General features: G+C 46.4%; 3 protein-coding genes, 2 non-coding genes and 5 pseudogenes across 5 annotated transcripts; 9 read left to right on the top strand and 1 right to left on the bottom strand.

Moving 5' to 3' along the window:
* Nucleotides 1-3,134: 3,134 nt before the first annotated feature.
* Nucleotides 3,135-3,229, top strand: trnai-uau. Its single transcript has 2 exons — nt 3,135-3,172; nt 3,194-3,229. It is a non-coding gene; the product is annotated as a tRNA-Ile (tRNA).
* Nucleotides 3,230-13,081: 9,852 nt separating this feature from the next.
* Nucleotides 13,082-13,176, top strand: trnai-uau. Its single transcript has 2 exons — nt 13,082-13,119; nt 13,141-13,176. It is a non-coding gene; the product is annotated as a tRNA-Ile (tRNA).
* A 34,025-nt stretch (nt 13,177-47,201) lies between these two features.
* On the top strand, nt 47,202-80,914 carry LOC119951503 (zinc finger protein 850-like). The gene is made up of 4 exons (XM_038774709.1): nt 47,202-47,781; nt 53,400-54,633; nt 55,864-55,930; nt 78,837-80,914. The coding sequence occupies exons 2-4, from the start codon at nt 53,510-53,512 to the stop codon at nt 79,914-79,916; spliced, it is 2,271 nt and encodes a 756-aa protein (XP_038630637.1). The 5' UTR covers nt 47,202-47,781; nt 53,400-53,509; the 3' UTR covers nt 79,917-80,914.
* Nucleotides 80,915-85,860: 4,946 nt separating this feature from the next.
* LOC119952004 (zinc finger protein 235-like) lies at nt 85,861-89,143 on the top strand. Its single transcript, XM_038775462.1, has 2 exons — nt 85,861-86,296; nt 86,838-89,143. The coding sequence occupies exon 2, from the start codon at nt 87,208-87,210 to the stop codon at nt 87,985-87,987; it is 780 nt and encodes a 259-aa protein (XP_038631390.1). The 5' UTR covers nt 85,861-86,296; nt 86,838-87,207; the 3' UTR covers nt 87,988-89,143.
* LOC119951502 lies at nt 88,067-89,154 on the top strand (annotated as a pseudogene).
* Nucleotides 89,155-89,315: 161 nt separating this feature from the next.
* On the top strand, nt 89,316-91,630 carry LOC119951501 (annotated as a pseudogene).
* A 10-nt stretch (nt 91,631-91,640) lies between these two features.
* On the top strand, nt 91,641-92,714 carry LOC119952006 (annotated as a pseudogene).
* Nucleotides 92,436-93,246, top strand: LOC119951500 (annotated as a pseudogene).
* Nucleotides 93,247-95,199: 1,953 nt separating this feature from the next.
* Nucleotides 95,200-96,269, top strand: LOC119951499 (annotated as a pseudogene).
* Nucleotides 96,270-110,024: 13,755 nt separating this feature from the next.
* LOC119952000 (zinc finger protein 239-like) lies at nt 110,025-112,653 on the bottom strand. The gene is made up of 2 exons (XM_038775456.1): nt 112,568-112,653; nt 110,025-112,178 (listed from the first exon to the last, which is right to left on the bottom strand). Exon 2 carries the CDS (start codon nt 112,069-112,071, stop codon nt 111,262-111,264), a length of 810 nt encoding a protein of 269 aa, XP_038631384.1. The 5' UTR covers nt 112,072-112,178; nt 112,568-112,653; the 3' UTR covers nt 110,025-111,261.
* Nucleotides 112,654-116,585: the final 3,932 nt, after the last annotated feature.

The following is a 116,585-nucleotide window of genomic DNA, read 5'->3' as shown; positions in this document are numbered from 1 at the left end:
GTACTTATACAACAGTGCTAACAGCGAGCAATGCTGAGGTTGTGAGTACGACCGTCACCTGGAGCAGATGTTTTCATATAGAAAGTTGGTTTTCTCAGTTAGCTGGATGGGTGCCTTGTGATGTAGAGCAATGCCACCAGCACCAGTTCAATGTCTGTACTGGTTGAGATTATTATGGGCGGCATGGCAGCACAGTGGTTAGCACTATTTCTTCACAGTGTCCAGATCACAGGTTCTATACTCAGCTTGTTCACTGTCTGTGTGGCCTCCGCATGTTGTCTCGTGTCTGCGTTTGTTTACTTCAGGCCCCCCGGTTCCTCTCACAAGACCCGAAAGACGTACTGTTAGTCGAATGGGACATTCTGTATTATCCCGCTGTGTACCCAAACTGATACCGGAATGTGGCAACTCGGGGCTTTCCACAGTAACTTTATAACAGTGTTAATGTAAGCCTATCTGTGACAAAAAGGATTAAAATTATTGACTGCCCAATAACCGTATGCACCAGGTTTATAAGTTTAAAAAGAATAGCAACAACAACTATAATTTAAAATGCAGCAAATGCAACACGTTCACTATGATCAAATTCCAACCCCGCCCCCATGCCCCTCAACTCGCCTGCACCAGCTGCACACACGGCACAAACAAACAAACACAGGGTGTCGTGGAATTCAAAATAATGACAAATTCCTCAAGGTTCACTTGAAGGAAACTTACTTACACAAATATATTTGCGGAGAGAGAGTGTTCTAGCTGCAAAGCCAGGGCAGCGCACTCTGGGATTCACTTGAACAAAGCATATTTTACCGTCTAAAAGAAAGCAGCTTGAAGTAAACAGGCATGTTTACATTAAATAGACCTTGGAAAGTACGTACGATGAAATACGTAGTACGCATGTTCTTGCCCTTGGATAAACAATTCGAGTACACATTTTGTTATGTTTCAGAGGACAATTGTTTTCATAATAAGGCTGGGAGCACAATATTAAGAAGTATTTTGTTTATGTTACCTGACCTACTTATTTTAGTCCAAGAGCATGCTAGATTTATTGTCAAACCTTTCCCAGCATGCCTCTCAATTGGCAACTCATTAATTTCCCTTCCAGAGGGGAAAAGAGGTGTGTCATAAAAATTGACGAAAGTAAAACTGATTCGGTTTTGGCTATTATGTGCTGCAGTGGTGCAATTAGTCAGTGCGTGATACTTATACAGCAGTGCAAACAGCGAGCCATGCCAAGGTTGTGAGTTCGACCCTCACCTGGAGCATGTATTTTTATATAGGAAGTTGGTTCGCTCAGTTGGCTGGACGGGTGACTTGTGATTTGGAGCAACGCAAGCAGCACAGTTCAATTACTGTACTGGTTGAGATAATTATGGGGGGCACGGTAGCATAGTAGAGAGAATTGTTTCTTCACAGCGCCAATATCACTGGTCATATACTCAACTTGGATCACTGTCTGGTTGGCCTCTGCACATTCTCCCGTGTCTGCGTTCAGTTTCTCCGGGTGCTCCAATTCCTCTCAAGAGACCAGAAAGATGTCTCATTCGGAGAAGTGGACAATCTGTATTATCCAGCCGTGTACACGAACCAGATACTGGAATGTGGCAACTCGCGGCTTTCCACAATAACTTTATTACAGTGTTAATGTAAGCCTACTTGTGAAAATAAAGATTAATATTATTGACTGCTCAATAACTGCTTGTCAACAGGTTCCAAAATTTCAACACAATTATCATTAGTAATATGAAATACTATCATTAAATATGCATCAAATGCAACTCGTTATCTGTGATCACATTCCTACCCCTGCCCCCATGCCCCTCAACTCGCCCGCACCATTGACACATACGGCACAAACAAACAAACAACGAGGGGACAAGAGGGCTGTCAAAAATCGATTAAATTAAAAATGATAGGACTTTCGGTGTAATGTGCTCCTGTGGTGCAATTGGTGAGGGCATGGTACTCATACAACAGTTCTAACAGCGAGCAATGCTGAGGTTGTGAGTATGACCATCACATGGAGCAGACGTTTTCATTCAGAAAGTTGGTTTCCTCACTTAGCTGGACGGGTGCCTTGTGATGTGGAGCAATGCCAGCAGCACCAGTTCAATGTCTGTACTGGTTAAGATTATTATGGGCCCAACGGTAGCACAGTGGTTAGCACTGTTTCTTCACAGTTTCAAGGTCACAGGTTCTATACTCAGCTTGTTCACTGTCTGCGTGGCCTCCGCGTGTTGTCTCGTGTCTGCGTTTGTTTACTTCAGGCCCCCCGGTTCCTCTCACAAGACCCAAAAGACGTACTGTTAGTCGAAGGGGACATTCTGTATTATCCCGCCGTGTACCCAAACTGATACCGGAATGTGGCAACTCGGGGCTTTCCACAGTAACTTTAAAACAGTGTTAATGTAAGCCGATCTGTGACAAAAAGGATTGAAATTATTGACTGCCCAATAACCGTATGCACCAGGTTTATAAGTTTAAAAAGAATAGCAACAACAACTATAATTTAAAATGCAGCAAATGCAACACATTCACTATGATCAAATTCCCACCCCGCCCCCATGCCCCTCAACTCGCCTGCACCAGCTGCACACACGGCACAAACAAACAAACACAGGGTGTCGTGGAAATCATAATAAAGACAAATTCCTCAAGGTTCACTTGCAAGAAATCTACTTACACAAATCTATTTGCGGAGAGAGAGTGTTCCAGCTGCAAAGCCAGGGCAGCGCACTCTGAGATACGCTTGAAGAAAGCATATTTTATCGTCTGAAAAAATAACAGCTTGAAGTAAACAGGCATGTTTACATTAAATAGACCTTGGAAAGTACGTACGATGAAAGACGTAGTACGTGTGTTCTTGCCCTTGGATAAACAATTCGAGCACACATTTTGTTATCTTTCAGAGGACAATTGTTTTCATAATAAGGCTGAGAGCAGAATATTAAGCAGTATTTTCTTTATGTTACCTGACCTACGTATTTTAGTCCAAAAGCATGCTTGAATTATTGTCAAGCATTCCCCTGCGTGCTTCTAAATTGGCAACTCATTAATTTCCCTTCCACAGAGGGGAAAAGAGGGGTGTCAAAAAAATGACAAAAGTAAAACTGATTCAGGTTTAGCTACAATGTGCTCCAGTGGCGCAATTGGTTAGCGCATGGTACTTATACAGCAGTGCAAACAGCGAGCCATGCCAAGGTTGTGAGTTCGACCCTCACCTGGAGCATGTACTTTTATATAGGAAATTGATTCGCTCAGTTGGGTGGATAGGTGCCTTGTGATTTGGAGCAACGCCAGCAGCACAGTTCAATTACTGTACTGGTTGAGATAATTATGGGCGGCACGGTAGCATAGTATAGAGAATTGCTTGTTCACGTTGCCAATGTCACTGGTCATATACTCAACTTGGATCACTGTCTGGTTGGCCTCTGCACATTCTCCCATTTCTGCGTTCAGGTTCTCCGGTTCCTCTCGAGACCAGAAAGATGTCTCATTCGTTGAAGTGGACATTCTGTATTATCCAGCCGTGTACCCGAACCAGGTACTGGAATGCGGCAACTCGGGGTTTTCCACAATAACTTTATTACAGTGTTAATGTAAGCCTACTTGTGAAAATAAAGATTAATATTATTGACTGCCCAATAACTGCATGTCAACAGGTTTCAAAGTTTAAACACACTTATCATTATTAATATCAAATACTATCATTAAATATGCATCAAATGCAACTCGTTAACTATGATCATAATCCTACCACCGCCCCAATGCCCCTCAACTCACCCGCACCATTGACACACACGGCACAAACAAACAAACACCGAGGGGAAAAGAGGGCTGTCAAAAATCGATGAAAGTAAAAATGAGAGGACTTTCAGTGTAATGTGAGGGCACGGTACTCATACAACAGTGCTAACAGCGAGCAATGCTGAGGTTGTGAGTACGACCGTGAACTGGAGCAGATGTTTTCATATAGAAAGTTGGTTTGCTCAGTTATCTGGATGGGTGCCTTGTGATGTGGAGCAATGCCAGCAGCACCCGTTCAATGTCTGTACTGATTGAGATTATTATGGGTGGCACGGTAGCACAGTGGTTGGCACTGTTTCTTCACAGTGTCAAGGTCACAGGTTCAATACTCAGCTTGGTCACTGTCTGTGTGGCCTCCGCATGTTCTCTCATGTCTGGGTTTGTTTACTTCAGGTCCCCCGGTTCCTCTCGGAAGACCCGAAAGACATCCTGTTAGTCGAAGGGGACATTCTGTATTATCCCGCCGTGTACCCAAACTGATTCCGGAATGAGGGAACTCAGGCCTTTCCACAATAACAGCGTTAATGTAAGCCTACTTGTGACAATAAGGATTAAAATTATTGACTGCCCAATAACTGTATGCAGCAGGTTTCTAAGTTTAAACAGAATAATCTTAATACAGTAGCAACAACAACTATAATTAAATATGCAGCAAATGCAACTCGTTCACTATGATCAAATTCCCACCTCACCCCCATGCCCCTCAACTCGCTCGCACCAGCTCCACACACGGCACAAACAAACAAACACAGAGGGTGTCGTGGAATTCAAAATAATGACAAATTCCTCAAGGTTCACTTGAAGGAAACTTACTTACACAAATATATTTGCGGAGAGAGAGTGTTCTAGCTGCAAAGCCAGGGCAGCGCACTCTGGGATACGCTTGAACAAAGCATATTTTATCGTCTGAAAAAATAACAGCTTGAAGTAAACAGGCATGTTTACATTAAATAGACCTTGGAAAGTACGTACGATGAAATACGTAGTACGCATGTTCTTGCCCTTGGATAAACAATTCGAGTACACATTTTGTTATGTTTCAGAGGACAATTGTTTTCATAATAAGGCTGGGAGCAGAATATTAAGCAGTATTTTGTTTATGTTACCTGACCTACTTATTTTAGTCCAAGAGCATGCTAGATTTATTGTCAAATCTTTCCCAGCATGCCTCTCAATTGGCAACTCATTAATTTCCCTTCCAGAGGGGAAAAGAGGTGTGTCATAAAAATTGACGAAAGTAAAACTGATTCGGTTTTGGCTATTATGTGCTGCAGTGGTGCAATTAGTCAGTGCGTGATACTTATACAGCAGTGCAAACAGCGAGCCATGCCAAGGTTGTGAGTTCGACCCTCACCTGGAGCATGTATTTTTATATAGGAAGTTGGTTCGCTCAGTTGGCTGGACGGGTGACTTGTGATTTGGAGCAACGCAAGCAGCACAGTTCAATTACTGTACTGGTTGAGATAATTATGGGGGGCACGGTAGCATAGTAGAGAGAATTGTTTCTTCACAGCGCCAATATCACTGGTCATATACTCAACTTGGATCACTGTCTGGTTGGCCTCTGCACATTCTCCCGTGTCTGCGTTCAGTTTCTCCGGGTGCTCCAATTCCTCTCAAGAGACCAGAAAGATGTCTCATTCGGAGAAGTGGACAATCTGTATTATCCAGCCGTGTACACGAACCAGATACTGGAATATGGCAACTCGGGGCTTTCCACAATAACTTTATTACAGTGTTAATGTAAGCCTACTTGTGAAAATAAAGATTAATATTATTGACTGCTCAATAACTGCTTGTCAACAGGTTTCAAAATTTCAACACAATTATCATTAGTAATATGAAATACTATCATTAAATATGCATCAAATGCAACTCGTTAGTTGTGATCACATTCCTACCCCTGCCCCCATGCCCCTCAACTCGCCCGCACCATTGACACATACGGCACAAACAAACAACGAGGGGACAAGAGGGCTGTCAAAAATCGATTAAAGTAAAAATGATAGGACTTTCGCTGTAATGTGCTCCTGTGGTGCAATTGGTGAGGGCACGGTACTCATACAACAGTTCTAACAGCGAGCAATGCTGAGGTTGTGAGTATGACCGTCACATGGAGCAGACGTTTTCATATAGAAAGTTGGTTAGCTCAGTTAGCTGGACGGGTGCCTTGTGATGTGGGGCAATGCCAGCAGCACCAGTTCAATGTCTGTACTGGTTAAGACTATTATGGGCCCAACGGTAGCACAGTGGTTAGCACTGTTTCTTCACAGTTTCAAGGTCACAGGTTCAATACTCAGCTTGGTCACTGTCTGCGTGGCCTCCGCATGTTGTCTCGTGTCTGCGTTTGTTTACTTCAAGTTCCTCGGTTCCACCCGAAAGACGTCCTGTTCGTCGAAGGGGACGTTCTGTATTATCCCACCGTGTACCCAAACTGATACCGGAATGTGGCAACTCGGGGTTTCCACAGTAACTTTATAACAGTGTTAATGTAAGCCTATTTGTGACAAAAAGGATTAAAATTATTGACTGCCCAATAACTGTATGCACCAGGTTTATAAGTTTAAAAAGAATAATCTTTTTTTTTTTTAAATAATTTTTATTGAAAGAGTTTTTCCATACAGACATTTACCCCTACTAATTTTTAAATTATTTACAACACAATCCCTCTAGGCAAATATCCCTCCCTCGCCCGCCCTCTCGCGCGCACCATTCCTCCCCCCCACCCCCCCCCCCAAGCAACAACTTAACAAACAAGGCAGCCTACAGTTTCAGACATGAGCAGCGAGCAGACTTGCCCGCGTTACAGTCGTGCATGTCCCCCCACGACCATTGCTGCCCCCCCCCTCCCCCCCCCTCCCCCCCTCCCCTCCCCCCCTCCCCCCCTCCCCTCCCGCCCCCCCTCCCCCCTCCCCTCCCCCCCCCCTCCCCCCCTCCCCTCCCCCCCCCCCCCCCGGGTTGCTGCTGCCACGACCCCGAACGCCTATCTCTGATCTAAAAAGTCAAGGAAAGGTTGCCACCGCCTGGAGAATCCCTGTACCGACCCTCTCAGGGCAAATTTGATCCTTTCTAGCTGAATATAGCTAGCCATATCGTTAATCCAAGTTTCAACGCTTGGAGGCCTCGCGTCCTTCCATTGAATTAATATCCTTCGTCGAGCCACTAGGGACGCAAAGGCCAGTATTCCGGCCTCCCTAGCCTCCTGTACCCCCGGTTCTACCCCGACCCCAAAGATCGCAAGCCCCCATCCTGGTTTGACCCTGGACCCCACCACCTTCGACACCGTCTTTGCCACCCCCTTCCAGAACCCTTCCAGCACCGGACATGCCCAGAACATATGTACATGGTTCGCTGGGCTTCCCCGACATCTGACACACCTGTCCTCACCCCCAAAGAACCGGCTCATCCTTGTCCCCGTCATGTGAGCTCTATGCAGCACCTTAAATTGAATGAGGCTCAGCCTCGCACACGAGGAGGAAGAATTGACCTTCTCCAGTGCATCCGCCCACGTCCCGTCTTCTATCTGCTCTCCCAGCTCCCCTTCCCACTTGGCTTTCAGCTCCTCCCCGATGCTTCCTCCGCCTCCTGCATTATCTTGTAGATGTCCGATATCCTCCCCCCTCCGACCCAGACCCCCGAGAGCACCCTATCACTCGCCCCCTTACTGGGGAGCAGGGGGAACCCCTCCACCTGCCGCCTAGCAAATGCCTTCACTTGCAAATATCTGAACATGTTTCCCGGGGGTAGCTCAAACTTCTCCTCCAGCCCTCCCAGGCTCGCAAACCTCCCCTCTATAAACAGGTCCTTCAGCTGCCGTATGCCCACCCTGTACCAGCTCTGAAATCCCCCGTCGATGTTCCCCGGGATGAATCTATGGTTCCCTCTTATTGGCGCCGCCAACAGACCTCCCATTTCCCCCCTGTGTCGCCTCCACTGCCCCCATATCTTGAGGGTGGCCGCCACCACCGGGCTCGTGGTGTACCTCGTGGGGGGGAGCGGCCATGGTGCCGTTACTAGGGCCCCCAGGCTTGTGTTGCCACAGGACGCCCTCACCATTCGTTTCCAAGCTGCCCCCTCCCCTTCCAACATCCACTTGCGCACCATTGACACATTTGCCGCCCAGTAATACCCCGAGAGATTGGGTAGTGCCAGCCCTCCACTCCACTCCGCTCCAAAAAGACCCTCCTCACCCTTGGGGTGCCGTGCGCCCACACGTAGCTCATGATGCTACTCGTCACCTTTTTGAAGAAGGCCCTAGGGAGGAAGATGGGCAAGCACTGAAATAAAAACAAGAACCTTGGGAGGACCGTCATTTTGATTGACTGCACCCTCCCCGCCAGCGACAGCGGTACCATGTCCCACCTCTTAAATTCCTCCTCCATCTGTTCCACCAGCCTGGAAAAGTTCAACTTGTGGAGGGTCCCCCAGTTCCTTGCCACCTGCACCCCTAAGTACCTAAAGCTCTTTCCTGCTCGCTTGAAGGGGAGTCTCCCAATACCCTCTCCCTGGTCCCCCGGGTGTATCACAAAAACCTCGCTTTTGCCCAAATTTAGTTTGTACCCCGAAAAGTCCCCAAACTCTGCTAATAGTTCCATTATCTCCGGTATTCCCCCTTCTGGGTCTGCCACGTACAGCAGTAGATCATCCGCATACAGCGATACCCGATGTTCCTCCCCTCCCCTAGTCAGTCCTCTCCACCCCCCTGAACCCCTCAGTGCCATCGCCAACGGTTCAATCGCCAGTGCGAAAAGTAAGGGGGATAGGGGACATCCCTACCTGGTCCCTCGGTGGAGCCCGAAATACTCCGACCTCCTCCCGTTTGTCACTACACTCGCCGTCGGGGCCGAGTAGAGCAACTTCACCCACTTAATAAACCCTTCCCCAAACCCAAACCGTTCCAACGTCTCCCACAGGTACTCCCACTCCACCCTATCGAATGCCTTCTCCGCGTCCAGCGCTACCACTATCTCAGCCTCCCCCTCCACTGCCGGCATCATAATTACATTCAGCAATCTCCGCACGTTCGTGTTGAGCTGCCGCCCCTTCACGAACCCCGTCTGGTCCTCATGGATTACCCCTGGCACACAATCCTCCATTCTAGCCGCCAGGATCTTTGCCAGCAACTTGGCATCCACGTTCAGAAGCGAGATAGGCCTGTAGGACCCGCACTGCACGGGGTCTTTATCCCGCTTCAATATCAGGGAGATCAGAGCCTGCGACATTGTCGGGGGCAGAACCCCCCCCTCTCGCGCCTCATTAAAGGCTCGTACCAGTACCGGTCCCACCAAGTCCACATTTTTCTTATAGAATTCCACCGGGAACCCATCTGGCCCCGGCGCCTTCCCCGCCTGCATCTGACCTATTCCCTTGACTAGCTCCTCTAGCCCTATTGGCGCCCCCAGCCCTTCTACCAGCCCCTCCTGGACCCTTGGGAACCTCAATTTGTTTAGGAAGTCCTCCATTCCCCCTCTCCTCGTCGGCGGCTCAGACCGATACAACTCCTTGTAAAAATCCCTGAAGACCCCGTTCACTTCTTGCCCCTTCTGCACTACCTTCCCGCCCCTCTCCTTCACTCCCCCAATCTCCCTAGCCGCATCTCGTTTGCGAAGCTGGTGTGCCAGCATCCTGCTCGCCTTTTCCCCATACTCATAGACCGCGCCCTGCGCCCTTCTCCACTGCGTCTCTGCCTTCCTGGTGGTCAGCAGGTCGAACTTGGCCTGCAGGCTGCACCGTTCTCCCAGCAGCCACTCCTCTAGTGCCTCCGCATATCTCCTATCCACTTCCAATAGCTCCCCCACCAGCCTCTCCCTCTCCTGCCTCTCCTTTCTTTCTCTGTGTGCCCTTATGGAGATCAGCTCTCCCCTGATCACTGCCTTCAGGGCCTCCCAGACCATCCCCACCTGCACCTCACCCGTGTCATTCAAGTCCAGATAGCTCTCAATGCTCTTCCGGACCCTTTTACACACCTCGTCGTCCGCTAACAGCCCCACATCCAGCCGCCACAGCGGGCGCTGGTCCCGCGCCTCCCCCATTTCCACATCCACCCAATGTGGTGCATGATCAGAGATCGCAATGGCCGAGTACTCAGCTTCCCGTACCCTCGGGATCAGCCCCCTGCTCAACACGAAGAAATCGATTCTGGAGTACACTCTATGGACGTGGGAGAAAAAGGAATACTCCCTCGCCCTCGGCCTACCAAACCTCCATGGGTCCACTCCTCCCATCTGCTCCATGTACCCCCTCAGCACTTCTGCCGCTGCCGGCCTCCTATTGGTCCTTGAGCTCGATCTGTCTAGCCCGGGGTCCAGCACTGTGTTAAAGTCCCCCCCCATGATCAAGCCCCCTGCCTCCAGTCCCGGAATGAGGCCCAATAGGCGCCTCATAAAACCCGCGTCATCCCAGTTCGGGGCATATACGTTGACCATCACCACTTTCTCCCCCTGCAGCTTACCCTTCACCATCACATACCTACCCTCCTTATCCGCCACCACCTCCTCCGCCACGAACGACACCCTCTTTCCCACCAGAATCGCCACCCCCCGGTTCTTTGCGTCCAATCCAGAGTGGAACACCTGTCCCACCCACCCCCTTCTCAGGCGAACCTGGTCCACTACCTTCAAATGGGTCTCCTGTAACATTGCTACATCAGCCTTCAGTCCCTTCAGGTGTGAGAATACCCTTGATCTCTTGACCGGCCCATTCAGCCCCCTCACGTTCCAAGTGATCAGCCGGGTCGCGGGACGACCCGCCCCCTTCCCCTGCCGATTAGCCATGTCCTGTTCCCTGCTCGCCCCGGGTCGACCCTCCCCTTCTGACCCGCTCCCCATGGTGATGGCCCCCTCCCCCCACCCCTCCAGTCCTCCACTTCCCGTTCCTGGTCTTTCCAGCAGCAACCTGGTGTCCCTCCCTAACCCCCCCCCCCCCCCCCCCCCAGGCTAGGACCCCTCCTAGCCGCGATGTACCCTCCATCGTACTCCCGTAAGTCAGCTGGTTTACGCTGACCCGGCTGCTCCTGCCACACTCCGACTCCTCCCGGCTCGGGGGGGGGGGGGGGGGCCTCCCCCCCTTGCCACTCCTCCCTGGCCCCGCTCCAACGCGGGAAAGGTCGCCATTGCTAGCCACGCCCCGCGCTCCTCCCCTCCCCCCTCCTCTGCCCCGCGCGCGGGAAAACAGAGGAAAGCCCGCGCTTTCGCCCTGCCACACCCCACCCCGCCATCTTCAGTTCCACCCCCATCCCCATCCATGCCTGTAAAGAACCCCCCCTAGGAGCCCATATCCCCGATCTGCTCTCCCCCCCGTCCCACCTCCCCAACTTAACATTATAAATAACAGATAGATAACAAATAACAATGTACTTAACAGTCGCCCTCTACCAAACAATATAAATAACCATAAATAACCATGAATAACCACAATAACAATAACTAAGGGAAGTTGGCAAAGGGGGGAAAAACATCAGAAGAAAAACCAAAGCAAGAGTTCAAGATCCAAACAAAGAAAGAAAAAAAAAAGGGAAACCGTTCCAATAAGGGTTGCCCAGTTCCGACCCAGCCGAAAAAGAACCGCTTGTTCAGCTGAAAGTACCCGAGCGGCTACGGCCGCCAAGTATCCCCTGGGTCTAATTTGAGTCCAGTTTCTCTTCCTGTACAAAGGCCCACGCCTCCTCTGGGGACTCAAAATAGTGGTGTTGGTTCTTGTAGGTGACCCACAAGCGCGCTGGCTGCAGCATTCCGAACCTGATCCGTTTTGCATGTAGCACCGCCTTCGTCCGGTTGTACCGGGCCCGCCGCTTTGCCACCTCCGCACTCCAGTCCTGGTACACCCTCACCGTCGAGTTCTCCCACTTGCTGCTCCTTTCCCTCTTGGCCTACTCCAGCACTCTCTCACGATCGCTGAGTCGCTGGAACCGCACCAGCACCGCCCTCGGGGGCTCATTTGCTCTTGGCTTCCTAGCCATGACCCTGTAGGCCTCTTCCAGCTCCAGGGGCGAAGGGACGGACCCTGCCCCCATCAGGGAGCTCAGCATTTCTGCTACGTATCCCGGGAGGTCTGACCCCTCCAGGCCTTCTGCCAGGCCCAAGATCCTCAGGTTCTTCCGCCTCATTCGGGTATCCAGCTCCTCAAAACGGCTCTGCCATTTCAGGTGGAGTGCCTCGTGCACCTCTACCTTTCCCACGAGGACCGTGGCCTCCTCCTCCCTCGCAGTCATCTCCTGCTGCAGCTCCCGAATCGACGCCTCTTGGGTCGCCTGGGCTCCCATCAGCCTGGTGGTCATCGCATTCATTGACTCCAGGAGCTCCACTTTCAGCTCCGTAAAGAAGCGCAGGAGAGCGGCCTGCTGCTCCTCCGCCCATTTCCTCCATTCCTCGGGTGCGCCACCGGCCGCCATTTTGGTCTTCTTCCCCCGCTTTTTTTGGGGAGCTGCTGTTGCTTTCTTTGCCACCCCACTCCGGGTACCGACCATAAAGTTGGTCTGGTTCTCCTCAGGGAGCCTTCCCCCACCGGGATTTGTCCTTCCAGCGCCGTTGGGGCCCTCCAGTCGGCCCGAAAACACCTTTGTAGCAGGAGCCGCCAAACGTGCGACTTAGCTAGTCATAGCCGCAACCGGAAGTCAAAAGAATAATCTTTAATAGCAACAACAACTATAATTAAAAATGCAGCAAATGCAACACGTTCACTATGATCAAATTCCCACCCCGCCCCCATGCCCCTCAACTCGCCTGCACCAGCTGCACACACCGCACAAACAAACAAACACAGGGTGTCGTGGAAATCATAATAAAGACAAATTCCTCAAGGTTCACTTGCAAGAAATCTACTTACACAAATCTATTTGCGGAGAGAGAGTGTTCCAGCTGCAAAGCCAGGGCAGCACACTCTGAGATACGCTTGAAGAAAGCATATTTTATCGCCTGAAAAAATAACAGCTTGAAGTAAACAGGCATGTTTACATTAAATAGACCTTGGAAAGTACGTATGATGAAAGACGTAGTACATATGTTCTTGCCCTTGGATAAACAATTCGAGAACACATTTTGTTATCTTTCAGAGGACAATTGTTTTCATAATAAGGCTGAGAGCAGAATATTAAGCAGTATTTTCTTTATGTTACCTGACCTATGTATTTTAGTCCAAAAGCATGCTTGAATTATTGTCAAGCATTTCCCTGCGTGCTTCTAAATTGGCAACTCATTAATTTCCCTTCCACAGAGGGGAAAAGAGGGGTGTCAAAAAAATGACAAAAGTAAAACTGATTCAGGTTTGGCTACAATGTGCTCCAGTGGCGCAATTGGTTAGCGCATGGTACTTATACAGCAGTGCAAACAGCAAGCCATGCGAAGGTTGTGAGTTCGACCCTCACCTGGAGCATGTATTTTTATATAGGAAGTTGATTCGCTCAGTTGGGTGGATGGGTGCCTTGTGATTTGGAGCAATGCCAGCAGCACAGTTCAATTACTGTACTGGTTGAGATAATTATGGGCGGCATGGTAGCATAGTATAGAGAATTGCTTGTTCACGTTGCCAATGTCACTGGTCATATACTGAACTTGGATCACTGTCTGGTTGGCCTCTGCACATTCTCCCGTTTCTGCGTTCAGGTTCTCCGGGTGCTTCTCGAGACCAGAAAGATGTCTCATTCGTTGAAGTGGACATTCTGTATTATCCAGCCGTGTACCCGAACCAGGTACTGGAATGCGGCAACTCGGGGTTTTCCACAATAACTTTATTACAGTGTTAATGTAAGCCTACTTGTGAAAATACAGATTAATATTATTGACTGCCCGATAACTGCATGTCAACAGGTTTCAAAGTTTAAACACAATTATCATTAGCAATATGAAATACTATCACTAAATATACATCAAATACATCTCGTTAACTGTGAACACATTCCTACCCCCGCCCCCTTGTCCCTCAACTTGCCCGCACCATTGGCACACACGGCACAAACAAACACCGAGGGGAAAAGAGGGCTGTGAAAAATCGATGAAAGTAAAAATGATAGGACGTTCAATGTATTGTGCTCCTGTGGTGGAATTGGTGAGGACACGGTATTTATACAACAGTGCTAACAGCGAGCAATGCTCTGGTTGTGAGTATGGCCGTCACCTGGAGCAGATGCTTTCATATAGAAAGTTGGTTTTCTCAGTTAACTGGATGGATGCCTTGTGATGTGGAGCAATGCCAGCAGCACCAGTTCAATGCCTATAATGGTTGAGATTATTATGGGCGGCACGGTAGCACAATGGTTAGTACTGTTTCTTCACAGTGTCAAGGTCACAGGTTCTATACTCAGCTTGGTCACTGTCTGCGTGGCCTCCGCATGTTCTGTCGTGGCCTCCATTCGTTTACTTCAGGTCCCCCGGTTCCTCTCTCAAGGCCTGAAAGATGTCCCGTTAGACGAAGGGGACATTCTGTATTATACAGCCGTGTACCCCAACTGATTCTGGATTGTGGCAACTGGGGGCTTGCCACAATAATTTTATTACAGCGTTAATGTAAGCCTACTTGTGACAATAACGATTAAAATTATTGACTGCTCAATAACTGTATGCACCAGGTTTCAAAGTTTAAACAGAATAATCTTTAATAGCAGCAACAAGTATAATTAAATATGCAGCATATGCAACTCGTTCACTAAGATCAAATTCCCATCCCGCCCCCATGCCCCTCAACTCGCTTGCACCAGCTGCACACACGTCACAAACAAACAAACACAGAGGGTGTCGTGGAAATCATAATAAAGACAAATTCCTCAAGGTTCGCTTTAAAGAAATTTACTTACACAAATATTTTTGCGGCGAGAGAGTGTCCTTTTTTTTTTTTTTTTTTCTTTATAAATTTAGATTAGCCAATTATTTTTTCCAATTAAGGGGGCAATTTAGCGTGGCCAATCCACCTACTCTGCACATTTTTGGGTTGTGGGGGCGAAACCCACGCAGACACGGGGAGAATGTGCAAACTCCACACGGACAGTGACCCAGAACCAGGATCGAACCTGGGACCTCAGCGCTGTGAGGCTGTTGTGCTAACCACTAGGCCACCGTGCTGCCCATCGAGAGAGTGTTCTAGCTGCAAAGCCAGGGTAGTGCACTCTGAGATTCGCTTGAAAAAAGCATATTTTATCGTCTAAAAAAAATAACAGCTTGAAGTAACCAGGCATGTTTACATTAAATAGACCTTGGAAAGTACGTACGATGAAATACATAGTACGTATACTCTTACCTTTGGATAAACAATTCGAGTACACATTTTGTTATGTTTCAGAGGACAATTGTTTTCATAATAAGGCCGCTGAGAGTAGAATATTAAGCAGTATTTTGTTCATGTTACCTGACCTACTTATTTTATTCCAAAAGCATGCTAGAATTATTGTCAAACATTTCCCAGCGTGCTTTTAAATTGGCAACTCATTAATTTCCTTTTCACGGAGGGGAAAAGAGGGGTGTGAAAAAAAATGACGAAAGTAAAAATGATTCAGCTTGGGCTATAATGTGCTCCAGTGGCACAATTGGTTAGTGCATGGTCCTTAGACAGCAGTGCAAACAGCGAGCCATGCCAAGGTTGTGAGTTCAACCCTCCCATGGTGCATATATTTTTATATAGGAAGTTGGTTCGCTCAGATGGCTGGACGGGTGCCTTGCGATTTGGAGCAACGCCCGCAGCACAGTTCAATTACTGTACTGGTTGAGATAATTATGGGCAGCACAGTAGCACAGTGCAGAGCATTGCTTCTTCACAGCGCCAATGTCATTGGTTATAGACTCAACTTGGATCACTGTCAGGTTGGCCTCTGCACATTCTCCCGTGTCTGCGTTCACTTTCTCCGGTTGCTGCGGTTCCTCTCAAGAGACCATAAAGATGTCTCATTCGTCGAAGTGGACATTCTTTATTATCCAGCCGTGTACCCGAACCAGGTACTGGAATGTGGCAACTAGAATTTCATAGAATTTGTTTACTTCATTCGTTTACTTCAGGTCCCCCGGTTCCTCTCACAGGACCCGAAAGATGTCCCGTTAGTCGAAGGGGACATTCTGTATTATCCAGCCGTGCACCCGAACTGATACTGGAATGTAGCAACTTGGGGCTTTCCAAAATAACTTTATTGCAGTGTTAATGTTAGCCTACTTGTGACAATAAGGATTAATATTATTGCCTGCCCAATGACTGTATGATCCAGGTTTCTACGCTTAAACACAATAATCTTTATTAACAACAATAACTATAATTAAATATGGAGCAAATGCAACTCGTTAATTATGGTCAATTTCCCACCCCCGCCCCCATCCCCCTCAACTCACCCGCACCAGTTCCACACATGGCATAAACAAACAAACGCAGAGGCGAAAAGAGGGGTGTCAAAAAAAATGACGAAAGTAAAAATGTTTCGGCATTTGATATAATGTGCTCCAGTGGTGTAATTGGTTCAAACGTGGTACGTATACAGCGAGGAATGGCGAGATTGTGAGTTCGACGCTCTCCCGGAGTGGATGTTTTCACATATGAAGTTGCATCACTCAGTTGGCTGGACGGGTGCCTTGTGATGTGGAGCAATGCCAGCAGCACCAGTTCAATGTCTGTACTGGTTGAGGTTATTATGTGCGGCACGGTAGCACAGTGGAGAGCATTGCTTCTTCACAGTGCCAAGGTCACTGGTTATATACTCAGCTTGGATCACTGTCTGGTTGGCGTCTGCACGTTCTGCTGTGTCTGCATTCATTTTCTCCCGATGCCCCGGTTCCTCTCACGAGACCCGAAAAGTCCCGTTCGTCGAAGTGGACATTCTGTATTATCCAGCCGTGTACCCAAACTGATACCGGAACGTGGCAACTCAGGGCTTTCCACAATAACTTTATGACGTGTTCATGTAAGCCTACTTGTGACAATAAGGATTAACACTATTGACTGCCCAATAACTGTATGCACCAGGTTTCTAAGTTTAAACACAATAATCTTTATTAGCAACAATAACTATAATTAAATATGCATCAAATGCAACTCGTTAACTATGATCAAATTCCCACCCCGCCCCCATGCCCCTCAACTCGCCCGAACCAGTTCCACACACGACACAAACAAACAAACACAGAGGGGATAAGAGGGGTGTCAAAAGAAATGACGATAGTGAAAATGATAGAACATTTGCAATGAGGTGCGCCAGTGGGGCAATTGGTTAGCGTGTGGTATTTTTACGGCAGTGCAGACAGCGAGTCTCACCTGGAGCAGATATTTTTATATAGGAAGTTGGTTTGCTCAGTTGGCTGGACAGGTGACTTTTGATTTGGAGCGATGCCAGCAGCACAGTTCAATTACTGTGCCGGGTGAGATAATTATGGGCGGCACGGTAGCACAGTGAAGAACATTGCTTCTTCACAGCGCCAGTGTCGCTTGTTCTATACTCAGCTTGGATAACTGTCTGTATGGCCTCTGCACTTTCTCTCGTGTCTGTGTCCGTTTTCTCAAGGTGCTCCTGTTCCTCTCACGAAACCCGAAAGACGTCCCGTTAGTCGAAGGGGACATTCTGTATTGCCCAGCCGTGTTCCGGAACTGATACCGGAATGTGGCAACTCAGGGCTTTCCACAATATCTTTATTACAGTGCTAATGTAAGCCTACTTCTGAAAATAAAGATTAATATTAATGACTGCCCAATAACTGTTTGTGCCAGGTTTCTAAGTTTAAGAAGAATAATCTTTATTAACAACAATAACTATAATTAAATATGCAGCGAATGCAACTCGTTAAATATGATCAAATTCCCACCACTGCCCCCATGCCCCTCGACTTGCCTGCACCAGCTCCACACATGGCACAAATAAACAAACACAGAGGGGAAACTGAGGGGTGACAAAAACAATGACGACATTAAAAATGATATCACATTTCCAATATGTGCTCCAGTGGCGCAATTGGTTAGCGTGTGGTATTTATATGGCAGTGCAAACAGCGAGCAATGCCGAGGTTGTGAATTCAAAATTCACCTGGAGCAGATACCTTTATATAGGAAGTTGGTTCATTCAGTTGCCTGGACGGGTGCCTTGTGATGTGGAGCGATGCCAGCAGCACCAGTTCAATGTCTGTACCGGGTGAAATAATTATGGGCGGCACGGTAGCACAGTGGTGAGCATTGTTTCTTCACAGCGCCAATGTCACTGGTTATATACTCAACTTTGATCACTGTCTGGTTGGCCGCTGCACATTCTCCCGTGTCTGCGTTTGTTTTCTCCGGGTGCTCCGGTTCCTCTCGAAACCAGAAAGATGTCTCATTCGTCAAAGTGGACATTCTGTATTATCCAGCCATGTACCCGAACGAACGATTGGAATGTGGCAACTTGGGGCTTTCCACAATAACTTTATTACAGTGTTAATGTAAGCCTGCTTGCGACAAAAAAGATTAATATTATTGACTGTCCAATAACTGCATGTCAGCAGACCTGGACGTTTGAACACAATAAACTTAATTAGTAACAGTAATTATAATTAAATATGCAGCAAATGCAACTCGCTAACTCTGATCAAATTCCCAAACCCGACCCCATGCCCCTCAACTTGCCCGCACCAGTTCCACACACGGCACAAACAAACAAACACAGAGGGGAAAAGAGGGGTGTCAAAAAAAATGACGAAAGTAAAAATGTTTCGGCATTTGATATAATGTGCTCCAGTGGTGTAATTGGTTCAAACGTGGTACGTATACAGCGAGGAATGGCGAGATTGTGAGTTCGACGCTCTCCCGGAGTGGATGTTTTCACATATGAAGTTGGTTCGCTCAGTTGGCTGGATGCGTGCCTTGTGATGTGGAGCAATGCCAGCAGCACCAGTTCAATGTCTGTACTGGTTGAGGTTATTATGTGCGGCACGGTAGCACAGTGGAGAGCATTGCTTCTTCACAGTGCCAAGGTCACTGGTTATATACTCAGCTTGGATCACTGTCTGGTTGGCGTCTGCACGTTCTGCTGTGTCTGCATTCATTTTCTCCCGATGCCCCGGTTCCTCTCACGAGACCCGAAAAGTCCCGTTCGTCGAAGTGGACATTCTGTATTATCCAGCCGTGTACCCAAACTGATACCGGAACATGGCAACTCAGGGCTTTCCACAATAACTTTATGACAGTGTTCGTGTAAGCCTACTTGTGACAATAAGGATTAACACTATTGACTGCCCAATAACTGTATGCAGCAGGTTTCTAAGTTTAAACACAATAATCTTTATTAGCAACAATAACTATAATTAAATATGCATCAAATGCAACTCGTTAACTATGATCAAATTCCCACTCCGCCCCCATGCCCCTCAACTCGCCCGAACCAGTTCCACACACGACACAAACAAACAAACACAGAGGGGATAAGAGGGGTGTCAAAAGAAATGACGATAGTGAAAATGATAGAACATTTGCAATGAGGTGCGCCAGTGGGGCAATTGGTTAGCGTGTGGTATTTTTACGGCAGTGCAGACAGCGAGTCTCACCTGGAGCAGATATTTTTATATAGGAAGTTGGTTTGCTCAGTTGGCTGGACAGGTGACTTTTGATTTGGAGCGATGCCAGCAGCACAGTTCAATTACTGTGCCGGGTGAGATAATTATGGGCGGCACGGTAGCACAGTGAAGAACATTGCTTCTTCACAGCGCCAGTGTCACTTGTTCTATACTCAGCTTGGATAACTGTCTGTATGGCCTCTGCACTTTCTCTCGTGTCTGTGTCCGTTTTCTCAAGGTGCTCCTGTTCCTCTCACGAAACCCGAAAGACGTCCCGTTAGTCGAAGGGGACATTCTGTATTGCCCAGCCGTGTTCCGGAACTGATACCGGAATGTGGCAACTCAGGGCTTTCCACAATATCTTTATTACAGTGCTAATGTAAGCCTACTTCTGAAAATAAAGATTAATATTAATGACTGCCCAATAACTGTTTGTGCCAGGTTTCTAAGTTTAAGAAGAATAATCTTTATTAACAACAATAACTATAATTAAATACAGTAAGAAGTCTTACAACACCAGGTTAAAGTCCAACAGGTTTGTTTCAAACACGAGCTTTCGGAGCACGGCTCCTTCTTCAGGTGAATGGAAAGGCTTGTTCCAGAAATGTTTATATAGACACAGTCAGAGATGCCCCGGAATGCGAGCACCTGCAGGCAATCAAATCATCAAAGATGCAGAAAGAGAGGTAACTCCAGGTTAAAGAGGTGTGAATTGTCCCAAGCCAGTTCAGTCGGTAGGCCTCTGCAAGTCCAGGCTTGTTGGTGGGGGCCGAATGTAATGCGACATGAATCCCAGATCCCGGTTGAGTCCGCATTCATGCGTGCGGAACTTAGCTATAAGTTTTTGCTCAGCAATTTTGCGTTGTCGCGTCTCCTGAAGGCCTCCTTGTAGAATGCTGACCCGGAGATCAGAGGCTGAATGTCCTTGACTGCTGAAGTGTTCCCCAACTGGAAGGGAACAGTCCTGCCTGTTGATAGTCGCACGATGCCCGTTTATTCGTTGTCGCAGTGTCTGCATGGTCTCGCCAATGTACCACGCTCGCGTGGTACATTGGCGAGACCATGCAGACACTGCGACAACGAATAAACGGGCATCGTGCGACTATCAACAGGCAGGACTGTTCCCTTCCAGTTGGGGAACACTTCAGCAGTCAAGGACATTCAGCCTCTGATCTCCGGGTCAGCATTCTACAAGGAGGCCTTCAGGAGACGCGACAACGCAAAATTGCTGAGCAAAAACTTATAGCTAAGTTCCGCACGCATGAATGCGGACTCAACCGGGATCTGGGATTCATGTCGCATTACATTCGGCCCCCACCAACAAGCCTGGACTTGCAGAGGCCTACCGACTGAACTGGCTTGGGACATTTCACACCTCTTTAACCTGGAGTTACCTCTCTCTCTGCATCTTTGATGATTTGATTGCCTGCAGGTGCTCGCATTCCGGGGCATCTCTGACTGTGTCTATATAAACATTTCTGGAACAAGCCTTTCCATTCACCTGAAGAAGGAGCCGTGCTCCGAAAGCTCGTGTTTGAAACAAACCTGTTGGACTTTAACCTGGTGTTGTAAGACTTCTTACTGTGCTCACCCCAGTCCAACGCCGGCATCTCCACATTATAATTAAATATGCAGCGAATGCAACTCGTTAAATATGATCAAACTCCCACCACTGCCCCCATGCCCCTCGACTCGCCTGCACCAGCTCCACACATGGCACAAATAAACAAACACAGAGGGGAAAAGAGGGGTGACAAAAAAAATGACGACATTAAAAATGATATCACATTTCCAATATGTGCCCCAGTGGCGCAATTGGTTAGCGTGTGGTATTTATATGGCAGTGCAAACAGCGAGCAATGCCGAGGTTGTGAATTCAAAATTCACCTGGAGCAGATACCTTTATATAGGAAGTTGGTTCGTTCAGTTGCCTGGACGGGTGCCTTGTGATGTGGAGCGATGCCAGCAGCACCAGTTCAATGTCTGTACCGGGTGAAATAATTATGGGCGGCACGGTAGCACAGTGGTGAGCATTGTTTCTTCACGTCGCCAATGTCACTGGTTATATACTCAACTTGGATCACTGTCTGGTTGGCCGCTGCACATTCTTCCGTGTCTGCGTTTGTTTTCTCAGGGTGCTCCGGTTCCTCTCGAGACCAGAAAGATGTCTCATTCGTCGAAGTGGACATTCTGTATTATCCAGCCATGTACCCGAACGAACGATTGGAATGTGGCAACTCGGGGCTTTCCACAATAACTTTATTACAGTGTTAATGTAAGGCTACTTGCGACAAAAAAGATTAATATTATTGACTGCCCAATAACTGCATGTCAGCAGACCTGTACGTTTGAACACAATAAACTTAATTAGTAACAGTAATTATAATTAAATATGCAGCAAATGCAACTCCCTAACTCTGATCAAATTCCCAAACCCGCCCCCATGCCCCTCAACTCGCCCGCACCAGTTCCACACAATGCACAAACAAACAAACACAGAGGGGGAAAAAGGGGTGTCAAAAAAATGGGAAAGTAAAAAAATTTGGTATTTGATATAATGCGCTCCAGTGGCGAAATGGGCTACCGCGTGGTACTTATACAGCAAGCAATGGCGAGATTGTGAGTTCGACCCTTTCCTAGAGCAGAGCTTTTCATATGTGAAGTTGGTTCGCTCAGTTGGCTGGATGCGTGCCTTGTGATGTGGAGCAATCCCAGCAGCACCAGTTCAATGTCTGTACTGGTTGAGATTATTATGGGTGGCACGGTAGCACAGTGGTTATCACTGTTTCTTCACAGTGCCAAGGTCACCGGTTACATATTCAGCTTGGTAACTGTCTGGTTGGCCTCTGCACATTCTCCTGTGTCTGCGTTTGTTTTCTCTGGATGCTCCGGTTCCTCTCAAGAGACCAGAGCGATGTCCCACTTTTCATAGTGGACATTCTGTATTATCCAGCCATGTACCCGAACCAGGTACCAGAATGTGGAAAACCAGGGCTTTCCACAATAACTTTATTACAGTGTTGAGATAAGCCTACTTGTGACAATAAAGGTCAATATTATTGACTGCCCAAGAACTGCATGTCACCAAGCTTTAAAGTTTAAACAAAGTTATCATTATTTATATCAAATACTATAATTAACTATGCATCAAATGCAACTCATTAACTATGATGACCGTCCTACCCCCGCCTCCATGCCCCTCAACTTGCCCGCACCATTGACACACACGACACAAACAAACAAACACTGAGGGGTAAAGAGGGCTGTCAAAAATCAATGAAAGTAAAAATGAGAGGACTTTCGGTGTTATGTGCTCCTTTGGCGCAACTGTTGAGCGCATGCTATTTATACAACATAGATTATCATAGAATTTACAGTGCAGAAGGAGGCCATTCTACCTTTAGCCCCATTAGCTTCCTATCACTACCTCCTGAGTGATAGCAATCATCTCAAGGTCCTCACCTGTCATGGCCTCATTTCTATCAGTCACTGGCACGTTATTTGTGTCTTCCACTGTGAAGACCGACCCAAAAAACCTGTTCAGTTCCTCAGCCATTTCCTCATCTCCCATTATTAAATCTCTCTTCTCATCCTCTAAAGGACCAATGTTTACCGTAGCCACTCTTTTTTGTGTTATACATTTGTAGAGACTTTTACTATCTGTTTTTATATTCTGAGCAAGGTTACTCTCATAATCTATCTTACTCTTCTTTATAGCTTTTTTAGTAGCTTTCTGTTGCCCCCTAAGGATTTCCCAGTCCTTTAGTCTCCCACTAATCTTTGTTTGTATGCTTTTTCCTTGAATTTGATACTCTCCCTCATTTCCTTAGATATCCACGGTCAATTTTACCACGTTCTACCATCCTTCCTTTTTGTTGAACCTTTGCTGAGCACTGTGAAAAATCGTTCTAAAAATCTCCACTGTTCCTCAACTGTTTCACCATAAAGTCTTTGCTCCTAGTCTACCTTAGCTCGCTCTACTCTCATCCCATTGTAATCTCCTTTGTTTAAGCACAAAACACTAGTGTTTGATTTTACCTTCTCACCCTCCATCTGTATTTTAAATTCCACCATATTATGATCGCTCCTCCCGAGAGGATCCCTAACTATGAGATCATCAATCAATCCTGTCTCATTACACAAGACCAGATCTAGGACCACTTGTTCCCTCATAGGTTCCATTACGTACTGTTCTAGGAAACTATCGCGGATACATTCTATAAACTCCTCCTCAAGGCTGCCTTGACCGACCTGGTTAAATCAATCGACATGTAGGTTAAAATCCCCCATGATAACCACTGTACCATTTCTACATGCATCCATTATTTCTTTGTTTATTGCCTGCCCCACCATAATGTTACTATTTGGTGGCCTATAGACTAGGCCTATCAGTAACTTTTCCGCCTTACTATTCCTGATTTCCACCCAAATTGATTCAACCTTATCCTCCATGGCACCAATGTCTTCCCTTACTATTGCCCGGATGTCATCCTTAAATAACAGAGCTACACCACCTCCCTTACCATCCACTCTGTCATTCTGAATAGTTTGATACCCTCGGATATTTAACTCCCAGACTTGACCATCCTTTAACCATGTTTCAGTAATGGCCACTAAATCATAGTCATTCACAATCATTTGCGTCATCAACTCATTTACCTTATTCTGAATACTACGAGCATTCAGGTAAAGTACACTTATGTTGCCTTTTATACCTCTCTTTTGAATCTTAACACTCGTTCAGTAACCTCTCCTAAGTTATATTTCCTCTTAACTTTTCTCCTAATTTTCCTTGACTTTGAACTCATATCTTCATGTAACAACCTGCCACATTGCTTACCATTTACCTTTTTACTTCCCGTTTTATTCCTTTTAGTATTACTGGGCCTATTCACTGAGCTCCCATCAGTCACTGTACCTTGTACTATCGCCCTTTTTGATTTTTGACTGTGGCTTCTCTGCCTTACACTTTTCTCCTTACTGCCTTTTGTTTCTGTTCTTGATTTACTATCTTCCGACTTCCTGCATTGGTTCCCATCCCCCTGCCACATTAGTTTAAACCCTCCCCAACAGTTCTTGCAAACACCCACACCCCCCCCCCTACAGGACATCGGTTCCAGTCCTGCCCTGGTGCAGCCCGTCTGGTTTGTACTGGTCCCACCACCTCCAGAACCGGTTCCAATGCCCCAGGAATTTGAATTCCTCCCTCTTGCACCATCTCTCGAGCCACGCAGTCATCCTATCTATCCCTGACATTCCTACTCTGACTAGCTCGTGGCACAGGTAGCAATCCTGAGATTACTACCTTCGAGGTCCTACTTTTTAGTTTAACTTCTAACTCCCTGAATTCAGCTTGGAGGAACTCGTACCGTTCTGTACCTATATCGTTGGTGCCTATGTGCACCACGACAGCTGGCTGTTCACCCTCTCCCCCATAGAATGCCCTGCAGCCGCTCTGAAACATCCTTGACCCTTGCACCAGGGAGGCAACATACCATCCTGGAGTTTCGATTGCGTCTTCAGAACCGCCTGTCTATTCCCCTTACGATTGAGTCCCCTATCACTATAGCTCTGCCATTCTTATTCCTGCCCTGCTACGCAGCAGAGCTAGCCTTGGTGCCATGAACCTGGCTGCTGCTGCCTACCCCTGGTGAGCCATCGCCCTCAACAGTATCCAAAGCGGCATATCTGTTTTGCAGGGAGATGACAGCAGGCAACACCTGCACTGCCTTCCTACTCTTGCTCTGTCCTTTGGTCACGCATTTTCTATCTCCCTCAGTAACTTTCACCTGCGCTGTGACTTACTCGCTAAACGTGCTATCCACGACCTCCTCAGCATCGCAGATGCTCCAAAGTGAGTCCATCCACAGCTCCAGAACCGTCAAGCAGTCGAACAGGAGGTGTAACTGGACACACTTCTTGCACCTAAAGGAGCCACGGACAATGGCCGTGTCCCTGAGCTCCCACATTGCACACGAGGAGCATGACATGGGTGTGGGTTCTCCTGCCATGTCTTGAACCTTCGGTTAACTTATACAACTACAATTCCAAAAAAAAAGAAAACAAAGAAAAAAAGAAATATACCAATGAAAAGAAAAAGAACAAAGAAAAACTACTTACCAGTCACTGACCAGAGTTAAAAAGCACCTCCTCCCCACCCAGATTCGAATTCCCACCTGGCTTCGAATTCCCAAACTCATTCTTAGCTGTGTCTTACTCTGGCTGTGTCTTCTCTGCTTAACTGGTAGAACTCAGTGGGAGTGAGTTGCAAGTAATGTAACGTGGTTAGTGCGTGGTATTTAAATGGTGCACCATGCTGAGGTTGTGAGTTCGATGCTCACATGGAGCAGATATTTCTATATAGGAAGTTGGTTTGGTCAGTTGGCTGGACAGGTGCCTTGTGATTTGGAGCAATGCCAGCAGCACAGTTCAATTACTGTACTGGTTGAGATAATTATGGGTGGCACGGTAGCACAGTGGATAGCACTGTTCTTCACAGTGCCAAGGTCACTGGTTATATACTCAGCTGGGATCACTATTTGGTTGGCCTCTGCACGTTCTCCCGTGTCTACGTTTGTTTTCTCCGGGTGCTCCGGTTCCTCTCAAGAGACCAGAAAGATGTCCCATTCGTCGAAGTTGACATTCTGTATTGTCCAGCCGTGTACCCGAACAAGGTACTGGAATGTGGCAGCTCGGGGCTTTCCACAATAACATTTTTACAGTGTCAATGTAAGCCTACTTGTGACAATAAAGATTAATATTATTGACTGCCCAATAACTGCATGTCAACAGGTTTCAAAATTTTAACACAATTATCATTATTAATATCAAATACTACAATTAAATATGCATCAAATGCAACTCGTTAACTCTGATCACATTTCCACCCCATCCCCCATGCCCCTCAACTCACCCGCACCATTGACATGCACGGCACAAACAAACAAACACCGAGGGGAAAAGAGACCTGCCAAAAATCGATGAATGTAAAAATGATAGAACATACGGTGGAATGTGCTCCTGTAGTGCAATTGGTGAGCGTGCGGTATTTATACAACAGTGCAAATAGCGAGCAATGACGAGATTGTGAGTTCGGACCTCACCTGGTGCAGATGTTTTCATATAGGAAGTTGGTTTCCTCAGTTGGCTGGACGGGTGACTTGTGATGTGGAGCAATGCCAGCAGCACCAGTTCAATGTCTGTACCGGTTGAGATTATTATGGGTGGCACAGTAGCACAGCGGCTAGCACTGTTTCTTCACAGTGTCAAGATCACAGGTTCTATACTCAGCTTGGCCACTGCCAGTGTGGCCTCTGTACATTCTCCCGTGACTGCGTTCATTTTCTCCAGGTGCTCCGGTTCCACTCACGAGACCTGATAGATGTCCCTTTAGTCGAAGGGGACATTCAGTATTATCCAGCCGAACTGATACCGAATGTGATAACTTGGGACTTTCCACAGTAACTTTATTACAGTGTTAATATCAGCCTACTGGTGATAATAAGGATTAATATTATTGACTCCCCAATAATTGTATGCACCAGATTTCTAAGTTTAAATGCAATAATCTTTATTAGCAACAATATCTATAATTAAATATGCAGCAAATGCAACTCGTTAACTATGATGAAATTCCCACCCCGCCCCCATGGCCCTCACCTCGCCTGCACCAGCTCCACACACGACACAAACAAACAAACACAGAGGGGAATAGAGGGGTGTCAAAAAACGACGAACATAAAAATGATTCGACATTTGGTATAATGTGCTCCAGTGGTGCAATCAGTTAGTGTGCAGGACTTTTGCAGCAGTGCAACCAGAGAGCTATGCTGAGGTTGTGAGTTTGATCCTCACCTGGAGCAGTCACTTTCATGTAGGCTGTTGGTTTCTTCCGTTTGCTGGTCGGCTCCCATGTGATCTGGAGCAATGCCACAGGTACCAGTTCAATTCCTGTACCCGTTAAGATTATTATTGTTGACATGGTAGCACAGTGGTTAGCACTGTTGCTTGCCAAGGCACATGTTCCATTCCCGGCTTGGGTCACTGTCTGCGCAGAGTCTACACGTTCTCCACATTATTACGTGGGATTTCTCCGGGTGTTTTGGTTCCTCCCACAAGTCCTGAAAGATATGCTGTTAGGTAACTTGGACATTCTGAAATCTGTAGCCAGGTACTGAACAGGCGCCAGAATGTGGCAACGAGGGTCTCATCACAGTATCTTAATTTCTGTGTTAAAGTAAGCCTCCCTGTCACAATAAAGGCTGCCCAATAACTGCATGTCACTAGATTTAGAAGTTCAAACACAATTATCTTTATTAATAACAATAACTATAATTAAATATGCAGCAAATGCAACTCGTTAATTGTTATCAAATCCCCCCCCCCCCCCCCCGCTCCCTGCCCCTTAACTCACCCACATATTTTACACACATAACAAACAAACACAGAGAGGAAAAGACGGGTGTCAAAACAATTAGCAAAAATGGTAGGCGCTTTGGCTTAATGTGCTCCAGTGGTGCAATCAGTTATCGTGCGGTACTCATACAGCAGTGCAAACAGCGAGTTATGCTGAGGTTCTGAGTTAGACCCTCAGCTGGTGCAGATGTTTTTATATAGGAAGTTGGTTTGCTCAGTTGGCTGGACGGATGCTTTGTGATCTGGAGCGACGCCAGCAGCACCAGTTCAATTTCCATACTGGGAGAGATTATTATGGGCGCGACTATAGCACAGTGGTTAGTGCTGCTGCTTCACAGTGCCAACTATAATCAAATTCCGTCCCCCCCCCCGCCCCCCTTCTCGTCAATGCACCCGCACATTTTACACACACGGCACAAACACAGAGGGGAAAAGAGAAGTGTTAAAACAACAATGAAAGAAAAATGATAGACTTCTTTGCTTCATGTGCTCCAGTGCTGCCATCGGTTACTGCATGGTACTTACGCAGCAGTGCAAACAGTGAGCCATGCCAAGGTTGTGAGTTCCATCCTCACCTGGAGCAGTCATTATTATCTAGGAAGTTGGGTCCCTCAGTTGGCTGGACGGCTGCCTTGTGATTTGGAGCAACATGAGCGGCACTGATTGAGATTATTATGGGCGGCACGGTAGCACGGTGGTTAGCACTGTTGCTTCACAGTGCCAGGGTCACACATTCTATTGCCGTCTTGGTCACTGTCTGTACGGAGTCTGTACATTCCCCCGTGCCTGCATGGGTTTCCTCCGGATGCTCCGATTCTTCCCACAAGACCCGAAAGACGTGCTGTTCAGGAACTTGGACATTCAGAATTCTCCCTCCATGTATCCGAACGGGCGGAGGAAAATTAAATGAAAATCGCTTATTGTCACAAGTCGGCTTCAACTGAAGTTACTGTGAAAAGCCCCAAGTCACCACATTCCAGCACCTGTTCGGGGAGGCTGGTATGGGAATTGAACTGTGCTGCTGGCCTGCGTCGGACTGCTTTAATAGCTAGCTTTTTAGCCCTGTGCTAAACCAGCTGAATGCAGCAATCAGGGGATTTTCACAGTAACTGCATTGCACTGTTAATTTAACGCTACTTGTGACAATAAAGATTTTAATTATTATTGAATGCCTATTAACTGCAGCCACCAGGTTTATAAGTTCAAACGCTATTATCTTTATTAATAACAATAACTATAATTAAATATGCAGCAAATGCAACTCGTTAATGAATATCAGATTCTTTTCCCCTGCCGCCCGTCCCTCAACTCACCCACACATTTTACACACGCAACACAACAAACAAACAGAGGGGAAAAGAGGGGTGTCAAAGCAACGAAGGAAGTAAAAATATAGGAGTTCTGGTTTCATGTGCTCCAGTGGCACAATCGGTTAGCGCATGGTACTTATACAGCAGTGGTAACAGCGAGGTTGTGAGTTCCACTCTTACCTGCCGCAGGCATTTTTATAAAGGAAGTTGATTCGCTCAGTAGGCTGGAAGGCTGTTTTGTGATCTGGAACGATACCAGCAGCACCAGTTCAATTTCTGTACTGGTTGAGATTATTATGGACGACATGGTAGCACAGTTGTCAGCACTGTTGCTTCACGGTGCCAGGGTTACAGGTTCTATTCTCAGCTTAAGTCACTGTCTGTGCAGATTCTGCATGGTCTCCCTGTGTCTGCATGGGCTTTCTCTGGGTGCTTCGGTTCCTCCCACAAGTCCCGAAAGGCATGCTGTTAGGTAATTTGGACATTCTGAATTCTCCCTCCGTGTACCCGAGCAGGCGCCGGTCTGTGGCAACTCAGGGCTTTTCACAGTAACTTCATTGCAGTGTTAATGTCAGCCTACTTGTGACAATAAAGATTTTACACACACACGGCACAAACACACAAACACAGACGGGAAAAGAGGGGTGTCAGAAAAATGACGAAAGTAAAATGCTAGACTTTGTTGTCTAATGTTCTCGAGTGGTGCAATTGGTTGGCGCATGGTACCTATACACCAGTACAAACCAGTGGGCAGCACGGTAGCATTGTGGATAGCACAAATGCTTCCCAGCTCCAGGGTCCCAGGTTTGATTCCTGCTTGGGTCACTGTCTGTACGGAGTCTGCACATCCTCCCCGTGTGTGCGTGGGTTTCCTCCGGGTGCTCCGGTTTCCTCTCACAGTCCAAAGATGTGCAGGTTAGGTGGATTGGCCATGATAAATTGCCCTTAGTGTCCAAAATTGCCCATAGTGTTGGGTGGGGTTACTTGGTTATGGGGATAGGGTGGAGGTGTTGATCTTGGGTAGGGTGCTCTTTCCAAGAGCCAGTGCAGACTCGATGGGCCGAATGGCCTCCTTCTGCACTGTAAATTCTATGACTATGACAAACAGTGAGTTACATCAAGAGTGTGAGTTCGATCCTTAGCTGGAGCAGATGTTTTTATATCGGACGTTGGGTTGCTCAGTTGGCTGGACGGCTGCCTTGTGATCAGGAGGGACGCCAGCAGTACCAGTTCAATTCCTCTAAGGGATGAGATTGTTATGGGCTGCATGGTAGCATGGTGGTTAGCCCTGTTGCTTCACAGTGTCAGGGTCACACATTCTATTCCCAACTTGGTCAATTTCTGTGCGGCATCTGCACATTCTCCCGTACCCGTGTGCCTCTTCTCCGAGTGCTCCGGTTCCTCCCACAAGACCCGAAAGACTTCCCGTTCGTCAACATGGACATTCAGATTTCTCCAGCTGTGTACCCAAACAGGTACCGGAATTTTGCGATTCAGGCTTTTTTACAGTAACTTCATTACAGCATTAATAGTACGCCTACGTGTGACAATAAAGATTATTATTATTATTGCCTGCCCAATAACTGCATGTCACCAAGTTTATAAGTTTAAACTCACTTATCTTTATTAATTCCTTACCCCTGCCCCTCACCCCGCCAGTGCCATTTACACACATGGCGCAAACAAACAAACACAGAGGGGAAAAAAGGGGTGTCAAAATGAAGATGAAAGTCAAATAATAGGAGCTGTGATTGTATGTGCTCTAGTGGCGGAATTGGTTACCGCATGGTACTTATCCAGCAATGCAAACAGGAAGCTACGATGAGGTTGTGAGTTCGATCCTCACCTCGAGCAGATATTTTTACATAGGAAGTTGGTTAGCTGGACGGCTGCCGTGTGATCTGGAGCAACGCCAGCAGCACCAGTTCAATTTCTGTACCGGTTGAGATTATTATGAATGGCACGGTAGCACAGTGTTTAGCACTTGTGCATCTCAGTGCCAAGGTCACAGGTTCTATTCCCAGCTTGGGTCACTGTTTGTGCGGAGTCTGTACATTCTCCCTGTGTCTGAGTGTTTTTTCTCCTGGTGCACCGGTTCCTCCCACAAGTCCCAAAAGACATCATGCGGGTCGAATTGGTCATTCTGAATTCTCCAGCCGTGTACCTGAACAGGTGCCAGAATCTGGCGCCTAGGGGCTTTTCACAGTAACTGCATTACAGTGTTAATGTGAGCCTACTTGTGACAATAAAGATTATTGTTATTATTAACAGACCATTAACTGCATGTCACCAGGTTTATAAGTTAAATGACAATTATCCTTCTTAATAACCATAACTATAGTTAAATATACAGCAAATGCAACTCATTAACTATTATCAAATTGCCCCCCCCCCCCCCCCCCCCCCCCCCCCCTCAACACGCCCGCACATTTTACACATGCAACACAAACTCACAAACAGAGTGGAAAAGAGGGGTGTCAAAATAAGGATGAAAGTAAACGAATAGGAAACATGGTTTCATGTGTTCCAGTAGCTCAATCAGTCAGTGCGTGGTACTTGTATAGCAGGAACGACAGTGAGCTATGCTGAGGTTGTGAGTTCGATCCTCCCGGCAAGCCGATGCTTTTATTTCGGAAGTTGGTTTCTTCACTTAGCCAGATGGCTGTCGTGTGATCTGAAGCAACGCCAGCAGCAGCGTTTCAATTTCAGTACTGGTTGAGATTATTATGGGCAACATGGCAGCACAGTGGTTAGTACTGTTTCTTCACAGTGGTTAGCACTGTTGCTTCATAGTGCCAAGGTCAGAGGCTCTATTCTCAGCTTCGGTTACTGTCTGTGCGGAGTCTGCACGTTCTCCTCGTGGCTGCTATGATTTTCTCCAGGTAGTCCGGTTCCTCCCACAAGACCCGAAAGACATCCCATTAGTCGAACTGGACATTCTGAATTCTCCAGCCGTGTACCCGAACAGATGCCGGAATGTGGCGACACTGGGCTTTTCACAGTAACTTCATCGCAGTGTTAATGCAAGCCGTCTTGTGACAATAAAGATTATTATTATTGAGTGCCCAATGACTGCATAGGACCATAAGACACAGGAGCAGAATTAGGCCACTTGGCCCATTGAGTCTGCTCCGCCATTCAATCATGGCTGATATTTTTCTCATCCCCATTCTCCTGCCTTCTCCCCATAACCCCTGATCCGCTTATTAATCAAGAACCTATCTATCTCTGTCTTAATGACACTCAGTGAATTGGCCTCCACAGCCTTCTGCGGCAAAGAGTTCACCAGGTTTATAAGTTGAAACAAATGATCTTTGTTAATAAAAATAGCGATAATTAAACATGCAGCAAATGCAACTCATTAACTTTTATCCAATTCCTTTGCCCTGCCCCCGTGCCCCTCCACTCGCCTGCACCCTTTACACGCACAGTACAAACAAACAAATGAAAAGAGTGGTGCCAAAAAAATGACAAAAGTAAAAATGAAAGGAATTTTGACTGCATGTGCTCCAGTGGCGCAATCGCTTAGTGTGTGGTAATTACACAGCAGTGCAAACAGTGAGCTGTGCTAAGGTTGTGAGTTTGATCCTCATTTGGAGCACAAATATTTTTATATCGGAAGTTGGTTCGCTCAGTTGACTGCACGGCTACCTTGTAATCTGGAGCGACGCCAGCAGCACCAATTCAATTACTGTACCGGTTGAGATTATTATGGACAACAGGGTAGCACAGTGGTTAGCACTGTTGCTTCCCAGTGCCAAGGTCACAGGTTCTATTCTCAGTTTGGGTCACTGTCTGTGCAGAGTCTGCATGTTCTCCATGTATCTGCACGGGCTTTCTCCAGGTAATCTGGTTTCTCCCTCAAGTTCCACAAGACATTCCGTTAATTGAATTGAACATTCTGAGTTCTCCAGCCATGTACCCGAGCAGGTGCTGGAATGTGGCACCGAGGGGCTTTTCACAGTAACTTCATTCCAGTGTCAATGTAAGCCTACTTTTGATAATAAAGATTATTATTATTATTGACTGCCCAATAACTGCATGTCACCAGGTTTTAAAGTTTAAACACAATTATCTTAATTAATAACAATAACTATAATTAAATGCGCAGCAAATGCAACTCATTAACTATTATCAAATTCCTTCCCCTGCCCCCTGTAGCCACCTGGGGTGGCCACGTCCCAATTCCAAAATGGACATTCGCAAAGAGTACAGGGAAAAATGGACAGCACGAGAAAAACAAGCAGGTACAAGGTTTCCTGTGGATTGGAACTTGCAGAGCCCAGACAGAACTGAAACTACAAGCCATTAGCATAGTAATGAGCTATCTCCGGGGACAAAAGAGAAACATTTAAACAATCGGTACCAGGGCAGGCCCCCCGGTGCCAGTGGAGACTAAAACAAAGGCAGGCCAATGGTTACCTAGGGCCCGCCCAGCGATCGGGCAACGACCCCGTTATTGGAGAGAATCAATACAAACGATTGGGACATGGTCCAATTAATTCGGACCCAGTCCAGGGTCCGCCCAGAAGGGCGCAAAACCCTTTGGGCTATAAAACAGAGTCCCCAAGGTCAGAACGGCCTCTCGGAAGAACTCTTAAGAACTCTTGAACTTCACCTTGGCATTTGGCTCTCAACGACGAGAGGCCCGCCAAGTAAGTCTAAGGTCAATGCACGCTATGAGATAGGCGCTCCTAGCTACTATTCTATACCAGTTCGAAGTCACCAGTATCTGTAGTAATCCACGGGAGGCAGGAGTTCCGTCACCACACCAATATTTATTTACAATAACGATATTACAGGAGCAGCTACAAACAGTGCTGCTAGCAGTCCAGTCAACTTAAGACTGCTCACAAAGCCTACACAGGTGATTATATGGGCCCCCTCAATGAGCTATCATTGAGGGAGCTCATACTCCAATTGGCCAACCAATAAAGCCAATTGGAGTTCATTACACCCTCCCCCCCTAGGTCCGAGGAATTCCTGCCAGCTGGCATTCCTCTGAGCTTCTTCCTGCTCCTCATATCTGGGTCTGTCACCTCTGTGTCGTCCGCTGGGTCGTTCTCCGAAGTGGGTGGGGTGTACCTTATAGGTGCCCGTCTTTTCCTTGACGACCTCCTTGGAAGTTGTTCTTCCTCCTCCTCGGGGAGAGGTGTCGCGGCGGCCTCGTCGAGTGTGTCCATCTCCGACTCTGATGACTGGATGACGTGGTTCCGCTGCCCTTATTTGGTCTAGGTATTTCTTCAGCACCTTACCTTCTATTGAAACCTCATAGGATATTGTAGCCACCTAAAATGGACGCTGAGCTACAAAATAAGCCAAGCGCTAAGTCTGCAGGGAAACAGGCAGTTTAGCCAGACCAGCAGTCTGCAAAGAGAGCATTTTGCATTCTGCCAGTAACAGAAACCAGTTTGGGCTCAGGTGAGAAGACCTTAGCTAGGTGCAAATGGCAAAACGCTTTGCATGCTAATGAGGCAATCAGACCTGAACACCCACACAATAGATACATTTGATTCTGAATGGACACATTTGAATCAAGGCCCAGACATCGAGGCACCAGAAACCTCCAAACAAAAGGGCATAAGAAACGCCCCCCCCATCACGGAGACCCCCTCGCATTGGGGAATTAAAACAGTATCGATGAGGAATTGACCCAATAGATATCCAAAGGTTAAAGCCCGCCCAAGAAGAGGGAAGGACAATGGGATCCCTATAAAAGACAGGGACCTCGTGTTGTCAGGTCTGTTTTTCGTGCTCCGGCTCAACTTCGGTCAAGGTCTGTTATTCCGTGCTCCGGCCCTGACCAAGAACTTGAAGATCCACTCTGACTCCAGCCGTTGAGCACCAGCCGCCGAACCGTAAGTGCCAGTACGACGCTCGCTACGCGAACTAAGCCCGCTAGAACCCCCAGTGACCAGAACGCTTGCTGAAGGTTGCAGCCCAAGACCAGGACGAAGGCCTCGCTCCCTGACCTTGCCTGTTCCTGTTAGATAAGTATTCTGATTACTTTAGTTTAGTCATAGCTTAGTCTCTTAGTGTGTGCATGAATATTTATTATTACTGTATAATAAATATTATCGTTTGGACCTTACTAATCGGTGTATCGTCTTTATTACATAGAACATAGAACATAGAACGATACAGCGCAGTACAGGCCCTTCGGCCCTCGATGTTGCACCGACATGGAAAAAATCTAAAGGCCATCTAACCTACACTATGCCCTTATCATCCATATGCTTATCCAATAAATTTTTAAATGCCCTCAATGTTGGCATGTTCACTACTGTTGCAGGTAGGGCATTCCACGGCCTCACCACTCTTTGCGTAAAAAACCCACCTCTGACCTCTGTCCTATATCTATTACCCCTCAATTTAAGGCTATGTCCCCTCGTGCTAGCCACCTCCATCCGCGGGAGAAGGCTCTCGCTGTCCACCCTATCTAACCCTCTGATTACTTTGAACTTGACCTTGGAATACTCGTGACGTTGTCTATACGGCAACTGGCGACTCCTAAGCTGAATAAATATATAAGACAGAGCCTAGTGGTGTTAAACTCTTGGAAGTTAATACACCCCAATAAACGCGTTTTACACTCATAGTAAAACGTGCAACAATATGGGCCCTGTTTGGGACTCTCCCGTGCCTTTGACCCACGTTGGTCCATTCCCATAATTCTTGACCCAAACCAGTGTCCCCACCTGGAAATGTCTCTGCTGCCGACTATTATCATGCCCCCTGCGTTGGGCCTCCTGATGTTTCTCCACTTTCCCCGTTAAATTTGGGAAAAGGAGACTCAGCCTCGTTCGCAGCCGCCTTCCCATTAAGAGTTCAGCTGGCAGTTTGCCCGTTGTGGAATGCGGTGTGGTCCTGTAATCAAACAGCCAGCGGGAGAGCTTTGTGTCTATTGACGCTGCCGGCTGCTTCTTGAGTCCCGCTTTAAGTGTCTGGACCGCTCTCTCTGCCAGGCCATTGGTCGCTGGATGGTAAGGGGCTGTTTTGATGTGACGGACTCCGTTTTCCTTCAGGAATTTTCCAAATTCCCCACTTGTGAATGCCGTTCCGTTGTCCGACACCAATACCTCCGGAAGTCCATGTGTTGCAAACGAGGCCCTGAGCTTTTCAATTGTCGATGCTGTGCTTGCCGTGTTTACCCGGTGGACGTCCAACCATTTGGAGTGGGCGTCCACTATCACCAAAAACATTGAGCCCATGAAAGGGCCGGCATGGTCAATATGCAGGCGGGTCCACAGTCTGCCTGGCCATTCCCACGGGTGCAATGGCGCCGCTGGTGGCACTCTTTGCCCCTGTTGGCACTCCTGACACCTACGTACCAAGGCTGCTATGTCTGTGTCCAAACCTGGCCACCAAATGTAGCTTCGAGCTAGCATCTTCATTTTAGACAGCCCTGGGTGTCCGTGATGTAACTCAGTTAAGATTGCCTGACGGCCCTGAGTTGGGACGATTACCCGGGCTCCCCGTAATAGGATACCGTCTTCTATGGTTATTTGGTCCCTTCTGCTCCAGTATGGGTGCATCTGGGGCTCCACTGGTCTTTCCAGTTCCCCTGTTAGCAGTAAATGCTTCATCTTGGCTAAAACTGGGTCTTTTTGCGTCCACAACCGAATATGTTGTGTGTCTACTGGTAGGGTGCCCAAAAAATTTAGAGTCATTACTGTCTCCTCTACTTTTGGTATTTGCGGCGGAGTGTCCGGGAGGGGAAGTCTGCTCAAAGCATCTGCATGTGCTACTCGCGTTCCCGGTCTGTGCTCCAGAATGTATCTATATGCCGCCAGTAGCAACGCCCAGCGTTGGATTCTAGCTGATGCAATCGGGGGTATTGACTTGTCTTCTTTTAATAACCCTAATAACGGCTTATGGTCCGTCACTATGGTGAATTTCCGCCCGTACAGATACTGGTGAAATTTCTTTACTGCGAATATCACCGCCAGTCCTTCCTTCTCGATTTGGGCGTACTTTCTCTCAGCCATCGCCAAGGTCCTCGAAGCATAAGCTATTCGCCGTCCTTCCCCATTCCTTCCTCTATGGGCTAAGACGGCTCCTACCCCGTATGGGGATGCATCACAAGTGACCACCAACTCCTTCCTTGGGTCATAATGCTCTAGGACATTTGCGGATGACAGCTGTTCCTTAATGTCCCTAAATGCTCAGTTTTGGCGGGTGGACCATTTCCATTCTGGCCCCTTTTTTAGTAGCTGGTGGAGGGGTTCCAGGATTGACGCCCTATTTTCAATAAATTTTCCATAATAGGTTACCAACCCTAGAAATGATCGTAACTCCTGGACTGTGGTGGGAGCTGGGACTTCTTTTATTGCCCTTACTCTGTCTTCTAATGGATGTAAGCCTGACTCGTCTACTTTATATCCCAGGTACGTCACTTGTGGGGCCAGAAAAACACATTTTTCCCTTTTTAGACGTACGCCTGCCTTTGCGAAATGCCTGAGCACTTCCTCCAGGTTCCTTAAGTGTTCCCTGTTTGTCCTACCCGTGATTAAGACATCGTCCAAATAAATCGCCACCTGCGGTAGTCCCTGCAGAATATTTTCCATCGTACGCTGGAATATAGCGCAGGCTGATGACACTCCAAAAGGTAGCCTAGTATAATGAAAAAGGCCCTTCAGGGTGTTGATCGAAGCGAACTTCTGGGAGCCCTTGTCCAGTTTTAACCGCAGGTAGGCGTGGCTCATGTCTAGTTTCGTGAACAAAAGCCCACCTGCCAATTTGGCATATAGGTCGTCTATTTTCGGGATTGGGTATTTGTCCAGCAGTGCGTATTTGTTTACTGTCTGTTTGAAATCTCCACAGAGGCGTATCGAGCCGTCTGGCTTGAAAATTGGTACCACCGGCGCTGCCCATCCTGAGAATTGTACTGGTCTGATAATGCCGTCGTGCCGTAACCTTTCTATTTCGTCATCTACTTTCTTTCTTAATGCAAAAGGTACCGGCCTGGCCTTACAAAATTTCGGAAGGGCTTCTAGGTCTACGTGCAAAGTTGCTTTGGCGCCTATGATTTCCCCCAAACCTTCCTGGAAGACCTCCGGGTATTTTTGGAGTACTCCACTCAACTGCCCGCTTCCACTCTGGAAAATTTTCATCCAATCTAATTTTAGGTCTTTCAGCCAGATCCGTCCAATTAAGCTCGGTCCAGAGCCCTCTACTATCGTCAACGGTAATCTGAGCAATTGTTTCTCATATTCCACAGGTACATGAGTCGTGCCTGGAACTTCCAGGGGTTCCCCCGTGTAGGTTTTAAGTTTCGTCGATGTTTTTGTTAGTGTTAGTGGCTGGAGTCCATCTTTGATTTTTCTAAATGCTCCCACTCCCATTACTGATACGGCCGCACCCGTGTCTATTTCCATTATTGTCGGCCGCCCGTTCACCCGTGGGGTAATCCTAATGGGTTCTGCTTTCTTCGTTGTAATATTATATAATTGTTCCCCTTCGGAGGAGGATGGGGCATCTAGGTTGTGTACTTCCCTGCGTCCCCACCTGCTATTCCTCTTTTGCCACCTCCTTCTAGGGTTTCTGTCGTTGTTACCCCACTCTGTCTGGTGCCAGAAACGCTCCTTCTCTGTTGGGGGAGCCTCAGCCGGTACTTCCCTCTGTCTCCAGTTAGTCCTGGCAGACTTGGGGGCAGTTCTGTGGTTTTCCTTTTTCCCTCTATTCCGCAGGTTTTTCCTGAGAGTGGCTATCTGGTAGCAGGACCCATTGTGGTAGTCCCTCTCACAGGTATCTACCTCCATTGGCGTGCCCTGTAGTTCCTGCGCCCCACTTGCTGCCTTTTCTAGGGACAGTGCGAGATGTAACGCCTGCCTGCAGTCTAGCGCCGTTTCCGCCAACAGGCGTTTCTGTATTGTGAGGTCGTTTATACCACACACTAACCGGTCCCGAAGCATTTCATTTAGCGTCGGGCCGAACTCACATTTTTCCGCCAGCCTTCTCAGGTGGGTCAATAAATTTGTGACTGACTCCCTGTCTTCCCGATTCGCTGTGTAGAATCTGTACCTACGCAAAATGAGGGGTGGTTTTGGGTCGTAGTGCTCTTTCACCAATTCCGTTACTTCTTGGAAAGTTTTCATGTCCGGCGCATCGGGATAAGTCAGAATACGTATAATGGTGAAAGCGGAGGGTCCGCACGCCGACAGCAGGATAAGCCGTCTCCTTTTGTCCGTCACTATATCATTTGCCCGGAAGAAGTAACACATTCTCTCCACGTACTGGGACCAGTCCTCAATAGCCGGGTCGAATGCCTCTAACCTCCCAAAAAACGGCATTTAAAAAATGGCAAGGCTTACCCTCCGAGTGTGGCAGCTGGTCTCCGCAAAGTTCGTAGTTTACCTCGTCGCCACTGTAGTAATCCACGGGAGGCAGGAGTTCCGTCACCACACCAATATTTATTTACAATAACGATATTACAGGAGCAGCTACAAACAGTGCTGCTAGCAGTCCAGTCAACTTAAGACTGCTCACAAAGCCTACACAGGTGATTATATGGGCCCCTTCAATGAGCTATCATTGAGGGAGCTCATACTCCAATTGGCCAACCAATAAAGCCAATTGGAGTTCATTACAGTATCAGAACCGGACAACGGCCATTGTTCCTCTGACTGAGTAGGCGCCCGAAGCTAAGTATAGGCTTTTAGTAGTAGTTGTAGTTTAGTGAGTAGAGTTTATGCATGAGTAATAATTCACTGTGTGTGTAAATAAATGTGCATTGATTTCAAACTTACTAACTGGTGTATCGAGTTATTGATCAGTATTCGGTTTTGAACCTTGTGGTGGTTTCAAAAAGATACCTGGCGACTCTTGAGCAAAGGTAATTAAAACAGAGCAAATTATGGAAAGCATAACGAGCAACACCCCAACTAGCCTGCACCGGTTACATGCACGGCACAAACAAACACAGAGGGGAAAAGAGGGGTGGCAAAAAACGACAAATGTAAAATGATAGGATCTTTGGCTTCATGAGCTCCAGTGCTGCAATCAGTTAGCATGCGGTACATATACAGCCATGCGAACAGGAAGCTACAATGAGGTTCTGAGCTCGATTCTCATCTGGAGCAGACATTTTTATATCTCGGAAGTTGGCTTGCTCAGTTGGCTGCCCGGGTGCCTTGTGATCTGGAGTGATGCCAGCAGCACCAGTTCAATTTCTGTACCGGTTGAGATCATTATGGATGACATGATAGCACAGTGGTTAGCACTGTTTCTGCACAGTGCCAAGGTCACAAGTTCTATTCCCAGCTTGGTCGCTGTCTGCACATTCTCCTCGTGTCTGCATGGGCTTTCTCCGGGTTCCCCAGGTCCTCAAACAAGTTCCGAAAGAGGTGGAGTGAGGTCCCACACTCCTCCTCCAACACCTCCAGGCTCGGGAAACCCTCATCAATAAATATATGCCCAAATCTCTCGATCCCTGCCCATACCCACTCCCGAAATCCCCCGTCCAGCCCCCCCAGAGCAAACTGGTTATTGACACATATCGCCGTCCACACCGATGGCCCCTCCAATCCCATATTCTGCCACTGTCCCCATACGGCGAGGGCTGCCACTTCTACCAGGCTTGTGGCGTACCGAGCCAGCAAGAATGGCAGAGGTGCCTTGAATGATGCCCCCAAACTCATATCCTTACATGAGGCCACCTCCACCTGTTCCCATACCGACCCGTTCCCCCACTACCCACTTCCTGACCATCGCAACATTTGCCACCCGGTAATAGCTGATGAAATTCGGGAGGGCAAACGCCCCCTCCCCGAACTCGAACGGTCCAGCCTCCATCCAGGAACGTATTGAAGTCCTCCCCCCATAATCAGCCGATGAGAGTCTAGATCTGGAATGTTCCCCAACACCCACCTCATAAATTCCACGTCATCCCATTCCGGGGCATAGATGTTGACCAACACCACCGGCATTCCCTCCAGTTTCCCACTTGGCATAACGTACCTCCCCTAAAATCTGCCACAATACTTCCCACCTTGAACGCTACCTGCCTATTGGCCAAAATTGCCACCCTCCTCGTTTTAGAATCCAGCCCTGAACGAAACACTTGACCAAACCATGCCTTGCTCAGCCTAATCTGGTACCCCACCTTCAGGTTTGTCTCTTGTAGCATAGCCACATCCGCCTTTAATCACTTTAAGTGTGCAAACACACGGGCCCTCTTGACCGGCCCATTCAATCCTTGCACATTCTAAATGACCAGCATGGTCGGGGGGCATGCTGCATCCCCCCCCACCTCCGATCAACCATAGCCCCTCGTGGGCATCTCCAGCTCATTGGCCACATCTCCCCAGGCCGCCCACCTTCATCGATCCTCCTCCCCTTACATTTTATAAGCCCTACCCCTGTCAGCAGTACCTTTTCCCATCCTCCCCCAGAGCCTCCAGCAACAACCCCTGCCCACATCCTCCCACTGACCTTCCTCTTATCCAACCATTGTGCTTCCATTAATTAGCCCGCCCAGCTAGCCTGGGATCCTACCTCCCGCTGATTCCTCTCCCTCCTGCTGGAACATTAAAACAAACCAAAAACAACCCCTCCCCAAACCCAAACAAAGAGACCAACTCCCCGTCCCCTAACAAAGAACAAAAAACAAACCTGAAGCCGAAAAAGAACAAAAAGGCACGAACATAAGTTAACAGCAGCAGCATAATAACATCTCCACAAAAAGTTCAAAGTCCACCTTCTCCAGCCAGTCCATTGTCTCTGACAAATTCTACCGCCTCCTCTGGCGATCCAAAGTACAATTCCCGGCCTTTGTAGGTCACCCACAGACCTGCCGGGTACAACAGTCCAAACTTCACCCCTTTCTTGTTGAAGGCTGCCTTGAACTTGTTGAAACTCGCGCTGTCTTGGCCAACTCTGCATCCAGATCCTGGTATATTCGAATTTCACTGCCCTCCCAGGTGCAGCTCGTCTGCATGGCCCACCTCATAATCTGTTCCTTGCCCAGGAACCGGTGTAGCTGCACCACCATCGCATTCAGCGGCTCTCTCCCCTGGAGCATCCTCATTAGCGCCCTGTGCACTCGGTCCACCTCCAAAGGCCGTACAAACACGCCTTCTCTGAGCAACGTCTCCAGCATCCTCCCAATGTACGCACCAACACAGCTCCTTCACTCCCCTCCGGCAGGCTCACGATCCTTATCTTCTGCCTGCGTGACCTGTTCTCAACGTCCTTGACCCTCCCCTGGAGCCACTTCTGCTGTTCGTGCATTAGCCCGATCTCCACTGCCATCGAGACAAACTGCTCCTCGTTTTCCCAAACCACCTCCCCCTTCGGCCCTCCAAGCCTGCGCCGACCATGCTGCCCGTCTAAACTAAAACATTCTACACTTCCGGGGTCCATATCTCACTATTCCCATCCTATTCATGTATGTGTCAAGATGCCTCGTAAATGTCACTATCGTCAATGCTTCCACCACCTCCTCCAGCAGCGAGTTCCAGGCACCCACTACCCTCTGTGTAAAAAACTTGCCTCGTACCTCTCCTCTAAACCTTGCCCCTCGCAACTTAAACCTATGCCCCTAGCAATTGACCCCTCTGCCCTGGGAAAAATTCTCTGACTATCCACTCTGTCTATGCCCCTCATAATTTTGTAGATCTCTATCAGGTCGTCCCTCAACCTCCGTCGTTCCAGTGAGAACAAACCGAGTTTATTCAACCGCTCCTCACAGCTAATGCCCTCCATACCAGGCAACACCCCGGTAAATCTTTTCTGCACCCTCTCTAAAGCCTCCACATCCTTCTGGTAGTGTGGCGACCAGAATTGAACACTACATTCCAAGTGTGGCCTAACTAAGGTTCTATACAGTTGCAACATGACTTGCCAATTTTTATACTCAATGCCCCGGCCAATGAAGACAAGCATGCCTTTTGCCTTCTTGACTATCTTCTCCATTTGTGTTGCTCCTTTCAGTGACCTGTGGACCTTTACACCTAGATCTCTCCGACTGTCAATACTCTTGAGGGTTCTACCATTCACTGTATATTCCCTACCTGTATTAGGCCTTCCAAAATGCATTACCTCACATTTGTCCGGATTAAACTCCATCTGCCATCCTCCGCCCAAGTCTCCAAGTGATCTAAATCCTGCGGTATCCTCTGACAGTTCTCACGCTGTCTGCAGTTCCACCAACCTTTGTGTCGTCCGCAGTTACTAATCAGACCAGTTACATTTTCCTCCAAATCCTTTATATATACTACGAATAGCAAAGATCCCAGCACTGATACCTGCGAAACATCGCTAGTCACAGCCCTCCAATAAGAAAAGCACACTTCCATTGCTACTCTCTGCCTTCTATCCATCTTGCCAGCTCACCTCTGATCCCATGTGACTTCACCTTTTGTACCAGTCTGCCATGAGGGACCTTGTCAAAGGCCTTACTGAAGTCCATATAGACAACATCCACTGCCTTACCTGCATCAATCATCTTTGTGAACTCATTGCAAAATTCTTATCAAGTTAGTGAGACATGACCTCCCCTTCACAAAACTGTGCTGCCTCTCGCTAATACGACCACTTGCTTCCAAATGGGAGAAGATCCTGTCTCGAAGAATTCTCTCCAGTAATTTCCCTACCACTGACGTAAGGCTCACCGGCCTGTAGTTCCCTGGATTATCCTTGCTACCCTTCTTAAACAAAGGAACAACATTGGCTATTCTCCAGTCCTCCGGGACATAGAAACATGGGGCAGCACCGTAGCATTGTGGATAGCACAATTGCTTCACAGCTCCAGGGTCCCAGGTTCGATTCCGGCTTGGGTCACTGTCTGTGCGGAGTCTACGCATCCTCCCCGTGTGTGTGTGGGTTTCCTCCGGGTGCTCCGGTTTCCTCCCACAGTCCAAAGATGTGCAGGTTAGGTGGATTGGCCATGATAAATTGCCCTTAGTGTCCAAAATTGCCCTTAGTGTTGGGTGGGGTTACTTGGTTATGGGGATAGGGTGGAGGTGTTAACATAAGAACATAAGAACATAAGAACTAGGAGCAGGAGTAGGCCATCTGGCCCCTCGAGCCTGCTCCGCCATTCAATGAGATCATGGCTGATCTTTTGTGGACTCAGCTCCACTTTCCGGCCCGAACACCATAACCCTTAATCCCTTTATTCTTCAAAAAACTACCCTTGGGTAGGGTGCTCTTTCCAAGAGCCGGTGCAGACTCGATGGGCCGAATGGCCGCCTTCTGCACTGTAAATTCTATACTACTTAGAATATACAAGGAGGAGGTCAATCGGCCCTTCGTGCCTGCTCCGCCATTTATTAGGATCATGGCTGCTCATCAAGTTCAATACTTTGATTCAGTATTCTCCCCATATCCCTTGATCCCTTTATCCCCAAGAGCTATATCTAATTCCTTCTGGAAATTGCACAATCTTTTAGCCTCGACCTTTCGTGGTAGTGAATTCCACAGATTCACCATTCTCTGGGTGAAGAAATTTCTTCTCACCTCAGACCAAAACCCTTATGCTCAAACTATGACCCCGGTTCTGGACTCCCCCACCACCGGGAACATTCTTTCTGAATCTACCCTGTCTAATCCAGTTAGAATAATATAATAATAATCTTTATTGTCACAAGTGGGCTTACATTAACACTGCAATGAAGTGACTGTGAAAAGCCCACCACATTTTGGCGCCTGTTCGGGTACACAGAGGAAGAATTCAGAATGTCTAAATTACCTAACAGCACGTCTTTCGGGACTTGTGGGAGGAAACCAGAGCACCGAGAGGATACCCACGCAGACACAGGGAAAACGTGCTGACTCCACACAGACAGTGACCCAACCCGGGAATCAAACCTGGGACCCTGAAGCTGTGAAGCAACAATGCTACCGACTGTGCGACCACGCCTCCCATAACTGTATAGGTTTCTATGACATCCCCTCTCTATCTTTGTCTCTCCTCATATGACAGTCCCGCCACCTCAGGAATCAGTCTGGTAAAACTACAGCCCTTCGCTGCACTTTCTCCATACCAAGAACAGATAAGGACACCACATTTGCATACCAACGCCCTGTACAATTTCAGGAAAATTCCGGTTTGCCATTCATATATTCTAATCTCTTTATGTGCCACTATCAGCACTTTTCTGAGCCTTAATGACCCCTATTATATTCCTGATGCACAATCAATGGACACGAAACGTAGAAGAAGTCCGAACGATAGGCTTTAATGCACAAGAAGTGTGCCCGGCAGCAGACGTACAGAAGAAAGGCCGACTGCCGGGAAGCATAGGGTTCTTATATCCCGCCTCGTAGGCGGAGCTACCTACCTCTCAGCCGATTGGCTGAGAGGCACATGACTTACCCGGGTCAATGGGCAGCGAGTCCTCTGCACCAATAGCAGCTCACTTCCAGGTACCGTAATACCCCTAGTCATACTATCACAATTCCTTTTGTCTTTCTGTCCACAACATCAATCTCCACCTATCGCTGGCCCCAATGCAGCCCCCCCTCCACTCAACCCCCTCTTGCCCACCACAAAAGTATAAATCTGGTCCTATTCCAGTTCTCTCCAGCTTTGACAAAGTCATCCAGACTCGAAACGTTAACTAACTTCTCTCTCCACAGATGCTGTCAGACCAGCAGAGATGATCTTGTATTTCTGTTTTTGTTTCAGATTCCAGCATCCACAGTAATTTGCGACCATCCCGATCCCTGTACTCAAATCCCCTTGTAATGAAGGGCAATATACCATTTGCTTTCTTTAATGCCTGCCATACCTGTGTGCCTACTTTCAGCGACTGATGTCAAAGACACCAAAGTTTCACTGAATATCCACCTCTCTCAATTTACACCAATTCAAATAGTACTTATGTTCTTATGTTTTCTACTAAAGCGGACAACACATTTATCTACATTATACTGCATCTGCCATACTTATCCCCACTCATTCAGCCTTCACAATGTTTAAAAATTGTTATTATTCATTTACGGGCTGCGGGTGTCGCTGTTCAGGCTGTGGACCAGAAAATAAGATAGATCTCATAGACCTAGAAACCACCCCCCAAAAAAACCTCCTTCTGAGCCAAGCGGATAAAAACCTGGAGCCAGAAGGGGGCATCCTTTCAGCCGAGTGTACGCAGCACCATCCCGAACTTAACCTCCCCCAATAGATGGAGGTGGGGGCATAAGAGCTCCATGGGGAGGTAGGGCGGGATCTTTGATAGAATGAGCCTAAGAGCGGTGGCCTCCAGCCACATGGGCCCCACCCACCTTGAGCCCCTTTTCAAGGACAAGGTGGACTGCGCGCTCGGCATAAAAAATGTATATGTCCTTCCCATACATTCTGGAGGCGGGCACGATGGTCAAAGGGCTAACGACCCCAGCCATTACACGTAAGCAACACTTGAACAGATATTGTAGGATGGGCGGAGCATTTGATGCCCTCGCTGCCCCATGAACAGACAGAAGGCTGACAGGGCAGCAGGAACGGTGGAGGTCTCAGAGGCTATCACCCTCGCATAGGTGGCCTTTGAGCGTCCTGCCACCAGCTAGATGGTGACACCATTTGGCGATCGTCGAGCCCACTCCGATATGGCGACAAATGGGGGGGGGGGGGGGGGGCAAACATATTCCTCCCCCACCCTTGGATAGGTAACCGTACAACACCAGGTTAAAGTCCAGCACGTTTGTTTCAAACACGAGCTTTTGGAGCACTGCTCCTTCCTCACCTAGGAGCAGTGCTCCGAAAGCTCGTGTTTGAAACAAACCTGTTGGACTTTAACCTGGTGTTGTAAGACTTCTTACTGTGTTCACCCCAGTCCAACGCCGGCATGTCCACATCCCGGATAGGTAAGTGGAGGGGCGAGGAAGGGCAAGAAAAGAGAACCAGGAATGTAGAGGGAGGGGTGGCCACAGGAGGATGGGTCACCGTGGCTATCTGGTGCCCCTAAGGAGAGTGTTGGCTGGAGAGAAAAAAAACTCCCGTCCAGCGGTTGGGTGGGAGGGGGAGAGGAAATGATCTTTAGCCCAGGAAAGGTCGGACAAGGGCGCAGTCCGTCCTCTCCCATCAGGCAGGCAGTCGGGCAGCCAGGTCGGGGTAGCTGAAAACCTCACTTCCACGTCCTTCACTCCTGCTGTCCCCCTTATTGGAGGAGCGAGCGGAAGCGGCTGGTCCTCCAACCAATCAGAGTGAATGAGGGGGTGAGGCCGGGCTGGGGTCTGGAGCATGCGCAGTGGGAGTAATGGCGACGGGGCGATGTTGATGTGGTGCGGAATCAGTAAGTGAGTGCAATGACGGGACGTAGGGAGCAATGGATGTGGCCGGTGGGCGGAAAGTCTTCGTAAACATGTTCTGTTTGCAAACTTCGAAAAAGAACTTCGCAGCCCTTCGTTCACACATAGCAGGGGCCACAGTTTTTTTTCCCGGAGATACAGACCCGAGTTCACGGCCGATATGGCAATGGTGGATAATGAGCAGCGTGGCGCATGCGTGGTGGCCATCTCTGTGCGGGGTGATGTGCAGTAGCGAACAGCTATGTTTATTTGGGCCAATGTTCTTCAATCTTTTAGATTCACAGAATAATACAGCACACCCTTCGGCCGATCGAGTCTGCACTGACGCATGAAAAACACCTGACCTGCCTACTTAATCCAATTTGCCAGCTCTTGCCCCTTGACATGCCAAGTGCTCATCCAGATACTTTTTAAAAGATGCGAGGCAACTTGCCTACCACCTTCCCTGATGTGGAGATGCCGGCGTTGGACTGGGGTGAGCACAGTAAGAAGTCTTATAACACCAGGTTAAAGTACAACAGGTTTGTTTCAAACACGAGCTTTCGGAGCGCAGCTCCTTCCTCAGGTGAAGGAGCTGCTCTCCGAAAGCTCGTGTTCGAAACAAACCTGTTGGACTTTAACCTGGTGTTGTAAGACTTCTTACTGTGACCACCTTCCCAGGCAATGCATTCCAGACTATCACCACCCTCTGGTGGATTTCCTCAAATCCCCCTAAACCCCCTGCCCCTCACTTTGAACATGTGTCCCCTTGTAACTGATCATTCAGCTAAGGGGAACAGCTGCTCCCCGTCTACCCTGACAATGTCCCTCATAATCTTGTACATCTTGATCAGGTCATCCCTCAATCCTTTCTTCGCCAGCAAAAACTAATCAAGCATATCAAACCTGGTGAATCGCCTCTGTACCCCCTCCAGTGCAATCACATCCTTTCTCTAATGTGGCAACCAGAATTGCACGCAATACTCCAGCTATGGCCTCACCAAAGTTCTACACAACTCCAACATGACCTCCCTGCTTTTGTAATCTATGTCTCGAATGATAAAGGTAAAGGCAAGTGTCCCACATGCCTTTTTCACCACCATATTAACCCACCCTTCTGCCTTCAGAGACCTGTCGCAAACAATCTAAGGTCCCTTTGTTCCTCGGAACTTCCCAGTGTCATGCCATTCATTGAATACTTCCTTGTCACATTACTCCTTCCAAAGTGTTTTACCTCACACTTTTCAGGGTTAAATTTCATCAGCCACTTTTCTGCCCATTTGACCATCCTGTCTATATCTTCCTGTCACCTACGACTCTCAACTTCACTGTTGACCCGGCAAATTCTTTGTGTCATCCGCAAACTTACTGATCCTACCTCCCACGTAGTCATTTATATAAATGAAAATAATAGGGGGCCCAGCACAGATCCCTGTGGTGCACCACTGGATACTGGCTTCCAGTCACTAAAGCATCCGTCTGTCATCACCCCCTGTCCCCTACAGCTAAGCCAATTTTGAAACCACCTTATCAAATCACCCTGTATTCCATGTGCATTTGCCTTCTTGATAAGTCTCCCATGTGGGACCTTGTCAAAGGTTTGCTGAAATCCATGTAAACTGAGTCAATTGCACTACCCTCATCTGCACACCTGGTCACATGCTCAAAAAATTAAATCAAATTTATTAGGCAATACCTCCCTCTGACAAAGCCTGATCAAACCTTGCCTCTCCAACTGGAGGTAGATTCTCTCCTTCAGAAGTTTCGCCACCACTGACATGAGACATACTGGTCTGTAGTTCCCTGGCTTATCTCTACAACTTTTCTTAATAGTGAGACCACATTAGCTGTTCTAATCATAGAAAGATTACGGTTGAGAGAGAGACCATTCTGCCTGCCCTGACCATTATTTATTGTTATAAAACCATAAATACCTCAATAAAATGTTTTTCTTTAAAATAGTCTGCCCTAACCAAAGAATGGAAATAAATTGGCCGCTCTTTAATGCCATTTTCCAACACCTGGCCTGCAGTCCTTGCAGGTTAAATGTGTAGGTTAGGTGGTTTGGCCATGCTAAATTGCCTCTTAAGTCCAGAGTGGGACTACTGAGATTGGGTGCGGAATTGGACTTATTTGGGTGCTCTTCCGGAGAGTCAATGCAAACACGATTGGGCAAATCTGCACTGTCGGGATTCTATGGTTACAGCACTTCAGATGCTGATCCAGGGACATCTTAAATGGATTGAGAGTTTCAGCCTTAACCAGCTTCTTGGGCACTGAATTCCAGACCGCTCGTACCCTCTGGGAACTTTTCCCTCAAATCGCTCTACTGGGGAAAGCAATTCTTTGCTGACCATGGCCATCATAATTTTGTACACTGCAGTTCGGTCACTCCTTTTCTTTCTTTGTTCTCAGTAAACCAACCCTGGCCTGTACAATCTCCCCTTATAGCTGCAATTTCCACACCCTGCAACAATCTTGTAAACATCCTCTGCACTCTCTCAAGAATAATTATATTCTGTCTGTAATGTGGTGACCAGAACTGTATGCAAAACTCAGCTGTGGCCTAAACCGTGTTTTATACAGTTGCACATTGCAATCCTGCTTTTGTATTCAATACATTGGCCAGTAGTATAAAGCATTCCATATGCTTTCTTGACCACCTTGTCTGCCTGTCCTATCATGTTCAAGGACCTGTAGACCTGCACATCAAGATCTTGCATTTCCTCAACCCCTCTCAATCTCTTCCCACTTATTGAGTAGTCCCTTGCTTTGTTTGCCCTCCCCAAATCCATTAGCTCACACATTTCCAGATTGAAGTGCTTATGGCAGTTGTGAGGTAGAAAATGCAGTTGGTAACCAAGAGGAACACAAAAATCACATTAGAAAAGAAAATCTGGATTATGAGAAGAGATTGGCAGCCAAAATAAAATGTAATCCCAAAGTCATATCCCATAGGCATATGAATAGTAAAGGGTGGTAAAAGGAGAAATGGGGCTGATTAGGGACCTAAAATGGAGGCAAGGGGCTAGGCTAAGTTATTGAAACAACACTTTCCATCTGTCTTTACCAAGGAAGTAGATGCCACCAAGGACATGGTGCCAGACAAGGAAACTCTATTCTTGAAGGGTTCAAAATTAATCAGGAGGAAGTGTTGAATAGACTGTTGGTACTGAACGTTGACAAGACATTGAGACCAGATGAGATGCATCCAATGATATTGAAAGAAGGAAGTGAGAATGTAAATTGCAAGGGCACTGGAATTGATTTTCCAGGTATCACAAGACTCGGGGGACAGTAAAATTCATACAGTGCAGAAGGAGGCCATTTAGCCCATTGATTCTGCACCGACCCTCTGAAAGAGCACCGTACATAGACCCGCTCCCCCGTCCAATCCCAACCTACCCTGTACATTTTTGGACACTCGGGCAATGTTTAGCATGGCCAATCTGCATAATCTGCACATCTTTGGACTGTGGGAAAAAACTGGAGCACACAGACATGGGGAGAAAGTGCAAACTCCATGCAGACATGGGGAGAAAGTGCAACCTCCACACAGCCAGTCACCCAAGGTCGAAAGTGAACCCTGATCTCTGGCGCTGTGAGGTGACAGTGCTAACTACTGTGTCACCGTGCCACTGGAGTATGGTAAATATGCGCTTGTTTTTACAGTACCCAATTAATTTTTTCCAATTAAGGAGCAATTTAGCATGGCCAATCCACCTACCCTGCACATCTTTGGGTTATAGGGGCGAAACCCATGCGAACACGGGGAGAATGTCCAAACTCCACATTGACAGTGACCCAGAACCGGAATCGAACCTGGGACCTCGCCACCGTGAAATGTTAAGCACTTGTTGAAAAAAGGTTGCAAAGATAGCTCCAGTAATTACAGCCCAATCACTTTATAATCAGTGGTGGACAAATGTCTAGAAACAATTATTCAGGATGGGGTTAGTAATCATATGGGAAAATGTGGGTTGATTTAGAAAAGCCAGTATGAATCTCGAAAGGAGAAATTGTACTTAACTAACTTGCTGGGGTTTTTTGAGGTGATTATAAAAGGGGTCAACAAGGTAATGATATTGATGTGATGCACATAGACTTTCAGAAGGCATTCGATACAGTGCCACACAATAGACCTCTGAAAAAAGTTATAGCTTGTGGAATAAAAGGGCCAGTAGTAATATCAATAAAAAATGGACTGAATAATAGGAAGCAGAGAGTAATGGTCAATGTATATTTTTTGCGCTGGAGGAATGTTTGTAGTGGTGTACCCCAGCGGTTGATATTGGGACCCTTGCTTTTCCGGATACATGTTAATGGTCTAGATCTTGCTGTGCAAGGGACAGTTTCAAAATTTATGGAAACACAAAATTTGGAATTATTGTAAACTGTGAAGAGGACAGTGCAGAACTTCAAAAATACATAGATAAGTTGGTGGAGTGGGCAGATAGGTAGCAGATGAAGTTCAATGTGGATAACTGAGGTAATGCATTTTGGTCAGATGAACATGGAGAGACAGTAAAAAATCCCTAAATGTGTCAAGGAGCAGAGGGACGTGGGTGTTTGGATCATTGAAGGTGTTAATTTGGACCTTGTCAGATGCTTTACTGAAATCGATGAAGACAATATCCACTGCACTCCCCTCATTAATCCTCCGAGTTACTTCTTCCTACATTTGTATTAAGTTAATTAGACACAATCCACTCTAAACAAATCCATGCTGACTATGCCTGATCAATCCATGCCTTTCTACAAACTTTATTGGGGGCAAGTGCAGTAAAGCACGTGCGCGGTCGCCATGTTTATTGGGGGACTATTCTTCAATCTTTTCAGTGACAAAATGGGAACAACTTGTCCACCAAACTGCATCACACTTTAAATTACAATGTCTTATTAATGAGGCAGAACAATGATATATGGCCAAGTCAGTGACAATAATTTGTATTTGTGCCTTTATCAGAATAAAACTTTCCATGTCATTTCACAGAAATGTTACAAAGTAATGGTTGTCACATAAGGAGCAATTAGGGCAGGTGATCGAAAGCTTTGTTAAAAAGGGAGGTTTTAAAGAGAATCTTAAATGAAGAAAGTGAGGTGGAGAGGGTTAAGGAGGAAATTCCAGAGCTTGTGGCCCAGCTAAAAGAACAGCCATCAATGGTGGAGCGCTTAGTATCATTAATGTTCAAGAGGCTGGAATTAGATGCTAGAGATCGAGGAGAATGCAGAGATAGGGATGGTCAGTGATGTGGAGGAAAATAAGGATGAGAATTTTAGTATTCCTCTGGCGGCATGGTAGAACAGTGGTTAGCATTGCTGCCTGACAGCGCCAAAGACCTGGGTTCAGTTCCGGCCTTGGGTAAACGTCTTATGTAGAGTTTAAACTTTCTCCCCATGGTTCTGCAAGGGATGCCTTTCCAGGTCAGTGAGCTTAGGGGTGATGGGTGATCAAGACTTGGTGTGAGTAAACACACGGGTAGAGTTTTGGATGACCTCAAAATTACAAGAATGTTGAATGTGGGAGGCTGGTCTGTGGGTGAGTGTGTGTTATGATAGTTAAGTCTAGAAGTAGTTGGTGGCTAAACAGTTTTAAGCGGGAACAGAAGACAATGGGCTGGATTCTCCTTCAGCGGATCCCCCATTTCGCCGGCAGCGCACTCACATCCACGGATTTCCCGACAACGTGGGGATGCCCACAATGGGAATCCCCATTGGCTGGCTGCTGGGATGGAGTATCTTCAGTCTTCCAAGTGTTTAAATGCAGGAAATTTCTGTTCATCCAGTACTGGGCATCAGAAAAGTCAGGACAGTGTGTGACCGGAGGTGATGGTGCTCATATACACCCGCTATCCTGGTCCTTACGGGTGTGGAGATTTGGGAGATTCTGTCAGAGTTCTGGCCAAACTGAAGTTATATAAAATTATTATTCTTCACCTCTCTATCCTGTCACAGAGGACAGAGTCTTGTGTAGGCCCAGACCGGGTGGCAGGTTCCCGACCCCAAAGGACATTAGTGAACCGTTTAGGTTTTTACAAGAATCCAGCAGCTTTCATGGACCCAAACATTACCAGGTTCATTCAGCTCAATCTCACAATCTGCTTTGTGTTTTTGTGGGGGTCTCTCACTCCCTTTTTTCTTTTTTAAATCAATTTCACAGGGTATTAGAAGGCGACGATTTCCAGTCGGGAAACTGAAACCAAACATCACATCAGTATCTGACAGAGATTCTCAATTGCATCAGGACCTGAGGATCATCAGCCTTCGAAAATGGCAAGAAAAAGCATTGATGATACTGGGGTGAGTCTGTGGAAATGTGAGGACTGTGGAAAGGGATTCAATTACCCATCAGAGCTGGAAACCCATCGGCGTATTCACACTGGGGAGAGACCGTTCACCTGCCCCGAGTGTGGGAAAGGATTCACTCAGTCATCTAACTTACTGAAACACCAGCGAGGTCACAATGATAAGAAACATTTTAAATGTTCGGACTGCGGGAAGAGCTTTAAAACTTCCTGGGAACTGAAATCCCATCAACGTGTTCACACCGACGAGAGGCCGTTCAGGTGCTCTCAGTGTGGGACTGGATTCAAGCGATCATCTCACCTCACTGTACACCAGCGAATTCACACTGGGGAGAGACTGTTCACCTGCGCCCAGTGTGGGAAGGGATTCATTTGTTCATCTAACCTGCTGACACACCAGCGGGTTCATACTGATGAGAGACCTTTTCAATGCCCAGACTGCGGGAAGTGCTTTAAAAGTTCAGAGGAACTGATGTCCCATCAACGTGTTCACACTGATGAGAGACCGTTCAGGTGCTCTCACTGTGGGACCGGGTTCAGGTGGTCTTCGCAACTCACCACACACCAGGAAATTCACACTGGGGCGAGACCGTTCACCTGCTCCCAGTGTGGGAAGGGATTCACTCGTTCATCCCACCTACTGACACACCAGCGAGTTCACACAGATGAGAGACCTTTTAAATGCCTAGACTGTGGGAAGTGCTTTAAAAGTTCCGGGAACTTGCTGACGCATCAACGTGTTCACACTGACGAGAAACCATTCAGGTGCTCTCGCTGCGGGTCAGGGTTCAAGACATTATCTCAACTCAGTGTGCACCAGCAGGTTCACACTGGGGAGAGACCATTCACCTGCTCCGAGTGTGGGAAGGGATTCACTCAGTCAGCCAACCTGCTGAATCACCAGCGAGTTCACACTAACGAGAGACCTTTCAAATGCCCAGATTGTGGTAAGTGTTTCAAAAGTTCCAAGGAACTGATGTCCCATCAACGTGTTCACACTGACGAGAAACCATTCACGTGCTCTCACTGTGGGACTGGATTCAGGTGGTCATCCCAACTCACTACACATCTGGAAATCCATACTGGGTAGCGACCATTCACCTGCTCCCAGTGTGGGAAAGAGTTCACTCAGTCATCCAACCTGCTGGCACACTAGCCAGTTCACAAGTAACCACAATGAATTTTGCTCTTATTCACATCCAGGACTGAATCATGTTCATTGTGGTCTGTTTCTGCTGACAATAATGTCCAGTCCAGTTTCAGTGGCTAATATTCTGCATAAATATAAAATAAATCAGCTTTGTGTTAAATATGAAATGTCTGGTGTCTTTTAATATCTCTGATGGAAGTTAGCTCCTTTTGAAGTTCTTTCCCTCTTCCCTGTCTCCTCCATCCTCACCAACAAGTGTGAGGAGCTCATGCAGCCTCTTTGTCACTCAGAATGAGACAATCTGATCAGCTGTCTCTGCTGCTTCTCTTCCTTCCACTACACCACTGGGACAAACTTTCTCTAAAGTTTCGTCTTGTCCAAACGCTGATCTCACATCTTTCTCTAATTTCTCTCCGATCTCCCCTCAGCACACATCTTATCCTTGAGACCCATATTCTGCTCTCTTGACCCTCTTCCCGCTAAATTGCTGATCATCCAACTTGCCCATGTTGGCTGTTATTAATTGTTCTCTCTCTCTTCTGGCACTCTCCTGAGAGAGACCCATTGGAAAAAAAACAACACTTGGTCCTATCGTCTTTCTAAACTACCACCCCTATCTCCACTCTCCCTTTTCTCTCCAAAGTCCCCGTACTTGGTGTCCCCCAAGGATCCATTTCAGATTCAATTTCAGGAAGCAATTCAGGTTCATTTAACAGTTTGGTCTGCAGCAATAAATCTTCATTCCCTGACTGACAAATGAACCCAGGCCATGGTGGTGAGAGCTTGAATCCTAACCACTAGACAACCTCAGAAGTTGGTTAACGAGATATTAACCTGCTGTATCCTGAGACTTTTAATTTTTGATCTCTTTCATCTGAAACTTGTTTCTCCTCCAAAATGACATGTTTAGATGGAACGCAAGTGACTTCTTCAGTCAATGACAACACTGATTGCTGTTCCCTGGAACATGAAATCGACAGTGAGATGGAATAGTCCCACATGCTCATTTGTAACATCAATTTCAAAAAAACAACCATGTCACAGCCATGTGACATTAACACTTCCCCAGGTTTTTAATGAGATTCTGCAAAATACCGTTCTGGAGAAATAGGCAAAAATTGGGATGCATATCATTTTATGATTATAATGATAGATTAATTTCTCGGCAGCATAGCTAAGGTTTTCAATAAATTGTACTTCCACGAAACAAGATTCTGTAGTGAAGGGGTTATACCTGTACAGCTCCCCGAACCAAAACCATTATCAAAACTCTGATCTGAATGTTCCCCAATTCAGGTTTATTACTGAATGTGAACTGACTATGGTATCGATCAAAATATTGAACATTTACTCTTCACAATTTCTTGGAAAACGTGCTCAGGGCTTTCTGCTGGCAGCGGGTATTTGGAGTGTGTAGGACTGGAATATTGCTGCTTTTCCCTGTCTCTCACACTGTGGAGCTGAGAAAGAGAGTAATTGATGGATTTGTTTGAATGGAATAATTTTATTGGTAAATGTTCAGTCTAACATTATAAGGCCTTTAACAAGGTATCATTCTGGAGGCTGCTAATTACGATAAGAGCCCATAGTGTTGGGGGCAAAATACTGGCATAGGTGGAGGATTGGCTGACAGACAGAAGGCAGAGAGTGGGGATTAGTGGGTATTTTTCAGGATGGCAGCCGGTGACTAGTGGTGTTCCGTAGGGGTCAATGTTAGGCCCACAACTATTCACGATGTACATTAATGATCTGGGGAAAGGAACTGACGGCATTGTTGCTAAATTTGCAGATTATACAAAGACATGCAGAGGGACAGATAGAGTTGAAGTGGGGAGGCTGCAGAAGGACATGGACAGGCTAGGAGAATGGGTAAATAAATGGAAGGTAAATTACAGTGTGGAAAAATTTGAGGTTATGAACTTTGGTAGGAAGAATAGAGACATAGACTATTTTCTAAAAGGGGAAAGGCTTCAGAAACCTGAAGCACAAAGGGACTGAGGAGTCCTAGATCAGGATTCTCTTCAGGTAAACATGCAGGTTCAGTTGGCAGTTAGGAAGGAAAATGGAATGTTAGCATTCATTTCGGGAGGGCTAGAATACAAGACCAGGGATGTACTGCTGAGGCTGTAAAAGGCACTGGGGAGACTCCATTTGGAATATTGTAAGCAGTTTTGGGCCTTGTATCGAAGGAGGGATGTGCTGGCTTTGGAGGGGGTCTAGAAGAAGTTCACAAGAATGATTACAAGAATGAAGGGCTTATCATATGAGAAATGGTTGAGGACTCTGGGTCTGTTCTGGGTGGAGTTTAAATGGGTGAGGGCGATCTCCTTAAAAAATACAGAATACTGAGAGGCCTAGATAGAGTGGACGTGAAGAAGATGTTTCCATTAATAGGAGAGACTAGAACCGGAGAGCACAGCTCAGATTAAAGGCATGATCCTTTAAAATGGAGATGAGGAAGAATTTATTCAGCCAGATGGTGATGAACATAGAACATACAGTGCAGAAGGAGGCCATTCGGCCCATCGTGTCTGCACAGACCCACTTAAACTCTCACTTTCACCCTATCACGTAACCCAATAACCCCTCTTAACCATTTTTGGTCACTAAGGGCAATTTATCATGGCCAATCCACCTAACTTGCACGTCTTTGGACTATGGGAGGAAACCGGAGCACCCGGAGGAAACCCACGCTGACACGGGGAGAACGTGCAGACTCTGCACAAACAGTGACCCAGCGGGGAATCTAGAACTCCTTGCCGCAGAAGGCTGAGGAGGCCAAGTCATTGAATATTTTTAAGTCAGAGATAGATAGGTTCTTGATTAATAAGGCGATCAGGGGTTATGGGGGGGAGGCAGGCGGATGGGGTTGAGAAACATCAGCCATGATCGAATGGCAGAGCAGACTAGATGGGCCAAATGACTGAATCCTGCTCCTATATCCTATGGTCTCATGAACATTATGTCCAACGTCTACAAGAGTGATTAATCTCCAGATACTATCTCATCCGTGTGAAGTTAACTCCACCAAATTATATAGCAACAATTTTGAGTCATCTACAAATTTAGCTGCCAGGTATGTGCTGCTCTCATCTCAGTCATTGATTCCATATATCCTGCCAATCTAATTTTTCTTTTCAAATCCCTCTATGACATTGCTCTCCCCTATTTCCAGCCTCACAGATGTTTGCATCTTTTTCCACAGACACACTTACATTTGGGTACTGATGAATCGAGTGACTGTCAGAGTTTGATCTGATCTTTTTTAACTTACTGGAGACTCAGCAGGTGAGAGGAACAAATGATCACACATACACGCGCGCACGCACACACTATCCATTCAGTAGCAATGCACAATCCATTTTGGTGACAAGTTTCAATTTCCTACAAACCTTCAGTTGATGAAATCATGACATACTGAAAACCCGCAGTAGATCTGGCAGACATTGTTTACATTTCAGATCTGTCACCTTTCATGGAAACTGCACTGTATCAGTTCACACTTCATGTTAACTCTGTTCTTGATCCACAGATATTTTGTGGTTTTATCTCATTAGATATTGGTGACTAACTTATTGTTATTTCCATCTCATCACAAATGGAAACATTGTCCACTTGTCTCCCCATCAAAATCGTTCATGTTCTGAAAGGCCTCACTCGAGTCGTTGCTAGCTCATTTCCAGACCAGAATGTTCAGCCAGTTCAATTTTTACATGAATTAACCATCCAGTTCTGGTATCACAGTACATTTTGATACAGTCACAACAGATGCAGCATTTGCTCTTTCACCTCTTTTCCCACATTCCAGGGACCCAAATACAATTTCCAGGTGACACAATTCGATTTACTTGTCCTTCTTGCAGCTTTCACTGTTCTACACTCAGGAGACTAAATCCAGATCAAGTGACTCCTTCGAGGAACATCACTATTCAATCTGGAAACGTGATTTTGAGCATTCATTTGATTTGATTTAATTTATTGTCACATTTACCGAAGTACAGTGAAAAGTACTTTTCTACAGCTGAGGGAATGTACACAGTACATACAGAGTAAACAAAAGAATAATCAACAGAGAACATTGACAAATGGTACATCGACAAACAGTGATTGGTTACAGTGCGGAACAAGGGGCCAAACAAAGCAAATACGTGAGCAAGAGCAGCATAGGGAGTCGTCAATAGTGTTCTTACAGGGAACAGATCAGTCTGAGGGGAGTCGTCGAGGAGTCTTGTAGCTGTGGGGAAGAAGCTGTTCCTATGTTTGGATGTGCGAGTCTTCAGACTTCTCTACCTTATGCCTGATGGAAGGATCTAGAAGAAGGCAATGCCTTGGTGGGAGAGGTCTCTGATAATGCTGTCTGCTTTCCTGAGGCAGCGAGAGGTGTAGACAGAATCAATGTGGGTGTGGCAAGCTTGTGTGATGCGTTGGGTTGAGTTCACCACACTGCAGTTTCTTACGATCTTGGACCGAGCAGTTGCCATACTAGGCTGTGATGCAGCTGGATAGGATGCTCTCTATTGCACATCTGTAGAAGTTTGTGAGAGTCAATGCAGACATGCCAAATTTCTTTAGCTTCCGCAGGAAGTAGAGACGTTGTTGGGCTTTGTTGACTGTTGCATCAACGTGAGTGGACCAGGACAGACTGTCTCAGCTGACCTTTCTGTCCTCTCAAACTATTCCTTTTCAGCGCAGTGGACCCTCACCTTTTGATCAGGTACTTTAAATCTTTTAGACACAATAATTATAATTCAGAAGGCGGCACGATGCACAGTGGTTAGCACTGCTTCCTCACGGCACTGAGGACCCAGGTTTGGCCCCGGGTCACTTTCAGTGTGGAGTTTGCATATTCTCCCCGTGTCTGCGTGGGTCTCACTCCCACAACCCAAAAGGTTATGCAAGATAGGTGGATTGGCCACACTAAATTGCCCCTTAATTGGAAAAAAAGAATTCATAACCAGTACTCCCTTTTTCAAATAGGATTTTTCCTCTAGATCAATGTCATGTTCTCTCTCCCGTCCCCTTAGTTTATTTATAAATGAAAATATTGAAATGTTTTACTATATTAGCTTGTGATGCTATTTCCCCTCACTGTTCAGTCCATATTCATGTGACCATGAAAACTTGATTGTTGTAAAAACCCAACTGGTTCCCTAATGTCTTTCAGAGAAGTGAAACTGGTCAGAGCTTCTACAAAACTCCAGCATCTATTGGGGAGCGGGGGTGGTGTTGAAGAGGTAAGGGAGAAGGGATGAAAGAGAGGGATTTTATACATCTGCAAGTCTACCAGAACTTTCTCAACATCTCCCAAAGCATCAAACCCGACCCCCTAGGTCCCCCCTAGGGAACAGGTATATGTGAACACCATCATCGCCACTGGCTGGAGTCATAGAATCACAGATTCCCTACAGTGCAGGAGGACGCCATTCAGCCCATCGACTCTGAACTGACCCTCTGAAAGAGCACCCTACCAAGGTCCACGCCACTGTCCTATCCCCGCAATCCCACCTCGTGGCAATTTTCCATGGCCACTCCATATGACCTGCACATCTTTTGACTGTGGGAGGAAACTGGAGCATCTGGAGGAAACCCATGCAGACACGGAGAGAAAATGAAAACTCCACAAATAGTTGCCTACGGTCGAAATCGAACCCAGGTCTCTGGCGTTACGAGGCAGCAGCGCTAGCCACTGTGCCGCCATACCTAGCAGAAAGGAGGATGATTACATAAAAGCATACATTGAAAATCGAAACAGGAGGCCATTCAGCCCTTCGAGCCTGCTCCACCAGTCTATGATCAGAAAATTGAATCACTGGTCCCATCTTGTCCCATTTGGTTTAGCTCAATAGGTTAGACAGCTGGTAGGTGATGCAGAACAAGGCCAGCAACGCGAGTTCAATTCCTGTACCAGCTGAGAATTCTGAATCCTCCCTCTGTGTACCTGAACAGGTGCCGGAATATGGCAACACGGGGCTTTTCACAGTAACCTCATTGCAGTGTTAATGTAAGTCTACTTGTGACAATAAAAATATTATTATTATTTCTCTTAATCCCTAAAGCCCCAAGAGCTAGATCTAATTCCTTCTTGAAATCGCACAACCTTTCTGGCTTCAACTACCTCCTGTGGTAGTGAATTCCAGATTCACCACTCTCTGGTGAAGAAATTTCTCCTCTCCTCAGTCCTAAAATATTTACCCATTATCCCCAAACTATGACCCCTAGTTCTGGACTCCACCCCCCCACCATCGGAAGATTCTTTTTGAATCTACCGCGTCTAATCCTGTTAGAATTTATGAGATTCTATGAGATCCCCTCTCACTCTTCTAAACTCCAACGAATATGATCCTAACCAGTTTAGTCTCATCATATGACAGTCCTGCCATCCCAGGTATCAGTCTGGTAAACCATCACTGCACTTCCTCCATGGCAAGAACATCCTTCCTCATATACGGACACCAAAACTGCACACAATACTCCCGGTGTGGCCTACCCAACGTCCTATACAATTTCAGTAAAAAATTCATATCCCTATACTCAAATCCTTTCACTATGAAGGCCAATATGTCATTTGGCTTCTTTACTGCCTGCTATACCTGCATGCTCATTTTCAGTGACTGATGCACAAGGACACCAAGATCTCACGGAGTATCCACCCCTCTAAATCCACCCCATTCAACTATTTTCACAGTAACTTCATTGCAGTGTTAATGTAAGTGTACTTGTGACAATAATAGATTATTATATTATAATAATCTGCTTTTCTATTTTTGCGACTGAAGTGGATAACTTCACAATTCTGCACATTACACTGCATCTTCCATGTGTCTGCCCACTCACTTAGCCTGTCCAAATCACACTGAAGAATCTCAGCATCCTCCTCACAACTCACCCTCCCACCTAATTTTATATCATCTGCAAATTTGGAGATAATACATTTAATTCCCTCATCCAAATCATTAATGTATCATGTGAATTAGCACAGAACTCTGCAGAACCCCACTAGTAACTGTCTGCTAATCAGAAAAAGACCCATTTATTCCAACCTTTTGCCTCCTGTCTGCTAACAGCTTTCTATCCATCTTAAGACACTACCCAATCCCATGAGCTTTAACTTTACATAGTAATCTGCTATGTGAGACTTGTCGAAAGCCTTCTAAACGTCTAAATAACCCATGTCCAGCGGTTCTCCCTGCTCAACTCTACTAGTTACATTTTCAAAGAATGCCAGTAGATTTGTCAAGCATGATTTCCCTTTCATAAATCCATGCTGGCTGTGTCTGGTTATACCACTGCTTTCAAAATGCTGTGCTATGAAATCCTTGATAATGGTCATGAGCAACTTTCCTAATACCAATGTTAGGCACACTGGTCAATAGTTCCCTGCTTTCGAGCAGCACGGTGGCGCAGTGGGTTAGCCTTGCTGCCTCACGGCACCAAGGTCCTAGGTTCGATCCCGGCTCTGGTTCACTGTCCGTGTGGAGTTTGCACATTCTCCCCGTGTTTGCGTGGGTTTTGCCCCCACCACCAAAGATGTGCAGCGTAGGTGGATTGGCCACTCTAAATTGCCCCTCAATTGGAAAAAATGAATTGGGTACTCTAAATTTAACGTTTTTTAAAAAAGAGTTCCGTTTTAGCTCTCCTCCCTTTTTGAATAGCGGACTTAGGTTAGCTATCCTCTAACCTGGAGGAACCATTCCAGAGTCGAAAGAATTTTGGAAAATAGCCATCAATGGATCTACTATTGGGAGAGCCACTTCTTTAAATACTCCGGGATGAAGATTACCAGGCCCTGGAGATTTATCTGCCTTCAATTCCATTAATTTCCCCAAAACCATTCCTCTACTAATAATAATCTTTAGTAGTGTCACAAGTACATTAACACTGCAATGAAGTGACTTTGAAAATCCCTTGTCTGTTTGGGTACACTGAGGGAGAATTCAGAATGTTCAGTTAACCTAACAAGCACGTCTTGTGGGAGGAAACCGGAGCACCCGGAGGAAACCCACGCAGACACGGGGGGAACATGCAGACTCCGCAGACAGTGACACAAGCTGGGAATCAAACCGGGGTCCCTGGCGCAATGATGCAACAGTGCTAACCACTGTGCTGCCAGATGCTGATTTCCTTTAGCTCCTCACGAAAACTTGTGTTTCCCAGAACGTCTGGTACATTATTCATGTCTTACTTTGTGAAGACAGAAGCAAAGTCCAAATTTAGTTCCTCAGCCATTTCTTTGATCACCATTATGAATTTCTCCATTTCTGACTGTAAGGGGTCTTTACATACCTGTATAAACTTTTACAGTCAGTTTTTATGTTCTCCACTGGCTTACTTTCACATTGAATTTTTCCCGTCTTAATCAATCCATTGGTCCACCTTTACTGAATTTTAAACTGTTCCCAATCCTCAGGTCTATTACTTTTCCTTACTAGTCTGTATGCTTTTTCTTTGAATCTAACACAATCTCTAATTTCCCTTGTAAGCCCTGGTTTGGCCACAGATCCCTTTCGACTCTTGCGCCAAATAGAAATAAACAACTTTGGGGTGGCGCAGTCATTAGCACTGCTGCCTACGATGCTGAGGGCCCAGGTTTGATCTTGGTCCTGGATCACTGTCCGTGTGGAGTTTGCAAATTCTCCCTGTGTCTGCGTGGGTTTCACCCCCACAAACCAAAGATGTGCAGAGTAGGTGGATTGGCCACACTAAATTGCCCCTTAATTGGAAAAAAATAATTGGCCACTCTAAATTTATTATAGAAAAACAGAATAAACAACTTTTGGAGTTCATCTATTCATTCCTTGAATGACTGCCATTGTCTGTCCACTGTCCTTCCTTTCAGTCATGTTTCCCAGTGCATCATAGAAAACTTATGCTTAATATCGTAATAGTATGCAGATGACCTGCTCCTCTACATTTCGGACCCACAGAGCAGCTTGGACGGGATCATTGCGCTCCTGAAAGAGTTTGGAACCTTCTCGGGCTACAAACTCAACCAGAGCAAAAGCGAGACCTTCCCAGTACACCCGCAGGTGGGGGGCAGCACTAACGGGACTGCCGTTTAAACAAGCCCGACACAAATTCCGCTACCTGGGGATCCAAATAGCCCATGACTGGAAAGGGATCCACAAATGGAACCTCACCAGTCTGACGGAGGAAGTAAAAATGGACCTGCAAAGATGGAACACACTCCCACTCTCCCTCGCGGGGAGAGTCCAGACGATCAAAAGGAACGTACTGCCCAGGTTCCTCTTCCTGTTTAGATCCATCCCGATCTACATCCCCAAGGTCTTTTTCAAAGCGCTGGACAAACTAATCATGGCGTTCGTATTGGGGGGTAAAAATGCTAGGATCCCAAAGAAGGTCCTACAAAAACCAAAATCCGGGGGGGGCTAGCCCTCCCAAACCTACAATTCTACCACTGGGCGGCAACAGCCGAGTGAGTAAGGGGATGGATACAGGAGCCAGAGGCCGAGTGGGTGCGCGCGGAGGAGGCCTCCTGCATGGGGACCTCCCTCCGGGCCCTCGCCACGGCAGCACTCCCATCCCCACCCAAAAAACACTCCAGCAGCCCGGTGGTGATAGCCACCCTCCAATCCTGGAACCAACTGCGGCAGCAATTTGGCCTGACCACAATGTCTGACAAAGCTCCCATCTGCAACAACCATAGGTTCACACCAGCACTGACTGACGCCACCTTCAAAAGGTGGAGGCAGGACGGAGGGACACTGACAGTCAGGGACCTATACACGGACGGCAGGATTGCAACACTGGACGAACTGACAGAGAAATTTCGGCTAGCCAGGGGGAACGAGCTACGGTATCTACAGCTCAAAAACGTCTTATGAAAGGAGACAAGGACGTACCCACAACCGCCACGACAGACACGACTGGAAGACCTACTGGACGCAAGTATCCTAGATAAAGGGAACTGTAGTGACATATACGACCGACTGACAGAAAGGGCCGACACCGTACTGGACGCAACAAGAAAGAAATGGGAGGAGGACCTGGGGATTGAGATAGGATGGGGACTCTGGAGCGAAGCACTGCATAGGGTCAACTCCACCTCTACGTGCGCAAGGCTCAGCCTGACACAGCTAAAAGTGGTACATAGAGCCCACCGAACAAGAACCCCTATGAGTAGGTTCTTCCCGGAGGTGGAGGATAGATGTGAACGGTGCCAAGTAGGCCCGGCCAACCACGCCCACATGTTCTGGTCTTACCCCAGACTGGTGGAGTACTGGACAGCCTTCTTCGAGGCCATGTCCAAAGTGGTGGGGGTGAGGATGGAGACATGCCCGATAGTGGCGGTCTTCGGGGTTTCAGACCAGCCAGATCTATTCCTGGGGAGGAGGGCGGACGCCCTTGCCTTTGCCTCCCTGATCGCCCGCCGTAGAATCCTGTTTGGCTGGCGGTCAGCAGCACCACCCAGAGCTGCAGACTGGCTGTCCGACCTCTCGGAATCTCTCCAAATGGAGAAAATCAAATTCTCCATCCGAGGGTCGGATGACGGCTTCCACAGAACGTGGGAGCCATTCACGCGACTGTTCCGGGACCTGTTTGAGGCCAACGAACAAGAGGAAGAATAGTCAGGTAGCCAAGAATCAGGGGAACTTAGTCAAGAATCAGGGGAAGGTAGCCAAGGCATGAAAGGGAGAGAGGGACTGGGAGGGAGGGAGGGATGGGGGGGCGGCTAAACCTGAAGAAAGAAAGGCGAACCACAGGGGGGGGGGGGGGGGGGATACAGCTGAACTTGAGGAGGGAGGGGGGACAGGAGAGGAGAACCAGTGGGATGGGGCGGGGGGCAGGGAAATGGGAGCCAGAAGGAAGGCACGGGGTGCCAAAACGTGCATGACATCTCCAGGAGCGGTGAACGAGGAGGTTGGGGATGGAGGGCGGGAGGAGCAGCGGAGGCGAGCGGGGGACGGTGGCGAGAGCCGTCCGGGAGAGGCGGGCGACAGCGGCACGCGACCCGGCCAGGTGTTGCACACTGTGGTTATCTCCCTGGCACCCAAATGTATATTTGCCCCCCCCAGTCCCTGCCACCCCTGCCCCCCCCCCCCTTCCCCCTACCCCACCCCCCCCGCAAACAGTCGCGTACGTACGTGGTGTAAATAATTCGGCCAGATGCACAGAGCTACCGCTGTCGAGCTGGTGCACAGTACCCCACCAGTTAGTCTATTTCATATTTTATCGTATTCTATGTTGGGGTGTGCCCTTCTCTTCTAAATATGTGTATATATATATATATATATAGATATATGTTTCTTATTCTGTGTTCATAACGGTAATTATACCTTGTTCAAAAAGCCAATAAAAACATTTATTTTTTAAAAATATCGTAATAGTTACGTTTACTGAGATTCAGGACCCTGGTCTCAGAATCAAATACCTCACTGTCCATCTTGATAAAGAATTATTTCATATTATGGTCACTCATTGGCAAGGGTTCTCTCACAACTAGATTGCCAAACTATCATTTCTCAATGCACAACACCCAGTCCAAGATGGCCTTGTTGGTTCTTCAATACATTGGTCCAGAAAACCATACACTCCAGAAATTCCTCCTCTATTGTGGAGGGAATAGAAGGATGCTCACTGATGAAGCAGCTGATGATGGTTGGGCCTAGGACACTACCCTGTGGAATTCCTTCAGTAATGTCCTGAGATTGAGACAACTGACATTGAATAACCACAACTAGGTTATTCAATGTCAGTTGTCTCAATCTCAGGACATTACTGCAGGAATTCCACAGGGTAGTGTCCTAGGCCCAACCATCCTAGGGGGGCCTCACGGTAGCATGGTGGTTAGCATCAATGCTTCACAGCTCCAGGGTCCCAGGTTCGATTCCCGGCTGGGTCACTGTCTGTGTGGAGTCTGCACGTCCTCCCCGTGTGTGCGTGGGTTTCCTCCGGGTGCTCCGGTTTCCTCCCACAGTCCAAAGATGTGCGGGTTAGGTGGATTGGCCATGCTAAATTGCCCGTAGTGTAAGGTTAATGGGGGGATTGTTGGGTTACGGGGATACGGGTTACGTGGGTTTGAGTAGGGTGATCATTGCTCGGCACAACATCGAGGGCCGAAGGGCCTGTTCTGTGCTGTACTGTTCTATCTATCTTCAGCTGCTTCATCAGTGAGCTTCCTTCTGAAATAAGGTCAGATGTGGTGATGTTCATTGGCGATTACACAATGTTCAGCATAAGTTCACGACTTCTTACACACTGAATCAATCCTCATGCAAATGCAGCAAGACCTGGACAATATCCAGGCTAGGGCTGAAAAGTGGCAAGTAACATTCACGTCACACAAGTGCCAAGCAATGCCTTCTTCAATAAGAGAGAATCAAACCATTATGCCTTGACATTCAATGGTTTTACCCTTATTGAATCCCTCACTATCAACATGCTGCGGGTTACCATTGACCAGAAACTGAACTGAAAGAACCATATAAATGCTGTGGCTACAAGAGTAGGTGAGAGGCTAGGAGTCCTGCGCTGAGTAACTTATATCTGACTCCCAAAGGCATGTCCACTATCTCCAAGACACAAGTCAGGAGTACAATAGAATACTTACGACTTGCCTTGATGAATGCAGCTCCTCAAGAAGCTCAACATCATCCAGAACAAAGCAGCCTGCTTGATTGGCACCCCTTCCACAAGCATCCACTCCCTCACCACCAGCGCACAGTGGCAGCATTGTGTATCATCTACAAGGTGCACTGCAGGAACTCACCATCCTTAGCCGCACCTTCCAAACTCACGACCACTATCGTCCAGACATCAAGGGCAGCAGATACATCAAAGCACCGCCACTTGAAAGTTCCTCTCCAAGTACTCACCATCCTGACTTGGAAATATATCACCGTTCCTTCATTGACACTGGGTCAAAATCCAGAAACTCCCTCCCTAATAGCACAGTGGGTGTATCTACACCTCAAAGACTCCAGTGGTTCAAGAAGGCTTCCCCCCACCAAATTAGAGATTGGCTACAAATGCTGGCCCAGCCAGCAGTACCCATATCCCATAAAAATGAAGAAAATCTAAATCAAAATTCTGCTTCCCGTATCCTTACTCGCATTAAGTCTCATTTATCCTTGTGTTCACTGAGCTACATGTGTTCCTGGTTAAACAACACCTCAATGTTATTATTGCTAGAATTGTTTTCAAATCCTTCAGTGATCTGTCCCCTCACTATCTCTATAATATCCGCCAACCTACACCGCTCCCAGATGTCTCATCCAATTCTGGCCTATTGAGAATCCCTGATTCAGTAAAGGTGGACCAATAAATTGATTAAAAAGGGAAAAATACAATGTGAAAGTAAGCCAGTGTAGAACATAAAAACTGGCTGTAGAAGTTTCTACAGGTATATATAGGCTCAGTAAGGGGTACAGTATGTATACAGTATGTAGAGGTATGTGTAGGTACAGTAAGAAACAGGGAAATTTATAATGGTGATCAAAGAAATGGCTGAGCAACTACCTTTGTACTTTGCTTCTGCCTTCACAAAGGAAGACATGAATAATGTACCAGACGTTCTGAGAAACACAAGTTTTTGTGAGGAGCTGAAGGAAATCAGCATCTGGTAGCACAGTGGTTAGCACTGTTGCTTCACAGCTCCGGGGACCTCGGTTTGATTCCCAGCTTGGGTCATTATCTGTGCAGAGTCTGCAAGTTCTCCCTGTGTCTGCGTGGGTTTCCTCCAGTGCTCCGGTTTCCTTCCACAAGTCCCAAAAGACATGCTTGTTAGGTGAATTGGACATTCTGAATTCACCTTACATGTACCCGAACAGGTGCCGGAATGTGGCTACTCAGGGCTTTTCACAGTAACATCATTGCAGTGTTAATGAAAGCCTATTTGTGACAATAAAGATTATTATTATTAAATTTAAGTGCAATGAGGGCATGTTCGGTCTTTGCTGATGGCGATGGACTGTTTTCTACCTCGCGGGGCAGACTGGGTTTGATCCCCCACCATTATTTAAGATCAATAATCCGTACTTCTGTGCTTGGGGATGAGATTAACAGCCATCCCGCATCCAGAGCCCCCGGAACCCGCAGTCTGGAACTGGGAGAAGCAGAAAGAATGAAGAGAAACAATATACTGTAATCTAACACTCATGGCAACCTCCAATCCACCTCTATTGCTGAGATAGTAAGATAGAGTACCCGTCCCCCGTTCCCCCCATGTGCTTGCAGGTTCCTGCACCTTGATCCAGCTTTGCCGAGGTGTGGGACAGTCCAAGGTGAGTGATTTGTGTATTCAGGGGAATGGGGAGGGGTCACCTCCTGCCTCGGGCTATGTTGTAAATGCTTCCTCCCTCGTCTTCCCCAAGGCCCTCTGAACACTGTGTTCAGATGTCTGTTGGGTGGGCCTCACTGACCTGTACAGGTGCATTTTCCTGTACCTCGATTCACTGTGAGAACCAATTGATTTATCAGCTACCCTTCGCTTAATCAAGTCTTATTAATGCCAGGAATAAATTGCAGGCCAACAGGGCAAAGGCAGAGAGGTGTAAATTCAGGAACATAAGATGAATGAACCCTTAGGGGACAGTGACCACAATATGATAGAATTTACCCCGCAGTTGGAGAGAAAACCTAGGATCAGATGTAACTGTATTACAATTGAATAAAGGTAACTGCAAATACACGAGGGAGGAGCTGGCCAAAGTTTATTGGAAGAGGAGTCTAGCATAGAAGACAGTGGAACAGCAATGGATTGTGTTTTTGGAGAAATTCATCCCAAGGAGGAGGAAATGTGCTAAGAGGAGGATGAGGCTTTCATGGCTGACAAGGGAAGTCATGGACAGCTTAAAAGCAAAAGAGAAAGGAAACAAAGTGGCAAGGACCAATGAGAAGCCAGAGGGTTGGGAAACCTCTAAAACCAAGCAGAGAACAACTAAAAAACAATAAAGGGGGAGAGGATGAAATATGCGTGTAAGCTAGCTAGTAATATAAAAGAAGATAGGAAGAGTTTTTTTCAATATATCAAAGGTAAGAGAGAGGCAAGAACAGACATAGGACCACTGGAAAATGAGGCTGGAGAACAAAGAAAAGTACAGCACAGGAACAGGCCCTTCGGCCCTCCAAGCCTCTGCCGATCATGATGCCCTAACTTTAAAAAAAACTTCTGCCCTTACTCGATCCATATCCCTCTATTTCCTCCCTATTCATATATCCATCCAGGTGCCTCTTAAATGTTGCTAATGTGCCTGCTTCCACCACATACTCTGGGAGCGTGTTCCAGGCACCCACCACTCTTTGCGTGAAAAACTTACCACACACATTTCCTTAAACAACCTCTTCAAAAAAGTCACCCCTCAGCCTTCTTTGTTCCAAAGAAAATAACCCCAATTTATCTAATCTCTCCTCGTAGCTACACTTTTCTAGCCCTGGCAACGTTCTTATTTTTTTAATACACTTTTTATCGAGTATTTTTTTGGCGTTGTAACAGCAGCAATATAAACAATGTACATGAAAATATAAACATAGTGCAAACACCACCTCCCTCCACAACAGGTCCCGCCATTAATTAACCCCTAATCTACACTAACCTAAACCCCCCCCCGGTGACGATTAATTCTCCGCGAAGAAGTCGATGAATGGTTGCAACCTCCGGGCGAACCCTAACAGTGACCCTCTCAAGGCGAACTTAATTTACTCCAGACAGAAAGCTAGCCAAGTCCGATAGCCAGGTCTCCGACTTCAGGGGCTTTGGGTCTCTCCAAGCTAATAGTATCGGTCTCCGGGCTTCCAGGGAAGCAAAGGCTAGAACGTCTGCCTCTTTCTCCTCCTGGATTCCCGGATCCTGCTACACCCCGAAAATCGCCACCTCTGGACTCAATGCCACCCTTGTTAATACCGTGGACATGACGTCAGCAAACCCCTGCCAAAATCCCCTCAGCTTCGGACATGCCCAGAACATGTGGACATGGTTTGCTGGTCCTCTCGCACATTTTGCACACCCATCTTCCACCCCAAAGAATCTGCTCATCCGGGCCACTGTCATGTGAGCCTGGTGAACGACCTTGAATTGAATCTCGCTCTTCCCCATATTAAGCTTATACCCCGAAAACCGGCCGAATTCCACCAAAATTCCCATGATTTCTTCCATCCCCTCAATTGGATCTGAAACATACAGAAGCAGGTCATCCGCATGAGGCCCCCCCCCCCCCCCCCTTCCACCCGGACCAGCCCCTTGAGGCCCTCAGAGCAATTGCCAGCGGCTCTATAGCCAGCGCAAACAGCAGTGGGGAGAGGGGGCATCCGTGTCTCGTCCTCCGATGCAGTCTAAAATAGTCTGAAGTCGTCCTGTTCGTCCGTACACTTGCCACAGGAGCCTGGTACAGCAACCTGACCCAGTCAATAAAGCCCCTCCCAAATCCAAACCGCCCCAGAACCTCCCATAAATAATCCCCCTCAACCCGGTCAAAAGCTTTTTCCGCATCCATTGTGACCACTATCTCCACCTCCCTACTTTCCGGGGGCATCATGACCACGTTTAACAGCCTTCTTACATTGGCCACCAACTGCCTACCCTTAACGAACCCCGTCTGATCCTCCACAATGACATTCGGTACACAATCCTCAATCCTGGAGGACAAAATTTTGGCCAACAGTTTGGTGTCTACGTTCAACAGGGAAATCGGCCTATAAGACCAAAGCTCCGGGTTCTTGGCCCATTTCAGGATAAGCAAAATGGTGGCCTGTGACATTGTCTGGGGCAGAACCCCTCTTTCCCTTGCCCCGTTAAACACTTTCATCAGCACCGGTCCAAATATCCTGGAGAACTTTTAGTAGAACTCCACTGGGTACCTGTCCGGTCCCGGGGCCTTAACTGACTGCATGGCCTTCAGACCCTCCACTATCTCTTCCAACCCTATCGGGGCCCGCAGTCCTTCTACCAGCTCCCCGTCCACCTTCGGGAAAGTCAGCCCCTCCAGGAAGTGCCTCATCCCAGGGGCTGGTGTAGCTCACTGGGAAATTGCTGGCTTTTAAAGCAGACCAATCAGGCCAGCAGCACGGTTCGTTTCCCGTACCAGCCTCCCCGGACAAGCGCCGGAATGTGGCGACTAGGGGCTTTTCACAGTAACTTCATTGAAGCCTACTCGTGACAATAAGCGATTTTCATTTTCATTTCATTTTCATCCCCTCCTGCCCCACAGGAAGTTCCGACCTGGACAACCTGCTGTAGAAATCCCTAAATGCCTTGCTCATCCCTGACGAGTCTCCAACTAAGTTCTCATCCCCGTCAAGTTTCTCTATTTCTCTAGCTGCCTCCCTCTTTCTGAGCTGCTGTGCAAGCATCCTGCTGGCCTTCTCACCATGCTCGTAGATCGCCTCCTCGCCTTTCTGAACTGTTCCACTGCCCTCCCAGTGGTTACAAGCCAAACTCCGCCAGTAGCCTTCGCCGTTCACTTAAAAGCCCTATCTCTGGAGTCTCTGCGTACCTCCTGTCGAGTTGTAGAATCTCTTTCACCAGTCGGTCCATCTCTACCCTGTCCGTCCTGTCCCTGTGAGCCCGGATCTAGATCAGCTCTCCTCTCACCACTGCCTTCAGCGCTTCTCAGACCACCACTGCTGAGACCTCCTCCATATCACTTACCTGCAGGTAATTTTGTATGCATTTCCTAAGCCTCTCGCACACCCTACATCTAACCTCCATTGCGGGCGCTGATTGCTATCTTTACTAACCTGCAAGTCAACTCAGTGTGGAGCATGGTCCGAGACTGTGATCGCAGAATACCCGTGTCCACCACCCCTGCCAGCAAGGCCCTACCTAAAACAAAGAAATCGATCCATGAGTATACCTTATGCATGTGGGAGTAGAATGAGAACTCCTTCACACTCGGCTGTCTAAATCTCCATGGATCCAAACCCCCCCTACCCCCGCATCTGCTCCATGAACCATTTCAGTTCATTTGCCATTGTTGGCAACCTGCCCGTTTTCAAGTATGACGGATCCAGGCTGGAATCAATAACTGTATTAAAGTCCCCGCCCATGATCAGCTTGTGCGAGTCCAGGTGCGGTATCTTCCCCAACATCCTCTTTATAAATTCCACGTCATCCCAATTCGCCGCATATACATTAACCAGCACTACATTCATACCCTCCAGCTGACCACTAACCATAATATATCGACCCCCCCCCCCCCCACGCATCCGAAACTATTCTACCCACCTCAAACATCACCCGCTTATTAATGAAGGTCGCAACCCCTCTAGTCTTTGTATCCAGCCCCGAGTGGAAGACCTGACTGACCCAGCCTTTCCTCAATCTAACCTGGTCCACTACTCTAAGGTGCATCTCCTGCAGCATTACCACATCTGCCTTCAGTCCAGTCAGGTGCGCGAGCACAGGTGCCCTCTTAACCGGCCCATTCAACCCTCGAACATTCCAGGTGATCAGCCTAGTTGGGGTGCAAAGTGTTCCCCCCTCCTCCAATCAGCCATCCCCTTGCTTGGGCCCGTCTCCAGCCCATTGCCGTGCCTCCTCTGGCCAGCCCCCCGGCCGTCCCCGCCACCGACCTCCTCTCTGTCCCTCAACCGAAGTCCCTCCCTCGTCAGCAGAACAACCCCCCCCCCCTCAACAACACCACTCTGAAACCTAAACCATACAATAAACTAAACATATGCATACCCCCCACTTCGCTTCCGTGAGCTAGCTCACCCAGCTAGCTTGGTGGCCCCCTCCCCGGCGCTAAAAGTGACCCACCTATTGTTCACTCACTCCCCTCCCACCCTGCTCATACAAACAAATTCACTCATCTAACAATCCCCACACAATCACTCAGCAAACACCAAAACCCAAACAAGCACGTCTCCATCCCACAAAAGTGCACATCAAAGAAAAAGACATTGCCAACATCCACCAAAAGAAAACACGAAAACGAAAAAACTTTCCCCCCCCCCCCTTCTTAAACAGAACTCAAAAACAGAAGAGAAAAAATAAAAAAAAGAGACCCATTATAAGCCAACAAGTTGCATCAAAGTTCGAGAGTTCTCAGCCCCTCACCAGTCCTTTTCTTTTTGCGAAGTCCAGCGCGTCTTCGGGCGACTCAAAGTAATGATCAAAACCAGCCATGGGGCTGGTTTAGCTCACTGGGCTGAATCGCTGGCTTTTAAAGCAGACCAAGCAGGCCAGCAGCAGGGTTCGATTCCCGTACCAGCCTCCCCGGACAGGCGCCGGAATGTGGCGACTCGGGGCTTTTCACAGTAACTTCATTGAATCCTACTCGTGACAATAAGCAATTTTCATTTCATGATGCTGGGCCTCATATGTGACCCAGAGACGAGCCGGATACAGTAGTCCAAACTTCACCTGTTTCTTGAAGAAGATTGACTTAACTTGGTTGAAGCCTGCCCTTTTCCTAGCCACCTCCACACTCAGGTCCTGATAAACCCGCAGGATACTGTTGTCCCATTTACAGCTCCGCGTTCGCTTGGCCCACTGAAGAATACCTTCCTTGTCCAGGAACCTGTGGAATCTCACCACTATTGCCCTCGGAGTGTCCCCCGTTTACGGCTTCCTCGCAAGCGCTCTGTACGCTCTGTCCACCTCCAAGGGTCCGGAGAATGTCCCCTCCCCCAGCAGCTTTTCAAACATACCGTCTAAGTATGCCCCAGCATCAGCTCCCTCAGACCCCTCCGGGAGCCCGACAATTCTTAAGTTCTGCTGACGGGACCTATTCACTAGGTCCTCCACCTTCTCCAGAAGCCTTTTCTGCTGGTCCCGCAACATCTCTACCTCCAGCTCCACCGCTGTTTGATGCTTCTCCTGCTCAGCCAGCGCCTTCTCAACCTTCTGGATTGCCCGATCCTGGGCGTCCAATCTGTGCTCCAGCCAATCAATCGACTATTTAATCGGGTACAAGCAGTCCCGTTTCTGCTTGGCAAAGTCGTCCTGGATGACCTGCTTCAACTGCTCCGTTGATCGCTGGGCCGACACATCAGGGGTCCGGTCCTCGGCCATGCTGTCTCCTGCTCAGCACAGCGCTGGGCTATCTTTCTATTTCTGCCTTTTCGTGCACTTCTGGTTCTTTTCTCCATACACAGATACGTGGAAACGGTGCCCAATTGCCTCAGCCTTCGAATTTCCATTTAAAACCGGAAAAAAAGTCCGGGGGAAAGGTCCAAAAGTCCAACCAGAGCTGGAGCCATCAAATGTGCGACTTACTCCGTCATAGCCGCCACCGGAAGTCCCCCTGGCAACATTCTTGGAAACTTTCTCTGCACTCTCTCCAGAGCAATTACGTCCTTCCTGTAATGTGACCAGAACTGTCTCCGGTTGTGGCCTCACCAATGTCTTAGACAATTCCATTTTGCCTCTGCCAATGAAGGAGAGAATTTCATAGTCTTTCTTAACAACCTTGTCAACTGAACTGCTGTTCTTAGGACTTGTACGCCAAGATCTCTCACTTCATCTACCCCTTGTCATATGTTCCCATTTATAATGTACTCCCTTTATGACCTCCGTAAATGCATGACTTCACACTTCTGGTTTTTTTTCTTTTTTTTAAATATAAATTTAGTGTACCAATTCTTTTTTTCCAATCAAGGGCAATTTAATGTGGCCAATCCATCTAACCAGCACATCTTTGGGTTGAGGGGGTGAAACCCACGCAAACACTATCCATATGGATAGTGACCCAGAGCCAGGATTCAAACCCGGGTCCTCAGCACTGCAGTCCCAGTGCTAACCACTGTGCCGCGTGCCACCTTGACCTCACACTTTTGTGTTAAATACCATCTGCCACTTTATCACCCATTCCACCAATCCATCGATATAATTTTGGAGATTATAGCTATCCTCTACACCAGCGGTGGGCAAACTTTTCCGTGCAAGGGCCACATTCAGAAATTCACAATTTCAAAGGGCCGCATAGTGTATTAAGTAAAATAATTAATATTTAAAATAGCCAAAATAAAAGGTCTTTAAAGAAAAAAAAACATTTATTTGAAAAACAAAGTACCTCAATAAGTAACAGAACAATGTCAATGAGAATGATGCATCTGACTGCAGTCATTTACCAGTTTGTTGAAATCAGGTGCCAAATTGCTTGTGCTGATCCTTAACACTGACAGAAGCACAGCCTGGCCGAGTCAACGATAAAAACGCACGTCGTGGGGTGGATGAGTGGGGCTGCCTTATTGGTCGGTTTAGTTGGGTGTGCGACCAATAGGAGTCCAGGTTACAAACAATAATAAGGCTTATTGTTTGTAACCTGGACTCCTATTGGTCGCACACCCAACTAAACCGACCAATGAGACAGCCCCACTCATCCACCCCACTACGCGCGTTTTTATGCGGCCCGCCAATGAGGTGCCCGGAATCATAACCGGCATTTTTGAAAAGCCGCAGGGGAAAAGCGGCTTTTCCCCAGCGGCTTTTCAAAAATGCCGGTTATGATTCCGGGCACCTCATTGGCGGGCCGCATAAAAACCTTTGTCGGGCCGCATGCGGCCCACGGGCCGTAGTTTGCCCACCCCTGCTCTACACTGTCCACCACTCGGCCAATCTTTGTAGCGTCTGCAAATTTCCCAATCGTGCTCCCCACGTTCACATCCAAATCGTTAATATATAACATAAACAGTAAAGGTCCCAACACACAGCCCTGTGGAACACCGCTTGAAACAACTTTCCAATTGCAAGGACAGCCATCGATCATTACCCTTTGCTTCCTGTCATAAGCCAACTTTTTATCCAGTTTGCCACATTACCCCATGGGCTTTCACTTTCTTGATTATTCTGTCATGTGGGACTTTGTCAAATGCCTTGCTAATATCCAGGTACATCACATCCACTGCACTACCTTCAACAACCTTTCTTGTTACTTCCCCAAAGAATTCAATCAAATTTGTGAAGCAAGACCTTCCTTCAACAAATCTATGCTGACTGTCTCTGAGTAGTCCATGTGATAGATTATCCTATTTCTCAGGATTGATTCTACTAATTTGCCCACTACTGACGTAAGACAAACTGGCACTAATTGTTTGGCATTTCGTTAATCCCTTTTTAAACAATGGGACCACATATGTATTTGTTCAGTCCGACGATGCCTCCAATGTATCTAGGGAGGATTGAAAATCAGTCTCAGGGCATCTGCTATCTCCTCCCTGACCTCCTTTTGTTTTAATCTTTATTGTCACAAGTAGGCTTACATTGATATTGCAATGAAGTTACTGTGAAAAGCCCCTAGTCGCCGCATTCCGGCACCTGTTTGGGTACATGGAGGGAGAATTTAGAATGTCCAATTCACCGAACATCACATCTTTCGGGACTTGTGGGAGGAAACCAGATCACCCAGGGGAAACCCACGCAGACAAATGGAGAACATGCAGACTCCACACAGTGACCGAAACCGGGAATCGAACCAGGGACCCCGGAGCTGTGAAGCAACAGTGCTTCCGTGCTAGTCCTTAAGTAGCGCCGGAAACAATCCACCTGTCCCTGGTGACTTATAAACTTTCAAGGATTCCAATCCTTCTCATTGTTACATACAGAATACTGAGAGATCGAGATACAGGGATCGTGGAGATGATGTTTCCACTAGTAGGAGAAACTAGAACCCGAGGGCGCAGCCTCAGACTGAAGGGACGATCCTTTAAAACAGATGAGGAGGAATTTCTTCAGAGGGTAGTGAATTTGTGGAAATCATTGCCACAGAAGGCTGTGGAGTCCCAAGTCACTGAGTGTCTTTAGGACAGAGATAGGTTCTTGATTAATACGGGGATCTTGGCAGGAGAATGGGGATGAGAAACATACCAGCCATGATTGAATGGTGGAGCAGAACCGATGTACTTCTGTCCTCCATGTATTATATATTGCTCCATCATGTTATCACATTTCAATAACACATTTCGAAATGTTTGCTCCTCATCCAGAGGGTTTCATCAGTTTAAAGTCACAAACACAAAGGTCCACTTTTCTCCTGGCGCTTCACACCAATCAGCTTTCACAAATGATGCAGAGTGTCAGCCAATGAGGGAGATCGGAGGCTAAGCCCCGCCCCCCAATTCACTCCGATTGGTTGGAGGACCAGCCGCCCCGTCCACACCCCTCCTCTTCCTATTGGTCAGGAGCATCCGTCAATCCTTGGGAGCTGGAGCATGCGCAGTCCGTGGAAACAGACGGTGAGAGCTCAAGTGAGCGGATTTAAAAAGCGCGTTTTACAGAGACTGAGTGCGGATCCGGAGCTGGAAACAACCCGTGAATAGCGGCAGGGCCCGCCGGTAGGTTGAGAGGCTTCATAAGCCTCAAACCCTCAATAGGGAGAGATGGGTCCCCTGTTTGACAATCACTGAGGCTTTTCATCGGAAACCGGCCCAATTTAACCGCCGCCATATTTATAGGGGCCAATAAACAAGAGAGCGCATGTCCGGGCAATGAGCATGTATGGCGGCCATCTTTGTTAGGGGCAATGTGCGTAATTGTGACCAGACATCTCAAGAGTGTTCCCAGGGAGAGGGTTGAAGCTGGTATCCAGTGAATGGAGATTGCAGCAGGGATTGCAAACTGTGTCTTCAGTCTTTTTAATATTTAATTAGAGTTAATTTGTCATCAGGGAGAGAACCAGAGTGGGCCATGAGACCGATCCCAGGTGCAACTTAGATGGGGAGAAAGAAACCCTGGAATGTTTGGAGAAACCACCTTCACCATTGCTCATTACATCCCCACAGCTTAAGTTTTGGCCGTGAGGTTAACATCTGCTATTCTGTGTGGTCGGTCAGGGTTTCAGAGTTATGACCGAAGCGAATGATCAAACATATTGTTATCTACAGTTGTACAAATTTGATAAAAATATACAGAAAAAATTGTCCTAAATTTAATTGGGAGCAGGGAGAGTGTGGGAGAAGGATTCGAAGTTTTAGGAAACAAGAGAGGGAAAAAAATGTTCCATAGGAACTGGAATTGTCTGTTCTAAATTTATATCCTATCCTGACAGTGATGGCTCTTGTAAATTCCTTTTACAGAGAATTAGGAGGGGAGGACTTGCAGACGGGAAGATCAAACCAAACATCACATCAAGATCTAACAGTCACTCAATTAATCAGGATCTGAATTTCATCGTCTTTGGATGTGGAAGGAGAAATGTTTAAAACATCAGTGTGACTGTAAAAGCTCCGAGACACACACAAGTGAGAGTGTTCCAGTGAACTGAGTGCGGAAAGTGCTTTCACCAGTTACACAGCCCCAAGAAAATCACACCATTCACAGCAAAGAGAAACTACATGTGTTCTGTGTGTCGACACAGATTCACAACTGATCATCAAAACTGGACACAAGGACATCTGCACCATGGAGAAACCATGCAAATGTAAGGACTGTGGGAAAGGATTCAATTACCCCTCTCTGCTGGAAGTTCATCTGCGCACCCACACTGGAGAGAGGCCATTCACCTGCGCTGAATGTGGAAAGGGATTTACTCAGTTATCAAACCTGCAGACACACCAACGAAATCACACCGGGGAGAGACCGTTCACCTGCGCTGAATGTGGGAAGGGATTTACTCAGTTATCTGACCTTCTGACACACCAGCGAAAACACACTGGGGAGAGGCCCTTCACCTGCCCTGAATGTGGGAAGGGATTCATTGGATCCTCTGACCTCCTGAAGCATCAGCGAATTCATACGGAGGAGAGGCCGTTCAGCTGTAAGTCCTGTGCAAAGAAATTCAGGTCATCTTCCAACCTCAATGTACACCAGCGTGTTCACACTGGAGAGAAACCATTCAGTTGTACTTCCTGTGGAAAGAGATTCAGGTCTTCATTCCACCTCAAAGTACACCAGCGCATTCATATTGAAGAGAGACCATTTACTTGCTCCAAGTGTGGGGAAGGATTCACTCAGTCAGCCAATCTGCTGAGACACGAGCGAATTCACACCGGGGAGAGGCCGTTCACCTGCCCCGAGTGTGGGAAAAAATTCATTGGAACATCTGACCTACAGAAGCACCAGCGAATTCACACTGAGGAGAGGCCGTTCAGCTGTACTTCCTGTGGAAAGAAATTCAGGTCTTCATTTCACCTCAAAGTACACAAGCGAGTTCACACAGGAGAGAAACCATTCACCTGCTCCGACTGTGGGAAGGGATTCATTCAGTCAGCCTACCTGTTGAGACATCAGCGAGTTCACACTGGGGAGAGACCATTCACCTGCTCCAAGTGTGGGCAGGGATTCACTCAGTTATCCTGCCTGCAGACACACCAGCGAGTTCACAAGTGACTACAGGGATTGGATTCTGCTGTTATTCCTACTTTTAATCACATCCAGGATGGAAGCATGTTCGTTCTGACAGCTGTGATTTATTTCTGTTGAGGTTAATAATCCCTGTAAATGGGCTGGAGTTTAATATTCTGGATCTATAGCTAATTGTGATCTGGGGGCTGCATTGCCCTTTAAGAATCGCTGTCTGTGATCTTTTCCCATCATTCACAAATTCACATCAGAAATTAGTTTACAACAAGATTCTGAACTTTTCCTCCAATCTTAAATTGATCTTTGATATGAACTCTACAATTCAGTTCTTGAGAGGTTCCACTGATTAACATCTCCAGTTAATCCTTGTTGAGAATTCTTACTGACCTGCGCATTACACACAGTAAAACCTTTGTTATCCAGCTGAAAGAAGAGGAATGGGCATTGGTGGAGAATCAAGAGTTCGCAAATTTTACCCCACCCGCCTGGAACAAAATCACCTCAGCACGGACTGCAAGAGATCACCGTCTAATAACCCTTATAAAATCTTCAGATATTTATGGAGTATTATAGAAATATCTCACTTTCTCTCTCTGTTATGAAGAAATCTTCCACAGCAGCTTGCTGGCTGACAAATACAGGACAGGCCTGTTATCTCTGCCAAGGACATGTCTCTATCACAGCTCCTGAAACAAGGCATTTCTAATCCTGATGTGTTAGGATCTCATGACCCATACGTAAACCAACTGACTATGTAAAAGTTAAAACAGGCTCTCAAGAACAAAGAGATTTTGAAGTAATCAGTACTGGCTCCAGTCACACTCTGGCTCACACCAGTTAACCGTTCAGAGGAGACTGCAGCCGCCAGCTATGGAGAGCAGCTCTCACTCTGTGTCATCTGTCCATTAGGGCAGCACGGTAGCATTGTGGATAGCACAATCGCTTCCCAGTTCCAGGGTCCCAGGTTCGATTCCGGCTTGGGTCACTGTCTGTGCGGAGTCTGCACATCCTTCCCGTGTGTGCGTGGGTTTCCTCCGGTTGCTCCGGTTTCCTCCCACAGTCCAAAGATGTGCAGGTTAGGTGGATTGGCCATGATAAATTGCCCTTAGTGTCTAAAATTGCCCTTAGTGTTGGGTGGGGTTACTGGGTTATGGGGATGGGTGGTGGTGTTGACCTTGGGTTGGGTGCTCTTTCCAAGAGCCGGTGCAGACTCGATGAAAAGTGAAAATCGCTTATTGTCACAAGTAGGCTTCAAATGAAGTTACTGTGAAAAGCCCCTAGTCGCCACATTCCGGCGCCTGTCCGGGGAGGCTGTTACGGGAAATGTAATGATGGGCCAAATGGCCTCCTTCTGCACTGTAAAAAATCTATGAATTTGTCCTCTGGGAAAGGTAAACTGTTCTCACCTATCATGGGTCATGTGTTTTTCTGTATACATCTCTTCCACAGCATATTTAAACTGTTGCTTCTCAATAAACTACTTTAACATCACTTCTGAGCTCAACTCCCTTTTTGAGAATCTGTGACTCCCAGACCAAAATCTTAAAAGCGGTGTTCTGAGTGGGATGCCAGTGGTTGAGATCATAGTCTTGAGAATCAACAGTCTCATTTCAACTTGAATGGGAACTTTTGAAGTGAAGTCAGGAGTTTAAAATGGCATTGACATATTACAGGGAATGACTACTAAGTAGTCTGACAGAGAAAACAGGCAAGCCGGGAGTGGGAGATATCCTGGGGATTGGAGAAGAGGGTGACTTGGATTCTGAATCTATCCTCAATAGGATTTGTAAAGCTGTTCAGAAAGGACAAATTAAGTTGAAGAAGGTCCAGAATCGGGAGTAGAGATCACCGGACCTACAAAGGACAGCTTGTACTGGGGAGGGTATAAAAATAGTGTGAGGCTCGGTGCCTGCACTTACCTTCGGGAGCAGAGACTAGTGGATCTGCGATGAGCAGCTTGTACTGGGGAGGGTATAAAAATAGCGTGAGGCTTGCGGCCTGCACTTACCTTCGGGAGCAGAGATTAGTGGATCTGCGATGAGCAGCTTGGACTGGGTAGAGTATAAAGACAGCGTGAGGCTCGGGGGCTGCACTTACCTTCGGGAGCAGAGACCAGTGGACCTGCGAGGGATACCTTGTACTGGGGAGGGTATAAAGACAGTGTGAAGATTGGGACCTGCACTGCTCCTCGGGAGCAGAGACCAGTGGACCTGCGATGGACAGCTTGCACTGGGGAGAGTATAAAGACAGTGTGAAGCTTGGGGCCTGCACTGACGCTCGGGAGCAGAGACCAGTGGACCTGTGAGGGAAAACCTTCTCGAGGCTCAGGAGCTGTTCAGGCAGCGAGCTCAATTTGAGAAAAAAAATCAACAGTGATGTCACAGGAAAACGGTAAACTGATTGATCGGTGATTAACTGATATTAGGGACTGTGTCTCAATAGCTGAAACTTCTGAAAAAGACAACAGTTAAGCAACGAAGCTTGGATAATGAGGGAGAAGTGAATCTGAAAGCAGAACCAGGAAATCAAAAGAGCTGATTGGATTAGTACATTTAAATATTCTAGAATAACAAGGAGTGGAGAAGAAGGGCCCTCGTTAATATTAGTTAATACGAGTTAATATTATTTGATATTAAAAGGATGAATTTAATTTAAAGTTTAAGACATGGCAGCAGAGTGCCAATCCATAGTCGGCTCTTCTTGCTCCATGTGGGAGACCAGGATCATTCCCAGGGCCAGCATGTATGCAGGAAGTATCTCCAGCTGCAGCTCCTGGAAGCCCGGGCTTCGGAACTGGAGCAGTGGCTGGGGACACTGTGGAACATCCGTGAGGTGGAGAGTATTGTGGATAGCAAGTGCAGAGATGTGGTCACACCGCAGGCGAGGGATGGTGATGAGGTATAGCTGGATGTTGTCCGTGTAAATGTGAAAAGTAGCATAGTTCTTTTGGATGATGTCACCTACTGGCAGCATGTGGATGAGAAATAGGAGGGGTTCCGGCGGTTCCAGGCTGCTCCTGGAGTTCCTGTGAAGGTAAGTTCCCGTGCGACACATTCTGCTTGTAAAGCAAATACGTATTTCTTTAGTTGTCTTAAATCCAAGCTCGCTGGCCTCTGTCAGTGTAAACAGTTTCTCCCAATCTGAACTAACAAACTGCCCGATCCTCACTCCCTGACCACACATTCATAATTCTGAAGATCTCAGTGAAATCTCCGTTTGACCTTCTTTGCAATTCAGTTTATGTTGGATTTTGATAGATTGTATCCTGCTCACTAAACCTCCAAGCATTATTTACACAATACCCAGTGAGTGAGTCACTGTTACAGCAACTTTTTAAACATTTTTCAGTGTAAATTTCTTTCATTTTATTGAAAAGCTGACTGTTGTGAATCTAAAAATGGGATTTGTGTTACCGAGTGACTTCTTTCCCATTGTTTGTCCATCAGGTTTGCAATTCAATATGTTAGATATTGAAGCAAATCTGATTTCAAAATGAGGACATAAAGCAGGTAAATATTAAATCCAGGAACAAATCCTGAGGAAAATGGGTCACATTATTTGGAAGGAGGTGCAGTTAAGAAGCGGAAGCTGTGAATTATGTTATTTGATTATTGAGTGGAAAGCATTGGTTCTATCGGTGTCTAGTGGTCAATTTCCTTCTCCCCCTTGCTGTCACGCAATTATCCCACTGTGATAACAAATGCAGATTAGCTGCATGCTCACCTAGCTGAATTAGTACAGCATGATTTCAAGGTTGGCTGTTAGAGCACCACATTGGATGTCATTGCTTTTAAACTTCGCTGCGTTCATGGATGAACTCCAGCTCTCCATTCCTCCAGCAGTGTCACTGGTCAAACTGAGTCGGTCTTCATCCTGCTTTGTTAATATCGCAGTTACGGGTTTGTGAGTGAAAACTACAGCCACTTTACTGGAAGTGTGAATAACAAGTTGATCAGAGTGGCCTTATCTACAATGAATGATGACACTTTAAAAGTGAAGCGTTCCACTCAACCCCTGAATCAGCAAAACTGCTCAGAGTCACAGAATTAGAATAGTAATTTCCTGGGGGGACTGATAATGACGGGTCCACGTCAAAGATCAGAGAGACATTTAGAACTCCCCTGAATATTTTATAAATCAGAACTAAGAAGTTCTTCCTGTGTGACTTGGATGAGGTTTCTCACTGAAGTGTTTATGCTGGGTAACAGAGGGGAAGGATTTGAGATTTTTCAGTGTGGGACAGAAGTGATCTGGATGAACAGAGAAGCAAAATATTCCCAGAGCAGAGCAAGCTGATTCATACAGAATGGCTCTCCCATCTTCTATTCCTTTATTTGTTCCATTGATGTCTTGTTCTGTTTTTCACCATCATCCCTATTGTTATTTCATCTCTCCTGCAGTCCATTCTTTTACAGAGCTTCCCTCTTGAACTTTCATCCTGACCTGCTGAGTTGTTCCAAAATTTTTTGATTGTAAATTCAAGAGACACTTGGTAAAAATTGTGGAGGTACGAGAATAAGTATAAGTTAGTCACCAATATATTTAACACATAGCTCAGGAGCAAGCAGAGATAAAACCAAGGAACTCCATCAAACATTCAACAAAGCTGGCAACATTTGTGGATTGAAAAACAAAGCTGGCAACATTTGTGGATTGAGAAACAAAGCTGGCAACGGGCAGCATGGTGGTGCATCGGGTTAGCCCTGCTGCCTCACTGCGCTGAGGTGCCAGGTTCAATCCCGGCTCTGGGTCACTGTCCGTGTGGAGTTTGCATATTCTCCCCGTGTTTGCGTGGGTTTCTCCCCCACAACCCAAAGATGTGCAGGGTAGGTGGATTGGCCACGCTAAATTGCACCTTAATTGGAAAAATTAAAATGAAATGAAAATCACTTATTGTCACAGGTAGGCTTCAAATGAAGTTACTATGAAAAGCCCCTAGTCGCTACATTCCGGCACCTGTTCTGGGAGGCTGGTACGGGAATTGAACCGTGCTGCTGGCCTGTCTTGGTCTGCTTTAAAGCCAGCAATTTAGCCCTGTGTGCTAAACCAGCCCCTGGGGACAGACCCATCATTATCAGTCGCCCAGGAAAAAATGAATTAGGTACTCTAAATTTATTTTTAAAACTGTGCAACATCTGTGGATTGAGAAACAATTAACATTTCAGGTCTGCGCACTGATGCAGTGCATTTCTAATGAAAGCTCACAGATATTGTATTTCTCCCATCTAAATAGGCAAGACCAAATCAGCTTTGCAATATTTTCTGTTGTTATTTCAGATGTCCAATATCCTCAGTATTTTGCTTGTTTACCTGGAGAGTGTTGTGAATGTGGAACCCATCTCAGGAGGGCTTGATAGCCACGTCTGAGCTGGGAACCCAGGGGTTAAATCTCACCATGAAAATAGTGTTCACCAGCTGAAAACGGAAAGAGATTCCCTCAGTCATCCCATTTACTGACTGACACAGCAACATAGTCACACCAGAGACTTCACATGTGAAAATGGAGTAATTCAGTTACCCCACCTGTTAACACCCCAGTTTTAAAATCTCAAAGGTTTTGATCTACAATCAGTGCATTGTTACTGTCAAGATACGGTTTCAATGTAACATCCCAAGAGGGGAAAAATACATTTGTTCATTACAGCAGTGCAGACTCCAGTGTGTTTAATTGTAAGGATTTGTTCTGTTAATTGCACCTAGGCAAGGACTATGGTGCTCTGCACTTTGGTTGCTGCATTAGTTATTCTAATACTTGTAAATATTGGTCCCGTGGCTCCAATAGTAATTGAATCACAAAACGTTATTTTCTGTTCAACAGTATCATGTTTCAATGGTGGTTCTCCTAGCCAGCATTGGCAGCGGGTCAGAATATGCTCTCCTTCATTACAAGTGCCGCTTGCGCAGGTGCAATGGCATGTTCAGGAAAAGAGAATGCGCTGCTTGGGTGAGGATCGGCGCGTGCGCAGTGCTAGCAAAGCAACTGCAGGACGTGGAGTATTTCGACCCCGCAACTCGGGAGGAGCGGCCTATTGTCGGAGGGTGATGGAGGCTGCAAAAACAAGTGTAGAGGCCTCATAAAAACCCATGGAAGAGATTTAATTCCGAAAAAGAATCGATCGGTCCCACCTACGCACCAAACGGGGCCGCAACAGCAGCTGCCTGATTTGAAGGCCCCAAGTTAACGGCCGCCATCCTTATAGGGGGCAATGTATCGAAGGGCGCATGCGCGTTCCAGACAGCCGGAGAAGAGAATATTGTGAAGTTTATCCTGGACTGACACTGATGGATTTTGGAAACTCATTTTACACGGACTGAGAGGACTTCCATGCAGCAAACACCAAAGATTGCACAGTGGTTAGCTCTGCTGCCCCACAGCAACAGGGACCTGGGTTAAATTCTGGCCTTGGGTGAGTGTGTGGAGTTTGCATGTCCTCTCCGGGTCTGCGCGGGTTTCCTCCGGGTGTTCCTGTTTCCTCCCACAGTTCAAAGATGTGCCGGTTAGGTGGATTTGCCATGCAAAATTACCCCTTAGTGTACAAAAGATTAGGTGGGGTTATGGAGATAAGGTGGTGCAAGGTGCTCGTCAGAGGATTGGGCCCTTCTACACTGTAGGGATTCTATGGAAACTCAAACTAAGGGAAATGGTTGTCTCCAATCAAATTACATCCTGGTTGACGCTGATGGATTGGAAATTAATTTCACAGGGATTTGGAGAATTGAACCCAGCCAGAGAAAAGGGTGAGAAAAAACTGGGAGTGGAACAAGGAAATAGTGGAGACTGTGTCAAGGGTTTGGATTTCAACAGGGGGAAGGGAGAGTGTATGTGGAAGGGGGGGGGGGGGGGGGGGGGCAAGAAAAGAAGAAATGTTCCAAAGAAACTAGATTTTTTTTGTTATTATATTTTTGCATTGTACTGACAGTGATGACTTTTGTCAATTCATTTTACAGGGGATTAGAAGGGATGGATTTGCAGATGTCAAGCGTCATCAAGCATTAAGATCTGCTTGTGTCACTCGATTCATAGGGATCTGAATCTGTTTGACCTATTTGAATGCGGAAAGAGAAATGTTTGCTTTTGCTTGTTCTGTCTGAAGGAAAATATTTCAAACATAAGTGTGACTAGAAAAGCACCAAGACACACAGCCAAGTGAATTCCAGTGAACTGACCGTGGAAAGAGCTTTAACCAATTACACAGCCTGAAAAAGATCATACCATTCACAGTGAGGAGAAACTGTGCACATGTCTGTGTGTGGCCACAGAAATGTAAGGACTGTTAAATAATTCAATTATCCACCTCAGCTGGAAATTCATTGACGCATGAAAACTGGGGACATCACCATGGAGAAACCATGGAAATGTGAGGATTGTGGTAAAACATTCAATTATCCATCCTTACTGAGAAGCCATCGACGTATTCACACTGGAGAGAAGCCATTCACCTGCTCTATGTGTGGGATGGGATTCTCTCAGTCATCCACTCTACTGACACATCAGCGAGGTCACACTGGGGAGAGACCCTTCAGCTGCACTTACTGTGGAAAGAGATTCAGATCTTCATCCCACCTAAGTGGACACCAGCGCTTTCACACCGGGGAGAGGCCATTCACCTGCTCCATCTGTGGGAAAGGATTCACTGTGTCGTCCAACCTGCTGAAACACCAGCAAATTCACACCGAGGAGAGGCCGTTCAGTTGTACTTCCTGTGAGAAGAGATTCAGACATTTATCTGATCTAACTGCACACCAGCGAGTTCACACTGGGGAGAAACCATTCACCTGCTCTGTATGTGGGAAGGGATTTGCTCAGTCAGCCACCCTTCAGTCACACCAGCGAGTTCACACTGGAGAGAAGCCGTTCAGCTGCTCGGTGTGTGGGAAAGGATTTGCTCAGTCAGCCACTCTTCAGTCACATCAGCGAATTCACACTGGGGAGAAGCCATTTAGCTGCACTGACTGTGGAAAGGTGTTCAGGTCTCCATCTAATCTCAATGTACACAGACGTGTTCACACTGGGGAGAGGCCGTTCACCTGCTCCGTGTGTGCAAAAGGATTCACTCAGGCAGCCAACTTGCTGACACACCAGCAAGTTCACAAGTGACTGCGGAGATTGGATTCTGCTGTTATTGTTGCTGTTAATCTCATCCAGGACTGATAGACTGACAATATTTGATTTATTTATGCTGATGTCAACAACCCTAAAGCTGGCTGGTGTTTAATATTTTGAATCTGTCACTGATTTCCAAGGCTTTGTCTCCCTCATGAAAAGTTCCATCTCTGATCTTTTGCCATAATTCAGGAATTCGCATCAGAAATTAAATTATGCCTGGTTTCTCAAGTGGCTGGCGCTGGCTCGCTGCCTGCACACTGGCCTCTCAGTCCGGCTCAGGGAGCTGGGCAATGACAACGCTGTTCAACATTGGAGGGGCGGTTATATCAGCTTTTGCAGATCTCTGAACAGCAATGTGCACTTGCGTGCTCTTGCCACAGAGTAGGAGACATCTGCCAAGGCTGAAGGAAGCTCAGTGGTTCAGGTCACACAGTCCAGGCAATTTGACTGGGCATTGAACAAATTGGATTCATCTGTTTGGAGAACAGGTCGCATCCCAAAAACCCTGCCGTTGAAGGTTTTTCATGACATTTGGCGAACAGGCTTTCCCAATGGCAATCGAGCCTGACTGCTGTGACTATGTAGCTGTGGTTCTCTGCTTCCAGAGATGCAACTGCCAGAGTGAACCGATTTCACTCAACGAATCTGGGACAAACTACAAGACCTAAGTGTTGCTTTCAATGTGAGCCACTACTATGCCTATCTTCAGTGTGCCTATCTTCAGAATGAATACAAGTTTTCACCAACTAATTTTCTGACAAAAATGGAATCTGCAAATGTGCAAACTAACAGTTCTTTTCCAGAGACTGATAACAACATATTGTATTGAAGGGGATATTGAGGCTTTATGAAGAGCAAAGATCTACCAATTACAGATGTGGTGTTCAACTCACTGGTGACCTGGAAGGTGCAAAGGGCATTCTAACTGTGATGAGTGGTGCAGGAATTGAGCCCAGTCCAGATCCCTATGTTGCACTGCTGAATGCATACACTGATAAGGGACCTTACAACACCAGGTTAAAGTCCAACAAGTTTGTTTCAAACACGAGCTCGTGTTTGAAACAAACCTGTTGGACTTTAACCTGGTGTTGTAAGACTTCTTACTGTGCTCACCCCAGTCCAACGCCGGCATCTCCACATCACTGATAAGGGAGATATTGAGAAAGTGAAACAAGAAACTGGAGAAAATTGAAAACACAGATGCCAGCCTGATGGATAGGGACTTGACGCCTGGTCAAGTCTGGCCATCCACAATATGCTCAGGATATTGTGGAGCGGATGAGACATGACAAGGGATATGTACCAGACGCAATTAATTTATGTTTGAACCTGATTACACAGGTTTTGCTTTCCAGGCGTTGAAACCCTTTCCCACGTTTCAGTCTGAGAACCAAAATGGTGATTTAGTAGACCTTGGTAACTTCTTTATCTGGCACTATATTAATCTCGACAAGCCAATGGAAATGTTGTGTCACTTCAGTGAGGGACTAAAGGGGGCCAATTTGCACTTGACTCCTTTCCACTTCGCTCTTCACTGTGCGCTGGATGCCAGAAAAATTGAAATGTAAATTCAATTATAATGGGCTACAGAACTAAACTCGGGCTTTACGTCTGAGGCGCAGAACTAAATTTGGGCTTTACGTCTGAGGCGCAGTACTCAATTTGGGCTTTATGGTTGGGGCGCAGAACTAAATTCGGGCTTTACGTCTGAGGCGCAGTACTCAATTTGGGCTTTATGCGTGGGGTGCAGAACTAAATTCGGGCTTTACGCCTGGGGCACATAATTAAATTTGGACTTTATGCCTGGGCGCAGAACTAAATTCTGGCTTTATGGCTGGGGTGAAGACTAAACTCGGGCTTTACGTCTGAAATTCAGAAATGTGGAATTCAGTGGTTTGTGGGGGTGGCTTTCAGGATTGGCAAAATGGTTTCTAGTTCTTATTTTTCAGGCCTGCATTGCCCTTAGTGTCTAAAAAAGGTTAGGTGGGGTTACTGGGTTATCCCCATCCCCCACGTCTGAAGGTTAACGTGCAGGTTCAGTTGGCAGTTCGGAAGGCACTCTTCACTGTGCGCTGGATGCCAGATAAATTGAAATGTAAGTTCAATTATAATGGGCTACAGAACTAAATTCGGGCTTTACGTCTGAGGCGCAGTACTAAATTTAAGTAGGTAATGTTAGCATTCATGTCAAGAGGGTTGGAATACAAGACCAGGGATGTACTTCTAGGCTCTATAAGGCTCTGGTCAGACCCCATTTGGAGTATTGTGAGCAGTTTGGGCCCCGTATCGAAGGATGTGCTGGCCTTGGAAAGGATCCAGAGAGGTTCACAAGAATGATCCCTGGAATGAAGAGCTTGTCCTATGAGGAACGATTGAGGACTCTGGGTCTGTACTAGTTGGAGTTTAGAAGATTGAAGGGGGATCTTATTGCACCTTACAGGATACTGCGAGGCCTGTATAGAGTGGACATGGAGAGGATGCTTCCACTTGTAGGAAAAACTAGAACCAGAGGACACAATCTCAGACTAAAGGGGCGATCCTTTAAAACAGAGATGAGGAAGAATTTCTTCAGCCAGAGGATGCTGAATCTGTGGAACTCTTTGCCGCAGAAGGCTGTGGAGGCCAAATCACTGAGTGTGTTTAAGACAGAGGTAGATAGATTGATTAATAAGTCGATCATGGGTTATGGGGAGAAGGCAGGAGAATGGGGATGAGAAAAATATCAGCCATGATTGAATGGTGCAGCAGACTCGATGGGCCGAGTGGCCTAATTCTGCTTCTATGTCTTATAACATAGAGGTGTGGGCTTAAGTAGGGTGCGCTTTAGAGGGGTCGGTGCAGACCCGATGGGCCGAGTGGCCTCCTTCTGCACTGTAAATTCTATGATTCTATGAAATTGAGGTCATGACAATCATGCAGAAGAAAGATTTACCTATCAGGCTCCATTAGTTTTGATCTGTGCTAGCACAAGATCAGAAGGAAAAGAATGTACAAGAGATCACAGAAGTACTGAAAGCCATGCAGTATCTAGGAATAGAACCTGATGTGGAAACCTATGAAAACTAAGTGCAGTCCTCATTTGACAGCATCAAGGTAGCTCGTACCCAGCTTGAGGAAAATGGATGATGGATATCTGGTCAACACAATTGGATTTTGTGCCTCTGAACTAAGAACAGAAGCTTTAAATCGACATTTTGGGCAAGGTTTATTCTATGTTATTGTTGCCGATAAATCCTGCAGTGGATTTAAGTAGTTTCAGAGGCAGTCTTGTTTTAGGATTTAAAGGTCTAAAGATATTGATTTTATTAGCAAGGTAGCGGAATTGTTGTACAAAGATGAGCATTATTGCCAGGATTCTCCAGGACCAACTGAAGCCGCTGGATATTTTCTTTATAACTTGATTGACAGCATGAGTGACTCTGAGGTGCAGGCCAAGGAGGAGCATCTGAGACAGTACTTCCATCAGCTGAACAAGATGGATATCGTAATCCCAGCAACTATCTACAGAGCAATTAGAAATTTGTTGGATGCTGGGCAGCACGGTGGCGCAGTGGGTTAGCCCTGCTGCCTCACTGCGCGAAGTCCCAGGTTCGATCCCGGCTCTGGGTCACTGTCCATGTGGAGTTTGCACATTCTCCCCATGTTTGTGTGGGTTTCGCCACCACAACCCAAAGATGTGCAGGTTAGGTGGATTGACCACGCTAAATTGCCCCTTAATTGGAAAAAATGAATTATGTACTCTAAATTTTAAAAAAAAAGATGCTCACCACATCCCTAAGTTAATGAAGGATATCATGGTTTTGGCGAATGAACAGGATAAGCTGACTGCTGCTGACCTCCCAAAAGGGTACGAGGCTAAAATTGCTGCTCTAGAAACAAGATTGGCACATATATATGGAGAGGAGACTCATTGGAGAGAGTTGCTTTGTGGGACTGAGAATATGCAAAAAGCACTTGAAGTGAAAGCTCAGTATGAATCGGACATGGCTATTGGCAGCTGCGCTGCACTAATAAATCTTTGCCGTTGTCATGATAACGCAGAAGAGATAATGAACCTGAAACAAGAAATGGACTGCAAAGATTCTTCTATTGATACTTGGCACTTGGGAGGGTCCTAGCCAAGCATGGTAAATTACAAGATGTTATTCTCATCCTAAAGGAGATGTTCAAAGAGAGAATACTGTCACTTCATTCTTCCATATCCTGAAGGCTGCAGCCATGAGGAGAGAAACTGATAGAGTAAAACAGCTACATGAATCCAATCTGAATTTGGGTTTGGCCAAGCATACTGCCAGCCTGTGTTCGCCACTGATTGGAGTCCATCTTTTTAAAAATAAATTTAGAGTATCCAATTTTTTTTCCAATTAAGGGGCAATTTAGCATGGCCAATCCACCTACGCTGCACATCTTTGGGTGGTGGGGGCGAGACCAATGCGGGCATGGGGAGAATGCGCAAAGATTGGAGTCAAAGATTGGAGTCTATCTGGATCAGGGGATTCTGCCTGTCGCACTAAATGCAATTATTGCTTGTCAAAAGAAGGGTGGCGCAGTGGTTAAACCTGCTGCCTCACAACGCCGAGGTCCCAGGCTCGATCCCGGCCCTGGGTCACTGTCTGTGTGGAGTTTGCATATTCTCCTTGTGTCTGCATGGGTCTCACCTCCACAACCCAAAAGGTAGGTGGATTGACCACACTAAATTGCCCCTTAATTGAAAAAAAATAATTGGATACTCTAAATTTAAAGTTGTTTGTCACAAGAAATATGGCCAGGTGCCCAGGCTTCATGATGTTTTGTGTAAGTGGTCGACCAGGGAGACATGTACTGAAATCTATGGATTTTGTAAACCAGGAGCGAGGTGAAATAACAATGCTTTATTGTGCTTGTCTTCAGAGTGGGAAATACAAAGAGGCTGCAAAAATTATTGAGACACCTGGGTTGAGAGCCCATCCAGGGAGGCTTCAATGGTTTGCAGATAAATGCACAGCCACAAATAAAGTTGAAGCACTTGAGAACGTGGTGGAAATGGCCCAGAAGCTCTTCAAATGTCACAGAGATCAGATCTTCTGAAGCTTTTCAAAGAAAATAATGAGTGGGGGAAAGCGGATTCAATGTGGTCCAAAATGGAGGAAGCAAATGTGATACCCCAAGAGAGAACACTCTGATTACATACCTAAATACTAAAGGTCAATGGTCGGGAGATTTGAAGTTCCTGAGATATGGTATGAGAATGCTTCAAGATCCACTTCATGAAAATGAAAAATGAAAATCGCTTATTGTCACGTGTAGGCTTCAATTAAGTTATTGTGAAAAGCCCCTAGTCGCCTCATTCCGGCGCCTGTTTGGGGAGGCTGTTACGGGAATCGAACCATGCTTCTGGCCTGCTTTAAAGCCAGCGATTTAGCCCAGTGAGCTAAACCAGCCCCGAAATAAAATTGCTTATTGTCACAAGTAGGCTTCAAATGAAGTTACTGTGAAAAGCCCCTAGTCGCCACATTCCGGCGCCTGTTTGGGGAGGCTGGTACAGGAATTGAACCGTGCTGCTGACCTGCCATGGTCTGCTTTCAAAGCCAGCGATTTAGCCATGTGCTGACCCCATATCATCTGTACTCACCCCATATCATCTGCTGCTCTCATTGAAGCCATACAAACAAAAGCTACCGATCTGCCTGTTGAGTCTGCCAGTGCTTATCAGCAGAGGCTGCTAATACTTAGCAAGAAGAACAACATTCAAGCAGCCCATAACATACTCCTGGCAGCTGAAAAGAAGGGTCTGGTATTCAGCTCAGCTGCTTATTCAAGCTTCTTATTTAAATCTTTTTATTCTCCTCATTTTCCACATTTCTATCAAATAGACAAAAGAAAACAAACAGAAACAAATACAGTATCAATCCCCCAAACAGCATATCCTTCAATATACCAACTCAAACATCGCCCGCACATTCCAAGTAAAAACAAAAGAAAATTAACAATCAATCCATAAACAAGAACAACAATAACCCCAACCCCCCCACTTCTCCCCCTTACAATGTTCGATGGCAACCAACTCTTGATTGTGCATAATAAACAGTCCCCATGAATTGTATAACCCTTCCTTCATGATGATAATAATCTTTAATAATAATTTTTATCAGTGTCACAAGTAGACTTGCATTAACAGCGCAATGAAGTTACTGTGAAAAGCCCCTAGTCGGGTACATGGAGGGAGAATTCAGAATGTCCAAATTACCTAACAGCATGTCTTTCGGAACTTGTGGGAGGAAACCCACGCAGACACAGGGAGAACGTGTACACTGCGCACAGACAGTGACCCAAGACAGGAATTGAACCTGGGACCTTGCTGATGTGAAGCAACAGTGCTAACCATTGTGCTACCATGCTGCCCTTCATCCCCCTCAGCTCAAATTTCACCTTGAGAGTCTCAAATTCCAGTAGATCCCCTCCCGCCAAGCTGAGGCACAGGACGGAGAATCTGACCTCCACCCCAACAGGACCCGCACTGGGTATTCAGTGAGGCGAAGGCTAATACATCTGCCCCTGCAGCCCTGGCCGGTCCGACAGCCCCGAAAATAGCTTCTAGGGGCCCTGGTTCCAAGTTCACATGCACTAACCCTGAGAAGCCTCCCTCCAATACTTCTCCAGCTTCAGGCAGGACCAAAACATGTGTACATGATTTGCGGGGCTCCTCCCACAGCGCTCACATACATCCTCTACTCCCTCAATAAGTCAGCTCATCCTCGCCTTCGTGAGGTGTGTCCTACACACGACCTTCAGCTGTATCAGCACTAACCACGTGCACAAGGTTGAGGCGTTCACCCTCCGGAACCCCTCACACCCTATTCCGTCTTCCATAGCCTATCCCAACTCTTTCTCCCACTTGGCTTTAATCCCTTCTATGGACAGCCCGTAAATCGCCCACACTATTCCCTCCCCATTCCCTCTGCCATCAAACTCTCTTCCAACAATGAGGGGACCGGCGCTATCAGGAAGCTCTGAATCTCCTTTCTAACAAAGTCCCGGAGCTGCAGGTACCTAAACCCTTCCTCTTGCCCCAATCCCTATTTCTCCCCCAACTCTTCCAACCTCGCAAAACATCCCCCCAGGAAATGGTCTTTTAATACCCTGACCCCCTCTCCCTTCTCCAAAACCTCCTGTCCAGCTTTCCTGGCTCAAACTTTATACTTTATTCAAGCTTCTTGAACACTTCTTGATCATGGGTTCGGGGAGAAATCCACGTATGTCAGAACCAAAGTTGAGACTCGCATCTAGGCTTTACACTGAGCAATGCTGCCAACAGCCAACTCATCATAACGCAAGTTAGTCGGGATAATCTGAAAGATGCTGCTTCCACCCTGAAGGAGATGTTGCAAGTTAATTAAGTGTCCATCCAGCTTGCTGTTGCATGGTTAGTCCAAGCTCACGCCTCCAAAGTGACGTGGAAAAAATTCAGTCTGTAGAACAATTAATGGAAACCTGACACAGCCTATCAATTTGTCCAGGACGCTATTTATCAATAACTTAGTCCTGGCTCACATGAGGAATGATAATATTGATACAGCAGTGGAAAATGTTGAACCCTTCTGCATTCCAGGAGGAAATAGTTCCCAGCAGCAAGCACTAATGTGTCCTCGGCCTTCTGACAGGTTTTAGAAGTAAATCACGAAGAAGCACCAGACAAAGTAAGTGCCATGGCTGAACAGTTAGCTAACCATTTTAAAGTGTATAACCTGTGATGGATCTCTTCCCACAATATATGGATCTAGACAAAACAGCAGTTGCCAAATTCCTGTTTCAGAGGCGCCCTGCAATTTCAGAACAGAAAATCAGCTTGGTTTCTTCCATTACGACAGCACAAAAACCTGGACAGGCTCATAAGATCATTGAGCTCCTTGACCTGATGAAAGATTTCTAGAAAGGGAAATCGCATATTTATATCTGATGAAAAGTTATGCTATAGACAATGATGTGGTTTCTGCAAAGCCTTTGTACGAAAAGGTGACACCAGATGAGCCGTTTCTGAAGTGTCTTGCAGTGCTGGTGAAAGATTCCGGGGAATCTCTACCTTTCACTGAACCCCTGGAAGTTTTAAATTTTATGCAGACAAGCTGAAGCAAAAAGAGCGACCAGACAATTTTATATTATTGATCCAATTCTTGATAAAAGTGTATTTCTGAAATATGATAACGTTAACTATATGTTTGACTGTACAGGAATATTTAACGTGACAAATAAAGATTCGGAGGTGATTTTTAAAAATAAATTAGGTTACAACAAAATCTGAACTTTTCCTTCAATCCAAATTGATCTCTGGTTTCAACTCCACAATTCAGTGTCTGAGAGGTTCCACTGATTAACATTTCCAATTAGAAACTGCTGATTAATCCTTGCTAACAAGTCTTACTGACTTGCACATTATACACAGCGAAACCACCATTATGAAATTAACTTATCAAGGAACATGAAAACACGTAAAATATTTTGCAAACAGATCAATAAACCTTCATGGAACAATATTGATATTGATGAGGTTTGGAAGTTGCTCAGTTGAATCATTTCTCAGACAGCAGCAGCAACATTTGGTAAAGCTGGAACCCCATAACAAAAACTGGATTGAGACCTACATATTCATCTGTCATTGAGGCAAACAACAACACTTGTAGATACACAACTTAAACCCAACAGCAAGAATACTGCAAAACTTGGAAGTAGCCAAGCCAATGGGGGAAAGGACAGGGGGATACTATTTAATACTGGATCAGCTTATAACAAGAAATCCAAACTGACTGTGATGATCGAGATCTACAGGTTATATATGTTGGGATTAACAGGGTGCTTGGTGCTACTACCACCAACTGTTGTATCTGTCCAATTCAGCTCCTTAATCAAAGTTTACCCAGGTGCCTTTATTTAGGGTAGCACAGTGGTTAGCGCTGTCACTTCACAGTTCCAGGGTCCCAGGTTCGATTCCAGCTGGGGTCACTGTCTGTGTGGAGTCTGCATGTCCTCCCTGTCTGCGTGGGTTTCCTCCGGGGGCTCTGATTTCCTCCTACGAGTCCCGTAAGACATGCTGTTACGTAATTTGGACATTCCGAATTCTCCCTCTGTACCTGAACAGGTGCCGGAATGTGGCGACTGGGGACTTTTCACAGTAACTTCATGGCAGTGTTAATGTAAGCCTACTTGTGACACGAATAAAGATTATTCATTATGAGGAGAACAAAGTACGGACACAGATCTAATGCAACACACTTAATTAAATATAGTTATCCCGTAAGTCACCTCTATATACACGAGAAATGCCAAGGATTTGACGATACTACCCGCCAAGATGGTTTGATATGTTGTAGATCCAATCCCTGAGACCCTCTGGTTAATCTTTATGAAGGTGATTTTCACTGGCTGTTTTTTCCTTCCTTCCTGGTCTGGTCTGCTCTCAGTCGCACCCCATCTCCAATCTTCGCTCCCTAGATGTCCGGAATGACTATTTTTTATCCCCGTCGCAACTCACCTCCTTTTCCACCTGCTCTTGGCCTTCTGCCAATGGAGTCTTGGGAGGAAGTGTCTCAGTGCCCAGTGGTCTAGTTGATGACCTATTGACAGGGCACCTGAACCCGCCCTAGGAGGAGTGATGATTGCTCGATGGGTTATTGGGAACTGTGGACAATAGGCCACTCCATCTCAAGTAGGAGCGATAATTACTTGATAGGTTATCAGGGGCTGCTACAGACATGCCCCGGCAGCCTGTCTGAGTTCTGTACATTCAGATACAAGTCGGATATTCTGCAGAGTTCTTGCTGGAGTGGACTGTGGTCTGAAAGTGCCCAATTCTTTAATTTAGGATATCCAACTTAACCAGCATTAAAACTAGGCCCTGATTATATTACCACACAACATTGCCCCTGAAAACAAGTACTCACTGACAAATGTAAACAGATGTCCCTTCTGAATAGTGTCCTTTCTGACTACATCTGCGGGAAGTGCACCCAACTCCAGCTCCTCGAGAGCCGCGTTAGGGACCTGGAGCTGGAGCTGGATGAACTTCGGATCATTCGGGAGGCGGAGGAGGTTATTGAGAAGAGTTATAGGGAGGTAGTCACACCTCAGGTAAAAGAAGAAGGTAGATGGGTTACCGTCAGGGGAGGTAGAGGGAACCGGCAGGCAGTGCAGGGATCCCCTGTGGTCGTTCCCCTCTATAACAAGTATACTGTTTTGGATACTGTTGCGGGGGACGACTTACCAGGGGTAAGCAATAGGGCACAGGTCTCTGGCACAGAGTCTGTCCCTGTTGCTCAGAAGGGAAGGGAGAAGAGGAACAGAGCACTTGTCATTGGGGACTCCATAGTTAGAGGAACAGACAGGAGGTTCTGTGGGAACGAAAGAGACTCACGGTTGGTGTGTTGCCTCCCAGGTGCCAGGGTACGTGATGTCTCTGATCGTGTTTTGGGATCCTTAAGGGGGAGGGGGAGCAGCCCCAAGTCGTGGTCCACATAGGTACCAACGACATATGTAGGAAGAGAGATGGGGATTTGAGACAGAAATTCAGGGAGCTAGGGTGGAAGCTGAGAGCTAGAACAAACAGAGTTGTTATCACTGGGTTGTTACCCGTGCCACGTGCTAGTGAAGTGAGAAATAAGGAGAGAGAGGTGTTGAACACGTGGCTACAGGGATGGTGCAGGAGGGAGGGTTTTGGTTTCCTGGATAATTGGGGCTCATTCTGGGGTAGGTGGGACTTCTACAAACAGGATGGTCTTCACCTGAACCAGAGGGGTACCAATATCCTGGGGGGGTGTTTTGCTAGTGCTCTTCGGGGGGGGGGGTTTAAACTAATTCAGCAGGGGGATGGGAACCTAAATTGTAGTCCCAGTGTACAGGATGTTGAGAGTAGTGAGGTCAGGGATAGGGTTAAAAGTTTGAAAGAGGGCACCGGCAAGCAGGACGCTGGTTTGAAGTGTGTCTACTTCAACGCCAGGAGCATCCGGAATAAGGTGGGTGAGCTTGCAGCATGGGTTGGTACCTGGGATCTCGATGTTGTGGCGATTTCGGAGACATGAGTAGAGCAGGGACAGGAATGGTTGTTGCAGGTTCCAGGATTTAGATGTTTCTGGAAGAACAGAGAAGATGGTAAAAGAGGGGGGGGGGGGGGGGTGGCATTGTTAATCAAGGAAAGTATTACAGCGGTAGAAAGGACGCTTGAGGACTCGTCTACTGAGGTAGTATGGGCCGAGGTTAGGAACAGTAGAGGAGAGGGAACCCTGTTGGGAGTTGTCTATAGACCTCCGAATAGTTCCAGAGATGTAGAGGAAAGGATTGCAAAGATGATTCTCGACAGGAGCGAGAGTAACAGGTTAGTTGTTATGGGGGACTTTAACTTTCCAAATATTGACTGGAAATACTATAGTTCGAGTACTATAGATGGGTCAGTTTTTGTGCAGTGTGTGCAGGAGGGTTTTCTGACACAGTATGTAGACAGGCCAACAAGGGGCGAGGCCACATTGGATTTGGTACTGGGTAATGAACCCGGCCAGGTGTTAGATTTAGATGTAGGTGAGCACTTTGGTGATAGTGATCACAACTCGGTTATGTTTACTTTAGCAATGGGCAGGGATAGGTATATACCGCAAGGCAAGAATTATAGCTGGGGGAAAGGCAATTATGATGCTATTCAGCAAGATTTAGGATGTATAGGATGGGGAAAGAAACTGCAGGGGATGGGTACAATCGAAATGTGGAGCTTTTTCAAGGAACAGCTACTGCGTGTCCTTGATAAGTATGTACCTGTCAGGCAGGGAGGAAGTTGTCGAGCAAGGGAACCGTGGTTTACTAAGGAAGTTGAAGCACTTGTCAAGAGGAAGAAGAAGGCTTATGTTAGGATGAGACATGAAGGCTCAGTTAGGGCACTTGAGAGTTACAAGTTAGCCAGGAAGGACCTAAAGGGAGAGTTAAGAAGAGCGAGGAGAGGACACGAAAAGTCGTTGGCGGATAGGATCAAGGAAAACCCTAAGGCTTTCTATAGGTATATCAGGAACAAAAGAATGACTAGAGTAAGATTAGGGCCAATCAAGGATAGTAGTGGAAAGTTGTGTGTGGAATCAGAGGAGATAGGGGAAGCGTTAAATGGATAATTTTCATCAGTGTTTACACTGGAGAAAGACAATATTGTCGAGGAGAACACTCAGGTTCAGTCGACCAGGCTAGATGGAATTGAGGTTCAAATGGAGGAGGTGTTAGCAATTTTGGAAAATGTCAAAATAGATAAGTCCCCTGGGCCAGATGGGATTTATCCTAGGATTCTCTGGGAAGCCAGGGAGGAGATTGCAGAGCCTTTGTCCTTGATCTTTATGTCGTCTTTGTCGACAGGAATAGTGCCGGAAGACTGGAGGATAGCAAATGTTGTCCCCTTGTTCAAGAAGGGGAGTAGAGACAACCCTGGTAATTATAGACCTGTGAGCCTTACTTCGGTTGTGGGTAAAATGTTGGAAAAGGTTATAAGAGATAGGGTTTATAATCATCTTGAAAAGAACAAGTTGATTAGCGATAGTCAACACGGTTTTGTGAAGGGTAGGTCATGCCTCACAAACCTTATTGAGTTTTTTGAGAAGGTGACCAAACAGGTGGATCAGGGTAAAGCTGTTGATGTGGTGTATATGGATTTCAGTAAGGCGCTTGATAAGGTTCCCCACGGTAGGCTATTGCAGAAAATAAGGAAGTATGGGATTGAAGGTGATTTAGCGGTTTGGATCAGTAATTGGCTAGCTGAAAGAAGACAGAGGGTGGTGGTTGATGGCAAATGTTCATCCTGGAGTTCAGTTACTAGTGCTGTACCGCAAGGATCTGTTTTGGGGCCACTGCTGTTTGTCATTTTTATAAATGACCTGGAAGAGGGTGTAGAAGGATGGGTTAGTAAATTTGCAGATGACACGAAGGTCGGTGGAGTTGTGGATAGTGCTGAAGGATGTTATAGGATACAGAGGGACATAGATAAGCTGCAGAGCTGGGCTGAGAGGTGGCAGATGGAGTTTAATGCGGAAAAGTGTGAGGTGGTTCACTTTGGAAGGAGTAACAGGAATGCAGAGTACTGGGCTAATGGCAAGATTCTTGGTAGTGTAGATGAACAGAGAGATCTCGGCATCCAGGTACATAAATCCCTGAAAGTTGCCACCCAGGTTAATAGGGCTGTTAAGAAGGCATATGGTGTGCTAGCCTTTATAAGCAGGGGGATTGAGTTTCGGAACCACAAGGTCATGCTGCAGCTGTACATAACTCTGGTGCGGCCGCACCTGGAGTACTGCGTGCAGTTCAGGTCACCACATTATAGGAAGGATGTGGAAGGTTTTGAAAGGGTTGCGAGGAGATTTACTAGGATATTGCCTGGTATGGAGGGAAGGTCTTACGAGGAAAGGCTCAGGGAATTGAGGTTGTTTTCGTTAGAGAGGAGAAGGCTGAGAGGTGACTTAGTAGAGACATATAAGATAATCAGAGGGTTAGATAGGGACAGTGAGAGTCTTTTTCTTCGGATGGTGATGACCAACACGAGGGGACATAGCTTTAAATTGAGGGGTGATAGATATAGGACAGATGTCAGAGGCAGTTTCTTTACTCAGAGAGTAGTAGGGGTGTGGAACGCCCTGCCTGCAACAGTAGTAGACCCGCCAACTTTAAGGGCATTTAAGTGGTCACTAGATAGACATATGGATGAAAATGGAATAGTGTAGGTCAGATAGGCTTCAGATGGTTTCACAGGTCGGCGCAACATCGAGGGCCGAAGGGCCCGTACTGCGCTGTAGTTTTCTATGTTCTATGTTCTAGATGTCTTGCTGGGTTGAACACTGTTGAGCTTTTACCCTCAGGAAACAGACATCACCCAGTGTCCGTTTGATGTCCTTCTGAAGCTTCCTTTCATGGTTGAATTGAACAAGAAAGCCTCATTACTTGACGTCGAAAAGGTTGAGTGAGCGGTGAGTCACCCGGCAAGGATGGAATTCCAACTGAAATGCTCCAACCCGGAAAGTGCCATCTACTGCCACACGTTCATCACCTCTTTCTCTGTTGGAGGGTTGGGTCCATTGTGCAGGAGATGTGTGACATGAAATGAAATGAAAACCGATTATTGTCACAAGTAGGCTTCAAATGAAGTTACTCTGAAAAGCCCCTCGTCGCCATATTCTGGCGCCTGTTCGGGGAGGCTGGTATGGGAATTGAACCATGCTGGTGACCTGCCTTGGTCTGCTTTAAAAGCCAGCTCTTTAGCCCTGTGCTAAACCAGCCCCAGTGACGTATTACAATCCCAGACCAGACCCCAACAGTGGATAGGATACTGAACAAAAACCCCAATATTTTAGTTTATTTCGTAAGACTGTGCGGAATGAATGAATTGCTCCAGGGGTTCTTGCATGAAATTTGTAATTTTAAAGCAAAACTTGTAAACTCTTTCACATCACACCCAAAAAGAACAGCTTATAATTACTCCTTAAACACTTCTACACAATTTGCCATTAAAGAACAAAAAAAAGAAACATACAACTCTCAATCCATCTTAAAATCAGCATCGCATAGAGTAATATTATCCAGAAGAGACTTTTGGCCCCTGTTAGAACTCCTTCAGACTCTGGCTGAATATCTTCAAATAACTGTTTCAGCTGAGTTGTTTCACCCTCTTCCTTGTCTTCATACAAGACTGCTCCGCTTTAACTATTATTACTTATTTTAGAACTATTGTACTGGAGAGAAATCTGCCTTCACTTGTGGCCAAATCAAATTTCAACTCTCTCCAAATGTTTTCTCAAAATGTCTCGCTGCATCCTTTAGCTCCATCCAGCACTGACATCATCTCCCCAAGCTGAAAAACAAACTTAATTTCCAGGCTTAAAACACTTATCTTCCAGGGGACTGTCTCCAGTCAAATCTACAGTGCATTAGCCCAGACTGAAAAACATTCCTCTGGTCAATTTCACCTTCTGGTTCCTAAAAGCTCCCAGGCCAGGCGAAACAGGATAATTTGTTTTTGGCACATGACCACTGCAGTCAAACACGCTATAACCCCACACTCTTCACCTAATTTGAAAAAGGAAGCATACATAGGATCGAGGCAACTCAAAACTGATGAAGCTTTGGAGGAATATTGGGAAAGTAGGACGAATCTCAAACGCGCAATAAAGAGGGCTAAAAGGGGTCATGAAATATCTTTGGCTAACAGGGTTAAGGAAAATGCCAAAGCCTTTTATTCATACGTAAGGAGCAAGAGGGTAACTAGAGAAAGGATTGGCCCACTCAAATACAAAAGAGGGAATTTATGCGTGGACTCAGAGGAAATGGATGAGATTCTTCATGAGTACTTTGCATCGGTATTCACAAAGGAGAGGGACAAGACGGATGTTGAGGCTAGGGATGGATGTTTAAATACTCTAGGTCAAGTTGTCATACGGAAGGGGGAGGTTTTGGGTATTCTAAAAGACATTAAGGTGGACAAGTCCCCAGGACCGGATGGGATCTATCCCAGGTTACTGAGGGAAGCGAGGGTCGAAATAGCTGGGGCCTTAACAGGTATCTTTGCAGCATCCTTGAGCACGGCTGAGGTCCCGGAGGACTGGAGAATTGCTAATGTTGTCCCTTTGTTTAAGAAGGGTAGCAGGGATAATCCATGGAATTATAGACCTGTGAGCTTGACATCAGTGGTAGGCAAACTGTTGGAGAAGATACTGAGGGATAGGATCTATTCATATCTGGAAGAAAATAGGCTTATCAGTGATAGGCAGCATGGTTTTGTGCAGGGAAGGTCATGTCTTACAAACCTAATAGAATTCTTTGAGGAAGTGACAAAGTTAATTGATGAGGGAAGGGCTGTAGATGTCATATACATGGACTTTAGTAATGCGTTTGATAAGGCTTCCCATGGCAGGTTGATGGAAAAAGTGAAGTCGTATGGGGTTCAGGGTGTACTAGCTAGATGGATAAAGAACTGGCTGGGCAACAGGGGACAGAGAGTAGTGGTGGAAGGGAGTGTCCCAAAATGGAGAAGGGTGACTAGTGGTGTTCCACAGGGATCCGTGCTTGGACCACTGTTGTTTGCGATCTACATAAATGACCTGGAGGAAGGTATAGGTGGTCTGATTAGCAAGTTTGCAGATGATACTAAGATTGGTGGAGTTGCAGATAGCGAGGAGGACTGTCAGAGAATATAACAAAATATAGATAGATTGGAGAGTTGGGCAGAGAAATGGCAGAGTTCAATCCAGGCAAATACGACGCGATGCATTTTGGAAGATCAAATTCAAGAGCCGACTATATGGTCAATGGAAGGGTCTTGGGGAAAATTGATGTACAGAGAGATCTGGGAGTTCAGGTCCATTGTACCCTGAAGGTGGCAATGCAGGTCGATAGAGTGGTCAAGAAGGCATACAACATGTTTGCCTTCATCGGACGGAGTATTAAGTACAAGAGTCGGCAGGTGATGTTACAGTTGTATAGGACTTTGGTTAGGCCACATTTGGAATACTGCGTGCAGTTCTGGTCACCACATTACCAGAAGGACGTGGATGCTTTGGAGAGGGTGCAGAGGAGGTTCACCAGGATGTTGCCTGGTATGGAGGATGCTAGCTATGAAGAAAGGTTGAGTAGATTAGGATTGTTTTTGTTGGAAAGACGGAGGTTGAGGGGGGACCTGATTGAGGTCTACAAAATTATGAGAGGTATGGACAGGGTAGATAGCAACAAGCTTTTCCCAAGAGTGGGGGTGTCAGTTACAAGGGGTCACGATTTCAAGGTGAGAGGGGGAAAGTTTAAGGGAGATGTGCGTGGAAAGATTTTTTACGCAGAAGGTGGTGGGTGCGGGGAACGCTTTACCAGCGGAGGTGGTAGAGGCGGGCACAATAGCATTATTTAAGAGGCATCTAGGCAGGTAAATGAACGGGTGGGAACAGAGGGAAGTAGACCTTGGAAAATAGGAGACAGATTTAGATAAAGGATCTGGATCGGCGCAGGCTGGGAGGGCAAAGGTCCTGTTCCTGTGCTGTAATTTTCTTTGTTCTTTGTTCTTAAGTTGCCCAATACTTAGTATCCAATATTCCTAAAATCCTCCATTCACCACACCGCCCCTTTTTAAAAAATGAAGCAGCAATATAAACAGATGGATTCATTTTTCTAAAACCTTTTAACCGTAAACATATCTTCTGATTACATGCAACGTAAACTCTATAAGATATATATATCTACATTCTTAAACCAGTAAACATAACGATGAGTATGGTCCATTTTAGTCTTCTCACATGTAACAGTCATGATAAGGCATCCACAATCACATTTTCTCTTCCTGCCACATGTAGAATTCGTAAATTAAATGGTTGGAACAATAAACTCCATTGGAATGGTCTCGATTTTCGATTTTTAAATTTGTCCCAAGACTTTTAATGGATATGGTCTGTATATACAATTGTCTCACATAAATCGTAACTAACGTAAATGTAAAAATGATGTCATGCCATACCAAACTCAATGTCTCCTTCTCGATGGTTGAATATTTCCTTTGGTGAAGATTGAGTTTCCGAGAAGAATACCCAATTGGTCTTTTGATTCTTTTGTCATCTTCCTGCAGCAGTACAGCACCAACACCCACATCACTTGCATCGATTGCCAGCTTAAATAGCCCAGCGTAATTAGGTGTCATCAACACAGGTGGGATGGGTAACACAGTCTTCAGCTATTTTTAAAATAGATTTAGAGTTCCCAATTATTTTTTTCCAATTAAGGGGAATGTAGTGTGGCCAATCCATCTATCCTGCACATCTTGTGTTGTGGAGGTGAGATCCACGCAGACACGGTGAATGTACAAACTCCACACGGACAGTGACGCAGGGCCGGGTTCAAACCCGTGTCCTCAGCACTGTGAGGCAGCAGTTTAACCACTGCACCGCCGTGCCACCTGGCCTGTTGACATTCCGATGGCCACTGAAATCTTTTGTAGTTTTTTCGAAGTTCAGTCAGTGGAGCAACTGAGCTGCTGAAAAGTGGCACGAATTTCCAGTAGAAATCACTCTTGGCCAGAAATCACAGAACTTTTCTCCACGTTGATAGTATTGGCAACTCTCCAAAAACTTTAATTTTTACATTCCATGGGGGACATCTGACCATGTCCAATGGTATGGCCTAAGATTGTGACTTGTGGTTTCACAAATTCACTTTTAGCCAAATTTACCACCAATCCAGCTTCCTTAATCGATTGAATAATTCTTTCAAATGCTCCTTCCATGTTTCAGTGAACACCACCAAATTGTCAATGTACACTGCAAAATTGTTCAGTCTAGACCTTGTTGGTTTATCTTTCGAATGTTTCTGGCGCATTCTTCATTCGAAAGGCAGAGCTGGAAATTGATACAGACCATTTGGCATCACAGAAGCTGAAACATCTTTGCCCGGACTGATAAAGGTACTTGCCAATATCCTTTAAGTAGTCCAGTTTGGTAATAAAATCTGGTGGCCTCACCTTTTCACCACAGTCTTCCTGATGAAGAAGGTACAAATTTGATTTTGTAAATGCATTGACTTTTCTATAATCCACACACAATCATTGTGTTCCATCTGAAATTAGTACCATAGCAATCGGGGAGCTCCAATCGATGCAACTCACTTCGATGATATAATCCTTCAGCATGTTGTCAATCTCCTTCTGTACCTTTGCTAACTTTAGTGGATTGAACCTATGATTGCTGTTTAATGGGATTAGCATTTTCTACATCTATGTCAGAGATAATTACTTTTGTGCTTCCCAATTTATTCCCACATGAAATGAAAATGAAAATCGCTTATTGTCATGAGTAGGCTTCAATGAAGTTACTGTGAAAAGCCCCTAGTCGTCACATTCCGGCGCCTGTTCGGGGAGGCTGTTACGGGAATCAAACCGTGCTGCTGGCCTGCCTTGGTCTGCTTTCAAAGCCAGCGATTTCGCCCAGTGTGCTAAACAGTGACATACAGATAATGTGGCTGTATTAACTCTTTTAGGTCATTTTTATTTTCCTCTGGGGCAGCAGGGTGGCACAGTGATTAGCCCTGCTTCGTCACAGTGCCAGGGATCCAGGGATCCAGTCTTGGGTGGCTGTCTGTGTGGAGTTTGTATGTTCTCTCCGTGTCTGTGTGAGTGTTCTCTGGGTGCTCAGGATTCCTCCCACAGTCCAAAGATGTGCAGGTTAGGTAGATTGACCATGCTAAATTGCTAATAATTGTTTCCCTAACAGTGTCATGTGTTCAATCTATTTTTCATGTTCTTCTCCACCTATCAAAATTATTTTGTTTAATTATTTCAAATTCTATGCATGTCTGACCTGGTTCTTTCCTTAGATTTCTAAACTTGTCTGTAGGCTTCTGGCACTAATTCATATGCACTTCATATGTTTTGTCTCACCTCATGATAATTCCTAGAAACCTCCTCTATAGTGACACAAACACTCCCCTAGCTCTACCTACCAACATTGTTTGAACCAACACTACCGACATGGTCTTTGGCAAACTCAATTGTTTAGTCAAATGAGATGTAACTGGCTTCCACATCTTTCTCGTCAAATCATGGCAATACTTGAATATATTTAAATATACCCCTACTAAGCTTTCGAAGAGGAAGTATTTCTCCCTCTAGACCTTCCTCAGTTTTAGCCTTTAACTCCAACCTTTTAAGTTGATTTTCTTGCCTTGCCAGTTCCGAATTTCAAATTCTCTCTTTCCTTATCCCTTTTTTTGATAATCATTCCATTTCTACCTCAATCTTCCTCCTTTCCATTTCCTTTTGAAAAACCCTCTTTTTCCTTTCCTTCTGCTATTGCCAATCTCTCTTTTTCCTTTTCTCCTATTTCCAATTTCTTCACTTCTATTTGCAATTGAATTCTAGCTAATTGTAATGATTCAGGCAACGTCTCTGGCAAATGAAAATATTGAAATATGGCGTGTATTGTCTCTATTTAGCTCTCTCCCCCCCCCCCCCCCCCCCCCCCCCTCCCCCCACTTAGATAAGTTTAACTGCAGCTTCTGTGCCAAACCCAACAGTTTTGCTTTAGTGTCCCTTTGTAAACCACCCCAGGTAATCTCTCCCACACCCAGGATTTTTTTTTGCAACTGAGGGCCATCTCCATCCAGTCACTCCCTATTTACATTTCAAAACCTGAAAGAATGCAATCATTCCACACCACACTCACTGCCTTAAAGTTGAATAAACCCAAGCCAAGCAAGGAATTATACTTAAGATCCTGGACGAGCACCCAGTTTTATTATGATCCTAGACCAGGCGCCAACAATGGCTAGGATACTGGACCGAAACCCCAATATTTTAGTTTATTTTGTAAGATTTTGTGGAAAGAATGATTCACTCCAGAAGTGATTGCAGAAAACAATAGTGCTTTGGTATTTTGAAACAAAACTTTATTATGAATACAATATTAAACTCTTTAACTTCACACACAAAAAGAACAGCTTACAATTATCCCTTAAACACTACTTGGGTGGCACATGGCACAGTGGTTAGCACTTCAGCCTATGGCGCTGAGGACCCGGGTTTATATCCTGACCCTGGGCCACTGTCAGTGTGGAGTTTGCGCATTCTCCCCATGTCTGTGTGGGTTTCACCCCCACAACCCAAAGATGTGTAGGTTAGGTGGATTGGCCACGCTAAATTGCCCCTTAATTGGAAAAAAAAATAATTGGGTACTCTAAATTCATGTTTAAAAAACACTACTAGTCAATTCACCATTAAACAACAAGAAATTAAACACACAGCTCTAAATCCAGCTTAAAATCAGCATAGCATTGAGTAATACTTGCCTTGCAGAACAAATCATTGGCTACTGTTCGATCCCCTACTAGTCAATTCACCATTAAACAACAAGAAATTAAACACACAGCTCTAAATCCAGCTTAAAATCAGCATAGCATTGAGTAATACTTGCCTTGCAGAACAAATCATTGGCTCCTGTTAGATCCCCTTCAGACTCTTGCTGAATGTCTCCAAATAACTGTCTCAACTTTGTTCTTTCAGCCTCTTCCATGTCTTCAGACTGTTCTGTTGTAACTATTATTACTATTTTTAGAACTATCCTACTGGGAGAGAAAACTGCCTTTGCTTGTAGTCAAAACAAGGGCTGCCAGATCAGACTTCAACTCTCTTCAAAAACTTTCTCAAAAGGTTTCTCTGCATGCTTTAGCTCCACCAAGCACTGAAATTATCACCCCAAGATGAAAAACAAAATAATTGTCCAGGCTGAAAGCATGTTTATTCCCCAGGGACTGTCCGCAGTCATAACCACAGTGCATTAGCCCAGACTGAAAAACACATTCATAGAACATAGAACGATACAGCGTAGTACAGGCCCTTCAGCCCTCGATGTTGCACCGACATGGAAAAAATCTAAAGGCCATCTAACCTACACTATGCCCTTATTTATCCATATGCTTATCCAATAAATTTTTAAATGCCCTCAATGTTGGCGTGTTCACTACTGTTGCAGGTAGGGCATTCCACGGCCTCACCACTCTTTGCGTAAAAAACCCACCTCTGACCTCTGTCCTATATCTATTACCCCTCAATTTAAGGCTATGTCCCCTCGTGCTAGCCACCTCCATCCGCGGGAGAAGGCTCTCGCTGTCCACCCTATCTAACCCTCTGATCATTTTGTATGCCTCTATTAAGTCACCTCTTAACCTTCTTCTCGCTAACGAAAACAACCTCAAGTCCATCAGCCTTTCCTCATAAGATTTTCCCTCCATACCAGGCAACATCCTGGTAAATCTCCTCTGCACCCGTTCCAAAGCTTCCACGTCCTTCCTATAATGAGGCGACCAGAACTGTACGCAATACTCCAAATGCGGCCGTACCAGAGTTTTGTACAGCTGCAACATGACCTCATGGCTCCGGAACTCAATCCCTCTACCAATAAAGGCCAACACACCATAGGCCTTCTTCACAACCCTATCAACCTGGGTGGCAACTTTCAGGGATCTATGTACATGGACACCGAGATCCCTCTGCTCATCCACACTACCAAGAATTTTACCATTAGCCAAATATTCCGCATTCCTGTTATTCTTTCCAAAGTGAATCACCTCACACTTCTCTACCTTAAACTCCATTTGCCACCTCTCAGCCCAGCTCTGCAGCTTATCTATGTCCCGGCTTAAATTAGGTCAGGCTTAAAAGTCTCCATCTACTTGCAGCCTGAGTGGATCCAGAAGCACAGTAAGGTTTCTGTGCTGGCTGGTCTACAGTGGATATGATGTTCTCCATACATCAGTCTACAATTGGGGTTTAATATAAAATGCTGCCAGCTTCGATGCTGAGAAAGTGAAACATTGTAACTACTGAGTGACAGTATGAATCACAATTTAATTGTATAATTGTAAAAGGCACCAAAAAGTTTGAATCCCTAAAGATAAGCTTCAGCCTTGAGGTGATATTTTGGTGAACACAAGCTGTTGGGCACTCTGACCTCTTTAATGCTATTTAGTCTCAGAAGGTTGAAGCTTCAGTTTTCCTGGAAAAGGTCACTTTTCTAGTTTTATTTTCCTTCATTTTCATTAGTCATTTTGAAAGGGTGCTGAAGAAAGAAGAAAAAAATAACATTTGGGCAAAGCTCAGAACGATACCAAATTAGACAAAACAAAACTGAAAGTGGTCTTTGGTTCATCTTTGATCTGAAAATATAGACACGATTGCTCACATTTGAGAATGTTTGCTTCATACCTTTACAAAGAAGCAGGAAATTAACACTTTCCACTGACAGCATGGTCACAATTCAAACTAAAGATGTGGCTTCATCCCATTTGTTATCATTCGAGATAAAATGCCTGATAACAGGCGGATGTGGAAGTCAAACAGATTGTAAGTATCTGTACTCTTGTCTCTGATCTACAAATACCATATTATACAAGTGTTTAATTCGACAGGAAAGTTCTTGCAGGTTCCGGAGATATAATGACTCAATGTACATGGTTCAGCGTTTATTCATTCATGGGATGTGGGTGTCACAGTTTAGGCAAGCATTCAATTACCCATCCCTAATTGCCCCTGGGAAGGTGGTGGTAACCTGCTTTCTTCAACTGCTGCAGTCCCTGTGGTGTATTCTTGATTCAGAATAACAGCAAAATCTAATAACTGTAATTGTGAACTTGTTGGTGTCTCAGTAGGGTAAATGACTGAATGAATCCTGGCAAATATAAAACAGTTGACTAGTCTCTCACTGGTGGAAAACGTGATGGCGTCTCAGTTGTTATGATTAATTACTGAAAACTTTGACAATGTCAGGGCAATTGAGCAGCCCCTTCCCCAGTGTGAACTCGCTGGTGTCTCAGCAGGTTGGATGATTGAGTGAATCCCTTTCCACATGCAAAGCAGATGAATGGCCTCTCCCCAGTGTGACTACGCTGGTGTACAAGGAGATCATTTGACCGCCTGAACCTTTTACCACATTGAGAGCACCTGAATGTTCTCTCGTCAGTGTGAATACGTTGATGGGACATCAGGTCCTGGGAACTTCGATAGGACTTCCCGCAGTCTGGACACTGAAACAATCTCTCGGCTGTATGCAGATGGTGGTGTCTCAGTAGGTGGGATGACGTTGTGAATCCCTTCCCACACTCGGAGCAGGTGAACGGTCTCTCCCCAGTGTGAACTCGCTGGTGCATCAGCAGGTCGAATGACCGAGCAAATCCCTTCCCACACTTGGAGCAGATGAATGGTTTCTCCCGAATGTGACGTCTCTGGTGTGTCTGCAGGTTAGTTGAAGTAATGAATCCCATCCCACACTCGGAGCAGATGAATGGTCTCTCCCCAGTGTGAACTCTCTTGTGTGTCTGCAGGTTGGTTGAACTAATAAATCCCATCCCACAGTCTAAGCAGTTGAACGGTCTCTCCCCAGTGTGAATTCGCTGGTGTGTCTGCAGAGCAGATGACTGAGTGAATCCCTTCCCACAGTCCAAGCAGTTGAACGGTCTCTCCCCAGTGTGACTGCGTCGATGAGTTTCCAGGTCAGACGGATAATTAAATCCCTTCCCACAATCCCCACATTTCCATGGTTTCTCCACAATTGGGACAATGCTGTTTCTTTCCATGTTCAAAATGCAATGATAATCAGGTCCTAAAGAGTCATGTGACGGTCAGATTTTGATGTGATGTTTGGTTTGAGTTTGCCGTCTGAAAATCCTCCCCATTAACAATCCTGCAAAAAAGGTTATTACAAAAAAAAGTGTCAAGAGAAGGATAGAAATTGAGCCGAGACAAAAATGTGTCTTTGTTTGAATTTTTTGTGTGTAAATCCTCCCCTTCTTAGCCACTGTAAATGGAGTTTCCGAAATTCATCAGCATCTGTCCAGGATAGAAATTAACAATATTCTCTCTTCCTGCTGCCTGGGGCAGGATGACTGCGCATGCGCCATGCTACACATTCCCCCCTCTTAAGATGGCAGTCGTTAACTTGGGGTTTCCAACTCAGGCAGCTGCTGCCGCGGCCCCGTTTGGGGCCATCGGCATCGATCCGTTCATATTCGGACTTAAATTTATCCACTGGGTGTTTATGGAACATACACACCCAGCTGTTTACTCCATTACCTGCCTACAATCGGCTGTTCTTCTTGAATTGTGGAGTCGGAAAAATGCATATGCTTGGCTGCAAAGCTCACCCAACTACGCATGCTCCATTTCAAAACCAGCCCTCGTGTCTGCGCATGCGGCTCTTGCACATGGAGCACATTCATCCCCGCTGCGAATGTTGGGTAGCATATCTACCATTGAATGACGTTGCTGAATAAAAAAATACGTTTCCTCATTCAATTACGATTGGCGTCACAGGACCATGATATAAAATTATTAAAACAACTAATACCACAAACAAAGTTCATAGGACTTCTATCCTGGGTGTAATTAATAGCAGAACTCACTGGAGTCTCAACAGGTGTCATGATTTTTTTCCCCTTGAGAGGGTCCACTTAAAAGGTGCGTTGACAAAGGCAATGTACTGATTGTAGGTCATTGGGCAGCACAGTGGTTAGCACTGCTGCCTCACAGTGATTAGCGCTGCTACCTAGTAACCAAGGACCCGGGTTCCATTCCAGACTTGGGTGACTTTGTTACATGTTCTCCCCAGGTCTGCATGAATTTCTTCTGGGTTCTCCAGTTTCCACCTAAATTCTAAAAATGTGCAACTTAGGTGGATTGGATCAATGCGTGCAGTTACCAGGTTAGAGCAGGGGAGTGGGCTTAGGTAAAGTGCTCTTTGGGAGGGTCAGTGCAAAATCGATGGGCCAAATGACCTCCTTCTGCACTCTAAGAATTCCATGGAGTTTTTTAAATCCATAGTATTAATAGAATTTCATAGAATTTACAGTGCAAAAGGAGGCCATTCGGCCCATCCAGTTTGCACTGGCTCCTGGAGAGAGGACCCTACCCAAGGTTAACACCTCCACCCTATCCCCATAACCCAGTAACCCCACCCAACACTAAGCGACACTAAGGACAATTTATCATGGCCAATCCACCTAACCTGCACATCTTTGGACTGGGATTAGGTGGGGGAATTGAATAAATCCCTTTGCGAAGTATCTGAAAGCTCTCATTTTGGTGTGATTTCTGCTGTGTCAGCAAATGTTATGATAAATGAATCCCTTTCCACTTTCAGCTTGTGAACATTCTTTTTACAGTGGGATCTCAAGCCCTCTCCTGATCGATTCCACATTCACAACACTCGCCTGATAACTAAAGGCAAAATACTGCAGATATTGGACATCTGAAATAACGCCAGAAAATGTTGCAAATGTAGGGCGACATGTGGCAAAGTGGTTAGCACTGGGACTGCGGCGCTGAGGACCTGGGTTTGAATCCCAGCCCTGGCTCACTGTCTGTGTGGAGTTTGCACATTCTCCCCATGTCTGCGTGAGTTTTACCCCCACAACCCAAAAGATGTGCTGGTTAGGTGGATTGGCCACACCAAATTGCCCCTTAATTGGAAAAGAAAAATAATTGGCTACTCTAAAATTAAAAGAAAAAATGTTGCAAATGCTCAGCAGATGCGGCATTTTCTGTGGAGATAGAGCAACACAAATTCTGTGAGCTTGCAACAGTGAAATGTTTCTCAATCCACAGATGTTTCCAGATATGTTAAATATTTGATGCATTTTCTGTTTTTACTGTTTTATCTTCAGTTGCTCCTGAACTGTGAGATAGAATTATTAGTGCCTAGCTCAATTTTTACCAAGTGACACTTGAATTTACAATCACAAAATGCTGGAAATACAAAATGCAGGGCAGCTCTGACAGGCTGGAAAGCAGGAGCGATTAAATGAGAAAATGTTCTGCTGTTTTTCAGTTAAAAGTGCAGTGTGTAGCTTAGTGTCTGATTGGCTGAAGCTGCCCCCACCCTAATTGCTGTGAGGCAGTTATCTGTCAGTCACCTGAGGCCTGTTTAGGGGCACAAAGGTGCATATTGTATTCTCTTTGAAGTTTAGGAAGTTTTGAGTCATCGGTTAGCTGAGGTCTGTATAAAAGACAGACAGAAAGCGCACTCAGTATGCTTGCGCAAGTCGAGAAGACACAGCTGGAGTGAAGCACATCCAGAGTAGGAATTGCAACTTGGTAATTTGGTGCAGTGAGGTAATTCGGTGCAGAGTGAGAGAAGGTGCTTTTTCTATCCTGTTTTGTTCTCTCTCTTTCTTCTGGCCTGTAACTTTTAATCTGCCGGGAGAGAACCAGAGAACATCTGAAACCCTGGGTGAGTTCTCCCAGTGAGCCAAAGAAGACACAGCCAAAGGGAGTTTGGGAATTTGAAGCTGGTTGGGGAGGAGGTGCTTTTTAACCCTGGTAAGTGACTGGTAATTAGTTTTTCTTTTCATTGTCTAATTTATTTATTTTTTTTGAAATTGTAGTTGTACAAGTTTACCTAAGGTTTAAGACATAGATTACATAGAATTTACAGTGCAGAAGGAGGCCATTTGGCCCATCGAGTCTGCACCGGCTCCTGGAAAGAGCACCCTACCCAAGATTAACACCTCCACCCTATCCCCATAACCCAGTAACCCCACCCAACACTAAGGGCGATTTTGGACTCTAAGCGAAATTTATCATGGCCAATCCACCTTACCTGCACATCTTTGGACCGTGGGAGGAAACCGGAGCACCCGGAGGAAACCCAGGCACACACGGGGAGGATGTGCAGACTCCACACAGACAGTGACCCAAGCCGGAATCGAACCTGGGAGCCTGGAGCTGTGAAGCGATTGTGCTATCCACAATGGTACCGTGCTGCCCTAAGACATGGCAGGAGATCCCAGACCCATGTCATGCTCCTCGTGTGCGATGTGGGAGCTCAGTGACACGTCCACTGTCCCTGGCTCTTTCACGTGCAGGAAGTGTGTTCAGTTGCAGCTCCTGTTAGACCGTTTGACGGCTCTGGAGCTGCGGATGGACTCACTTTGGAGCATCCGCGATGCTGAGGAGGCCGTGGATAGCACGTTTAGCGAGTTGGTCACACCGCAGGTGAAAGTTACTGAGGGAGATAGAAAATGGGTGACCAAAAGACAGAGCAAGCGTAGGAAGGCAGTTCAGGTGTCCCCTGCGGTCATCTCCCTGCAAAACAGATATACCGCTTTGGATACTGTTGGGGGAGGTGGCTCACCAGGGAAAGGCAGCAGCAAGGTTCATGGTACCATGGCTGGCTCTGCTGCACAGCAGGGCAGGAAGAAAAATGGCAGGGCTATAGTGATAGGGGACTCGATCGTAAGGGGATAGACAGGAGGTTCTGTGGACGCAATCGAGACTCCAGGATGGTCTGTTGCCTCCCTGGTGCAAGCGTCAAGGATGTCTCGGAGCGGCTGCAGGACATTCTGGGGGAGGGGAGGGGGGAGGGTGAATAGCCAGCTGTCATGGTGCACATAGGCACCAACGACATAGGTAAAAAAACAGGATGAGGTCCTACAAGCTGTATTCAGGGAGTTAGGAGTTAAACTAAAAAGTAGGACCTCAAAGGTAGTAATCACAGGATTGCGACCAGTGCCACGAGCTAGTCAGAGTAGGAATGTCAGGATAGATAGGATGAATGTGTGGCTCGAGAGATGGTGCAAGAGGGAGGGATTCAAATTCCTGGGGCATTGGGACCAGTTCTCTGGGAAGGTGGGACCAGTACAAACCGGATGGTCTGCACCTGGGGAGGGTTTAAACTAATGTGGCAGGGGGATGCGAACCGATGCAGGAAGTTGGAAGGTAGTAAAACAGGGACAGAAGCAAAAGGAAGTAAGGGGAATGACATAGTCAAAAATCAAAAAGGGCGACAGTACAAGGTACAGTGACTGAGGGGAGCTCAGTGAATAGGCCCAGTAATACTAAATGGAATAAAACTGGAGATGTTAAGATTCAAACCAGAGGTAAGCAAACCAACATGAGTGTACTTTACCTGAATGCTCGCAGTATTCAGAATAAAGTAAATGAGTTGATGGCGCAAATCATCGTGAATGACTATGGTTTAGTGGCCATTACTGAAACATGGTTAAAGGATGGTCACGACTGGGAGTTAAATATCCGAGGGTATCAAACTATTCGGAAGGACAGAGTGGATTGTAAGGGTGTAGCTCTGTTATTT

The sequence above is a fragment of the Scyliorhinus canicula genome, chromosome 17 (assembly GCF_902713615.1).
Source record: "Scyliorhinus canicula chromosome 17, sScyCan1.1, whole genome shotgun sequence".
Taxonomy (NCBI): Eukaryota; Metazoa; Chordata; class Chondrichthyes; order Carcharhiniformes; family Scyliorhinidae; genus Scyliorhinus; species Scyliorhinus canicula.
The sequence above is the reverse complement of the archived record's forward strand: the minus strand, read 5'-3'. Positions and strand labels throughout refer to the sequence as shown.

Coding starts and splice junctions, on each gene's coding strand:
- LOC119951503 (XM_038774709.1), top strand. CDS start 53,510: ATGGCAAGAAAAAGCATTGATGATACTGGGGTGAGTCTGTGGAAATGT. Junction 54,634..55,863: donor CTGGAAATCCATACTGGGTA/GCGACCATTCAC, acceptor ATTTCTCGGCAG/CATAGCTAAGGTTTTCAATA. Junction 55,931..78,836: donor GTAGTGAAGGGGTTATACCT/GTACAGCTCCCC, acceptor CACAAGTGAGAG/TGTTCCAGTGAACTGAGTGC.
- LOC119952004 (XM_038775462.1), top strand. CDS start 87,208: ATGAAAACTGGGGACATCACCATGGAGAAACCATGGAAATGTGAGGAT.
- LOC119952000 (XM_038775456.1), bottom strand. CDS start 112,071: ATGGAAAGAAACAGCATTGTCCCAATTGTGGAGAAACCATGGAAATGT.